Here is a 123,047-nt window from a genome sequence, read left to right on the forward strand (position 1 = left end):
ACCTCAAAACAAAGATTAAAGGATTGATTCTCACACTGTAGTCTGGTTCTCTCTGTTGAACTCAGCTGTGCTGAGTTTGGACCCTCATTAGGTCTAAAGTCCAGCTTACTATCTATTTGCTGTATGCTTTTGCCAAGTTACTTAGCCTCTCTATGCTTTTGGTTTTTTTGATGATGTAGGAAATAATTGAGGCTTCTCTGATGGTTCAGAGTAAAGAATCTGCCTGCAATGTGGGAGACCTGGGTTTGATCCCTGGGTAGGGAAGATCCCTTGGGGAAGGAACCAGGAACCCACTCCAGTATTCTTGACTGGAGAACCCCATGGACAGAGAAGCCTGGCAGTCTACAGTCCATGGGGTGGCAAAGGGTTGGACACAACTGAATGACTAACACACACACAGAAGAAACAATTATTTGTTCCTTCCTGGGACCAGTATGGATGAAGTACCTTCCACAGGCCAGGGAATGTACAGATGGCCTTAGTAAGAGCGTTCTGTCTTCTTCTGAAGAAAGGAGGCAGGAGGGAATGGAATAGGTATTAACTGCATAGCTACCTCCACTTGAGGTTGCACACGTGCTGTGTCAGTTACTTCCAACGTGATTCCCACGAGGGAGGTATTTTCCCCATTCTACAATGAAGACACTAAGGGACACCCACGGTAACTTGCCCAGTGACATCCGGCGGATGAGTGAAGATCCAGGTTGGGAGACCAAGGTCCACACCAGCTTTACCACCAAGACTCGAGGCACTGGGAGGCACTTGTGTTTCTTCCACAGCGTTTTTTCTCCTCAAAGCTGCGCCGGGCCTCTTGGCATCCACGTAGCACCCCTTGGCTCTCCTGACATGCTTTTCTGGATTATTCAGCTGTGATGGATCAATCCACAATTGTGAGCCCCAGGCTGCCTCTCCAGCCCCCAGGTTCCCCTCGCCCACCCGGCCAGACTTGTTGCTTCTATGGGCGTCCTTGTCTCTAGAGGATTCCTGTGAGTCACCATTTGGTCACTCCCTCTTAATTGCTCACAATTACTTAAGTTCCTAGTCTTATAATAAGCAAGGAAGAGGGTAGCATTTTCTAAGACATATGTGTTTAGTGTTGCTGGCAGATTTGTAAACTTATTACTGCCTCTACATACCATATAATTAAGATTGAATTATCCAAGGCTTTAAAATAGTGCCTGCTGCTATTGTGCTGCTGGAAATGATAAAGAAAAGATCTCTGCCTTAAGAAAAAAATATGCAGCTCACCTCTCCTTCCTCTTCTTTGAAATTCTCATTCTCATTAGGGCTATGGGACTGAGTTTAGCAGGCCTGAGGCAGAGGGTTCACTAAGCTGAAATGCTTTGCTTTTGGAAATGCTGCCACATCAGAAGAAAAGGGGCACATTCTAAGATATATGCTGCGGCCCCTTCTAGAAGTCACCTGCAGTGCCAGGCAGGTGGACTAATGGCAGGATAGAGGGGAATTCACACAAAGGCAGAGGCTCAGTGCGGCTCGTGTCTTGGGGTGCGTGCATGCTGAGTTGCTTCGGTTGTGTCCGACTCTTTGCAACCCTACGGACTGTAGCCCACCAGGCTCCTCCATCCATGCAATTCTCCAGGGAAGAATACTGGAGTGGGTTGCCCTGTCCTCCTCCAGGGGATCTTCCTGACCCAGGGATTGAACCTGCTTCTCTGGTGTCTCCTGCATTGGCAGGCAGGTTCTGTACCATTAGTGCCACCGGGGAAGTCCCATGTCTTGATGAGACTAGACCAAAAATGTCTCAAGGCTTATGCTTGACAAGAAAAGTGGAGCACGGCTATGTAGTTTACCAATACTTGATGCCCTGGAGAAACGGATAAATACAAGAGTAACTGCAGCGTGGGAGCCTGGAGAGAAAGATGGGACAGAAAAAGACTAATATGGGCACATGTGTGAAGTGCCCACTGCAAGAAGAAGATTATAGGGCTCATCCCTGTCCTTGGAGCATCAAGTGGGAGAGGCAGACAGAGAGGCAAGCACGAGACACCAGTGCAGCACATAAAAGACACGGGTTCGATCTCTGGGTCGGGAAGATCCCCTGGAGGAGGACATGGCAACCCATTCCAGTGTTCTTGCCTGGAGAATCCCATGGACAGAGGAACCTGGTGGGCTACAGTCCCGGGGATGCAAATAGTTGAACACGACTTAGAATGCACCAGGTAATGATGCTGTGGTGAAGGAGGCCCCTTGCAATAAACCAGGTAAACAAGAGACCAAGGCAGCGGTGGCAAGAATGTAGAAAAGGCAACAGATGAAGAGAGTATCTGGGTGGAATCGCTCTGTACCTCTTTGGTAACATTTTCCCACTTTTTAAAATATATCACTCCCTCCCTCTGAGTTGTGTCCCTGATGTCTTGGGGACAGAGATCTCATTTCACCTCAGGACAGAGATCTCATTTCACCTCAGGCTCTTGCACGGTCCCTGAACCCAAGTGGAGCTCAGGTGAGGGATGGCTGAGTAATTTCACACTGTTTCCCTCAAGACCAGTCCTGGGGTCCAGGGGTGGGGCTGAAACTGTGAAGAGTCCTCCCAGGGGAGGGAGCTAGGGAAGCATGATCCCAGGAACCCAGGCCTCCGAGGACACCCAGCCAAAGAGTCAGAGGAAAGGAGATCAAAGTAAAGTGGGAAAAGGGAAGCTGGGGGGGGGGGGGGGGGGCGGTGCCGAAGAAGGAAGAAGAGAGAGGAAATGGAGGGGGTCAGGGAAGAGCCACGAGGGGAGAAGAGAAGAAGGAAGAAAAAGAGGAGTTTAGGGAGGGTGGACAGATTTGAACACGAACTCCATTCTCTCCTGAATCCCAGGACTCCCAGCTCTGGTGGGAGTTGTTCCTGTTTCTCCTGGTCTTGCCATCCTGGGGTCAGAGTGGCCCCTGGTCACACCTCAACACCCACAGAATGCCCCCTGCTGGCCTACAAGGCCCTATCTGCGTCCTCTGGGATGCCAGCATCACCCCAGCACAATGAAGCCCCCTTCCCACCTGCACCCTCTGGCCTATCATTGTAGTGGGTTGCTCAAAAAGTTCATTTGGGTTTTCCGTAACACGGAATGGAAAAACTGGGATGAACTTTTTGCCCAACCCAATACACAGCCTCCAGTCTATAAGCTGTCTGGGGAGTAGTATTTAAGAAGAATAATGTCATCCTGGTGAAGAACATGGGCTTGGAGTTGAGCTTATATGCTTGCTCTGCCACCTGCTGGCACCTGGAACAGTGTTGATCATATGGTGGTGCAGAAATGAATGAGTCAGTGAATGGCTGAGAACTACTTGTGACACCTGCAGCAAGTGAATGATTCTGAGCCTCAGTTTTCCCATCTGTGAAATGGGGGTAATAATACTACCTATGGTTTTAGAAAAGGCAGAGGAACCACAGATCAAATTGCCAACATCTGCTAGATCATTGAAAAAGCAAAAAAATTCCAGAAAAACATCTATTTCTGCTTTATTGACTATGCCAAAGCCTTCATGTGGATGATAATAAACTGTAGAAAATTCTGAAAGAGATGGGAATACTAGACCACCTGACCTGCCTCTTGAGAAGCCTGTATGCAGGTCAGGAAGCAACAGTTAGAACTGGACATGGAACAACATGCTGGTTCCAAATAGGAAAAGGAGTACGTCAACGCTGTATATTGTCACCATGATTATTTAACTTATATGCAGAGTACATCACGAGACACGCTGGGCTGGAAGAAGCACAAGCTGGAATCAAGATTGCCAGGGGAAATATCAATAACCTCAGAGATGCAGATGACACCACCCTTATAGCAGAAAGTGAAGATGAACTAAAAAGCCTCTTGATGAAAGTGAGAGAGAAGAGTGAAAAAGTTAGCTTAAAGCTCAACATTCAGAAAACTAAGATCATGGCATCTGCTCCCATCACTTCATGGGAAATAGATGGGGAAACAGTGGAAACAGTGTCAGACTTTATTTTGGGGGGCTCCAAAATCACTGCAGATGGTGACTGCAGCCATGAAATTAAAAGACGCTTACTCCTTGGAAGGAAAGTTATGACCAACCTAGATAGCATATTAAAAAGCAGAGACATTACTTTGCCAACAAAGGTCCGTCTAGTCAAGGCTATGGTTTTAGTGGTCATGTATGGATGTGAGAGTTGGACTGTGAAGAAAGCTGAGTGCCAAAGAATTGATGCTTTGGAACTGTGGTGTTGGAGAAGACTCCTGAGAGTCCCTTGGACTGCAAGGAGATCCAACCAGTCCATCCTAAAGGAGATCAGTCCTGGGTGTTCATTGGAAGGACTGATGCTGAAGCTGAAACTCCAATACTTTGGCCACCTCATGTGAAGAGTTGACTCACTGGAAAAGACCCTGATGCTGGGAGGGATTGGGGGCAGGTGGAGAAGGGGACGACCGAGGATGACATGGTTGGATGGCATCACCGACTCGATGGACATGGGCTTGAGTAAACTCCAGGAGTTTGTGATGGACAGGGAGGCCTGGCGTGCTTCGATTCATGGGGTCACAAAGAGTCGGACATGACTGAGTGACTGAACTGAACTGACTGAATACTACCTATTACATAAGGTTACTGGGAGGGTGAACCGCCATGTCAAGCACTTATCTAAGGCCAGTTGCTCTTGGGCCGTGGAAACAGGCTGGTTGCGCGGGGGGCAGAGTCCCATTGTGTTTCCACAGCCATCACGGCATTGGTTCTCAGCGCGGTGCTGGAACAACCTTTTTCAAAACCATCTGGGAGAAGGGCTGAGGGTAAGATGCCAGAAAGGGAGATTTTTTGGCTTTATTCCAAACCTACTAAAGGACTCTTTAAAAGTGAAGCCTTAAACCCTGTTATTTCCAGGAGCTCCAGGTGATTGTCAGTCAACTCACGCTAATGTTTTAAGAGCTCTGTATTTAGGTTTCCCTTTATAAATTAAAATACAGAGTCAATACATGAAAATAACCATTCATAGCTGAGGACATCAGGCCACAGGGTGGACCTCTCTAGAGTCGAATTTATACATAATGAAAGACCAGAAGTTCTGTAATGGAGTAATAAACGTGGCTCCTAACACCTGGCACCAGATTTCCTCTTGGAGAGGAAACTGTCTTTGATAAGCCTGTTGGCCCTGGATACTTATATCCAGGGGGCATCAAAAACACAAACAAAACCCAGAAAACAAAACAGAAAAGCAATCGCTAAAACTTTTCTGCATTTAAAACAAATAAGGGAGACAGACAGCAAGAAGGAATGGAAGGCGGGGCTGCAGAGAAACAAGGACAGAGGCTAAGCCGTGGTTGAGAAACAACTCAGAAGAACCGGGCTATGTAAACTTTAATTTCAGACTGTTTTCATTGTTTTAACTTAAAACCCCTGTCTTCCCAAACACACTGCAAGGGCTCCCACACCTAAAAAGCTAAAGTGTAGGTACCTCCGTGTCCTTTCTGCAGAAAAGTACTGTGTCAGAAAAATAGTACAATCTTTACGCAGGGTTTGGTCATATTGTGTGTGAGTCACTCAGTCACGTCTGACTCTTTGTGACCCCCATGGACTAGAGCCCACCAAGCTCATCTGTCCATGGAATTCTCCAGGCAAGAATACTGGAGTGGGTTGCTACGGTCATTGGTTGCCCTTTTTTCCTCCTCCTCTCGCCTGTCTCTTGACTCAAATGAACCACCAAATCTTGTCAAAGTAATATTCCTAGTGGCTCAGACGGTAAAGAATCTCCCTGCAATGCAGGAGACCCAGGTTCAATCCCTGGGTGGGGAAGATGCCCTGAAAAAGAGAATGGCTACCCACTCCAGCATTCTTGCCTTGAGAATTCCATGAACAGAGAAGCCTGGCTGGCTATAGTCCACAGGGACAGTGAGTACCTATGTTATTAAATAGTTTTTGACGTAGAACCCTATATCTAGTTGATGGACATTTTTAAAAGATTTTTTTAATGTGGGGCATTTTTAAAGTCTTTATTAAGTTTGTTATAATATCGCTTCTGTCTTATGTTTTGGTTTTTTGGCCATGAGGCATGTGGATCTTAGCTCCCCAACCAGGGATAGGACCCGTACCCTGAGTATTAGAAGGTGAAGTCTTAAATACTAGACCACCAGGAAAGTAAAATAAATTTACCCATTATAAAATCATGTTATCTGAAGATAATGCCAGCTGTCTTTCTTCCTTTCCAGTCTCTTTGCCTCTTCCCCCTTGCTTTATTGCATGGCCTACAGCTGCCAGGACAATGTTGAGTGGAAGTGATGACAGTGGATAATCTCACCTGGCTCCTCACCTGTAGGGGGTAGTTTCCAAAACACTGGGGGACTTACACTGTCAGTATTAAGACCTATTGAAATATGTAATAGTTAAGACAAACATGGTATTCATTCAACCACAGACAAGACTACTGGAACAGAATAGAGTGTCCAGAGATAATCTCATATATGTATGGTTACCTGGGCTACTAAAGGCATTTTAGTGGATATTAAAGTGGACTGGAGAAAAATGATCTTTTTCCTTTTTAAAATTTTATTTTGATTGATTGATTGGTATAGTTGACTTACAAAGTTGCATTAGTTTAAGGTGTACAACACAGTGATCCAGTTATATATAGCTTATATAACTGAAAGCAAGTGTGCGTGCCACTTCAGTCCTGTCCAGCTCTTTCCAACCCTATGGATTGTAGCTGACCAGGTTCCTCTGTCCGTGGAATTCTCCAGGCAAGAGTACTAGATCCAGGCAGGCAAGATCTTCCTGACCAAGGGATGGAACCTATGTCTCTTACATTTCCTGCACTGGCAGGCAACTTCTTTACCACTGGGAAGCCCTTCAATAGATCATGCTGGATCAACTTAATATCTATATGGAAGAAAATTAACCATGACTCTTACATCAAACCAAACAACCATCTCCAAAGGACTGCATACCCAAACATGAAAAGTAAAACAACACAGATTTTAGGGAGGCAGAACATTTCATGACTTTGAAGGAGATAAAGATTTTTAAAACAGGATGCAAAAAACAATATCCATAAAGGAAAAAAAATAGATAGATTATATTAAAATTAGGAACTGTTCATCAAACATCACCATTGACAGTCAAATGTGACCCACAGAATGAAGGAAGACATTTGTAATACATACCAAACAAAGATTCTTTTCTAGAATATATAGAAAAAAATTCTACAAACCTACAAGAAAAAGGAATACCACTCAGTAGAAAAATGGACAGAAGATATGAACAGTCACTTCAAAAGGACATCCAAATGACCTATAAGCCCATGAGAAGGGGCTACACTTCATTTGTCATCCGGGAAATACAAATTAAAACCAAGATGAGATGCCACCCCATCCCAACCAGTATGGCTTAAATGAAAAAGAGAACATATTAAGTAGATGTAGAATTGAAATGCTCATAGACTGTCGATAGGAGTATATATTTGTACAACCACTTTCAAAATTGCTTGACAGTATCTATGAAGCTGAATATGTATATAATCTATAGTCCAGCATTTCTACTCCTAGGTGTAAGCGCCACATAAAAATGTACATATATTCACCAAAAGACACAAGAATGTTCGCAACAGCACAAGTCATAGTAGCCAAACCCTGGAACACAGTAGAATGGGTATTTTACTCCAGGGATTACTTTATGGTGATGAGAATGAACAAATACAGCCGCATGACACTGGGAACTCTCTAGAGCATACAGTTGAGTAAAAAAAAGCCACAATAAATGAGTATGTATTGTATGATTTCAATTATAGGAACAATGTATATCAGATCTCTAGAGCTAACTTATCTTGCATAATTGAAATTTTACACATGTTAATTGGCAACTTGTTTCCTCTTCCCCCAGGCATCTACCTTTATATTTCTGGCTTCTATGTGTTTGACTGTTTTATTTGTATTTATTTATTTGGCCACACTGCTTGGCTTGTGGGATCTTAGTTCCCCGACCAGGGATCAAACCTGGGCCCTCAGCAATGAGAGCTCGGAGCCCCAACCAGTGGACCACCAGGGAATTCCCCAGTTTGACTATTTCAGAAACTTAATGTGGAATTATGTGTATTTTTTAAACTCCCTAGAGTTGGCTGTATAGCCATGTTGAGGGCATCTGGCACAGCACTTTGCTCCTACCCATGGTACAGTAACAATCAGTTAGTATTAGGAGTCTTCTTTCATCAACTAGTGGGCGCTGTGCTGAGTCACTCAGTCATGTCCAACTCTTAGTGACCCCACGGACTGTAGCCCACCATGCTCCTCTGTCCAAAACACTGGAGTGGGCTGCCATGCTCTCCTCCAGCCAACCCAGGGATTGAACCCAGGTCTACCGCCTTGCAGGCAGATTCTTTACCGTCTGAGCCACCAGGGAAGTCTTTCATCAACTATGGGGTCATTAACTGAAGAAATGATGTTCTGTGTGTCTTCATTGTGTCTTCATTGCCCAGAAGAACACCCAGCACAGACTGAAAGAGTCCATACATATTTGTTGAACTGGAGTGACCCTTCTAGTAATCATAAAGGGTAGGATTTACCATTGCCACCAGCCAAACTTCTTCAACATAGCTTTTAAGAGTCTACTTGAAGTCAAATACTGGACTAGTGTTGAAGTTGCAAAGAAGAGGAAGATCAGTCCTCATAGGCAGGTACTCAGTCAGGCAGGGAAACCCCCCGGAGCACATGCCAGGCTTGATGGAAGAGCTTCGGAAGCAGTGATCAGCTCAACCTGAGTGGACTTGAGACATTTCCAAGAGTAAGCAATGCCTGAGCGACTAGGAGTTCGCCAGGTGGGCAAGGAGGGCAAAGGCATTTCGGGAAGATAGAAAAACCATGAACCTGAGTGGAACAGCTTGATACCATGTGGAGTGATGGAGGAGGGTGAAGACTCAGAGGTGAATGGCTGGGTATGGAGGCTGGGTGCATCCTGCAACCAATGGGAAGTCAGTAGAGGGTGAACCAGGAGGGCAGCAGTGTGCAGTTGCAGAGAGATGACCCTCTTTGCAATGGAGACAATGGATTGTAAGGCAAAATGGAAGGTCACAGGCCCACTAGGAGAGGGTGACAGTGAAAAGTGAAAGTCTTAGTCGCTCAGTCATGTTCGCTCTTTGCAACCCCATGGACTCTAGCCCATCTTGGAATTCTCCAGGCAAGAATACTGGAGGGGGTAGCCATTCCTTTCTCGAGGGGTTCTTCCCGACCCAGGGATCAAACCCAGGTTTCCTGCAAAGCAGGCAGATTCTCTTTACCATCTGAGCCAGCAGGGAAGCCCAGGAGAGGGTGGGGGTACTGTAACAATCCAGGCAGGAGAAGGCAAGGGCTTGATTTGGGCAAAAACCAAGGGGATGGAGAGGCAGAAAAGGGTAAGGACCAGAGTAGGAAGACTCCCCACTGTCTCCTGTAAAATGGTTGGGGAAAGGAAGATGAGTAAGAGCTATGTTATGAAAGTAATATTCTCTTTTCAAATTTTCCTTCTTGGCACCAGAAAAAGACAGAAAAGCAAAAAGAGAAAGAGGGGGTGGGATTCTGGAAGGAAAGGTAGCCCATATGCTAATGTCACTGGGAAATGGAACCAGCTCACAACTTCCTTCTATTATGTTACGTGGAAATACATTTTCAGCTGAAAGGAATTATTTTAAAACACGGGTGTGAAATAAATGAGCACACGAAACCATGTTGTCCACAAGGCCTCAGCAGAATGTTTTCCTTAGATAGCAGCCTCGGGCTAACACTGCCAGCTTTCTGCAGTCCCAGCAAGAATCTGTGCTTTTGTCACTCAGGGATTTGTAAGAAAAAAAAACCAAAAAACAAAAAACCCCTCTGCTTACTGAAAAAATGTCTCTGGATCTCCATGGCTGGCAGGTGTTTGAGATGGTTGAGCAGATGTCTTCCTGAAGCACCCAAAGTCAGATATGTACGCTGGGAAGCACACTTGCACCAGCTCCACACTGTTGTCCTGGAGGAAATATTCTAGGCATTCAACAAGGGGTTCTATGCCTCTCCTCCCTGACTTCTCTTCTGCAGAATATGAGCCCAGGTGAGTGGCTGCTCACTGGCATTTGGGAGGGTCTTAGCTAAGTCCCCCTATTTGGTCACCTCTGAGCAAGACTGAGGCCAGCTAACAAAGGATCCCTGTGCAGCTTCTGGAGCTCTCGACAAGTCTCGTGAGTTTTCCTGGCATTAGTCCTAATCCTGGATGCCTGTCTCCCGAGTCTCCCTCTCTTTTGCAGCAGCTACCTGTCATCTCTCCTTGTCTATCAAGCTCCTTCCCCCATGATGATGAATGTGTCCAGTTCTTGCGACCCCATGGACTGTAGCCTGCCGGGTTCCTTTGTCCATGGAATTCTCCAGACAAGAATACTGGAGTGGGCTGCAATTTCCTCTTCGAGGGGATCTTCCCAACCCAGAGATTGAACCCATATCTCCTGCATCTCCTGCACTGGCAGACGGATTCTTTACCACTGAGCCAGCTGGGAAGTGATGGGACCCTTACATTCTTTCTCAAGCTGACTATACCACCCGATCCCCCTTTCCTTTGGCAAGTGGATGGCACCTCTCCCTCAAGGGGAAAAGGAAGAAAAAGGACAGGTGCACTTCCTACTCTGCATGGGGTTGTGTTTGGAGCAGCCCCGTACAGGATGGATTAGGAAGGTGGCTAAGCCAGGAAGAGTGTTCTCACGAGGACCTGAAGTGGCCCACACCTGGACCGGGGGCTTCCAGGCTCCAGAACTGAGAAAACATATCTCTGCAGTTTAAATCCCACAGTCTGTGACATTTTGTGATGGAAAGTTGAGCAGACAAATAGATGGGCTTTCCCAAAGGAAGTTCCTTCTGTTACTTAGCTTGGTGGCTGGTGGGGCCTCTGTGACCCAGTGGTCAGTGAGCCCTCATTTGGGTAAGCACAGCCAGCCTGGCTCTACCTCCTGACACCTGTCCCTCCAGAGGTGGACACGGAGCCATTCCTCAAGGAGACCATCCTCACTGATAGTGATAGAGGGAAGAACAAGACCCACCCCAGGAGACTGGTATTGGGTAGAGAGGGCCAACAATTCAGGGGAGGAGGAGCTAAGATTAACCCTACTAACAAGCTGGTGAGTTAGCCTGTCAGTTTCCTGCTTGCTGGCAGAAGACACGAGACTTCTGGGTCAGAGACAAAGGATGTTATTACTCGGAGCAACAGCAGTGCCCAGGGTACCAGCCTGCCCCCCCACCCCAGCTCCCAGCAGGTGATATGATAGGAACCAGCTGCCTGCACAGGCGCAGCTGGCTTCACAGGGAAGAAGCTTCATGAACCCAGTTGTCTCCAGTGGGCTGGAGGCTGGTCTGAATTTTGCTCCATAGGGAGGCGTCATCTCTCTCACATTGGATAGCAAACACCTGCCCTTGGCTGCAAAGGACCACACCTCTGTCTCTGCAGGCAGCTCGCCATACCAGCACCCTGGCAGGACACACCACGTGACACAGACTCTAGCGGCTCTGCTGCACTGATCCAGCCCTGCGTGGGCCTGAGACCTACACAGCTTCCATTAGCAGCGCTATTTCTGAACCACAGTAGATACTCTTTCTTAAGTGAACAACGCAGAGAAATAGAGGAAGACAATCTCTTCAAGAATATTAGAGATACCAAGGGAACATTTCATGCAAAGATGGACACAATAAAGGACAGAAATGGTAAAGACCTAACAGAAGCAGAAGAGATTAAGAAGAGGAGGCAAAAATACACAGAAGAACTGTACAAAAAAAGGTCTTAATGACCCAGATAACCAAGTTGGTGTGGTCACTCACCTAGAGTCAGACATCCTGGAATGTGAAGTCAAGTGGGTCTTAGGAAGCAATAGTTCATACAAAGCTAGTGGAGGTGACGGGATTCCAACTGAGCTATTTCAGCTCCTAAAAGTCGATGCTGTTAAAGTGCTGTGCTCAATATGCCAGATACTCCTTCTGGATAGTGGAAACTGCCCTGGAACCTACACTTGAACATACACGGGTCTGATATCCTGCAACTTCACAATATGTCTGCTTTTGAAATGTGGGCTTTTACTATGATTCAGGTATGGTAAGGCTGACAGGTCAAGAGAAGCCACACTGAGATAACAGTTTATGACTCACACTTCTCAGGAGGAGGGCGCACACGAAGCTAAGGGGAGCCACGTGGGAAGCACTAGGGTTGGTCGGGGTGCAGCGGGACAAAGGGGAAGCTGTGGTTTACACGAGGACAAGAGGGCTGGGGTGGGCTTGTCTGAATAATTTTGGAGGGGCACAGGGCTGTCCCCAGTTGTCTGGCACCCGGGCCTGGGGTGATTAGGACAAGGAGACAGTGGCCCAGACTGTCAGAGCCCAATAAAGGAGGTGGTCTGGGAAGTGGGCTGGACGGGTTGGTTTGCAAAGGAAAGGAGAGCTCCTAGCCAAGTGGTTTTGTAACTCAGTAGGAGCAGGTCCCCACGGGACCTTGGCAGATTGGGGGTGTGTGGAAACGGGTCATCCCCCACATCCTCTGCTTTAGCTCCTCTCTGAAGTACCTAGATAACAGTATTTGATGCATACTTCCTGAGCTGTTTATTTAGCAGACATAAAAAAAAAAAAAAAAACAAAAACAAAACCTCCCCCTCTCCAACAAAAAGAGGACATTAACTACCTGGCGACCAGGAGCACACAGACCCAGAATTCCTGGAGCCTAGGGATTGAAACTGTTCAACCCTGGGACACTGTCCTGTTACCTCACCATCAGCCAATCAGAGAAATGTGCATAAGCTGATCACAGACCCCACAACACCGCCCCCTGGCCCCCACACCTGGCTTTAAAAGTGCTTTGCTGAAACTTCAGGGAACTTGGGGCTCTTTTAGGGCCACCTTGCATGGCCCTGCAATAAACCTTCCTCTACACAAAACCCCAACATTTCAGTCTGTTTGGCCTCACTGTGCGTCAGTCACATCAACTTGTTTTACAGTTTACTTCATCCATGAACTGGGTCAGCAAGGCCCCAGATGTTAAAGTATCAGAATAAAAAGACACACTTAAGACAAAGTCAAATAAAGGCAATGCCTCATTCTGAAGGCAACTCCAGAAGAATGTGGAAATGAGGCAGTGTATCAGCTAAGGTACTGAGCAGCCCTATGCCAAGGTCACAGGATGAAAATCTCCAGAATTAACCAACTCCCACAGTAACAGAGGATGAGATGGTTGGATGGCATCACTGACCAATGGACACGAGTCTGAGCAAACTCCTGAGAGGACAGGGAAGATTGGCGTACGGCAGTCCATGGGGTCTCAAAGAATCAGACACAACTTCACGACTGAACAACTTCGTGACCGTTGCCATGAGCCTCTGGGTCTAAATCGGCCAGTTTCCTGACCTCATATTAGATAAAATACCCACTGTATAACATCCTAACCAATCACCTAATGCTACCTTTCCATAGGAATCTTCTCTGTCTTGAGGTCATAAAAATTGGCTACCAGCCCGCAAAAGGGGTCAGCTCTCCCTTGAGCCAGCTCACTGTTCTAACAGTGTCTACCACTCTAATAAACTTTATTCTCCTCTCATTTTGCCTCATATCTGGAAATTCTTTTCTAACCCATGCACAGATTATGATAGAACACAAAGGAATACTCAAGAATTTTCATGTGTACACTGAACCCTCCACCCCAACTTTATTTGGATAGTTCTCTCATCTTGTTATGCAAGCTCTCCTCATCTATCTGCTGAAGAGGAAGGGCCTTAGGCATTTGGGGAGAAATTTTAGAAGCTGTACCAGGAAGATGGAAACTCTGCTGTGTCTGGCCCTGTATCTGGAAATACCACATTAACATGAACACAGAAAACACTTGGAAAATTTTTCATTGCTGTTTGTTTTCTGGGAGCAGCTGATTCCTTTATAGACCTTGAATCAAGAGCCTAGAATCATAAAATGATGTCAGATGACTGCAAGAAAACATCGATACGCCTCCAGAAAATCAGCTCAGCCTAGAGCCTAGACTCCTAGAATTGGTTTTGTTTTGTTTTTCCACCTACTTCTTCTCCTTGGGAGGGAGGTTTCCCAGATTTGCTGTTAATTGTTTGTGGTCCAATTACGATTTCCAAAAAAGATTAAAAACACACACACAAACGAATGGGATGAATGGAGAGCGTAACATGGAAGCATATACACTACCTACCATGTGTAAAATAGACAGCCAATGGGAACCTGCCGTATGACTCAGGGAATGCAAACCAGGGCTCTGTAACAACCCAGAGGAGTGGGGAGGGGTGGCAGGTTCAAGAGGGAGGGGACACATGTATACCTACGGCCAACTCACGGTGATGTATGGCAGAGGCCAACACAATATTCTGAGGCAATTTTCTTTCAATTAAAAATAAGTTTGGAAAAAATAAATAAAACAACTTCAGGCTCTGCTAGGTTTAGCCCTAGAAAGTGACTCTCCATGGGGTCCTTCTGTGCCTGCCACTGCACCAGTCCCACTCCCTTCACTGCCAGAGCTTTCCAAATGCCCTTCCTAAATACCAGGTAAGAGTGAAAGGGCAATGAATACTTTTACAGCCAGGCTCCCACACTCTGGACTCCTCACAACATTCTACAAGTGACCTGAGCTATTTCAGCTCTGGTCCCAGTGGACTAGCATGGCCTCCAGACTATGTCAGCCCTTGGTAACCAAGTTAGCCCTTCCTCCTTCATCATCCAACTCCCACTCCGTGTCTCTTGGTTCCCTTTGCAGGCATCTCTCTGACCCCACCTTTCCTCCCCACCACCTATAGTCCTAAAACTATCTCAAGATAAAGAAACTAAAGTGTTATCACTTTGCTCAAAGGCCAGAGAAGGCTCACCTAAGACAGTAAAGAAAATGATCATAAGGCAGTAAAAAAAATCAGATTTGACCTCTGGACACATTGTTGAGATTCACAGATTTTGTGGAGGCTAAAGCCTGAAGTCACAACATTTTGATAGGCAAGATCAACAGAGGAGGGATGGCCGGCCAGAGCTGCTGCTGGGGAACCGGAAGTCATTTCTAGACTGGGATCTAGAAAGAGGGTACTCTGCCCACAGCAGTTGGCTAGGGCTTGCCTTCCTATTTGAGCTTCCACAACAGATAAGGACTTCAAGAGAGGACAAGATAAACTCTAGGTGGCCTGGAACGTGAGGGCCATAAGCTGGTATTTATTGGGCTTGTCGACTTGAAATAAAACACTATCAGGGACTTCCCTGGCATCCAGTGGTGAGAACTTCCCCTTCCAATGCAGGGGGGCAGGTTGGATCTGTGGTTGGGGAGCTGAGATCCCACATGCCTTCAGGTCAAAAAACAAAACAAAACTAAAAGGTTAAAAAAAAAAGAAGCAATATTGTAACAAATTCACCAAAGACTTTAAAAATGGTCCACATTAAAAAAAAAAAAACTTAAAAAAAAAAAACCAACCCAGTATGACTGACACATTCTCCTACTCAGAGGCAGTACAAGCAACTGAAATGGGATGGAATTTAAGGCAAATTGAAGGGGGAAGAACCCAACAAAACCGGACACTCCCCATCTCCCACAATAGGTAAATAAATCTCAGCAAGACATCAAGCAACCATTTCCAGTGTATTAGATCTCAGGGCAGGTAGATGCTTCTCAACCTGTGTTCCTCGTGGGGACTGAGGAAGACATGGCCAGGACTGCAGGAGAAATCCTCCAGGAGCAATAAGCCTTTCATTCTTTGGGTAACAGCAACTAGATCTGATTAAAGTAATTCTCTGAAAATCTTTCAGATATTGGAAATGATCCCAGAGATCATCCTTTTTTCATAGAATGGAAGGAGATATCAAAAGAGGTGAAAAGACTTGCCCAAGGGCTCACCCAAAGCTGGTAGCAGAAGTTAGGCTTTGTCACTGTTCTCTGACTGCTCCCCATTCCCCAGCCCTGCATTGTATCCCTCTAGTGCTGCTTAGAAATGAGCTAAATTAAACTGGCAAGATTCAGCTTTATTTCCTTTAATAGATACAATGTTAGTGATATATCTGGAATAGAAAATAAAGATGCAACGCAACAAATAAGAATCCTTTTTTTGTGATTGTACAGAAATGTGTAGCTAGTTTTTACAACTGTAAGTGTGTAATGGGGTGGGGCGGTGGGGTGGGGGCGAGCAAGGGTGGATATGAGACTTACCAGAGGTGTGGAAAAGAAGTTGTGACCTTCAGTCTCTGATACTGGTCTTGCCTGAAGGTAGGGGAATAGCACAGATGACTTACCTAAATCATCTGGGTTCAGTTCTTTGAAGTGTTTTGAAAGTGTTTATCACCATCATCTAAAGTGTTCTTCATAAAGTATTTTTCTTGGTCAGGAAAAAAGAAAAGAGCATATCTTAACCCTGAGTTCCTTCCTGCCTTTGGTTGTTCGATGGCCTGCTATACAAAGTAAGGCCATCATCAGCCACATCCTTGGAAGCTTGTTAGAAATACAGAATCTCTGGCCCCATTCCAGACCTGCTGAGCCAGAAACTGCATTTCAACAAGATTCCCAGGTGATTTACTCGCACTTTAAAGCTTGGGCAGCCCTGCTCTATGCGGGTCTGCCATGAAACTAAAGAACAGGATGGAATGTCTCACTGTCACCTCCTTTTTAAAAGTGCAGTATCTATTGAAAAATAGTTAAAAGTGTTAGTCGCTCAGTCGAGTCCAACTCTTCGCGACTCCATGCCCTGACTATAGCCCACCTCGGTTCATGGAACTCTCCAGCAAGAATACTGGAGTGGGTAGCCATTCCCTTCTCCAGAGGACCTTCCCAACCGAGGGATTTTAGTCGGGTCTTCTGCCTTGCGGGCATTTTCTTTACCGTCTGAACCACCAGAACTTCCAGCTGACATTTAAAAATATCAAGATTCTGCAATATAAAAAAAAAACACCCAAACTTAGCAACGGTTCTTTTCAGTGGATGTTCCTTATAGATATTTCACGGACACGGGGAACGCTGAAGTTGGAACAAGCCTTGGAAACCACTTAATCTACCCGGTATCCTCCTAAGGGCAGAGTGCTACGCGGCCCGCACCCCGCCCACTCGCCGCCGCGCGGTTCTGGAGCGAGTCGCGCCTTGCTAACGTCATCAGAGCGCGCCCCCCGCCGCTGCTGTTTCCCCGGCGTGCGAGTCCGGTAGTTTCAGCTTCTCCTCGTGTCGGCCCTACGGTAATTGCGGTCGTTCAGGTCCCGAGATCCGCAGCGTCACAGGCTCGGCGACATGTCGATGCTGGCTGAGCGTGAGTGTTGGGCGCGGAGGCTCGACCGGGCCCGAGGGTGAAGGTTCTGGGTGACACGGTGGCCACAGACGGCGCGGGTCCCCGGCGCGCAGTGGGCCGGAGGTTGCCGGGGGCGGGTGTCCTGGAAGCCCATCTCGGCTCTCCCTGGCTGCCGCGGAGATTTCCCGGCTCAGCCTTCCTCGAAAGTTAGCTGCAGGCCTGCTGATGAGACCGAGTGTCCACTCGGGACGCTTGTCCTCGCTCTCAAACCTGGACACGTGGGCGGTGGGTTCCAGTGGGGGGTCAGGACTCTGGTTTTGGGAACCTGACCTCTTACTTCCCCAGGCCTCAGCGTCCTTTGGCTAAAAAGAAGTTGTTGGGCCAGCAGTGAAAGCCCGTCCTTGAAGATGTATTGACTCAAGAAAAAGAAAAGCCAAGAGCTTAGAAGCAGTAAACACTGAAAGTTAGTGTTTTTAAGGGGAAGCAGGGCTAATGAGTGATTCTAAATAAAATCGCGGTGGGTGTGACTTTGGTAGGTGGAATTAGTAACAATCTTCTTTGAGAGGCTTGTTGGCCGCAACGCCCGCGGTGCATGTTTGCCTTTGACATTCACTATTATTTTGTGAAGTTCGTCAATTTCCTTCCTTTGGAGCGGCTTTTAACTTTTGAATGACACCTGTAGTTAAGGCTACCGGCCACCAGAGGGCAGTCGTGCTTTGGTCCTGAAAAACCGGCCGGTCACTTTGAAAGTGTTTGGTGAACAAGGACCAAAACCAGCTTATTTAACAGACCAACAGCAACTACACAGGGACTCCATGAAATAAATGCTGTCAGCATCCTCTCATCTAAAGAGATGGAGGATTGGGAGCACAAAACTAAGTGGGTAAGACACCATTCAAGTTTTACAGGGACAGAAGTTGAGATTCAGAGGAAATAATTCACCCCAAGTCGTTGAGGTAGAAAGTGACAAAATTGATCTAGTTGTCGCTGTTTCTTTACATTCTTGTCAGTAGGGTCAGCAGACTACTCTTGGTTTTTAAATAAGAACTTCCAGATCGGAGTATGTATGTGTTAGTGTGACCCTGTGGGCTGTTTCTTCATCTGTATAACCAGCGTGGCTAAATGTCTCCTGGTTTTAATATTCTCTGATGTACACTTAGTTCAGCATGTACCTGGAAACATTAGCCCTAGTTCTGCTATTCATTTATGTCTCTTTCCATGACCTGTTTCTCTGGGGCTGTTAAAAACATCTTTGATTATGGTCATCACTAGGTTGTCTTAAAAAAGTCAATGAGATGGTGAATGTGAAAATAGTTCAAAACACGGATGCGCGGTGCCATCTGTGGACATCAGTAATTCAGACTGCAGGATTTCAAGAGAGGATTTTCAGTTCTCCCCGCATCCCCATGTCTCCAGATTTTCACATCTTTGGTGTAATAACAGATAACATTGGGTTGGCCAGAAAGTTCATTCAAGTTTTTTCCATACCCTATACTTTGGCCAACCCAATATTCTGTGTTGCCTTTTAATATGATTTACTAAATTAGTGGCATCCTCTGATATTAGACACTTAGGACCCGATGTTCTTATTTTAGAAGTGAGAAAACAGAAGCTTAGAGAAATCCCAGTCCGCCATTTCACTACCCAGCAGTTATTTTCTCTGATAGTTTGTAAAACTGTAATAATTCTGTAGATACAGTTGTGTAACCTACTTTTTTCCACTGATTAACCTTCAGTTACTGTTTTCACTACAGTAAGTATACTGTTTCCTTTGTTTTCCCTTGCCATATGGACTAGATTGTGTTGTCTTTTATCTTCACAGGCATTTATCCTGTTTTAAAAATGTAGTAGTTTTCTTTATGTTTCTCAAAAACATCCTTTATCCTGCATTTATCTAATTGTCAAATATATTTTTATTGACTTCCCCCTATTTAAGGTAAGAAATCTAGCCTACCGAAACATAAGAGAAAAATTTCATTTATCACTCTCACTTCTCAATCCTTATTTAATTTGGAGTCTTAGACCCACATTTTATTAGGACCAGTTTTGGACACTTGCAATTATTACATTTTCTAATCAAATGACAGTGCTATCATTAACGGATTTTAGTGGTCATTGCATTACAATTTTATGCTGCTGTTTCTTTAATCTTGACTCTATTTCAAAATTAATCTATGCGTTAATCTATGTCTCAAAAAATGTTTTAATAAGAATACATGGGTGGGGGATATATTTTTTGAGGTCTTGAATATCTGAAAGTGTCTTTGGGCAAAAAAAAAAGAAAAAAGAGAAAACTTTTGCCCCTGGCTCTTGGCACTCAAAACACTTCCCAGAGTGAGCTGAATCCTGGCATAAACTTTGTGGTCCTGGGCGTGGAGTGATTAGGCCTGGTACCTCTTGTGTGCAGGGTTGTTTGTTAGGGTTACCCTGAAAGTATCTGGCTAGATCTCCATATAGGAGGAGTCCCTGCTAGAGGATGGTTACCCCCTTCATCCCAGGGAGTGATTCTGCAGGTTCAGGACACTATCCTGAGTCCTCCCCTGCATTTGGCATCCTTACTTGGGAAACACTGTCCTACTGCATTGCTTCCCAGGTGGTACACTGGTAGAGAATCTGCCTGCAGTGCAGGAGACACAAGAGATGCAGGTTTGACCCTTGGGTTGGGAAGATCGCCTGGAGAGGGAAATGGCATCCTAGCCCAGTATTCTTGGTGGGAAGCCCACTGGACAGAGGAGCCTGGCGGGCTGCAGTGCACGGGGTCACAAAGACTGGACACGACCGAGCACATACGTGTGCACTCTGTTGGTTGAAGATACCTGCCACTTCCCTGGGGAAGAAAAGCTGACCTCGGCTGACTCTCTAGTCTCTTGTGCCAGCATTATAGTGTATGCGTTTGTGACATAAACTGTATGCCATCTTTATTGCAGAGGGTGGGCACACTCATTCTCAAAAATGTCTCTTTCACACAAGCCCCAGTCAGAGACCCCTGGCCGACGCTAGTTTGGAGACATGGCTCCAACATGCACCCGGAGGCAGCCTTGCAGAGAGAGCCCTAGTTAGCCAGGCTCATCTCTTAAGCTGTTCGTTAGCAGAGGCAACGTGAGGCTGTGTATTTATTACTAAGATAAGTAAGTGGTAACTTAGTCACCTTACTAGTGTTTCTGGGTCCCCCTTTCCCTGCGAAACACGATAAATCTAAGCCCAGCTCATTTTCCTTTTTCAGTCGTCTTTTTCTGCCTGCATGCCTGTAAAGGTTTACCTATTGCTACAGTGTGGATAGTTAAAAATCTCTTTATTGGCTTTACATGCGGTAAATCAATTAGGACACTGCTGACGCATGAGCTGCTGTCGGTACTCTGCTTCCATTGGTGCAACAGATAAATGATGATGGCATTTGACCTTCAGATTTTCCACTTGGCCACCGTTTACTTTGGGTTTCATATGCTTGTGTAATAAACTTCTGGGGTCCTTTTTCTCTGCTGTAATTTTCCTTAAAAGTGTAGCGGTAAGTTTGAGTTTCTAATGGTCAGTTAGTTCAGTTCAGTTCCGTCGTGTCCGACTCTTTGCGACCCCATGAACCGCAGCATGCCAGGCCTCCCTGTCCATCACCAACTCCCGGAGTCCACCCAAACCCATGTCCATTGAGTTGGTGATGCCATCCAACCATCTCATCCTCTGTCGTCCCCTTCTCCTGCCCTCAACCTTTCCCAGCATCAGGGTCAGTTAGTTATATACGTTAAAAAACAAAAACAACTTGTAGGGACTCAAAGCAGTTTCCTCAATTCAATTATCTTCCTTTTTTCCCTTTCCCCTTTTCTTGTCGCCTCTCTTCTTCCTTCCCTCCTTTTTTTTGTTTCTCAGTCATTCATATATTCAATCATGTTTTTTCCTCAATGCCTGCTATGGGCAAATGCAATGAAGCATAAGAAAGAATAAGAACATAGATGTGAGCCTTAAAGAGCTTATGGCAGAATAGCAAACATAAGAGATGGATATAAACAACCGTAATACAGAGGAATGTTAAATAAATGCCAAAGAAAAGAAATAGGTAATTTATCATGTGAGTTCAGAGAAGGGGTCATATATGGCTGTAGGGTGTTTCAGTGAGATTAGTATCTGTAGGTCACATGGAGGTTGATTCTCCCCAAGTTCATGACAGCTGTGTGCTATGGATTAAGAATGTAAGCTTTGGAGTTGGTAGGACCTTGGTTTGTATAAAGACTCTGGTCTTTGCTTGGGTGTATTAGGCGTATGCCTCCTGAAGGCCTCAGGTTTTCTCATCTGAAAAGAAGAGATCAGACTGTTTCCCCTCATTGGGTTACTGTGGAAACTGAGAGTATATGGATGCATTTGGCACTTACAATGTGTGTGTAATGACGGGTGATGGCCACCTTGGTGTCACAGGGGCCTTACGTTGCTGCCAATCGCTGAATGGAAGGCCCGACTGATGGTACATCATGTATTTCGATTTGTCACATTTGGAGGAAGCATTTTTATTTCACTTTTGCCAGATCAGTTTGTATGTTCAGATTATAGAGTTTTTGGGGAAACCAGGATGAATGATCCAAGCTGATACTATGTCCCAGTGGATGCCGCATCTGATATCTGTATCTAATAAAACAGTGTACGTTGCATCTATAGAAGTGTGTGTGTGCCATAGGTGTGTGTGTGTTTGTGAGGTGTTTTCAGGCTTGAAAGACAAGCTGCTGATGCGATAATTTGTCATTGACAGGTCGGCGGAAGCAGAAGTGGGCTGTGGACCCAAGAAACACTGCGTGGAGTAACGATGACTCCAAGTTTGGCCAGAGGATGCTGGAGAAGATGGGGTGGTCTAAAGGCAAGGTACCTTGAAGAAGAGCACAGGAATTGGAGCCAGCCAGAGAGATTATAGATCAGGAGATTGTACCTTTCTTAGACTGGGAGAATTCATTTTGGATCAATAAGTGATTTTAGAAAAGTAACTAAGTTTTAAAGACGTTGTGATAGTAAAATTAGAATTGAACATACGTGCCAGCTGTCTTTGTTAATTGTTTAACCTGCTCTGATATTCGTAAATGGTGCCTTTTAGTTGGTTGCATTTGGAATCACACTTAACCATCAGAGTTTTACGTTGCTTAAAGTTTTATTCACCCTTGGACTACACATTTTCTCCTTTTCCTCACATTTCATTTATTCCTTACTCAAATAGGGCTTCTGCTGACGTCTCTATACTTAAACGATTCTTGCCAAGGTCTTTGAAGATCTTGTTTCCAAATCCAATGGATCCTTTTTTGGTTCTCACATCACTTTATCCCTTAGCAGCATTGAATGTCATCAATTACCCCTGCTTGAAGTACCTCTGTCTTGGCTTCCACAATACTGCCCTCTGTCCTGGTTTTCCCCTCTGCTTTACTAACCACCCCAAAATGTGTTGCTGGCTCTTCCTCCTCTAGACTCTTGAGCTTTGGAATTCCTTGGGGTTCAGCCCCAGGTCCTTTTCTGTCCTCTGCTTGGGTGAGCTCATTCATTCCATGCCACGCTTTGAATTATCTAAATTCTGAGAGTTATCACTTTTCTATCTAGTCCAGATTCAAGCCTGTCCTTTGAGCTCCAAGGTTATAAATTCATCAACCTGCTTGGCATTTTCACTTGAGTTAGCATCTTAAGTTGATTATTTTTATTATAAAGCTTTTTGATCCCTCCCAAATCTTTTTCTTCTTAAGTTTCCCTTGTTTTTGCAAACATACCCTGTCAAGGGTTTCTTTACCTGGCCCCACCCCTCACTCACTTCCTGCGCCCCCAGTCCTGACTCCTCTCTGCGCAGGCCTGTCCTGGACCACCGCCGCCACCGCCTGTCCTGATCAACACAGCGGCCTCTCAGCTGCTTCCCTGCCTCCCTTTTCCTTCTCTGGGCATTTGCCTTACAGCAGCCGTTGTGAGCTTTTAAACTATAGAAATTAGATCATGTCATTCCTTTGCTTAAAAGTTCAGTGATTTCCCATTGTTTTAAAGAAATAAAATCTGGAAATTCCATGGCAGTCCTTGATTTGGACTCTGCGCTTTCACTGTCAAGGGCACGGGTTCAGTCCTGCCTGGGGAACTAAGATCCTGCAAGCCAGGGGGCATGGCCAAAAAAAACAAGAAAACAATAGAATCCAAATTCCTCCCATAATGTCCAAGGTCCTTGAGATCTGGTCCCTTTATATCTCTTATTTTTTATCTCCATCCACTCTACTAGAGCCACCTTGGGTGACTTTTAGTACACCAGGTGCTCAGGGACACCTTACAAATGAGTGTTAATGATGCGGGGGACTTGGGGTCCCCTTCCTCAGGGTTGTTTTGTAGAATTATTTAATGGAAAGTGCCACAGACTTGTAATGCCTCTGATGGGCTTCTGTTAGTTTGGTAGTAGCATTCTGCTTTTGCGCATCAGGAAAAGGCACGTTCTCTTTAGTATTTTCATGGTCTTTAAAGAGAGCCTCAGGTTGAAGAATTGGCATTCATTACTCTAAGTGCAGGGCTTCCCAGGTGGCGCTAGTGGTCAAGAACTCGCCTGCCAAGGCCAGTGACATGACATACAGATCTGATATCTAGGTTGAAAGATCCCCTGAAGGAGGTCCTGGCAACCCACTCCAATATTCTCGCCTGGAAAATCCCATGGACAGAGCAGCCCGGTGGGCTACAGGTCCACAGATTTTCCAAGAGTCAGACACGGCTGAAGCGACTTAGCACAGCACGGCACTGTAAGCGCATCCTTGGTGTTACAGACATATCTGAAAGACTCCACTAGACTGTGCTCTTTGAGGACAAGGATGAAGCCTCCTAATGTGAGTGATGAATCAGTTAATGAAGGAAGAGAGAGGTAATTACTTTTCTACCTGATGAAAATGCTAATTCTCTTTATGTTTAATCTCCACAGGGTTTAGGGGCTCAGGAGCAAGGAGCCACTGATCATATTAAAGTTCAAGTCAAAAATAACCACCTGGGACTAGGAGCTACTATCAGTAACGAAGTGAGCAACAGCCTGTCTGCTGGGGGGTTTCCTTGCATCGTTGTTATTTTTGTCAGTATAAAAACAAATTAATCCAGTCAAGTTGACTGATCAGTTTTAAGCTATTCAAGAGTGTGCAGTCCATGTTTTGGATAACAAGCCAGTGACTAAGCTGCTGTGCATCATGAAACATGCAATCATTTTGCCTTATTGCTTATGCATAAAAGATTCCAAGTAGCCTTATTGCTGAACTTTGTAAAAAGTGATGGGGTTTTTTTGCACTTTAGGACAGAGAGGAATTTTCATCTTGACCTCTGTTGGACTATTAGCTTATATTGCTAAAATTGGTGGCATTTTGTTTCAGAAATACTGCAAGAGAGTACCATTCTTTTCTTGTCCATTGTCTGTTTCTGATTGTTGGTGTATAGCAGTTGAGATAATTCACATTTCCTAGTAAACACCAACACTGTGAAAATATGACCCTGTAATTAAAAGTTCATGGCTTGCCCTGCCTTTTATTTTCAGTATCGTTGTTCACTTTAGAAGGCATCTAAACTGAAAACTTTGTTCTTACATTTTTGCAGCCAACAGAATCTGGTAGGAAATCTGGAGAATTACTTTAGGTGAACTGGATGACTTTGCTTTGTTCAGTAGCTCTGAGTGGTGGACTGGAGCAGCTAAGATAGTTTGGGCTAACAGCTGAAAGCTCAAACCACTAAAGGAAGAGTTTACACATTTGTCAAATGATCATGTTGCACACCTAAAGCTAATACAATGTTTTATGTCAGTTATATCAATAAAACTGAAACAAATGCTGTAACTGTCTGACAAATCTAAGACCAGTCCTTCAGAAGGTTCACAGTGCACACACTTAGTAGGTGGGATGTGTAGCGATATCTTCTGTATTTTCATCAATTAATAAACACACTGTAGACAATTTTTTAAAAAGAGTTTACATAAGGTTGATTTTTGCAGGTAGCTTTTTAGAGGTGGATATATAGATATACTTAATTTTGTAGGAGAAACATTGCCTATTTAACAGGCTTTAGCATTTCCAAAAATAACATATTTAAGCATTCTTTTAAAAGTACCTATGAGGCAACTTCCTAAAGGGAAACCCTGCTCCCTACAAGTTGATATTATTCTGAAGATGCTCATTCTGTTTTAAGGGAGACTGTCTGTGTTATGATGAACTTACTAACTGAGCGCCTTACCAGTGGGCGCTACTTGACTTGGGGAACTTGGAGCCCTTCCCCCACCCTCCCCAGTGGTGGTTTCTCACATTGGGATGGATGTAAGCAAATAGAATTGGCATGCAGGCTCCAAAAAGCAAAGCAAAGCCCTCAAATCTATCCCTGTTTTTTCCCTTTAACCTACATAATTTTCCCTTAGTGTGAAAAATAATTTTTTTGTTTTGCTTTATTTTAATATTTAGCACAAAGGTTGCCTTCTGTTTATTTGACTATTAGTTGACTTGATAAGTTACCCACATTTGAAATCAGGGCTTAAGCTTCCAAGATGCTCAGTGGCTCAGTAGAAAAGAATTTGCCTGCAAGGTAGGAGACTGGGATTTGATCCCTGGGTCGAGAAGATCCCCTGGAGAAGGAGATGGCAACCCACTCCAGTATTCTTGCCTGGGAAATCCCATGGACAGAGGAGCCTGGTGGGCTACAGTCCATGGGGTTGCAAAAGAGTCAGACACAACAACAAATAGATAAAAACAGTTCAAATTTATACTATTTCTTTTTCATTCAAATTTATAAAGTAATGTTTTGGTGAAACATTTAAAAATTCAGATTTCCTTGATTGCAGTATTTATGTTATCTCAGAGTAGGGAGATAACAGGTTTGCCTCTAATTGATTTTTTGGTATTTTTCAGGACAACTGGATTGCTCATCAAGATGATTTTAACCAGCTTCTGGCCCAGCTGAACACTTGCCATGGGCAGGAAACAACAGGTGGGGAAACCTTTGCTTTTTATCCATTAGATGCAACTGAGTGACTGAACTGAACTGAATCTCAATATAAAATATTTTTATCAACTTTTTTTTTTTTTTTTTACTGTTAGTGTCATATCTGAAAGTTAATTGATTGTAGCTATCACAAATAGTCTGTTTACATTTCCGGGTACTCGCATTGAATTAACATTAGTCATAAGCAGAGGCTTTTTTTCCCCGTTAAGAGTTTGAGAATGACAAGATCAGCTTATTTAGTTTACATTTCTCTGCTGCAGTTCCCTTATCCCAGCCTTACAGTGTCCGGGGTCCTGCAGTTCAGGCCTTGGCCCTTTTTCGTCTTTCTTCTGCACTCTTAGCATGCCATCCGGCCTCCCAGGGGATGTGGTGCTCATGCCACACTTCTCTCTACTGCTTCACCCTGTCTCCTGAGACCCCTGCTCAGCATCCTCATCACGGTTTCCTCGACTTCTGGAACTCAACATGTCCAGACTTCAATTCTGCACCTCCCCTACTCCCACCCTGCAAACTGTTGGGCCCGCATACCCCACAACCTGTTTCATCCACCATCTTCCCCATTTCAGGGGATGTCAGCTTCATCCTCTTAGTTGTTCCAGCGAAAGAGCTGTTGTCAGTTCTGCCTTTAAAATCTATTCAGACCCTGACTTCCTCTTGTCACCTACACTGTAACCAACGTGGTCTGAGCAGCTGGTATTTCCTGTGGATTATTGCAAGAGCCTGTAAAGCCTTTCTCAGCCATGGCACTGCTGATGTTTTGGGCCAGATCATTCTCTGCTATGAGGCATGTCCTCTGCATTTAGGACGATTAGCAGCATCCTTGAGCGCTATCCACTGTACACCATTTGCACCCTCTCCCTAGTTGTGACAATCAAAAATATCTCCTGATATCGCCTTATGTCCCCTGGGCACAGTGCCCCAACTCCATCCACCCGTGGGCTCACCTCAAGACCACTAGAGGGCGCTGTCTCCCTGTGATAGGTACGGTGCTATTATCTTTGTCTCCAGTACAGTTCAAACCAGGCCTTGCTAACTGCCAGTCCCAGTACTGAAAAGCCTTTAAATATTCCTTTAAGGGAAAACCTGGCCAGGGACCTGGAGAGCGGAGATCATTTTTCTGCCAAATCATCTCTGGTAAATACAATATCTTCATCCAGATGAATTTTTGGTCATATTACTTGAATTAAAGCTGATAGGATAACCTAGTAACCTATTTTTCTGCTATAATATTTTTAGTTCTTTAAGATTGCTTACCTAATTACACAGTTTGCCTGTCAACTAAACAGATTCCAAACTATTTTCTTCATAGAATCTTGCAATTTTAGAATAATTTTAGAAATAACACTTATTTCCTTGTGGGACACGAGAAAACTATAGTCTTTAAATTTTTATTTTTAAAAGTTATCCTATCTCAGGTAGTTAACATATGACTCAGCTTGACTTTTTGGTGGGCTTACCTCATGGTTTTAAGAAATGCTTTTTACTTCTATCAGATATTTTGTTCCTTGTGATTTTAAATATTTTTGGAAATAAACTGGGATGCTGATAGCCTATCATCCACAAAGGTGTGGTTTAGGACAAGAATCTTCAATTTTTTTTGCTCCCAGAGCCTCTGAGGCAATTTGAAAAACAGTAAAAGACACTTACTCCTTGGAAGGAAAGTTATGACCAACCTAGACAGCATATTAAAAAGCAGAGACAAAAAAATAAATAAAAAGCAGAGACATGACTTTGCCAACAAAGGTCTGTCTAGTCAAGGCTATGGTTTTTCCAGTAGTCATGTATGGATGTGAGAGTTGGACTATAAAGAAAGCTGAGCACCCAAGAATTGATGCTTTCGAACTGTGGTGTTGGAGAAGATTCTTGAGAGTTCCTTGGACTGCAAGGAGATCCAACCAGTCCATCCTAAAGGAGATCAGTCCTGGGTGTTCATTGGAAGGACTGATGCTGAAGCTGAAACTCCAATACTTTGGCCACCTCATGCGAAGAACTGACTCATTTGAAAAGACCCTGGTGTTAAGAGAGATTAAAGGCGGGAGGAGAAGGGGATGGCAGAGGATGAGATGGTTGGATGGCACCACTGACTCAATGGACATGAGTATGAGTAAACTCTGGGAGTTGGTGATGGACAGGGAGGCCTGGCGTGCTGCAGTCCATGGGATCGCAAAGAGTCGGACACAACTGAGTGACTGAATTGAACTGATACTCTGTCTCACATTTTTAGATTGATGGCTATAATGTTTTTAATCATAGTTTTAAATAGTTGCAAAGAATGTGTATCTGGCCTATTTGGGAAATATCGACTTTTGAAAATAAGAGCTTTTCATCAGTCTCAAATGTGTTCAGTAGGTATTTAATACTAGGGCAATTTGGTATCCATGGTCTTCTGTTTAGAAATAGAAAAGCAAGTCCTTTAACACTCAGCAATACCATACTTTCTAGTTTTTTTTCCTCTGAAATAATTCCATTGCATATACCCCATGATATTTAGTATTAATATATTTTTTGCTTGAATTTTTAAAAACTCATCACCTTGTCATGTTTCTCTGCTACAAAACAAATACATATACATTTTTGGTTTATTTCTAGTAACCTTAAGGCCTTATTTTTCCTTTGGATTCAGTTGTCATTACTAATTAGTAGGTTATAACTAGTAAACTAGTATTTTGGTCATCTGATGCAAACAGACACCTCATTGGAAAAGACCCTGATGCTAGGAAAGATTGAGGGCAGAAGGAAAAGAAGGCATCAGAGGATGAGACAGCTGGACGGCATCATCGATGCAATGAACTTGAACTTGGGCAAACTCTGGGAGATGGTAAGGGAGAGAGAGGCCCGGTGTGTTGTAGTCCATGGGGTCGCAAAGAGTCGGACACAACTGGGTAACTGAACGACAATTAGCAAAACCAGGAAATGCAAGTTTTGCTAAACAATTGTTAGAATGGTAAAACCTTTCTGGAACTGCATCTCTTGATGAGATAGATAGGGTGGGGAGGGGACTGGCTCTGCTCACAGCAGCACTGCAGCTTGTTCCTTGTGATCATGGTACAAGGAGACCTGTGCTCCTCTGGTGTCAAGTGGGAGGAGGACCAGAGTGATGCATCTGCACAGAACAGAGCAGCTTTAGGTGAGCGTGCGCGTGGACAGGCAGGTAGAAACTGGTGCCCTGGGGCGCGTCAGGGCTCAGGTTTGCTCTGGGAAGGTGGTGAGGCTCCCAGGAGGTTCTCCCCTGCCCTAAGTGTGCGCACAGCTCTGCGGGGATAAGTGCGCAGGTTAAGGATGCACACTCTCAGACGTATCTGCCTGGCTTCCACTTCCCTCACAGCCACCTCATCAGTGGGTCTTATTTTACCCTCCATGCGTCGGTGTCCTGTGAGGTGGTTTAATAGTCATAGCAGCTATCTTCCAGGGTGGTTGTGAGATGAAATGCAGGAATGCATAGAAAGCTTAGCCCAGCACCTAGGACTTAATAAGCCTTCCATTGGTAAAAAGTACTTCAATCTGGTACGTTACTTGGTGATTTGTGTTTGGAACATCAAAATAGAGACTGTAATGTGGTATATGAAATTTTTTGCCTGCAAAAAGAGCAGAAGAAATTTACGGGTAGGATGTCTTTGAAAGAAGTTGCAAGTTGTTCTTGGAAGTGATCATGGAGAATGTTTCAGGCTGTTAATGTGATTAAGCCATGCTTAATCTGAAAACTTGAAGCATCTACCTTTATGTTGTTTGGAGACTTACTGTGTAATTTCCTGGGAAGAATTAGTTAGTTAACATGTTTAATCATGTTAAACAAGCATGCGCTTGTTTTTCTTCGGTATTAAAGTGAAAATTTCTTTTTTTCTCCTTTCTCTAATCTCATGTTTGTGTATTTCCTTATGACATAACTATAGGAAAATTCAGTCTCTTTTCTATCTATGACGTTCTCTTTCTGCTACTTGAATTTGACAAATAAAGATGAGGGCATACAGGCAGCTCTCTAGAATCCTGTCACTGACTCTCACCCCAAATCTACTTGCTTTGATATTTCGGGTGAGGGACTACATTTTCCCCCACATTTTCCTCTTTCATCAAAGGAGTATAACCACTGACTTCATTCCTCAGTGACTTGTTTTTATTGCTGCTTTTACCCTGGAAGGTGAGCCTCCAGCTGAATCTGCAGTGTGAGGTGGTGGCTCAGTGCCAGCTCTGCTCCTCATCTCACCTCTGATCTGTTTTTGGATTATCATTGGTCTGTCTTACCTTTACTCACTTTTTAAAAGAACTTTTTATTTTGAAACAATTTTAGGCTTACAGGAAATTGCAAAAATAGTTGTAGAAAGGGTGCTGAATACCTTTTATCCAGTTTCTCCAACGATGACATCTAATAGAGCCATAGCATGATATCAAAACTAGGAAATTGACTCTGGTGTTGACTGTTAACTGGACCACAGTTCTTATTCAGTTTTCACCAGTTTTGGGGTTTTTTAGCCTTCATTTAATTGTGTGTGTGTAGTTCCAATGCAGCTTTATCATATGTATAGATTCATGTAGCTACCACCACATTCAAGACACAGAACTGCTTTATCACCACAAAAGAGCTGTCTCATGCTGCCTTTCTGTATCTGTACCCACCTTACCCCTCCAGCTTCCCAAATCCACTTTCATATTTGTCCCCTGTAAATCTCTCACTGTTCTCCATCTCTGTAGTTTTTCCTTTCCAGAATGTCTGAGTGGATCATTGAGTATGTAGATTGACTTTTTCTCTTAAGCATAATGCCTGCCAGTGAAGGCCATCCAGCTTGTCACACAGTATCAATATCTCCTTCCTCTTTATCGTGGGGTAATGTTCCCATGTAAGGGAGTACCAGAATTTGATTAGCCATTCACCCACTGAAGGCATTTTGGTTTATTTCGAGTATCTTATGGTCACAAATAAGACTGTCATGAACATTCACATGGAGGTTTTGTGTGAACACAAATTTTCATTTCTCGTCCTTCAGGATGTTATAAGTTTCTGGAAAATAGCCTTGCTTGATCCGTAGTACATAGTTTAAGAATATTTCTAATCTTTGGTTACAGTTCAGTAATAAATGATAAGGCTCCTAAGGGTTTTATTTCCATAAGACTGTCACCATAGGGGATTGAGAATGGAATGCAAAGTTTAACGTAATGCTTTTCATCCTTTTCTTTTAAAAGACTCCCCAGACAACAAGGAAAAGAAGTCCTTCAGTCTTGAGGAGAAGTCCAAAGTCTCCAAAAACCGTGTTCACTATATGAAATTCACAAAAGGTAAAATTGCGTGTTTCTTTATTTGTTTTAAATCTCTGTGTTCACACCTGGGTTTCTTAGCGCATTTTTAGCTCTTCGCCAGCATCACTTGTCTTATGTACAAATTGGAAAAGGAGGGACCCCCTGAGCGGCTTGATCCACAGCAGTGCTGAGGTGTCTGCACTTGTGAGTCACCGGGGGTCTTGTTAGAGTGCAGACGCAGCCTCACTCATGGGCCCCAGATTCGCCCTTAGACTGTATGCAAGTCCTCTGGCAAAGCTGAGCGCGGAAGTTAACTTGCTATTAATATTTAGAGGAGAAAGCAGACTTTTATGTGGCTAAATTTATCACTCAGTACTTTTAGTTACATTTCTCTTAGTTGCATTAAGCTTTTTTTAGAGTTTAATTTTGGCGTTGAACAGCTCTTGAAATGGACCCATTTAGAGAATCTATGTGAGATTCATAAACATTCATGAAGTGGTCTCTGTATTGAGTTCTCTAGTATGAAAGATCTCACTCCTGAGTTGACTCTTCTGTTGTTCCACACCGTTTCTGTTTCACGTAGTGCAAACTTAACTGTTCCATGGTCATTGCAAAGGTAGTGTTAGTCTTCCTCCATCGCCACCTCCCCACTCCAGTTCCAGGGCTGTACATGGTTAGTCGTGGGTGCAGCTGTCCTCTTTAACCAGGAGGTGGCAGTCTTGTATTGGAAAGAAGCCATTTAACTTGAACTCCTCAACTACCCTGATGTTTTCCCATTGTTAGGTATTAAGCATACTTCCCAGGTACAAAACCCTGTTTATTATATTAATATACTTAAAGTATAAGTATGATGATAATTATGTTATCTAGTCACCATGTGATGGTTCATCTATGGAAGACTGGATGTGTATTTCTACCTCTATATGGCGGGAAAAGCACATCTCTTTGGTTTAGTCTTGTTGACGTGATTGGGAATTCCCTGACTCCTAGAACCCCCTGAGGGGCAGTAGGAGCTGGAGTTCCCCCTGCTCTAAACTGTTCACGGTGGTTCTCATTTGGAGCAGGACCCCACAAGATAGACTGGGCTCGGTGTGAGGGAGGGCTCCTGGCAGAGCTGATTAGTTTTGGGGACGTGTGCAGAGAGAGACTGGGGCTCCCCCCTTCCGTCTCCTGGCAGGCATGATCATCTGGCTCATCACGTTGACCCCTCTTCTTTCTCCCAGGATAGAACCTTCTCTGTCATTCTCCTGTGTGGCTTCTGAGCAGGGGTTCTCTCCACCCCTGACCTGCTGCAGGACAGAAAACAGTCCTTGGTGGCCCCTCAGTCCTTTTCAGGAGGGGCTAAATGGTCGCTTCATCCCCATCCCTGAAATAACCTTCCTTTTCATTAGACCCTATAGAAAAAAAAAAGATACAGCAGAAGGGTGCCGAGCAAACAAATGAAATTAAAAGTGCCCTGTGACTTTTGGATAGCATGGCAGCCTTTTAAGCTTTCACTTTTGCAAATAGAATCTTCTTATTTTCCTTTGGTGGTAGCCTGCATTCATGATTTCACCTGAAGCATTTGCTGAAGCTGGAATAAACTTTTTCGATCTACTTTAATCTATGGATGTCGGGAATATCTTCTTTCTATTTCTAGTTAAGCCATCCCCTTGCCAGTTCACCCTGTCAGCCTGCTTGGTGTGTTATTCCTTCTTTTTTCTCTTTTGAAATGAAGTTTGCGGGACTTCTCTGGTGGTCCAGTGGTTGACTTCGCTTTCATATGCAGGGGGTGCAGGTTCATTCACTGGTCAGGCAGTTAGGATCCCACATGCCTCAGGACCAAAAACCAAAACGGAAGCAATATTGTAACGAATTCAATTGAAGACTTAAAAAAAAAAATCTTAAAAATAAAATAATATGAGGTTTGCTTATTTATTAGCTTTGTTTGGGGAGAAGGGAGGATTGGTATGCAGGGAAGATAATTCAAGATATATTACAAAGGTAGCAGAGAAGATTGAGCGGGAAAACAGAGGAAAAGCAGAGTGGAAATCAGTAGAAAACACAAAGGAGGCAGAAATCCAGGTAGTGAGGAAATGATCAGCTGCCGTCTATTTTAACAGTCCACAGTGTAAGTTTATTTTAAAGTTCTGTAATTTATTGAAAGAAGTCTTCCTTGTACAGCGACTGTTGTCACTGCATGTGAATGATCAACTCTGTTTCCTCCATGGCAGACTATCTTAGGTCGCAGGAAACTGGGTTCTGGCTGTGACTGTCTCAGACAAATCACTTAAGCTCTTGCCTTCTGTCAGCCTCAGTTTCCTTTTTTGTGAAATGAAAGATCTTTTTAAGTCATTGTTGAGGTCTAAAGTAGGTTCTTTTTTAGAATTTATCAGAAATGATGCCATTATGTGGAAATCATGGGTGTTCAGCATAATAGATGATCAGGATTTTAGCTCAGGGATCTGCTCTTAGGTATAAAAACTCACTCATTGGATGAGGAGGGTTCATACTGTAGCTCCATCAGTGGTCCAGAAAACCAAACACTAGAAGGTAGCATTTTATTTAGCTTGGTGTGAAGAGTGAAGATAAAAATTTCACTGCAGAGAGATTACAGCAGCAAAATTTGTTACTATTTAAATATTGGCTGTAGCATTTTAGTTCTGATACATAATTATTCCTTTCTCTCATCCTAAGTTTATAATTTAAATTTGACATAGTTTATTACATAATTCCAGGATGTTAATTCCATCCATATTTGTTTAAGGGCCTAAACTCAGTGGTATTTTCTTTTAATCTAAAAAACATTTGGTGAGGCTGTATCTGCAAAGAAAAGAAAATTACGGAAGATGTTCATTTCTCCAAAGCCACTTTTGAGGTTTTTAATGTTTAACAGGGAGACCTTGTCCAGAGAGCCCGGCTCTTTGCTCCCAGTCGTGCGGTGGCTGAGTGGGTGGAAGGTTGTATAGACAGTACTTGTGCAGCTTCATGTATTTAGACTTCTTTTTCCTGCAGCAGTCTGTGATACTTCACTCCTTAAATAAGGAAAGTGCTTGCACCCCTCTCGTGTGTCCCCGTGGTCAGCTGCTCGTCCGACACTGACTTCAGTGTCCTGACGAGGCTGGCTCCCTGCAGTCAGACTCTGCTAGAGGTGGGTGTTCTGCTGCTTCTGGCTCTTTGCATATTTAAGTGTAAAAGGAGCACCATTGTGGGCTTTAAAAAATATTCCAGCTGTCTTAGCAGTTGTGAGGATCTCATTTCACCCCCTGTTTTGATTCTTTCAGGTTTCCTGATTTTCTCACAATATTACCCTTTCAGAGAAGTTTCCTAATCTTCCATTCCTTGGCTTATTAGCAGTTCTATATGTTTTCATTAAAAAACAAAGTCAAAAGATAATATCATCTGTTTTATCCTTCTTGATTGGGGAATGCAAGTAAATTTTTGAAGCAAGTGAAGCTAGCTACCTATATAACACTTCAGTATTTTTTATTTAACTGGTGTATTTTTCAACCTGCATTTCCTTTCCCATGTGCCTTTACTATGAGGAGAAAAACTCAGCTTTTTGCACTCTGGTTATAACACAGTGCTCACTTGTTAGGATCTATGACTTTTGCCCTTAAGCTAAGAGAGGTTCTGCAGCTCATGATTCTGAGGTTCTTGTGCTGGTTTTTTACAGTTTCACATGCTTCCACATGGACTTCTTGGTGTTGAAAGTGAGTCTGGCTGTAGCGGTCACATTCTTCTCTCCAAACTGCTACACTGATAGACGAGAACACCTGAAAGTCCTCATTATTAGAAAAACAGCTAAAATGATCATAAGTAAAGTGCTGTTCTCTGAAAAAATCAGATCATCCTTTCATGACTTTGTTACATCAGCTTGGCTACTGGAATCTCTTTTTTCCTTGATTCTTGGAATATTGTGGCCAGTTGAAGAGTAGTAGGGACAGAAACCAAATCCAGGCAGATGTCGTATATTTCCTATTCTGTTCAATTTTTTGATGTCCTTTTCTCTAAGAGAAGTTCATCAACAGTATTTGCTGTGATTTGACCATGATTGAGAATGGAGACCAGTAACTTTCAAATGCATTTTTAATATACATATTGTATTCAAAACTGGCCATAATTTTATAACATTTATAAACTATTCAACCAGGACGATTAACTAATAACTATTTCAATATCACTTCCATCTTCACATTTTTATCTACCTTTAAGTTCCTTTCCTTTGGTCTCTGACTCTTAATTCTTCTCTGTGTTTTGTTTTCCAGATCAAATCCAGAGCAAGGCCTGTAACAGTCCTGGTTTCCACATTTGCTTAAGTGAACTTTGCTAAAGGATAAGCATTTCTGATACAAGAACCCGTCACCAAAACTTTAGAGACACTTGCACCTTCATTGGTACATTCTCTTATTAGCTTGACAGCGTTCCCTTTGATTTTTAGCTTCATTTTTCATCTCTGTGTGTTCATGTTTTGACATCCTGTTTTAGAATTGTGATCTTGCATGCTCGCCCCCCCCCCCCCTTCCTAATCCTTCCAGCATTCTTTTTAGTTCAGTTGTTGCAAAAGTGATTGTCGTTTGCATTTCTTTTAGGGTGTCAATTCCTTTCAGAAGCTAGCTTAGGGGTGGGTGGCCACTCTGTATTTTGATCCCAGTACAACTCCTTTTTCTGAAATAGAAGCTGCCGCCCTGAGTGTTCTCTGCAGTGTGGAATGGGTTACACTGAGGACTAAGCTCAAAACAGACCGCAGGCCTCCTGAGGGCTGTCCACGTCTCCCCTCAGTGGCCAGCTTTATTCTCCACTCTCCTGGTTCATTGTCTGCGTTCCCATCTGGGAGGCTTCATTTTGCTCACGAGTAGGCTTGCTCTGGGGTCACCTGTCTGGGCTCTGTGGACTGACCGGCTAGAAGCAGGAAGCTTTCTTTACTCCCAGCTCAAAGGAGAGGTGAGCGCAGTGCAGAGCCCGCCTTCCAGGTGGGAGCTGGCCGCGCCGACTGGACTCGCGAGCCTGGGACGGCCGCCTCGGAGACGGGTTTTGGCACCTGGTTTTGCATTACATTGCAGGGTGTTTGTTTTTTTTTTTTTTTTTTAATTTCATGGAGTCACTGAGCAATATCACATTTGAATGCCCCAGCGATAGCCAGTGAACTGGAACCCTTCTGGGTCACGACAGTTCTGTGCCAAGTCAGGTTGCTGCAGGAAGCCAAGAAGATAACTGAGCCCGACAGTGCACTCAGGCTTCCAACTCAAAGCACAGATCCCTGTGTCTAACCCAGGGCCTCCCTCCCCCAGAGCTTTCAGACTTACACATCTACCATGAAGCTGACAAATGGGAATAGATTTGGTTGGCTGCTCAAACAGTACTGTTGGTAGAAGTGGAAATTCCATAGGAGTGAATTTTAAATTAGTTGGTTTGTGGGTTTGAAATTAAGTTCAAGAGTTTAGTGTTTTTAATAAGAATCAAGGATCCTTTGGATACCATTTTTGTCAGAAGCCATTTAATTTCCTACTCATTAATTATCCTTTTATTTAAAATGATAGCACTATTACAGTGAAAAAAAAACAAAAAAAGTCTGAAATCTTTTCGCCCTAATGCAGCAATTTTTATTTGCATTTATTTAAAAAGTTCATACATTCAATTAATTACTGAGCTTGTATGTGTCAACACAGGATGTTCTCATTCCTGTGTACAGGTGGGGTTTTGGAGCTATGTATCTTAGCAGCATATTTTTATTCTAGAGTTTGTAACCCTCACTGAGTATAACTTCTGTCTCCTTGAAGTAACGGAATTTTGCTGTTTACTAAGCAAACCCAGAGGCCCAGAAATTATACCTTGAAAGTGTACCAGTTGTAGAGCTAGCTTGAGAATTTAGTTTTCCTCTCCACCTGCGTGCTCAGGCTTGTTTGTACCATTAAGAGGAAGTCAGGGGTTCTGGTTCACTGGTTTGATTTTTAAGTTTAATTAATTGTATTTACTGATTAAACAGTGTGACCCTGATGCTGGGAAAGATTGAAGGCAAAAGGAGAAGGGGGCAGCAGAGGATGAGATGGTTGGATTTTGCATCACTGACTCAATGGACATGAATTTGGGTAAACTCTGGGAGATAGTGAGGGACAGGGAAGCCTGGCCTGTTGCAGTCCATGGGGTTGCAAGGAATCAGACAAGACTTAGCAACTGAACAACAACAAAAATCTGTGAAAGGGAAAGAGAAAGTTGGTCGTTTACAAAATTGTTTATTTATTTTCCAAAACCCAGTTTCATAGTTTATATTTGTGCTCCTTATTCTAGAATGTATTACTGAAGGCATCATGTTTTTCTAGGGAAGGATCTCTCATCTCGGAGCCAAACAGATCTTGACTGCATTTTTGGAAAAAGACAGAAGACGACGACCCCTGAGGTATTAAACCGCCGACGATAGATGCATTGTGTCTCAACACTGATTTTCAGCTGTGTATAGAGCTGTTTATGTTTATTACTAATAGTACTTTCCAGACAAAGTTACCAAAAAAACTTTAGAGGCTTCATACAAAGGCTAAATGTGATCCTCTTAATAATAATTGATAGGTGATAATAACAGTTGATAGATTACAAGGAGCCTTAAAAAGAATGTGTATTATCTGGGGTTTTTTCCTCCTGGTGTGTGGACTAGACTAACCTCAGGGAAGAACTCCCGTTGCCAAAAGCCTGAGCCAGAGGCGTGTTGTTTAGAGAAACAGAGCAGGAATGCTGGGGGCACTCTCTCGATCCTCTATGTGGTTTAGGAGTATTTTCTCTAGTGATAAGGCTGAAACAGGAAACAAGCTGGATAGCGGAAGGAAACTGGGAACGTGGGGGAGGGAAAAATTGAGAGAAGGAAAAAAAAAAAGAAAGGAGTATCAGGAAGTTCAACCAGATAGGAACTAAATGGAAATAGTTTTTTAGTGTCTCCCATTTCTTGCTGATTGTCAAATCTGAAAACTAACTTCCAAGCACACTTTTTTTTGGTTGGTTAAATTAAAAAAAAAAAAAAAAAAGAATGATTGATTGATTAATTGATTTCACATGAGATCTTTAGTTGCAGCATGTGGGATCTAGTTCCCTGACCAGGGATGGAAACCCCGGCCCCTGCATTGGAAGCCTGGCGTCTTAGCCACTGGACAACCAGGGAAGTCCCTGGTTGGTTGGTTGTTTCTCATTAGTTCTAAATTTTCATGTTATTTTTTGTGAATTGGGTTGAGTTTTGTGAGCGGTTTGCTAGATGTGGACTCTTGAATTTGAATTTCCCTTCCTCCTACAAGTCTCTATCACTCTGCCTCCCCCTCCTCACCCGGACCTGGCATCACCATTCATGAGTTGAGCTGCTTTCCCAGCCTAGAGTTTGCTAAGGTCATTTTACTAGGAAGCACCTTTTGGTTAGCAGTAAATTTAAACTAAGCCCACAAACAAGCTCATTAACACATTTTAGGTCTGTATTTTTTTGCCAGCAGTGATGACTTCAGTAATTTTTATCAGCGTGTTGACCATTGATTTTGAATCAAGATTCATAATAATTTCTCTGAGCTGGTACATTTGACCAAAGCCAGATAGATCAAATTTTGTGAAGATGTGTAAAATCTCATTGAATCTTTGAAAAGAACTCATCTGAATGAGAATTAACTTAGAGGCTGGGAACATGTAAACTGACTACAAGTTTGACCTAAGTCAAAATAAGAAATGCAGTATGGCAACTGTCCGGAGTTCAGGCTTCGGTTGCTTTAAAAGCAACTGGAAGCAACAGATGTTGGGGGTGTTTTCTGCACTGGTGACTGTATTTGAACTGGGTGCTGTATTTTATAAGAATATGTTCAGAGTATGGCAGTTGGGCCAAAGATATCTGGAAAGCAAGTTTTGCACAGGAATTAGCAGATGAGCAGTTAGGAGATTCTGCCTGGACTACAGAGAGACCCTGACTTTGAACGTTTGAGTGGTTTCAGGGGTCCCCTAGGAAAGGAACTGATTGGTTTGGTAAACTTCAGAGAACAGACTAGTACTGGTGGACCAAATTCATAGAAAGATTTCTCCTCAGAGAAAGGAAGCAGTGTGGGCTGGCAGAGCGGGCCAGCTGGGCAGGATGTACCGCGTGGTTAGTTTCCTGGAGGGATTCTTGTAATAGGTGAGTGTGAACTGTGTGCATGGGAGCACTCGGGTCCAAGGTTCTCTGATTCTGGAGGAAAGTGAACACACGAAATACGCACATCTGAAATGGTATTTGACTTGAAGGTTTACCTTTTCCTAGACCGCAAAGGAGAGACCATTACTCCAAATGCTCCTTAACTTCAGGTGTGTGGTCAGTTTTGACTATCTACTTATGTCCTTTCTCCAGGAGATGAGTGTGAATTGTTTGATGTGTTTAAAGAAGAAATCAAATGATGTTGAGGTGAAGTAGCAGGTTGCCCTCACAGGGGCCTGAAGCCCTGCGTGACCAGACCTCCCAGCTCTCACTCACCCTTGCGCTCACTGCCATCCTCAGCTGGTTCTCCCTGCGGCTCTGCCCGTCACTCTGGCTTCCAGTTCCTCCAGCACTTCAGGAGGGTTCCTGCCTTGACTTGCAGCACTTGGTGGCTCCTCTGCATGGAGTGCTTGTCCCCAACTCACATTTTTGTGCAAATGTCGCCTTAGCTGGCCTTCCTTGACACCCTAATTTATAATAGCAGAAAATACAAATGACAACAAAACTCCCTGATACTCTCGTCCCCTCTCCTTTGCTTTATTTTTCTCCATAGCAGTTATCACCATCTTAGGTACTAAATAGTTTGCTTGTACCATTTGTGTTTCCTTAGTAGACTGGAACCTCCATGAGAGCAGCAGTTTTTACCATCTAGAACCAGGCCCGCCATGGAGTAGGTGCTCAACGAAGTTTTTGTTGAATTGAATTCAGCTGTTGATGTATACTTTAATCCTTGGGGGAACAGCACAGACTAGGGCATCATTAACACTACTACCGGAGAAGTTAGAAACAGCTACAGAGAAAATTGATGATTGACCTGGGCTCAAAGGGCAGGAGTCTCTGAATGGACAAAGCACAAAAAAGAATATGTACCATGAGTAACAGCTCTTCCCAGGCCTCAAACTCAAGTGCCAGTGGGTCCAGGCATGTGACTGGAAATGTGTGAGTAGCCTGACTTTAAGATGACAGGGAATCCAGGGAAACTCATAGCCTGGTCTGAAAGTGTGCAAGATTCACAAAATAATAACCATGATGATGGTGTCGGTGATCTCACCGGACGCAGACTGCTAGTTTGTAATCCTTCACTTACCTGCAAGTGAGACAGCTGGGCAGTGTTACGTACACAGGAGTGGAACTGCGTGGTGGAGACTAGCTGCTTGGACTGTCTTGTTGAGAGTGTTTGGCAGTGTGTACTGAGCGTGTGTAAGATGTGCTTCCTGTCTCCTGATATGTGAATGCTCATATCTGTCCTCTGGAGGAGCTTGTGTTCCTCTGATGCTCCAAGTTCTCCATGCTTTGCCTGTCAAGGGCACAAAGAAGGGTAAGAAGCTTAGGGAACGTGGAGCACAGTGGGCAGCTGCCTGTCTGCAGGGGTATAAATAGTGCCTTCAATCAGGTTCCTCGCTGGCCTCGTCTAATTCAGTGCGGGTGAAATCGTTCCAAGTGAGGAAGAAGCATTGCAGAGCGAGATTTTCTATTGAACACAGCTTTTGATAAAAGCAAGAAGAGCTAGGTATTGACTTTTTGGTGCCTGTTCTATCAGTGGTCTGTTAATCAACAGAGGATAAATTATTGCTCTTCAGAAGCAGGAAAGGATCCCCCTTGGCTTGAAGGCATTTCCACCCTTCTTTTCTTTCTTTTTTTCTCTATTGGTAGAGGATCTTTCCTCCAGCCATTTGCTCCTTGGGGGTTTTGTTAAGGACTGAAGGGAAACTGAAGGGAGCTCTTTTGATTTATCTTCTATCCTTTCCTTTTGGTCACTCCACGGGGCTAAAATAGCCGAGTTGGCTTTAATATGTTGCCATTAGAGACCAAACATTAGCTGGAATAAACCATCATGCCTCACAATGAAAAATGTCCCCTGATTGGCTAATTAATCAGTCAAAGGGGAATGACATGGCTCTCGGCTTGAGGGACTCTGCTGGAGAGAAACAGGCTGTTGATAAATGGTTTTCCAACAAATTCATATATCAAGGAAACTTAGTCATTTTTTAACTATAGTTTGTGTGACTGCAATTTTTTCCAACTTTTCCTTTTCTGCTGTTCTGGCTGTTTAGGCTGTATTTTCTGTTGCTGTTGATAGAAAAATATAGGATTTTAGATATGAGAAAATAAATGCTTTCTCCTTACTCGTGTCTGTTAGTCTGATTGCTTTTGATTGTCGAGGCTTATCAGGAGATGAAAGAAAATCAGATAGCTGTCTCCAAAATAATTGATGGATTATAAATTTTCCTGCCTTCTTTCAAAGTTAAGATCTCCAGATTTAGGTCCACACTGTCTGAATTTGAATCCTGGTTCCAAAGTAATGTATGCAAATATATTTAAAAAATTAAGCTGCAGTAAACATCACAAAAAACAACATTCCTCAGTCATACCCCTCACCTCTTTATCTCCTAAGCCTGTTTCTTATAGCACCTTCATTTTACACATGGTATCTTATATGTTATTTATCTTTACATTTAAAACACAGATCTTTCATTGACTTTCTTCATGTCTTAGTTCCTGATGTTATCTGGACTTTTATTTTGGTAGGTTAGGATTTAGGCCTTTTACCACTCAAAATACTGATGCATTATTCTTATTATTTATTATAGTGTTATTTTAGTGTTTGGTGTTTATATTTTTATGACTATGTAAATAGGGTTCCCTGCTCAGCCAAGTAGTGTACCCTCACGATGTTTCTTTTCACGCTTTTGTGACGTTTTCTGTGGGGGAGTGAGGTGTAACTGTGTAATTTCCCTGTACCCTCTGCTGGCCACAGCGTACAGAACTTTCTGCTGTGTCGTTTATGTCTGACAGTCAGCTGGGTGTTTTCCCCAGGACCCCGCCCTCCTCAGACCCCCTGGGGCCACTCACTCTGGACTGGCTGTTGGATTTGCCTTGTTCACTGTAGATGGTCCACTCTGCCTTGCTCCTCTTACCTGCTCTAGCCTGCATCCTGTGTCTGTCTCCTCACTCGTCTTCCAGCAGCTTTCTGAGAAGCTTTGCAGTTCTGAAAATCTGTCAGAATATCATGGCACATTGTGTGGGTATAGAATTCTGGACTGAACATTATTTGCTTTCAGAATTTAGAGGGTATTGCTCTAGTGTCTTCTGATATCCATTGGTACCCTTCTTATTTCTCTCCATGACACATATTTATTTTCTTTATTTTGTCTTAAAGACTTTTTAGAATCTTATCCTTGGATTTCTAAAATCTTGCGGAAATGTCAATTTTTGCATATATTTATTCATCAGACTCTTGCTAGGCCTCCCAGTGTGAAGATTCATGTTATTCTATCAGTTCTGAAAAATTACTTTTTATTCTTTGATTTTTTTTTCTCTTTTGTTTTATTTGGAATCATTAGGTAAGTGGTGGACATTGAGTTATTCCTCAGATTTTTCTTATCTTTTTTTTTTTTTAGATTTTTCTTATCTTTTGTCTCCTATTTTGTTCTTCTTTTGGGGAGATTTTCTTGATATTTAAAATTTTTTTTCTTGACTTTTATCTTCCAATTTTTCTATTAATTTTGAGTTTTGCTATCATATTTTTAATTTCCCTGAGCTATTTTTCATCAGCTGATTGTCCCTTTTTATTTATCTTTATCTTTAAATAGCATCTTGTTCTTATTTCATGGATTCCATACATGTCCCCTTGTCTCTGAAGGCATGATGTTATGAGATGTACAGGTTGTTTTCTGTCTTTGTCCCCAGGGCTCCTTTTTTCTCTCAGTTTTGACTCGTTTCTTCGGTGCCGGGGGAGGTCCGCACTGTCTGACGCTCCTTCGCTCTGCGCTTTAAGAGCCCGTCAGTGAGCAGCGGATCGAGGGCCCTGTCTGCCTAGGCGGCACCGCTCAGCGGCTGAGTTGTGCTGTGGAGTGATCATGGCGAGTTGGCTTTTTCCTTAGGGAACCCCCAGATGTCAGAATTCTCGCAGGTCTTTTCTTCAGCGGGTTCGGTTCCTCCGGAAAGGCACTCTTGCCCCAGGGGAGCCTGGGGCGGGAGGTCCCTGCACGCATGCGCAGTCCTCTCTTCTTGGGTGGCTGTCTTCGCTGCCCTCCAGCCGCGGCCTAGCGGAGCGTCTCTGTAGCTGAGCCACTCAAGCTCAGTCTCCCTGAAAGAGTAAGCCTGTGTCTCCTCACACGTTTTTATTTTAGGGGGAAAAACTGTCTATTCCTCATTCTGTAAGTGGATAGGGACATTCAGCTAATAGTTACTAAAGGAAAGAGGGTTAGAAACTGAGAGAAAGCCCTTTCGCATCAAAAGAAAACTTTTGTTCAAAATTTAATAACCCTTTTCCTCATTTATCAATTCCAAATTGTAAACTGTTCTATCTCAGAAGACTTGGGTAGAGGTGTTGTTTTCATATCCTGGCCCCAGCATTTTTCTAATTCTAAAACAAAAAACCAAAATCGTGCTTTATTTGCTACTCAGATTTTCTTCCTTACATGAAGTATCTTTAAACAGGGTTGGTCTAGAAATATTCTAAACTGTAAGTTGTCCCTGGCCTCTCCTGTGGACTTCCTCTTCCTGCTCCCCATCCTCTTGAGTATGTCCTACTCCCACCTTCAGAACATGAACCTGGTAAGACTGAAAAAACTCCCACTTCGAAGTGAAGGAGTTTGTGTATTTTTCGTTACTCTTCTTTCCCTCGGCTCTAATGAAAATGAAAGTCGCTCAGTCGTGTCTGACTCTTTGCAACTTTATGGACTATAATTCTCTAGTCCAAAATACTGGAGAGGGTAGCCTTTTCCTTCTCCAGGGGATCTTCCCAACCCAGGGATTGAACCCAGGTCTCCCGCATTATTCAGCTGGTAAAGAATCCGCCTGCAATGTGAGAGATCCCGGTTCGGTTCCTGGGTTGGGAAGATCCACTAGAGAAGGGATAGGCTACCCACTCCAGTATTCTTGGGCTTCCCTTGTGGCTCAGCTGGTAAAGAATCAGCTCTAATATTCACCTTTGTTATGAATTTTAGCACAACGCAGTCGCTGAGCTCCTCGGTTGTCTATAGCATGTCTTGGAAATGTGCAGTTCCTAACTCAGCCCATAGTGGTGTGTGAGTGGATTGCAGAAGGTACTCAGAGCGTCCAGAAGTACACTGTTGTTGCTGTGAGCCCAGCGCAGAAGCCTCTTGGGCTGATTCCTGTAGCCGGCCAGTTGCCTCTTGTGTGTGTTCTCCATGCACACGTGGGAGGCCATGGGTCATGTCTCTGCCCCTGGCTCCATTTTCCTCTCCCGCAGAAAGAATGCGCGGTGTTCTGCTGGAAGACAGGAGCCTCACCTGCTGCAGATGTGCCTTTCTCAGAATTATCATTGCTTCGTTGGGAGAGATGCGTGGACACTAGTCATGATGCCGAAGTGGAAATGGTCATGAGCTGAGTGACAAGAGAGTCTCCTCTTTAGTCTCAGGTCGCCCTTGTGGCCCCAAGCCAAGCTTTTAACTTCTCTGGTCCTGAGTTTAGATGGAGGCATTGGCAGGGTCACTCCAGGTGAGAACGACTATGAGTAGATGAAACATGTACCCCAAGTTACAGGGGGAATAACCTAAGAGCATGAAGCATCTTTTTCATCGTTGTGGATCTTACTTACCCTATGCAGTCGGATAGTGAACTTGAGGATAATATTTGATTTGCTTCTTTCCTTTAACCTTCATATCCTGTCAGACATCACCAACTCTGTTGATTTTGTATGTTTAACATAGCTACTGCATTCTTCCTGGTTTTCCATGTTTACCGATGTCCTGATCATGATTGCCCCTGAATTTCTCTCGGAACTGGCCTCCCTGACCCCGGTTTTTCTTCTTTTCAGAGTGTCCTGTTATCATCTGTTCTCTCAAAATCTCTCTCTCATAGTATCAGTGTCTTCTCAGTCATCGCCTACATCCTCCACCCACCCACACTCCCTCACTGACTCCCTGTGACCAGCACACCAGAGCCTCCACCAGCTCGCCCTGCTGTCTGTCCCTGGTGCAAATGCCTGCTTCTCCGAGCTGCAGAGCACCGCCCCGCACCAACGATGGCCCCCTGCAGCCCCGGGCAGCTTCTCCTCCGCATCTTCGTAGCCCCCACATCACCGCCTCCACCTTCATTGCTCTTGCTTGCTCTGCCCTGCCTGTCCGAGTCCTTCCAGTGCAGCTCTAGTCCTGCTTCCTGCCATCGAGGCAGTAAGAGGGACACACAGTTGTTCGGTTGAGCAAGCACTGGACTTAAAGTCCTGGCTCATTCATGTCGGCAGACTTTGACTAAGTGCCTCTTTGCTGGGCACTAGTGATGCAGCCGTGGCAAAGCAGACAGGGAGTGCTGCCCTCGGGGCCTGCGTCACAGCTGCACCTTCAGGAAAGGATTCCTCGCCGCGGCCACTCTCTTCACCCGCCTCTGCAGCCGTTTGAATTTGCTCTCCCCGTGTGCCGCCTTAGCGAGGCACCTCTTCATTTTCCTCTTCATTGTGTCTGTCTCACTTCTCTCTTTAACTTTTTTTTTAATTTTAAGATTTTTTTTTTTTCACGTGGACCATTTTTGAAGTCTATATTAAATTTATTACAATATTATTTCTGGGTTTTTTTTGTTGTCGTTGTTGTTTTTTATGTTTTGGTTTCTTGGCCATGAGTCCCGTGTAATCTCAGCTCCCCAGCCAGGGATAGAACCTGCACCCTTGCACTGGAAGGCGATCTCAACCACTGGACCACCTGGGGAGTCCCTGTCTTACTTATTTATTTACCCATTAGACCATGGCCATGACTTCTGTTCATTCATAGGCCCTAGCCCACTGTCTCTAATAGTTGCTTCCTAAGAAACTGGATAACTGTGAGTTAATTGGTATAATTAAATGCTTAGATAGACTGAACTTTTTTTTTTAATACTCATGGGAACCCAAATGTATCGTTTTAGTTACAGGCTAATTTTCCTGTTTCTTAATCGATAACTATACATAAGAATTGTTAAGCTTCTGGTTACTGCTTTAAAAATTACATTAGCAAAAAAATAAAATAAAATTACATTAGCAAAGAACAAAAGAATGAAGTAATGACGTGACAAAATCTTGCTAGACATTGACAGAAATATTGGGAATTCATCAATTTTGTATATATCTGAAAGTTTTCTTAATATAAAATCTGTCAAAGAACCCACTAGTTGTAATATTCTTTAATGTTTATTTCACTCTGCTCAAAGAATAGTTGAATTATTTTCATGGTAGGTCAAAATGTCATGGTCATTCTTCAAGTGCAAAGTTGTTAGCGCCCAGTTTATTTTTGTCATAATGTGTCCTAGTTTGCTCCTCCCTTAAATCCTTTCAATAAGTCTTCTTGTCATCTATGTTAATATTAATAGAAATCAAGGATGGAAGCCAGTGGAGACAGGGAATAAAGGTGGATGAAGGATGCATGCCACCAGAGAATAGGTATTTTGATTCTTTCACTGAGTGTAATTTGCCTGTTCTCTGAACACTTCCTTCCCCTGTACCTGGAGTTCTGCCACGGTCCTTACTTACAGTCCATCCTCCTGATGGCGTGGCACAGAGATGAGGTGTAGAGACAGCAGAGTCCTTGGTTCCTCCTGGGTCCACTGTCCTCTGCCTGTCTGTGCCTGCTGGGGAAATCTAGATCTGGGAGTAACAAGCAGGAAGAAAGATATAGGAGCATAGGGTAACTCATAGGTTTTTGTCATCATTTGGGCTCTGGCAAAGAGACTTTAGTCCCAGAATGGGAACAAGTTCAAAAAATGGTGGTTTTATCATCAGACTTAGGAGTGGAATGCAAAGCTTTTCCAGGCCTACAATATCCAGATATGATTACTGACCCACAAGTGCAGGAAACCCTGGCTCAATTCCTGGGTCAGGAAAATCCACTGGAGAAGGGATAGGGTACCCACTCCAAGATTCTTGGGCTTTGCCTGTGGCTCAGCAGGTCAAGAATCTGCCTGGAACGCGGGAGACCTGGATTTAATCCCTGGGTTGGGAGGATCCTCTGGAAAAGGGAAAGGTTACCCTCTCCAGTATTCTGGCCTGGAAAATTCCATGGGCTGTATAGTCCATGGGGTTGCAAAGAGTCAGACACGAGTGAGCGACTTTCACTTTCATTTTCCACTAGTGAAAGTTGTTTTCAGAGTGAAGTTTACCCTTGCCCGTGCAGTGTTAAGCTCAGAGGGAATTGTCTTTGACTCGTGAGTTACTCACTGCATGAAGTCTCAGAGGTTTGTCTCAGCAGCCCAGGGGACTGAGGTGTCGTTGGCTCCCTGAGCTTACTCCTGTAGCTGTTCTGTGTGCTGCTGGGGAGGGAGTTCCTCTGATTTATGACTTGTTCCTCTGGTCCCCTGTCCCCCAAGCTCTTTATTTGCTCATTTCTCTGCTATCTTTGGGTTCCTTTCCTTATCTTCACTGTACATTTTCAGCTTGTTCATAGGACAGAGTCATGACTTGTCAGGCATTTAATACGTCTCTTACTTCCTTTTCACGTTGGAGGGACAGTGTTGTAAGTTGGCTTCATTTCAGTGGCTCCTTTGGAAGATGCGATGTTTTCTTTACCACTCTTAGTCTATTACCAGCAGGTTCTCTCATGGGGCCATGATGAAATCCACGGTCCATAATAGAAGTGCTTTTATCTTTTAGGCAAACTTGTTTGGCTGGTAGTTAGGATTCTTGAGTTACTGATCACAGGCTTCAAACATCCAGGATCAGATTAGAAGGACAATGGATGTTCTGTTTATTAGAAGGGGCTTGGCATAGTTCAGTGAGTATTGATTGTGTCAAAAGCCAGAAAACTTAGGTGCAAATCCCAGTTCCGTCACTCAACCCTCTGTGTGACTTTGAGCGAGTTGTAGGGTTTTAGAACAGAAAGGGACCATCTAGTTCTCCCCTTGACTTTCAGAAAAGGAAACTGGAGTCTGTAGAGGTTGGGCTCAACCACAGGCTAGGTGAGAGGATTCCATTCTTCGCTTGTGGTTGAGGGACTACACTGTTATCTGGCTACTTAATTGCCCTTTGCTTCTGCTTCCTCATCTGGACAGTATGGATGAAATTGTGTGTGTGTGTGTGTGTGTGAGAGAGAGAGAGAGAGCATTTCATTCAGACAGAAAGCAAATGTAAAGAGTGTCATTATCTTTCAAATGATAGGAAGTAAGTACAAACAAATAACCTGGATCATATTCATTTTCTTCTACTTTAGCATATGAGAAATTGAGTTTGGGGTGCAGTTGTGTGAGTCTTCAGTCTTTATTCCCACCTTACTTCTCTTTCTGTAGGATGAGGCCAGATTAATCTGTGATATTAGGAAGAATTCACTTAAGTTTTTGTGTGTTCTAGCATTCTATTTTTAGTAGCAGTTATGTACTTGAAATGTATTTGTCTCTATTTTGCTGAGTTTGTGATACTAAAATGTAGCAGACCTCTGCCCCAGTCCAGCAGGGCCACTGCGTCAGCATAGGCAGAGTGCAGAGAGGAGAGTTGGACAGATTTATTGTCCACATGCTTTGTTACTGGGTTCTGCTGAGCGCTCGCCTTGGGAAGTGTGGGGGAGAGGCTATGGGGGGCAAGGACAAGAGAGCGGTGGCCTTTCCTTTTGAGGCTCGTGTCACCTTAAGAATGTGCATTTTACTCTCAACCTGCACGTGTAGATGAACTCCATCCTATTGTTTTAGTTAACCATGACCAAGAGAAACCCAGTTTACTCATAACAGCGCTTGCAGTCCCACTGACATTGTCTAATTGTTGACATTGCATAGAACTCTGCAGTGACACCCGATTGCACCAGTGTAGTTTAGTGACAGTGTTGTGTTGTTTGTCGCTCAGTCGTGTCTGGCTCTTTGAAGCCCATGCACTATAACCCGCCAGGCTCCTCTGTCCGCGGGATTCTCCAGGCAAGAATACTAGAGTGGGTAGCCATTCCCTTCTCCAGGGAATCTTCTCACCCCAGGGATTGAACCCAGATCTCCTGCATTCCAGGCGGGTTCTTTACTGTTTGAGCCAGCAGGGAAGCCCAGTTTAGTGCAGGGTCACCCTTAAATTGGCCAGTGCCTTCATACGTTTCCAGTGTTAAAGCAGCCATGAAACCCTAAGGCTCGTACCGAATAACAGACTCTTACTGGGTAATGTACCTGCACCCAGGGTCTCACTCTGTGGCAGTGACAGTGTCAGCAGAAAATGTAATTTAAACTAAAACTAAGACGAACAGAGATCTTAAAGAACAGGTAACAAATGGAAGAACGGTGTGGGGTAGCAGATGAGGTACAGGCTTGCTGCAGACCTGGGTCTCAGTCTTGACTCAGCCCTGTAAGTTCTCCGACCTTCAGCAGGAATTTTGCCAGCTTTCCAGGAGGCAGGTGGTGACAGATAGCCCAGCCAAGACTACCTAGACTCCAATTTGGAACAGGTTCCCTCTTCAGCTTTGTTGGAAGTTACCCTAACTTGGGGAAAAAGAACCTACTTTTCCCAATAAAATTTCTAAGATCCATGTTCAAACCCATACTCCTTGAACATTGTCCTCTGACCCCGTCAGCTGACTTCTCCTCTCCTGGCCCCCGTGCATGCTCAGGTGCATGCGGACATCTTGTTCTGTTCACTGCACCCAAGCTGAGAGTGGCAGTGGGTGACACCAAACAGCTGTGGGCTGCTTGCCCATTTGGCTTTGGCTCAAGTATTTGTGCTTCTTCCTGCATACTTCCTCTGGGCTAGCCACTCACCTGTGCATTTCAGATCCCATCAAAGATGGACTTTCATAAGCCAGGCACATGTGGTGGGAATGACCTGGAATCTTTCATAGCAGCTGTAGAATGCAGAGTAAGGTGAGTAGCAGAGCCAGACTCGAGAAAAGTAAAACAAGAGCAGACAGGTCCATTCATCTCCCCAGCAACTGCCAGGCTTCTGGGGCTTGAAGGGAACTGTTTATCCTGTAACGTAAAAGCAACAGCACTGAAATGCTTCAGGCGTGAACACACGTTTCGAAGTCTTGTCAGTTTTACTGAGACTATCTTACACTGATAACGTATTCAAATACAGTTAATAGTATAAAACATAAATGCAGGTCTGTCGTACATTTATCTAGGCCTACCATTTTCTGAATTTTTTTCTTCTGTCCAAATAGTAGAATAGATTCTAAATGCACTGAAACTTAAAATATGGACAAACAGAAAACCTTTCTCAAATCCTGTAGTTTATTCAAACAAATCTTAAACATCATGCTCCACTTATTTTCTAAAAAAATAGGAAGAGTCCTCATCTCTAGTTTCTTTTCTGTAAAAGTGTTTTTAGGTACAAGCTGTCACTTTCTTACAATACATGTGTGATGGAAAGGGCAGCTTTCCTTAGAGTAGAAAGTGAGGCGCAGGCAACATATGTAACTCAGCACAGATAATCCCTAACCAAACGAACAGCTGAGGAGAGGGGAGGGTTTTCTCATTGAGGCAAGCCTTTGGGGCCGGGGGTGATGGTTGTTTTCCTAATATCAAATAATTGCTTCTTGTGCATAATTTGGGAAAACCATTATTTTCTGAAAAAAGCTGACACTAGAGGGAGCTACTGAGCAGTGACTTATTCACAGCCCCCGGACCCCCAGCATATTAGTTGCAAAAGTAATTGATAATGATGTGGAAGGGTTTCAGTTTTCAGCAGCTTACTGCCAAAGGACTTCTCCTAAATACCCACCCAGCACAGCTTTCGAATTTCCTGGCTGACTTTTCATAAATCAGGAGTCCCAGCTGCAAGCTTGAGTGATAATAAGAAATTTTATTTTTTCTCTTCTTTGATAATTTCCATTTTATGGTTTTCTTTTATAAATATATATCAATTGAAAGTATACCTTCATACTGACTTTTCCTTTTTGAACCACCTGCTATTTAAAAGCTGGTTTAAAAAAAATGTTAGCCATACTATCTCATTCATTGGTTATATTTGGGGCAAATGGATGTGGGAAGGCCTGAAAGCCACCTTTAAATAAGGCCTTGTTTGCTGACCATTATGCTTCTCTCAATATTCTAGTCCAACACACATGCACACACTTCAGTGGACTTTGAAAGCTTTACCCAGATCACATATACTCTATGAGAAGTTGATCAATATACAGAAACCTACATTTCTATACACTAGTAATGAGCAATGAGAAAGAGAAATTAAGAAACAGTTCCACTTATAACTGCCTGAATAAGAATAAAATACCTAGGAACTTTATAACTAGAATAAATTTAACCAAGGAAGTGAAAGACCTATAGTCTAAAAACTATAAAGCATTGATAAAAGAAGCTGAAGACAATACAAATAAATGGGAAGATATACTGCGCTCATGAATTGGAAGAATTAATATTGTTAGAGTCTTTATACCACCCAAAGCAATCTATAGATTTAATGCAACCACTCTCAAAATACAGAACTGTAACTAGTAATCCTAAAATGTCTGTGTATCTACAAAAGACCCCAAATGGCTAAAACACTCTTAAAAAAAAAAAGAACAAAGCTGAAGGTATCATGCTCCCTGATTTCAGCCATACTACAAACTGTAGGACTGTAGTCATCAAACCAGTATGGTATTGGCACAAACACAGACACATAGATCAGTGGAACAGAATATAGAGCCCAGAAGCAAACCCATGTTTATATGGTCAATTAATTTATCACAAAGGAGCCAAGATTATATTATACACTGAGGAAAAGACAGTCTCATCAATAGTGTTGGGAAAATTGGTTAGCTGTATGCAAAAGAATCAAACTGGACTACTTTCTTATACCAGATACCAAAATAAACTCAAAATTGATTAAAGACTTAAATGTGAGACCTAAAGATTAAGTAGAGTAGCAGCTGTTGTTTTGGCTTAATTCATCATTTATAGCTTTAACACATTTTAGGATGACTGAGATTCTTCTGACATTGATGTGTTAATGCAGATTTCTTCTCTCCATCAGAAACTGAAAAGACATTAGTTAACAATTGTACCGTTTCATAATTACCAAATAATTATGAATTTCTCTGTGACTGAAAGTATGCTACTAGTTTATTGTTTCTTTGAATTGTTAGAAATTACCAAAAGATGTCTTTGGAGTTTTTATTGTGATGATGAAGCACTAGGAATAAAAGTGAATTTCAGATATCTTTGATCCCGGGCATCTATGATTTAGATTTCTTTTCTGTATCTCTGACTCAGAGGTTCTCTTTTTATTTTGAATAAAATATTTGTGTGCTAATATTCTCAGACTGCAGTAATCTACATGACTCAGACTTGCTTTTGTCTTTAGAAAGTCTCTGTTGTTGTTGTGAGTTTTACTGTTGTCATTTGGATAGGAATTATATTGCCTGCTATAACCAGCCACGGGTTCAAAGCTTTCACTGAGATCAGTAGAACCACTATTGACTGGTTCAGACTCTCCCTGGCAGGTCTGAGCTAAATACAGAAGGTCCAGGAGTCGTTTTGTCATTACAACAACAATAATAATAATGCCTTATTTTTTATGGCGCTTTTGGGTTAGCAAGTACAGTCTCAATATTGTTTCATTCTACATCATGAGATACCAAGTCTGAGAGGTGGGCAGGGCAGGTGTTGAATATGAGGACAATTCAGAGATTTTATTACTTTGTTAAGGATTCAAACTAGTGTCAGGACCTGTGCTGTAAAACAGGGATTTTGATTTGAACTCAGTAGCATCCGTGCTGTAGTTCAGCCTCCTGGTGCTGCATATTGACCTAGGGGAGCTGTGCTGAGGGTCAGAGAGAGACCGAATCAGCCTCAGTTCACACCTTGGTGCTGTTTCTTGTGGTTGGGTCTCACTGTCACCATTGCTGTAAGGGAGGGATCCCCCCCAAGATGTTCCTCAAAACACAAGACCGTGTTAATAGATATTTGATGGTGGGAGTTGATGATTGTCATGTCACATGTTTGAATACATTTGGGAAACACCTGATGAAACATATAATTACGTAAGTTTTTATATGTAGTTTTAGTTTATATGTTTTATGTAGTTTTTTTTTTTTTTTTACTGCATTCTTAAAATTCTTTACGTGGTAATAAACATGGTATATCTTCAAAACTTCTGTTGCTTATTTGACTGTGGATACCTCTTTTTGAAAAACCACCTGTTTATACCTTTGCAGAAAGTTAAGGAACACTGCTCTAGGTCACTAAAAGAAGAAATTACCCATAAAGAAATTCTAGGCAGAGCAACAGATTTTTATGGTCTACCTGAAGTTAAACAAGTTAGTTTTCTAGAACTTTCCTATGTCCTAAACTTTGTATGCTTAGAGGAAAATTTATTACCAGGATAAAACTAAACAAATAGGACAGCAGTGGACAAGGCATGCCTCACTCACTGGGTCTTCTGTATAACAGAGAATTACAGTCATTTCTTTTCCTGTTCTGTTTTCTGGAGTGTGATTTGATGGCCAAGTGAATATTAGTTTGGAGGCTGTAAATGTAAGTTTGAAAGGTTCTGACTCATTGGATTTCTTACAGATTGTCTGCACTCTGGTGGAAATTAACTAGATCAAAATTGCCGGCAGCTCGGTCTGGCGCGGGGGACAGCGCCTGTGCCCTCAGCTGCCTGCGGCCCTCTGCCTTCAGGGGATCCCTCCTGCACGCTGTCCAGCACCTAGTTTTTGCATCCAGTCCCGTAGAAGTCTTACTAGTGCCAACAGGCTGCTTCATGCACTCAGTGGTCATTAGATACGCTTTGCAGCGTTAGAAACCTTCCATCTCGTTCTTTTCTGAGCCCACTATTTCTCCAGATCGCTGAGCTCTTTTACCACTTGGCATCCCAAGTCATCAGCTAATTCTCTTTATGGAGTATCTTTACCTTTCTTCTGTGTGGATAATAGTTTTGCTTAAACCACAACTGGCAATTAAAGGAGTGTCTCTATTTTATTCACCGATACAAATTCTATGTTCAGTTGAAAGGAAGGAATGGTAGGCAGTGTGAAAAGGATTCAAGTAATATTTGTGGATGGGACCTTTTTAGTTGGTTTTTGTGACTGTCATAATATTTGAAACTCCCTATCATAGACTTGAATTTTAAAAACTGTGGGATCACCTTAATTTTAACTTTACCAATTTAGGTATGCTTTGGGAGTCTTGATTTTTTTTTTTTTTTTTTAAATAAGTAGTGACTATGAAGTGTGTCATGAAGTTACAAGGTAAAGACTTTCTTTTACTTAAGGTGACATTGATTGTTGAAAATGTTTGTTGGCACCTTTAGAAGGGACCCTTTCTACCTCATTGATTATAGCAGCTGAGAAAGAAAGCATACGGGAGTGAGCCAAGTTCTTTGTAACCAGGTCAGAGGAATTCTGTGAGCTTACTTGGCTGAGGAGGAAGCTTGATAACCCTTAGCCCTGTGGGTCTGGTGATATTTTTTTCCTTTGATATTAGCACTTTACCCCCATCCAAGTGATTGTTGTTGTTGCTGTTGGGTGCATTAATCTTAGACTTTTTCACTTTTAAAATCAAGAAACTTGAATTTTCTGATTCTCTAAATGAATGCCCACTTTTTAAGTGGGCAGAACATTGACCCTCTGTAAATATTTGGAAATGTGTGATGTGCTTTTTCTGACTTCCACCTCCTTTCTCACTGTTTTTCTTCTACAGTGATGTTAAAGTTCTCATTCTGACACACACAAGGAAGCTTGTCCTGAATAAATAGAGTAAATAAATGGTCTTTCTCTTCCTGAGAAGAATTCAGAGCACTTTTTGTTTTGATGTCACAACACAAAAAATGCTATCTTAAAAATACTGGTGCAGTTGGATTTTAGTTTTGAATTCCAAAAGTCTAATTTGAAAGCATACATTATTTTTCCACTCGTTTTAAAGCTAGTAATAGGGACTTCCCTGATGGTCCAGTGGTTACGACTCTCTACTTCTACTGCAGGAGGTACAGGTTCAATCCCTGGTCAGGAACTAAGATCCCACATGTAGCACAGCTGAACAAAAGCAAAAGTAATAATAGGCAAAAAGTTTGATGCTTTTTACTTCGCCATATTGCTTCAGCCTTAAGCAAATATATAACAAAGCTACTTCTTATGAGAAAACAAAAGTTCCTTTTCTTCTTAGTTAAAGGAGGTGTATGTGTGAATGTGTACAGAAGCTATATATTTGTAATTACAGATTTTAATTGGTGACAGATTACCAATCAGTGAGCATTGGTAACTTTGGTTCTTATGAGACCGTTCCTAGAAATACACCCTCACGGCTCTTCCATTGCATTTTTGTTCCTGAACAGAAAAGTCAATGAAGAGAGTTATATTAATTGACAAACAACTACTAGGCCACTAGCAAATCCATTTTTTAACAGTTTACATTTGTTCAAATTCCTAAATCTTTGGATGTAGTTTCCTTGTACAAAAGCTGTGCTGGACTGCGTAGCTTTCACACACCCTGTTTGAGTTATCTTGCTTCTTGTTTCAGTATGTTAATGGATACTCATTGCAATAATATTTGTTTTAAGTTTATCTTAAGTCAGATCTCCACAGGTAATAAGAAACACACTGAAATGACTCATGTTACCATGATTTGTTATAACAACATTCATTACCTGTATTTATGTTGCTGCTTTTTGACAGAGGTCCCTGAGGCTAAATGACTTGTAAACTTACTCTACTTTTATTTTTGAAGATAGACTCCTTTTTGTTTGGTTATTAAAACTAATGACCTTTTGCCATAAAAGTTAAAGCAAGTGCCGACGTTCCAGTGGATCTCTGAGTGCTTCCCTTAGCATTAGCCCATTAGGAGCTCTTGAGTGGGAAATAATCGTCTGGCACAAGACATTTGAACAGACCAGGCTCAGGAACATAAGTCTTGGCTCAGAAAACTCTTGTGTCATAAATAATCATTTGGCTTGACAATTTTTACAGACCAGCTAATAGAGGTTTATATAGACACTTGCTCGTTAAAATAGTTTAGGAAATGCAAGCAAGAGTGGATACACATTTGAGGGCAGGAACTACTCGAGCTTATGCTTCTAGAAAGTCCTCAAGGCAGATCTCCACCTCTAGCAAAGTCTTGGCACACAGCAGGCACGCCGCAGATGGTGCGAGGGTTGGAGGTGTGCGTGCACTGAGATCCACCGCCAGGGGAGCATGACTGGGGAAGAAGACTGTGGAACGAGGCTGGGAGTGTCAGCATCCCCCTGGGCATGGGAGATGCCTGCCTGGGGAAGAGGTGGGCAGTGACCTGGGACAGTCTGTAAGATGGGAGTCTCCAGTGAAAAGGGGTTTATTTTGTTCAGTTGTACATATGATATATTATAACTGTATGTAATTGAGAGTCCCGTGGACTGCGAGGAGATCCAACCAGTCCATCCTAAAGGAGATCAGTCCTGGGTGTTCATTGGAAGGACTGATGTTGAAGCTGAGACTCCAATATTTTGGCCACCTGATGCAAAGAGCTGATTCATTGGAAAAGACCCTGATGCTGGGAAAGATTGAGGGCAGGAGGAGAAGGGGACGACAGAGGATAAGATGGTTGGATGGCATCATCAACTCAATGGACTTCGGTTTGGGTGGACTCCGAAAGTTGGTGATGGACAGGGAGGCCTGGCTTGCTGCGGTTCATGTGGTCTCAGAGAGTCGGACACAACTGAGCGACTGAACTGAACTGAATATACATTATGACATAAGTAATATCACAAGTTGTAACTACATCATATATACGTGTGGTGTCTGTATACACACATGCATACAGTAGAATGCCATTTGTTGCTAATCCAGGTCATATACACTGTGGGCCGTGTGTCACACACAGAGCGAGCCTGTCCTATCCCTGTTCACGCTCAGCTGCTTGAGTCGTGTCTGCCTCTTTGTGACCTATGGACTGTAGCCCGCCAGGCTCACCTGTCCATCGGATTCTCCAGGCAAGAATACTGGACTGGGTTGCTATGCCCTCCTCCAGGGGATCTTCCTGACACAGGAATCGAACCCACATCTCCAGCGTCTCCCACATTTCAGGCAGGTTCTTTACCCACTGAGCCACCCGGGAAGCCCACCGGAAGCACTTAATTCATGCTTTTTCCCTGTTGTGTTCACCTGTTGATAAACTGTTAGTCTGAAGGTCCTAAAACATCACTAAACCTTACATGAGTCCCTCGTCTGCATATGGCATGCCATTTGCAAATCCCTCATAAATCCATTCTAAGACTGTCTTACTGTGAATCTACTTTACTTCTTTCATTAATCATGAGCAACTCCTGAGGCTGCCGTGTGCCAGGCACTCTTCAATGCAGGCATACTGGAGACAGGCCTCCAGGGAACCCTGTGCAGACATGCGCTGGGAACTCAGCGCCAGGAACACTGCATGCACTTGGAGCAACTGAGGGATCTGAAGCACACAAAGGGCATGATCATTTCTGCAATTTAGAAAGATCCCTTGGTTGCAGGAGATATGGGAAGAAGGGTGCAAGCGGGAGGAGGCAAGACTAAACAGACCCCTCAGTGGAGAGGCTGTTGTTCCAGAGGGGTCAGGAAGGCCTGGGCCAAGCTGGAGAGAAAGGAGCAGGTTTGAGTGATACCGGAGGGCAGGGTGGATGCCCCAGGACTTGGGGTCTGACTCGGCTAGGCAGCCGCATGAGTGGATGGTAGTGTGGTTCCCGGGGATGAGGAGTACTGAGCTAGGAACAGATCTGGGCTGCTGATCAGCGCAGCAGTGAAGTACTAGCTCAGCACGTGTGCGTGTCGTCCCAGGCCTTCCCTGCTGTCACACTTTTTTCTTTGTTCCCACTCACTATGCATTCACTTGCCTCTCATTTCCTTGCTGTTACTATTGTTTTTGCTCACCTTTCACCTGATGCCATGAGGTCGTTTTTCTGTGGACCCATCCACGTCTGCCAAAGCCTCTCTTCCCTTGAGCCACATCTTCCTGCTGATCCTCCTTCCTTGTCACTGGGCATCTTTCTCCTGTGATTTCATGTGATTGAAGGCGTTCTCCCTTGGGTCTCATGAGAGTCCCTGTAGACACAGCTGGTGGGTTTGAGAGGCAGGGGCCTCGAGAGAGGCATAGGGACTCCCCTGGAGGTGCGGGGATATGGGAAGGAGCCAGCTGGGCGAGTGGCAGAGGGAACTCAGAAGATGCCTCCTGGGGTTATTAGTTCAGAGTCAAGGCTACACCTGCCACTTGGGATGACAGCAGTCTGCCCTAAGTGTGATTATCCTGGAGGAAAGAGCACTCTGCCTCAAGCTTGTGGGTTTGTTTTTTTTTTTTCCTGTTTGTGTGTGTGTAAATTTCAAATGATCTCTTTATTATAAAAGCGGTAAATATTCACTGTAGAAAAACTACTGCCTATAGGTATGGATTTAGAAGTGGAAAAAAGCCATGATCCAGGGACTTCCCTGGTGGTCTGGTAGTTAAGACTGCAGAGGGTGTGGGTTTGATCCCTGGTCAGGGAACTTAAGATCCCCCATGCTCTGTGGCCAAAAAAAAAAGACTTTCTCATTAAATTGAAGGTAAGGAAAAAAGGAAGAAAGCCATGATCCAAACACCCAGAGATAACCCTAATTAAACCTCGGAATGCAGAGGAGTGTGGGCATGCTGGAGGCGGTGTCTACCACCTCCTGGCGTCTCGAAAGCAGGATCACAGTGTACATACCCTGGTGCAGCTTTTAAAAAATGTGCACATGTCTCTTTGGGAGCTTGTGATTTTAGCCACTGAGCCTGAGAAGCATGCTGCTTACGGGCCCCATACTTCCTGGCCAGTTCCGGAAGGCACCCCACTGGATAACTGTTCTTTCTACAGTGAGAGTGGCCTGCCTCCCCATCGTTAGCCTACTATTCTTCTCTTTCCCTAGGATCCCCTCAGTTCTGCTTGTTAGCTATGGAGAAGAGAGGCTTTTTCACTCCCCCATCATGTCTCTCCCCCCCCAAGTGACCCCCACACCCTATCATGTTTTGATGGCCTGAAAGTTGCATGGTAATTCAGGGAGCGAAGGAGCTGGCTGGAAGGGGTGAGGCAGGCAGGAAGCTGTCCCGGGCTGGGCCCCTTTCAGGAGCCCACTAGCAGTTTCCATTCCCCGCCTCCACCTTCATCCTGTGCTGTTCTCTCCCCCTCATCCTGCTTTTCCCAGTCTCCTCAGTTCCCTGGAATTACATAATATTCCTGTTAGAATCAGTTCCTGTTTTGCTAGTGAAGAGGAATTGTGACTCTTTCAGGGAAAAACCCTGTTCTAACATTAGTAGTGACTGTCGGTGGCCAATCCATGATCTCACATGGGAAGCACACCACCATGCTGGCCTCTGTGTTCCCGTCTGAGTCAGCACGCATATGGGATTACCGCTCGGCCACGGTCGGGTTCCCCTCTGTTTTATCCCATCTTGGAGCCCTAAGTGATGTCTCTTAGGATGATGGAACCGCCAGCTTCAGTTAGGCCACTTAGATAGTGATCACTTTTACTCACCAGTAGATGCCTTGGGTTACTCACTGTATTCCAGGGACAATTCTCTTTATATACCGGCATTCACTTTTTAAAATATTTTATTATGCAAAACTTAACATGTAAAAGTGCAGAATAATCAGAGTCCGTACCTATCTGTTCCCAGCTCAATCCTCAGTGATCAGTTCAGTGGCCAATATTGTGTCAGCTGTACTCCTCCCACTTTTCTCTCAAGTTATTGAAGCAATTCCTAGACATCATATCACTTTATCTTATTATCGGATTTTAGCATTTCATTATACTTCTCTAACAGATAAGGACTCTTAAACACACCACCCCAGCACCATTATCACACCTAAATATTGAACCACAATTTCTGAATGGCATTAGATCCAGTCAGTATTCAAAAATGTTCCCAGTTGCCTTGTAATTTTTTAGTTAGTGTGTGTGTTTGAATCAGGATCCTAACAAGATTTGTATATTGGAGTTAAATGATAATATCTTTAGACTCTTCTAACCTATAGGTTCTAATTCCTCCTTTCTTTTTTCTTTGTGCTTTATTGTTGAAGAAACCTTGAGTTCCTTGTCCTACAGGCTTTTTCTGTATGCTGAATCTTGTTGACTTCATCTACATCCTTTAATATATTGACTACATTCACTTTTTAAGTCCTACAATGAATCCTTTTACAGCATAAATCACCATGCCTGCTGACACCCCTCTTGTATCGTAATGGAGCAACTTGCCTGACTCTTTACCAGGTGAATGGTTCTTGCCTTCATGTGACTCAGTGTATTCTGAAAGACAGTAGTTAATATCGTAAGTTCTTCCAAAGTACCAGTGTCCAGAAATAAATATTATAAAGCATAATATAGGCAAATATATATATTTGCCTATATTAAAAAACCAAATATAGGCGTCTCTGTTAAAACACAATGTGTGTGTTCTTGAAAACTGTTATATTTTGCAGAATTCCATGTTAAAAATAATAGAGTTTGTGGGGAACCTCAGGTAAGAGGTAAACTGCTGAAATCTATGCAGTTTTGTAACCAAGACCACACACGTTGGCCTCTCCACCCCACCTTTCCCCACCCTCCCCCCACCACACACACTGTGTTGCCTCATGAAATAATTCACTCAGACCAAGGAGGCTACTAGGGGGCGATCTTTAAAACTCAAAAACAGTAGCCTGAACATATTGGCTTGTAGGTGCTAAGTTACTAAGGATGGAAGTGGAGCTCTGAACTATGGGAACACCATTAAGCCTGGTTCCCCGGAAAGCAGACTCTCAAATGGACATTAATTAGCATGAAGGAAATATATTGCGAGGTGCTGTGTGGAGACTTCGCTTTGAGGGGTGCTCAGGGGGAGGAAACAGGATCAGGCAGGGAGAGCAGCTGGGCCTTCATGATGTAGTCAAGTCCTCAGCTGGCTCCCCAGGACTTCCTCAGAATCCCTCCAGATCTTTGCAGGAGCTGGGCCTTCATGGCCCTGCAGTGAGCAGTCACTGGGGCCAGGCCCCTGTCCCCCAGGAATGGGAGTGTGACCTTAGGTCAGGGGGCTGCTCCCAGGAGGACTGACCCAGGAACAAACCCTTCAGTCCTAAAGGGCAGGTCTGGGGATGCAGCACAGGAGTTGCTGCCAGAGCTCATTTTAATTTTCTGAAAATAGAGCCAAAAGGGTTCTGCCTGAGCAACAGCCAAACTGAGAGGTTTGGGGGGTATTTTCCTTTCCTTCAGGAAGCCTGTTTCTGCACACGCTGTCCTGGCTCCCCTAGCCTAGGAAAAATCACACAGCTTCCATATTTTACCATGACTCTTCCCCTGCTCACCTGTGCCAGACAAACTGCTTGTTGTTACAGATACAGCTGTTGTCACACTACAAGCTAGGCAAGAGAAGAGAGAAGGAATAATGCCAAGGCCTCTTCACCTTTTCATTGACTTGAGAAAGTGTCGCCATCCACAGACTTGTTCTTGGTGATATTATCAGGCTTAATTCCCTGAGAAACTCACCTAGAATATAAGGTTCCTGCCAGGGTGGCAGGTGATCAGCTGTACCTGACTTAGGCATCCTCTCCCACCAGATGTCACATCACAGGCTTACATGGTTAGTTACTGCAGAACAGCAGAGTAACTGAGAAAGGAGTCGCTTCTCTGGCCGTCAGAACTCTCAGCTGGCTGATTCCTCTCAATGACTCTTCATGTATGTTGACAAAGAAACAAGTGATGAAGGGCTGATTCTATAGCATTGCAAGGTGTTTTGGATTAATGAAAATGTGAAAAAAATGACCAGGGTCATGAACTCCAAATGGCTTTTCAACAAGTGCTTAGTTTTACGTGTCTGACTTCAACAAACTCGATTTGGTGAGGTTTCTGTTTCTATAAACAGGGAAGCTACTTTACCTAAGCACAGTCTGAACATTGTGTGTCCTGTGGAACCTATGCATCTTCAGTGGGAAAATGGATGGCCTCATCTTTCCGCACAGCATGTCCTAGTTCTGCCAGGTTAACCACACAAAAACCCTTCATCTCCTAGCCATGGAACCAGCCCAGGATCTTTTAGGTAACCAGTCCTTGCATGTTTAATTTGATTTCCCTGGCAACAAATCGCTCCTTGTTTCGCTAAGGAGGAAAGAACTTTTCACAGTACATTGCCGTATTCCTTTTAGGATGCATGACCCTATCCTCACATGGAGAATGTATACCCACATATTGATATAGAGAAAGATATAGAGAGTTGTATATCACAACACGCATTCATAAACTGGTTATTTAAAAATTGCTGTTTCAACACTGGCTTGTTCAGTGTTGTTTAAATAAGTATTTCTCTTAGGCACTCTTTGTAATTTGGACTATTTTGTCATTAAGTCGTTTGGAGAATTGATCACTGAAGCACTGTTGGACGAAGCGTAAGAACCTTGTCTTCTGTAGACTTTGGTTGTAAAGTATTAAGGAGGATTCTGATTTGTTAATTTGCCAGGCCATAGAGATAATGTGAGAAGCTTAAACTCAGCCCTAAATTAGTAGGATTTCACCAGGAGCTCTTAATGTAGTTTAATAGAATTCTCAATGCTTATCAGTCATTACATCATAATCCTAAGTAATTCCACTAGATCTACTTTTTAACAGCCAAAAAATTCTGTTTAAAACAGAAAATCTTTAACCTAAAGCTTTACAGGAATTTGCTGGATAATTGTTTTCTTCCATAAGGTTTAAATGGTAAATTCTCTGTGTTTATTGGGAGTCAGAGTTCTGGTAGGTCTTTCTTTCTTTTTTGATATTATAATGGTATTCTATTATTTTAATTGGAGTGTAATTGCTTTACAATTTTGTGATGGTTTCTGCTGAACAACAAAGTGAATTAGCTATATGTATGCATATATCTCTTCCCTCTTGGACCTCCACCCCTCCCCCCATCCCACCCCCCTAGGTCCTCACAGAGCACTGAGCCAAGCTCCTGTCCCTTACACGGGCTCCCACGAGCTTTCTGTTTTAACATGGTAGTGTCTATATGTCAACCCTAATCTCCCATTTCATCCCACCATAAAATGGTACTTCTGTTGGTCAGGGTTCTGTTACTTCTTAACTAAAACCCAGTGAGCTGCTAGGAAACTCACCCAGCTTTTTTTTTTCTTCAAACAGCACTCAATCTCTGCAAATAGCGCAAGGCCAAAGTGGCTGGGTTTTGTTTTGTCATCTGTTGCCTTTCTGATGTTTTCTGCATTAGGAAGAGTCATTTTAAGCAATGTAGTAGCTGTAGTAACAGTTAGCCTGCTCACTTGCATCCCCTGACATTTGTCCAGGGCTCCTTTTGTAATTCTCATCCCAACTCTCAAAATCATATGGAGGGCCTCAGTTTTACTTGACCAGTTTTGAAACGTTTTGTGGGCCTGAACTTTCAGTTCAGTTCAGTCGCTCAGTTGTGTGCAACTCTTTGCGACCCCATGAATCGCAGCACGCCAGGCCTCCCTGTCTATCACCAACTCCTGGAGTTTACTCAGACTCATGTCCATCGAGTCGGTGATGCCATCCAGCCATCTCATCCTCTGTCGTCCCCTTCTCCTCCTGCCCCCAATCCCTCCCAGCATCAGGGTCTTTTCCAGTGAGTCAACTCTTCACATGAGGTGGCCAAAGTATTGGAGTTTCAGCTTCAGCATCAGTCCTTCCAATGAACACCCAGGACTGATCTCCTTTAGGATGGACTGGTTGGATAATTTAATTAGCCTTAAAATGCATTTTATGTCTGGATTTCTGTAACCTAGATTAGATGGGGTTTCAAACACAGAAGCTGACCGGAGGAAGCTGCTTTGCCTAAGTATGATCTGAACATTCTTGCTGGTGCTCTTTCTCAAAGGAAGCCTACAGGCTTCCCTGGTGGCTCAGTGGTAAAAATCCACCTGTCAATGCAGGAGACACAGGTTCAATTCCTAGTCCAGGAAGATCTCACATGCCTCGGAGCAACTAAGCCCTTGCACCACAACTCCTGAGCCTGTGCTGTAGAGCCCGGGAGCTGCAACTGTGAGCCCACGTGCTGCAGCCACCGAAGCCTGTGCGTCTAGGGCCCTCGCTCCACAGCAACACAAGCTGCTGCAGTGAGAAGCCGGCACACCACAACTGGAGAGTAGCCCCCACTACCCACAACTAGAGGAAGCCCGTGCTCAGCAACGACGGCCCAGCACGGCCAAGAGTAAGTGAAGTTATTAAATAAATAAAAGGAGGCCTGTATTAGAGTGCCAGTTTTAGATAGTCATCTAACTCTTATTCCAAAATTATTAAAGTTTCAGATTGGACGTTGTTTACCCGCTTATTTTGTGATCCTAAGAAATTCTTTTTATTAAGTGTGTGATGTACTTTTAAAACAGTGACATTATTCATTTAGTTAAATCAGTCATCTAATTTTAGATTATCACACTCCATGCTCATCCCAGCCCTTCCTCCTTGTTACCATGATAAATATGTTTTTAAGGAGGCAAAAGCTTGGCATTCACACTATTCTGTTTTTTAATGGGCCCCAATTACTTGGGATTGGATTAATCATGATGTATGACACATTATCATTGGTTACCGTGTATCTTAGACTCCTTTTTAGAGATCCCAAGAAAAATCTAGGACTATTAGGCTGATATCTTGGAGGCACCTTCTTAAAATTATTGGATAAAAGCAGCTGTCTTTGAGTTGAAGTTACAAGTGAATTTCAGAGCCCGCTTTCTAGTCATTTAGGCTCAGCCTGGATCTTATAATTTAGCCAATACTGTATAACAGGCTATGTATAAAGAGTCTCCAGGGATGGTCACAACTGGCTGCAGTATAATCTCTCATTATTTCATCATTCTTCTGAGTAATGTTATTTTAATTGCTTTCTTCCTTTCTAGTTCCCTTGATCCAGACCCTTCCAATTCCTTTTTCTTCTTAACTCAGATATTTCTCCTTGCCATCCAAGAGCATTGTTGAATGACAGATGATTAAACAAATAAGACACAACCCTTTTTGAATGATAAAGTATATCATGAGTTTGTATTCACATTGCTCATTCAAATTCAGGACCACAAGACTCAATGTCATTAATCTTTTATTTTTATTTAGCCACAGTAAGAAATCTAGGAATTTCTCAATTCTAGAAATAAAAGCATTTAAATGACACATTATTCATTTGCTTATTTCCCATTGAATATATAGTAGTCACAGAATAACATCAATAACTTATCAAAAAAAAAAAGAAGAAAAAGTAGGTTGAGGTGTTTTTAAAAACTTACTTTTGGCAATTCTTTTTGTCCCTTATGGTACATCTATTAGGTTATGTACAGTCACATTACAGTGTTTCAAAGTCATTTGGAATTTTGTTCTGTAAAAGGATTCAATTGACTGGTTGCAAAATCAAGTTCATTTCATTTTATTTTTTTAGAATTTTATTTATTTATTTTTGACTGTCTTGGTCTTTGTTGCTGTGTGCAGACTTTCTCTAATTGTGGGGAATGGAGGCTACTCTCTTGTTGGGGTGCTAGGCTTCTCATTGCAGTGGCTTTGCTTATTGTGGCTCCTGGACTCAAGTTCAGGTTCAGTAGTTGTGGTGCATGGGCTTAATTACTCCACGGCATATGGGGTCCTCCAGGACCAGGGATAGAACCTGTGTCTTCTGCATTGGCAGGCAGATTCTTTACCACTGAGCCACCAGGGAAGCCTTCATTTTATTTTTAGAAATTGCATTCTTAAATTTTAATTTTGTTATTTGTCTACTGATTCCTGATTATATTCTCCATTTTTATTCTCTTATGTTGTGAATTATTCACTTCTGTAATTTAAATTCTGCACAGACTTTTTGCATGGAGCCTGATTCCAAGATCTTTCTTCTTTACCTGGTTATCCCACTGGTCAGGCCTTGCAGCTCTTACTGCCCGCACATAATCCCCAAAAGAAACACTGGTTCTAAATGAAGACACGTCTACTGTACAGTAGAAACCTACACAACATTGTAAAGGAACTGGACTCCAAGAAAAATTAACTTAGAAGTCAAGTAAGTGGAGGCACATGTGCCCGTAGAAACCATTCTGTCTGCAGCCTCTAGTTCACAGGCCTCCCGCCGCGTGCCCCCCATGCCTCCCCCTCCCCCGCCAGGCAGAGCGTCGACAGGCAGACAGGCAGATCAGACTTGTGCTACGTGCCCGGAAGCCAGTAGCACAAAGCAGTTAGGGGCAGGGCTCGGAGCGAGGAAGGTGGTAATGCATTCCAACCAGAGAGGAAGTTCTTATAAAAACGTCTACCCCTGTTGCTGCAGTTTTAGCAAAGTGAGATGTAAAATATGGGTATTTATAACTTTTTTTTAAGGCAATTTTATTTGGACTGAACCATTTTGAGATATATTACAAACCTCATATCTTTTCTTCATTCTGCACCCCTTCCTACCTCCCTCCCTGCAATCCCCAAGCTGCCCGCCACCCAGCCCCTGCTTAGGCTAGTTTATTGCCAGTCATGGTGCTCTCCGCTCTGGAAAGTAGCAGGAAGAGCTGATAAGGTGCCGAGGACAGAAATCTCTGGTCTTATCTCTCTCCAGCACACGGTGCCGAGAGTGCGTCCTTTTCCTGTCCTCAGACAAGAGACATAAACCGACCATCTCCTGGCAGCAAGGACTTCAAATAGGGCTCGGGAGCCTGCCTCTACTTTCTGTAAGGCCAGAAAGGAGAAAGTGGGTCATCACTTTTTTGAAGATTGTTTTAGTACCACTAAAAATGTGTGTCGTCTTCCAGATCAACAAACATAACTTCATAATAAGACACGAATGAAAAAAAGCAGAAGGAAAGAAAAGGCAGCGAGGGCTGAGGGAAAGGGCTACCAAAACAGCCAGAGCTGCAAGTCCCTGGGCTGTTTTGTTTGGTTAGACTTTTGCCAGGACATAGGTTTGGCCTGAAAGGATTAGATTTGGCTTTTTGTTTGTTGACAGATCAAACAAAAGGTTTAAAAGCTTTTGTGATATTAAGAAATCGACACATAGATGGCCCAGTGTTGGAGGAGATGAGTGAAATATGGATACATTCTTCCTTTGCTCCCTCTGGCTGGAAGGTAGAAATAACATTCTTTCTGAGATCTCCATCCTATGCTGTAATGAAAATAGGATGAAGAGGAACCTTCCTTGGGTTAGGGCACAGCTAGTGGCTAGTGAGGCGGCGCTTTGCTTGTCTTGCTGTAGTCTGAAGTGACTGGTGGGGACACTGGTGACGCAGGTCTACAAGTTAACCATTTCTTCTCTGGGTCTTCTTTGGAGCCACGCTAGGTAGGAGGTGATCAACCTTGACTTCATCCTCAGTCATCTAGACCCTCAGCATCTAGTTTGCAGCTTAAGACTTTACACTATCGAAGAGACCAGGTTTGGTACTTTGCTACCACTTTTGGAAGACATTGGTCACTGGCCAGTGCTCACAAACAGCCAATTGTTGAAATTCCAAAAGTTATTAACAGTTTAAGAATTGTACTTATTAGGTAATGGTAAATGTCCAATTTTATTCTTGAAAGCTTCTTAGCCTCCTGTTACTGAGTGCTGTGAAATTATCTAGGCTACAATGAACATTAAAATTGTTATGGACCTTAGCGATAGCTATTGCTTTTCAAACTGTATTCCATAGAGCACTGAGTTTGTCAGGGGCCTGACAAGGGGAGAGGAGGTGTGTGAGCTCTGGTTTTCCCCAGTGACACCTCAACCACAGTTCCCCTCAGGTGTTACAACTAACCTTCTGTTTAAGATTCTGCTTGGAGAAAGGCACACACTGCTAAAACCGTGTTCAGAGAAAGTCACTGAGTAGCCCTCCTTCCTTGTTTGCAGACGATTTGCTTTGAGGTCCAAAAGGACAGATTTCTTGACACCCAGGTCATTGCCATTTCTATTGTACCAAACTCAGCACCTTTCTTTCCTTTGAATGTTTTATACCATTGCCACTCAAAGTATGGCCAGCCTGTGACAGGGCAAGAAATTGAGAGTAAGCATTTAGAAACTTTTATAATAGTGTGATATTAAGTTTTAGAAATTGGAACTTGTGTTTTATGTGTCTTTTTGAAATTTTGTTTTCCTAGTAATTTTTATTTTTATTTTAAACAAAAATCTTGGCCAGCAATGGATTGGAGATTTTAAAAAGAAAAAAAAGTAAAATAAAAAATGGTCCTTCTCCTTTGGTAGTTTGGGAAGTGCTGTTCTGTAGGCACTGAGTTGAACCAGTCAGGGGTCTACAAACAAGCGGCAGCTCTTGCTTTAGGAACTTTTAGGATTCTGAACAAACAGGGAGGCAGTATATTACTTGTTCTTTCTCCCTAATAATTTTTTGGTTATAAAATAAAATTATAGTTTATGTGAAACTAAGAGATTATATATTTACATTATATGTATGATAATGTAGAAGAGAAGGATTATATATTTAATAGCAGTAATAATGTTTTTTTTTTTTATGAATTCTCTGGAATTGTAATCTCAGTTTAATTGGTTAGAGGTTTTGTTGAATGGAGTTGTGTTGTAGTTAGTTTTCTTGTTTAGTTTCTGTCCTAAAAAATAAATTCTCCTGATGTATTATTAAAAAAAAATGTTATTGTGGTAAGAATACTTACATGAGATCTTAGACCATTCCCCCCCCACCTCCCCCCGGCTTTTTTTTAAACTGTGTGTCTCCCCGAGGTGGGAGCTCCTTTCTGGGCCCTGGCCCTAGTCAAGTAAGCAGTAGCCGCTCTAGCTGCTCCAGGAAGGGCTGGATGGCCACGTTTTTGGTCCTCCTTTTATTTGTATAATTCACTTTTATTGCATGACTCAGTGACTTCAGAATTTTGTCTAATTTACTCTTACTAACGGTGCGTGTGTGCTCAGTCGTGTCTGACTCTTGGCAACCCTGTGGACTTTTGCCCACCAGGCTCCTCTGTCCATGGGATTCCCCAGGCAAGAATACTGGAGTGGGTTGCCATTTCCTCCTCCAAGGGATCTTCCCAGCCCAAGGATCAAACCCACGTCTCCCGTGTCTCGTGCACTGGCAGGAAGAAGGTGCCACTGAGGCACCTTAAATATCCTTTAAACACAGAATTATTTTGCCCTTCCATATTTACTCCTCGAAGTATTTTAGAAATATTTTCATTTGCTATTTTAATTTCTGGTCAATTAAAAAGAGGTCTATAGTAGAGATTGTCATACTGAGTGAAGTAAATCAGAGAAAGACAAGTATGACATCACTTATATGTAGAATCTAAAGAAATGATACACATGAACTTATTTACAAAACAGAAGTTGAATCACAGATGTAGAAAACAAATTTGTGGTTATGGGGCGGAGGGTATAAATTGGAAGATTTATACATATACACAGTACTATATTTAAAATAGATAATAATAACCTACTGTATAGCACAGGAAGCTTTATTCAGTACTCTGTAATAACCTATATGGGAAGAAAATCTAAAAAACAGTGGATGCACATATATATACAGTGGATACACACATATAAAACTGACTTCACTGTGCATCAGAAAGTAACGTAACATTGTAAATCAACTCTACTCTAATAAAAAATTTAAAAAGAGGTCTATATGATAATTAATCTTATATAGTACACAAGAACAGAGGGAGAGGACTTAATAATAACTTCGTTCACCTAAATTAATTTATCTTTCTCTTCTTAATAATCGTGACTCTTCCAAATAACTGTTCATATTCTATTCCTTATTTCAAAATACTAGATTCTCTAGCATCTTCAAAAGATGCTATGCTTTCTATAATAAGAGGCCTAAATTTGAGTTGTTATGATTCTTAAGCAATTTTCAAGTCAGTGGAGTAAGGAAGGAGGAGACAGACCCTTTGTTAGCTGCTGTGTCTGCTTTTGGAGGTCCCAGCACAAGCCTTCAACCACTTATCAAAGCTATTTGTCCTGCCTCCAGAGAGCAGGGAACAGAACCAGTTGACCTAGAATTATAAAATACAGTCAACTTGGATTATTTTTAGGCTTCATTCAAAGCAGTTGGTACCTATGTCACATTGATCATTTCTAGCTTTGGAGGAGCCTCGTTTATCTTGTAACGGCCAGTGTGTTGTAAGCTGTTGCCACACAGATCACTGCAACTTTCCAAGCCTTGAGACCTTTCAGAGAGGCTGGAAACCTGCTCCTTTCTTCTTTCCCCAGAGGCTACATGACTCTTATCAGGAGCTCTGATGTCAGTTACTTGAGAGGAGTTGTTGTTGTAGAGAACCATCCTTTTAAAATATGTTTATGTTGGCTTTTCTTAATGAGTGGTCATTTGAGCAGCTGATGAGGCAAGTGGAAAAACAAAATGAACAGCTTTGTTAGCGTTGACCTTCCTATGAGGAATTTGGCATTATTTGTATTTCTCTGCTGTTGTCCAGGGAAAAGCAAGATGCTTTGTCCCTTCCAGTTCCCATTATCTTCTCTGAGATGTCCAGTTCATTTCTCTGAGTCTGTAGGTTCCAGGCAGTGTTCCAGTGTTTTAACATTAGAGAGGTGTCTGCCTGCTTACAGGGGGTTGTGAGTTCTCTTTAACATCAGATCATTTCATAACCAAACTTCTTCCTTGTCTGTCAGAAAGCAAATGGCAAATAGCGGCCCTCTCTAGCACTCACCAGTATAATTCAGTAAAGTAGCAAGAGACTGAAATTAGAACTTCATCGAAGCCTCAAGCCGTCCAACTCCGTATGTGTGTGTGTGTATGTGTGTGCGTGTATGTACTTCACATGCATCTAACATTTCCAAATAGCAGATTATATTTCACAATCAGTTCATTCATTCAGCAGGTATTTACTTAGCTTAGTTACTTAGTTTACTTATATACTGGAGAAATAACATTTCCACAATTTTTTTTTCTGATGTAATTAAAAACTTTATTTAAGTTTGAAATTCACATAATTTTCACATGTCATGAAATAGTCTTCCTTTGATTTTTCTTTCCCCCCTGAACTATTTATAACGTAAAAACCGTTCTCAGCTTGTGAGGTGTGCAAAGATCTGCAGCGGTTGGATTTGGCCCTTGGGCTGTTCTCTGCTTGCCCTGTTCTAGACAGAGCCCTCCTGGAGACTTCCCTGGTGGTCCAGTGCTTAAGATTCTGCACTTCCAACGTGGGGATGAGGGGCACTGGTTTGATCTCTGGTTAGGGAATTGATGTTACATGTCCCGTATGTTACATGTTGTGTGCTGCGGCAGAAAAAAAAAGAGAGAGAGAGAACTCGAGCCTTCCTGGAACCCCTGCACAGGCCCCTAGAACCTGTTTGCATGAGCAGATACACATTACACACACACACATAAAGTTAAGAAGTGCTGCATAATTCTAGTCCCATTGTACTTTTTAAATTTTTAACCCCTCTTCAAATCAAACCTTCCCTCTGGTTAGTAGAGTCTTGTATTTGTTTTTAACTCTTAGGATACTTGCCCACCCGAAAGTGATTGTGTCTTCCAGGCAGATTCCACAAGGCTGGTTATTTCCTGAGATGTTGTATGTTTAGCCTAACTCCAGATGTGAGTAAATGATAATCTTGAAAAAAAAACACGCAAGATTTCACATTTGCGTAAACTTCTTGTGAGTGCAGAAATTTGTCAGTGGAACACTGTTTTCAATCATGTGGAAACCAAAAAGATGCCATAGAAGGCAAGAGAAGAGGTGTCGACAAGAGTCACACTGTCCGTGTTTTCTAACCAGCGTGTTGATCACTTTTGAGCTTAACCTTTGGAGACAAACCATTTTGATGACTGCCTGCAGTCAGCAGCTTCGCCAGTTGTGTGATCAGCTCAAGACAACCTGCAGGCTGCTGTCAAGGTGGGGCTTCTCGTGGAACTTGACCCGACTGTTTGTCTTCTCAGAATGTCTCCTACCTTTGCCTCTGTACCCTAGAACTCTCTTGCTTTCCAGTCTCTTCTTTTGATGGCAAGAACAGTTAGCTTAAACCGCGCAGGTTATTTTATTGCTTGTGTTCAGCTCACCACACATCATGCCTATGACAATACCCCTACAACATACCACCTCATTTTGCTGATTTATTAATACCTAATTTTCTGGAAGGTGGTGTGGAATAACAGGCCAGAGGAGACATGAGTGGATCATTTGGCAGAACTGTGCATTGCTCAGGGCCACAGGGAGTAATAGGCTGTTCACATTAAAAAGGCACTGGTAGCATCTGATTAGAGGAGCATGGTTTCATCCTGTAGGAAGAACAGCCACCTCAGAATGCCAGCTCTGTCTTTCCTTCCTGCTCTTCCATGCACCTTCTAGTCATTAGCCCTGCCTGGCTTGCAGGGGACCCTGAGCCGGCAGACACAGAGCTTCCGGTGCAGTGGGGGTGGTGGGAGTGCGTCCCAGCCTTGATCTGCCGGGGTTGGTGCTTTCCTGGAACCCGCAGCATGTGTTTGCTTTTCTTGAGAGGCTGTGCTACAGGTGAAAGAGCAATGGTTCCTGCCTTCAGGGGACTTACAGTTTCCATGGGAAGATGCTTAGAAAGCAGACTGTACAAGACCAGAAGGTAAAAGTAACAAATTGCTAGTCACAGGTAGTAAACAAGAGAGGTCTTCCCCAAGGGACCAGCTTCTGGGGGGAGGTGCTTTTGTACTTGATCTTTAAGGAAGTGATGCCTGCGGCTGCATAAGGAGGGTCTGAAGAGCATTGCAGGGAACACAGTGGATGACCCCAGCAGCGACCTCTGCCACCTCTGTCGGCAAAGCATTTCGTGCCCCCACAGTCCGGCACTGCCCTTACCTCAGCTCTGCCCTCCTCTTGATGGGACATGAAATCGCTTCTGACCTGAATTCATCACTGTCCTAAGTGGGTGGGTGCAATTTCTACCTCCCACGATGACATCAAGACATAATTAATTTGTGTTTGTCAGAACTGTCCCTCTGGAAAGCTTAGAAAGTATGCCAAGTGTTCTTTCGAACTCGTTACTTGCCGAGCTCTCTTAACTCTTCCCAGACAGATCCAGCGCAAGCTGACGACAGGCCAGGGTGGAAGTGAGCTTTTGTTCTTCACAAGCCACAGCACTCAGAGCTAATGACCCCACTGCCGAGTCTATCACCCTGGAGTGCTGGTGTCTGCTTTTCCTTTCAGTGAGAAAAGCTCACTGGAGGATTACTGTTGCACCGTGATCTCTGTGTGTTGGTGTGGAAATCAAAAGGCTTCAATCATCTTGTCACTTAAGATCAGCAGTGACACATGAGAAAGGTTGGGTTGCTAAGTTTTGCCTTTAAACTTCATCCTGGACTGTAAGCTTATCACAAGTGGTAAGATTTTAGGTTTAAAGTGCATCTGCCGTTAAACTTCTCTCTAAATTCTCCATCCAGACTGCTGTGTTTCCCTGCCTCAAACATTACTAACAACAGTCTTCTGAGAATAATAAAGAGAACCCTCTTTATTTGGTCCTTTTACTGTTAATCCATCTGATGGGGTACTTGAGTGGCACGGAGGAAGGGAACCCAGAGAGCCTGAGCACATGGCTCACGGAGCTGGCAGCCTCTAGAGAGAGCACCTGACAAAAGCAAAGGACAGCCTCTTCTGAGAAAAGGTGACAGGCATCTTTCAGGCACCCGAGATGCTTGTGGTATGTGGGTGTGCTCGATTGCTCAGTTGTGTCCGACTCTTTATGACACCATGGACTGTGGCCTGCCAGTCTCCTCTGTCCATGGGATTTCACGCTCCCAATGCAGGGGGCCCAGATTTGATCCCTGGTCAGGGAACTAGATCCCACATGCTGCAGCTAACACTGTGCATGCCTCCATTAAGACTGTGTGTGTCCTTAGTTGCTTCAGTCATGCCCAACTCTGTGCGACCCTATGGACTTGCAGCCTTCCAGGCTCCTCAGTTCATGGGATTCTCCAGGCAAGAATCCTTGAGTGGGTTGTCGTGCCCTCTTCCAGGGGATCTTCCTGACCCAGGGATCGAACCCACATCTCTTATGTCTACCTACGTTGGCAGGTGGGTTCTTTACCACTAGCGCCACCTGGGAAGCCTGCAGCTAAGACAAGATGCAGCCAAATAAATAAATAATAATAATTTAAAAAAAAACAAAACAACCCTTAAGTACAAAATGGGATTGCTATTTTAAAAGCTACAGCTTCTTACCACCTTTTTTAGAAACATTGGAGTGATTTCCAGGAAGTAAGTTTAAAATAGATTCATATTCCAGTTAATAGTCAACCCCAGTTTCTTGCTTTTATTGATTTTAGCTTCTAATATATAATGTTAATTCTTTTAAATGTATTCTTACAAATTATTCGGTGCAAACAGTATTTGGCCACTTCTGCTCTCCTAAGTGGATTACTAGATCTGCTCTCTGGCAGATGGTTGGTATAAAATATTTTTATACAGGTGGTTAGTATAAAATATTTTTCTGTGCATGGACTTGTGAGTGCATTGCTAGCACTTCTGTATCTTGATTTGGCAGTTGGGGTGCTCGTCCTCTCTGAGCCAAGCTCATACTGCTACTTGCTTCTCCTGCCTCACTCTCCCTCCTCTGCTCTCGGTGGCCCAGAGGAATGACTGCCCCGAATATCATTTCAGAGTTCAGTAACCTTTAGACTTTCAAGTTGAATCTAATCTACTTATTTCACTTGCTTAGTAACTGAGACCCAGAGAAGTTATGGGATTTATCTAAGGCTCTCCATTAGTTAATAGCAGGAATTGGAATTTTAAAAGAAGAGGTTTCCTAAATCCCTGAGGTTAATCAAATATTTGGTAAAATCATTAGTTAGCCATACCTCCCTTGCTAGTATTTTGTATGAAACAGGAAGTTTTCCAGTTAATTGTAAACTTACTTTACTCATTTTTAGAACACTGCTAGCAAATTGGGATTCTCAAAGTTTATGAAGTAGTGTAAGTCACATCTGGTATTACAGAATTTATTTTTTTGAGGTTGCATTATGTGTTTAGTGGAAACCTGGGAAGAAGCGAGTGGATTCTATCTCAGTACTAAAAAGTATCTAGCGTGTTTCTCAGTACTTATTTACTTTGAAGAAGCAACCAGATATGAAAAGTGTTAGTTTTCTTGAAGAAGTGTGCATTTTTCACATTTGTGGCTGAGAATATAGAAACAAGAATTGTAATCACTGCAGTAAAATTGGGTACTGGATCTGTAAAAGCATGAAATATGAGACCAGGGCCTTCCTTGTTCCTACAGCATTCATATCTGCAACCTTTCCCTCCTTCGTGTCCATGGTGTTTAAATCAGATACACTCTTGGAGTGTGGGAGGCTGCCCCTGGCATTCCCCAGCTCTCCCCGAAAGTCATTGTCTTGCCCACACTCTCCTCGGGATCAACAGCCTTTGGGTGCCGGCACCTCTGGCTTGTCTCCATGCCCTGCTGAGCTTGATGTGCAGTGGCCCGTGATTATCAAAATCCTCATCACCAGAGGAGTTGATTATGAGCAGAGTTATTTTCTGGGACTAGAAAGACCCGCTGAATTCAGTAAGTGACTCAGAAATGATCTTGTATTTTCTAGTAACTAAAAGTGTGATTAACACCAGTAGTTAGTTCCTGTGATTTAACTGTTAAAAGCAGGAATTCAGAAGGTAATAAATGAGTGAACAAGGTAAGGAGCCATAGGATATGACTTGAATTTGAGCTCCTAAGACACAGAGATGCTCCAGAGGAGTTGGCCCACATAAAACAAACTCCTTTAATACTGTGAAACTAAATAAGCCCTTTTTTATATAAACAGGCCGCCTTCATACACACTTGCTGTGTGTGGCTGTGTGCCCTTACTTCATGGAAGGCAGGACCTTTCTTGTCCACGAGACTGGGATTGGCTGGGATCAAGAGAGTCTTAAGATTTTTCATCCTGTTCTGCAAAACTCCAGATCTTTTTCAGCATTTGAGGAACCAGAAGACAAAGTGACCTTGTTTTTAGCTCCTGTGCAGCTAATTTTAAATTTTCCTCAAAATTACTTCTTGGACTTCCAGGCAAAATCGAATACTGATAGATAACATTTATTTATTTATTTATTTTGATAGATAACATTTTAAAAGCTCAGTTGGTTTATTCCACCTTGGTTAAAAGTGTTCTACATTTTACCTTTTGAAATTTAAAAAACTGACTACATGATTTTGTGTTTTTAGCCCTGAGTAAAATTAGGTTTGTATTGATCAAATAAGTTTGCTGTTGTTGGTAAGATATCTTTGGTGACAACTGTCTGGGGCAATGGCCATACAAAGCCCCATTGCCCACTGATAATACTGAGTCAGTCAGAGCTTCAGGCTGGAGGCCCCTGGGTTGGGTCTGGAGTGTTGCTGTAACAAGAAGATATGTAGTTCAGTTATATGTGTTGGTTGTAATAAAGTTAGCTGCATGAACAGAGTTTTGCCCGCCAAGTTCAGAATAATTTGTGGACTCCAATTGGAAATGGATTTATTTAGAAAACTGTTTTCCAACCTGGAAAGGGTTGGACAACCAATCTCTTCCTCTGTGAATAAGTGAATATGAAGGAAGAACCCAGGTAATTATGAAAACTTAAGTTTAGCTTAATTGCTTAATGGCTTATTTTAAAAGACTGTGGGCAAAATTATTCCAGACACCGACTTTACTTAAAACACAGTCCTTATATTCTTCCACTTGAAGTTACTTCCTTTTTTACACACACCTTTTCATCTCCTTACTGCCAGCCAGCCACAACTTACATGGTGTGATACTAGCATTTCATTTTTTCCCCAACCTATTAAGTTAGGGTTTTTTTTTTCTCTTCTCAAACTTTACAACTGGGAGTATATTTATTTAAAATTAAAATGTAAACCGCAGTTAATCCCAGTGGTTATGAGTGAGTAATTCCTCCATTTAGAAGCAGGACGGACACAGCCATGAGTGTCTAGGTCACGGCAGTTGCGGGGCGGGAGGGGACGTCTCCCGTCTCCCAGCCCTGGCGCCTCCTCCTCCCCCGAGTGGCTGCCAGAGGGCCATGCTTTGCCTTTGGAGGGAAAAGAAGGTGCCCTGGACACACCAGGGTCCAGGTTGGCACGTGGCTTCTGGGGTTTACATATACACGGTTTCTAAGCTTGTGGGTCAGGGCACAAAAGCCTGTGTATCCACAGCGAGCTGAAGGAGGTGTCTTGATGAAACCACAAAGCTCCGAGCTTTCAGGGTCTTTGTTCCTGAGCCTCTAGGACTTTCGTTGCCATTTATCGTGTTGTTGCCAAGGAGCTGTTCACTGAGAATTCCGTCCAGGTGACTTGCCGTCTACCTTGTGAAGTTAGCGTCTTCCTGTCCGGCCTCCGGCCCTGTGCAGTCCTCAGCCGGTGCATCTGGCCGCCTTGTTCCGTGTTGCGCAGCTCGGCTCTGGCCCGCAAGGAGGAGGAGACGAGGGGAGACCTGGTCCCCTAGCCTGGTCTCCGGGCTGCCAAGTGTGTGGGGCTCCAGGCGGAGGCCTCCTGGATGTGGTGAGGCGTAATTAGCTGGTAAATAACCGTTTTTCACTCTTCCCCACCCCAGGACCACCCCAGCCCGTCTGCCACGGAGGAGACGGACACCTCCCGCACGACCACCAGCGCCTTCACCATCCACGAGTACTTTGCCAGGCGCATGGCGGAGCGGAAGAGCAAGGCGCAAGGCGTGGCTGCAGTGCCCGAGGCTTCAGAGACCCCAGTGGAAAGGAAAGGGAGGAAGAAGAGAAAGAAAGAGGCAAAAGATAAAAATGCAGACAACGACATCCAACCTAAGGCCAAGAAGAAGAGAAACCAAGTGGAATGTGAGCTGGGAGACCCTCGCTGGGACGAGAATCCTGGGGCTTCAGCTGGGGCTGGAGAGGGTCGCGTGGGGCCACTCGACGAGCAGGACTCCCCGCCAAAGCCCAAGAAAAGGAGAGAAAAGGAAAAGGGACCAGAGCAAGTTGAGGCAGCAGTGGGTAGTACGCTAGATGAAACACCAGTGAAAAGGAAGAAAAAGAAGAAAGGTTCCAAGTAAGTTCTCTGGGGCAGCGCCTCCCAGCTCCTCTGTGTCGGGGCGCTGCCGGGACAGACTCCCGGCCGGGCGTCAGCCGGGTTCACCCGGGGGGCCGCGCCGCCTCCAACATGCCTGGCCCCTGCCGCATCTCGCCCGCACCACGTTTTCCCAAATCCTGTTCCCAGAACGTTTCAATGTTCCAAGGCATGGTTGTCACAGACAAATAAATTTCTCACTGGACTCTGAGTCCTTTGGCACATTTATTCACCTTCGTGTGAGCACAGCGTTATATGCACACACGCGTATGTGTCTCTCACTGTATTTGCTCTTGGTTTCCTTCAGTAACAATGAACTGTGCTTGCTTCTGAAGGACTTAATCTAATTAAAGGATTAAAAGGCATTCAGAGAGTTCTTTTTGTTCTATAGCCAACCCACGTGTCTCTGCCAAGTTGGTTTTATATGATTACATTCCCAAATCAGAGAGTTGCTTTGGTCTGGTTTGGTGGTGATGGGGAAATTGCGCTAATGCTCGCTCTCCCACTGAGCAGTGACAGCCGTGTATTTTGAGGTGTTCTTCCCCAAGACTGCAGATTGGAAGCAGTGAGGTGACAGTGAAGACAGTTTAACTTCCCGGCTCTCACAGGAGGCCTCTCGCGGTTCCTCAGCGGGAGTCGGAGGTCAGATACGTATCCAGTTGGGGTCCCTGAGGACAGATCCCCTAGAGAGAGCTCCTCTTCACCTCTGACCATCAGGAGATCCTCAGGAGGCTAAACAAAACAAAACAATGAGACTCTTAAGTTTATGAAGTTAATTTCATCACGACTGAGACTCCTGTAATAGTAATAAATGAATATTACATAAAGTGTAAAGGATACCTTCAGCCTTGCTCACACCAACTGGTGTCACCTTCTGTGTTTATACCCGCCCCGACACACCCTGTCTGCCTGTGTGATGGTTCAACTCTCCACTCGGGTTTCCCCAGAAAACTGCAGACACCGTGACACCTCTTTGGGACACAGAATGAAAAAGAAAAGTGCAGCAGGTTTTGAGGTCCAGTGCTGTGGTTTCCTCTCTTCCGTCTCTTTGTTCTCTTGACCTCTGCCTTCTCTTCTGCATCCTTTCACCCTTGCACTCCCTCCTCCCTGCTCCCCTCTTATTTTCCATTCCCGGTTTTCCTCTTAGCCCTTGCTGGCTGCCTGCTCCCCATCCTGCAGACCTGTCTGGAGCCGCGGGGCTGTGGCACGCGGGCGGGCAGTGTGCTGCTTTCCACCTGATTTGTAGATATGCTCCTGGATAAGAGGAATGAAAACTCAACCACCACCTGATGAACTCACGCCCTTGACTTGAACCCCTGGGGTCACACATTATATATGAAGAAGCATGGCCCTGAGATTCTTAAAATGGAGAAAGTGTATGAAGTATGTTTGATTTTAGTCTCTTAATACTCTGAATGATGCTAACTGCTTAAAAGTATACACACACACACCACAGGGAAAATTCTTATGAGGTCTAGTTGCTGAGTTTATCGTGGCCCTCAGCGTTTGGAATTCCAAGCAAGGTCCTGTATAATAAAGCACCAAAGATTTTTAAAGTCACTTTTCTTCCCAGAAGGCACATGCCCAAGTTATCTCTGCTTGTCCTGTCTTGTTATGGAACTAGAATTTCAGAAGGGAGTGGCCATGTAGAAAACCTAAAGATAATTATCTTTATATGGATATAGACTGGGGTGGGTTTGTTTCTTTTCTGCCTTTTATTTACTTTAACTTCCTTTACCAATAAAAATGAAGAGTCAGGAGAATATGCTGAACTGTGTGCAGGAGGAGGAAGTGAATGGGCATTTAGGGAGCAGCTAAATGCACACCAGTCATCTGGGGTTCAGGGGGTGGTGGGAAGACCAGAGGAGGGAGGAGCTTCGGGGCGCTCTCAGAGCTGGAAACCCAGGGCAGTGACATCGTGAGACTAGGAAAGTGTGACTCTCACGGAGAGCACCTGTGGACTGTGATGATTATTTCAGTGGGCCACAGAAAGAACCAAATGACTTTAATAATCGAGAGGGTAGCCTGAGAAAAAGGCACACATGCAGCAAAGAGCAGACAGTGTGACCGTTTGCTTTGACACAGAATCTTTTATTTTTCTCTAGAAATGCTCAGCTTCCATTTTTCCGAAGTATCTCTTTCTCAGGCCACTTCGTTTTCCGGATCTAAGGTGGAATTTAGAACAATGAAGTGCATGCTCTCTGGACACCTGAATTTCATAAGCATGATATTTTAAAAACAGTTAATATATGAGCCATGTTTTTTGCGTTAGGTTATCTCACTAGGTGAAAATATGTTAATACTGTAGCTGTTAATGCTTTCTTTGGCACCTTTCAATTTTAAGAGGGGGAATGTAGGTGTCCAGGAAAATCTCTCTGCCATTAAGAGGTTGTTCTTAAATGTTGTCGGTAATGCCCTTCTTTCCTTTACTGTTAATTGTAATAGAAAATAATATCACTACCTGTGGTCTTATATGCCCAGCCTTGTTCCAAGCACTTTAAATAAATCAACTCATTTAGTCTTCAAACAACCCAGTAAGATAACTATTATTGTTATCCCCTTTTATGGGTAAACTGTATTTTATAAAAGGACCTCTTTCAATTTTTATCACTAGGTTGATGCTGCTCCCAGGGAACCAGTGATGCTCCAGTCCCTTCTCTTCCCTGGCCACACACCCACGATTTTTTATTTAGTCCTCGCCCTTGTGACGTCACCTTTCCTAGCAAAAAAAAATTCTTTTTTTTTTTTTTTTGTGGCCATGGCCATGCGACAATCTTAGCAAAAAGATTGTCGGGATCTTAGCAAAATTTTCTATGGCTGATGCTCTTCACATGCCCTAGTTACTTTTAAATGAGAATATATTTGAAAGCAGCTGGCAAACTGCAAAGAGTTTTACAGTTAACTTGAGTTAGTATTGTTTATACAAATCGGAAAATACTTTTGGGTTCATGGCATGTTAGAAATTCTCAATAGGTTTTCTTTTCCATCGTGGTCAAGAGGTTGGTGGGATATTGTGTGAGTAACTCAGCTTCCTAAGACCCATTTGCCAGTCTATGAAACAAAGATGGAATTCCTTCCAATTTGTAGAAAATACTCATGCTACTGAAAGGTGAAACCAAAACGAACAGTTGTTTCATACCACGGTGCATATCTCTTCTCTACTCACCTGCTGGCTAACCCTGGCAGGACAAGCCGGGACCTGCGTTTTTAAGGAACAACATCAGAGAAACATGTCAGCACTGTCTGCCCCAGCGATCTCAGTCTCTGGTCCGGCCAGCAGCGCCTTCCTTGGATTTGAGTAAGAAATTCCCCGCCGTCACCCTGTCTGTTTCGCAGGTTCTGCAGCCACTGCAGTTTGGAGCCTGTTGCACTGGCTTGTGGAGCTGGCCAGGTCAGATTGGATGCTCTGATATCAGGTTTTATAGCGCTCAGTTATTACTGAGCAAATTAGTATCGTGTCCTAATAAAGAGGATGACTAGACTCCTTGAGGAAAACATGCTCTTCACTTAGGAAATCCTGAATACACTCAGAAGCCACGCTCAAAGCCTTGATGGGGTCAGCGCAGGGGATGCAGACAGAGGCAGTGCATAGGAAAGGGTAGGGAGGAATGGGCGTTTGGGTTGCCAGCAAGAGGTGATGGCAGGGTGCTTTCCTCCCACCTGAGCTGAACTTTTGCAGAAGCGTTGCTGTTTAATCGCTAAATTGTGTCCGACTCTTTGCAACCTCATGGACTGGAGCCCGCCAGGCTCCTCTGTCCATGGGATTCTCCAGGCCAGTATACTGGAGTGGGTTGCCATTTCCTTCTCCAGAAGATCTTCCAGACCCAGGGATCAAACCCACGTGCCCTACATTACAGGGAGATTCTTTACCGCCACATAAGTAGTCAACTTTTAAGGAAAACTACAGCACAGTGAATTATTTGACCAAAGGAAGAATTTTGTAACCAGTTTCATCTTAAATTTTCTGTTGGTATGTCCCATGTCGCATTTCCTCAGAGAAAAGTGCATGGTTGCTGAAAGACATTTATTAGTTCTGAAAACGTCTACTGAGCCCCAACCTCAGGCTAAGCCCAGGCCAGTTCAGGACAGAGAAACAAATTCACTACAGGGTCCACCCACCCTCAAGACCTGCCAACTTGTGTCACTGGGAATGCGCTGCCGTGCCCTGGGACACACTCTGGGCCATACCTGAGACCTGACGACGTTTACACAGGCTTGATGGTGCTGCACCTTCCTCAGCTTTCATGCAGGCATTATCAAGTTGAGTGGTAAGCTTCGGGAAGTTCTTTGCTGACTCATTTGACCCGAACCTGAAGAGTGACTTTCTCCTACAATCTCCCTTATTAACAACATTTTTAACTCTGTGATAAATAGGCAGAATTATTTGCACATTCCTCCATATGTGTGTGTGCTCAATAGTATCTCTTTGTGACCCCGTAGACGGTAGCCCACCAGGCTCCTATGTCTGTGGGATTTCCCAGGCATGAATACTGGAGTGGGCTGCCATTTCCTCCTCCAGGGGATCTTCCCAACCCACGGATCAAACCCATGTCTCCTGCATTGGCAGGTGGATTCTTTACCACTATACCACCTGAGAAGCCACATCCCTCCATATACAGTAATCTAGAAATGTGTTTTGTGTAAGTGGGGAGTGTGAGAAAGACCCTATCTCAACCTCCCCTTCCCCTTGTCCCTCCTGTCACCAGCGCATCAGCTGAGGGAACCAGGTGTGGAAGATCTAGAGGGGGTGGCCTTCAGGTAGCCTCCCTTCACCTAACAGCCGGGACACCCTGTGAACCCAGATGGAACAAAAGCCTATTAACAGGACTTCCCTGGCGGCACAGTGGATAAGAATCCCCCCGCTGACACAGGGAACATGGATTCGAGCCCTGATTCAGGAAGACTCCACGAGCCACAGACCACAGGGCAACTAAAGGCATGTGCCACAACTGCTGAGCCTGCTCTCTGTAGCCAGTCCTCTGCGGCAAGAGACGCCGCCGCAGCGAGAGGTCAGCATCACAGCAGAGAGCCACCAGCCCTGCTCAAGGAAGCTAGAGAAAGCCTACACGCAGCGACAAAAACCCAGCACAGTCAGAAGTAAACAAACAAACAAACAAAAGAACCTATTAGCAAACATTTGTTAAGAAAATAGAAAACAGCTGAAGGCAGATCCCAACTCCATCCAGCCTTCAGAACCTGGGGAAATGAAGGTGTGAGAACTCAGGGGCGATACCCAGCACCTTGGCTGGCAGAAGAGTCCCCTTCTCCCTCATCCTCGTGTCTTCCCCTGGTGAGGGGCTGCATCGGACCCCACGGACTGTAGCCCGCAAGGCTCCTCTGTCCATGGGGTTTCCCAGGCAAGAACACTGGAGTGGGTTGCCATGTCTTTCTCCAGGGGATCTTCCCAACCCAGGGATAGAGCCCATGTCTCTTGCATTGGCAGGCAGATTCTTTACACAAGTGTCACCTGGGAAGCCCTGTGTTGCAACTTTGGGATGTATCATTTTCCCCATTCAGGTCAAGCGCCTCTGGAGGCAGAGTTAATCTTTGTATTCCTGGAACTTCAGGACAGTGCCTGGCGCACTGCAGATTCAGGACGACCCTTAAATGAAGAAGCAGATGAGGAGACCACAGTGGGGACCGCGCCCTGATGGCCTGAAGTGTACCCCAAGATGAAGATGCTCAATCAGGGCTGCACCACCGTAGCCACAGCCCCAACTTGGGAGTTCCTTCCGATTCTCAACACGAGAACCCCTGTGTCTGAGACCTCCACACCCAGCCTGAGGGCTTGATCATGAACTTCTCCCCAGTTTACCCCCACGCCTTCCTTGTCACTCACCACTGGGAGCTCAAATGGCCCCTCTCAGGGCCCCATTCTCAAGGCTCCCTTCCTCCAGTGGTGGTTGTGGGATTAAATGAAAAAAGGACCTAGTGAAACACCTGGAGAAGACTCAATGCAGTCCGTCTCTTCCTCCGAGCACAAGAGGAGAATGAGAGTAAGAGCTGCCTACAGGAAACCCCGTGGACAGACAAGCCTGGCGGATTACAGTCCACGGGGTCGCAAGAGTTGGACACAACTCAGCAACTAAGTCAGGCTTCCCTAGTGGCTCAGCTGGTAGAAAAATCCGCCTGCAATGTGAGAGACCTGAGTTCGATCCCTGGGTTGGGAAGATCCACTGGAGAAGGGAAAGGCTACCCACTCCAGTATCCTGGCCTGGAGAATTCCCGCAGAGGATTGAGTGACTTATCACTTTCACTTCACTTTAGCAACTAACTCACCACACGAAGTGGGGACCCCAGTCATGGGAAGGCACTGGTGGCCCCTCAGAAGAGGACGTACTGGCAGCAGGGCCAGCTCCCTGTCACGGGGGGCTCCCGAACCCCTTCGTGGGGGACTGGCTCTGGGTGCAGCAGAGGAAGGTGTGGCCAGGTCATCCTGAAAACAGAGGAGTTCCAGGAGGGCTTAGCACTCCCACTGGGAGGCGAACTGTGGGCTGGGCCCTGAGGCAGGCCGGGTGTGGTCACATTGACTCAGATTTCTCAGGTGACAGACTCCGGATCCTGCCCTCCCTGGGTCTCCTTGGTGGGCTGAGTTGAGCAAGTTGTTGCAATTCAGCCTGGAGGGATTACAACATCCTGCGGTGATGGGGCGAGGTGCTGCCAACCCGAGATGAACGCACAGTGCGAGCCGGTGCCGGCAGAGGCGCGACAAGTGTCCTTGGGCTTCCAAACCAGAGGACCCTTCCAAACTGCCGTCCCCGAGAACAGCGATTCTGCTCTCCTCAACGCAGCGAGAGCCACCCTACGACACTCCCCGTCTTGAAGATGAAGAAAGAGGTTCAGAGTTTCTAAGTACCTTGACCAAGGTCGTCAGTTCACAAAGTGCCCGTTGGAATGGTGTCTCCCCAGGCCCAACCCTTTTTTGATCCTGGAAAGTTTATGGGTACTACATTTGATTTTTGTTTTGAATAGTTGGATTAATTTTGCTCAAGATGTAACTTAGTCAATTTGGGCATGGAAGCCTGAGGTGGGAAGATCCCTCGAAAAAGGAAATGGCAACCCACTCTCGTATTCTTGCCTGGGAAATCCCATGGACAGAGGAGCCTGGCAGGCTACAGTCCATGGGGTTGCAAAGAGTCAGACATGGCTGAGTGACTAACACTTTACAGCTTTTGTAGTTGAATCACCGTTCTTGAATATACTGTTTTTTGTTTTTGGTTTTTTTTGTCTTTTTTCTCTTTGCTTTTCAATTTGGGGCGTTTTTATTGACATGTCCTCGAGCTCACTGCAGAGAAGGCAATGGCAACCCACTCCAGTACTCTTGCCTGGAAAATCCCAGGGACGGGGCAGCCTAGTAGGCTGCAGTCCATGGGGTCGCTAAGAGTCGGACACGACTGAGCGACTTCACTTTTACGCATTGGAGAAGGAAATGGCAAACCACTCCAGTGTTCTTGCCTGGAGAATCCCAGGGACGGGGGAGCCTGGTGGGCTGCCGTCTATGGGGTCGCACAGAGCTGGACACGACTGAAGCGAAGCAGCAGCAGCAGCAAGCTCACTGCCTCTTTGCTCCGCTGTGTGCAGTCTACTAATGAACCCATAAGGCATTCTTCACTTCTGTGACGGTGTTTTTGATTTTGAGCATCTCTTTTTTACTCATTCCTGGAATTCCCATCTCCCTGCTTACATTACCCATCTATTCTTGCATGTTGTCTAGTTTTCCCACTAGACCTTTAGCAATTTAATCATAGAGATTTTTCTCTGTTTTTTGGCCACACCACAAGGCTTGTGGGGTCTTAGTTCCCAGATCAGGGACTGAACCCATGCCCTTTCAGTGGAAGTGAGGAGTCCTAACTACTGGACCGCCAGGGAATTACTGATCACAGTTAAAATTCCCAGTCTGATAACCACAACATCCATGTCATATCTGAATTTACTCTGATACTTGCTCCTTCTTTTCAAACTGTGTGGTTTGCCCTTTAGTATAATTTGTAAATTTTTTGTTGAAAGCCAGACATGATGTACTGGGTAAAAAGGAACCTGATGCTGCTTCCTGAGGAGGTTTATCCTCATGGTTTGTCCTCTGGTAAGTTGCCCTTCTTCCATATCCATCTATGTCTCTCCAGTCTTGGGAGCATCAACTTGTCCTGTGTTTAGACAAAACCTCAGTTTTTGTCTTTTGAATGGCAGAGGGTGGGGGTGTTGCGGGGAAGCAAACAGACCAGTTCTTCCCTACTGTATGTTTCTTCCCTATGACTCTCCTTCACTAACTCAGACAAAACACTTCATTTCTGGTCACCGAATGTGTGGTTTTTCACTGACCAATTTTCTGCAATACCACCTGGGTGTTCTACAATTTAACTCAGTTCTGATGCCATCTACCCGGAGATAGCATTAAGGATTCAGTCTCAAAAGACTGCCCCACCCGGGGCCCCCTGCCCCACTTCAGACCCCAGCTGCAAGCCCAGGTTCTCACCTGCTTCTGTCCAACAAATTACAGATCAGAGGTTCCAATACCCCCCTTCTTGGGTGTGATCAAATTCCAAGAACTCAGGGAAACTCTTCCTTACACTTAACAGTTTATTAAAGCATGTGATAAAGGATACACATGAGTAGTCAGATGAAGAGATACACAGGTCAGAGGTCAGGGAGGGTCCCCAGCGTAGGAACTTCTGTCCCCATCGCCCTCCTGACATGGATGCGTTCACCATCTTGAAGGCTCTCTGAATACTGTACTTCAGGATTTTTATGGAGTTTTTTTCATGCATGATTAACTCTATTTTCAGCCCCTTTCCCTTCTCAGGAGGATGGAGGGTGGGGCTGAAAATTCCAAGCTTCTAATTATGCTTTGGTCTTTCTGGTGACCAGCCCCTGTCCAGATGCCCACCCAGAGTCACCTCAATAGAACAAAAGATGCCCCTAGTGCTCTTATCACTTAGGAATTTACAAGGGCTTCAGGAATTCTGTGCCAGGAACCAGAGGCAGAGACCAATATATATTTTCTATTATCTCACATCCTGTGACCTAATTCTCCGATGGATCTAAGAAGATTGTTGATTTTTGGTTTGTTCATCTTTCTTTTCTTGTTGTTAGAATGTGACTTGGCTGGTTTAAAACTCAACATTCAAAAAACTAAGATCATGGCATCTGGTCCCATCACTTCACGGCAAATAGAAGGGTAAAAAGTGGAAACAGTGACTGATTTTATACTCGTGGGCTCCAAAATCACTGCAGACGGTGACTGTAGCTATGAACTTAAAAGATGTTTGCTCATTGGAAGAAAAGCTATGACAAATCTAGACAGCGTATTAAAAAGCAGAGACATCACTTTGCCAATAAAGATCCATAGAGTCAAAGCTATGGTTTTTCCAGTAGTCACATACCGATATAAGACTTGGACCATAAAGAAAGCTGAGTGCCAAAGAATTGAGTCTTTTGAACTGTGGTGTTGGAGAAGACTCTTGAGAGTCCCTTGGACTGCAAGGAGATCAAACCAGTCAATTCTAAAGGAAATCAGCCCTGAATACTCATTGGAAGGACTTTGGCCACCTGATACAGACAGCTGACTCACTGAAAAAGACCGTGATGCTGGGAAAGATTGAAGGCAAAAGGAGAAGAGGGCAGCAGAGGATCAGATGGTTGGATGGCATTACTGACTCAGTGGACATGAATTTCAGCAAACTCCGGGAGACACTAAAGGACAGATAAGCTTGGCACACTGCAGTCCGTGGGGTTGCAAACAGTTGGACATAACTTGAGTGAACAACACAAATGTGACTGATAACTTCTAAGCCCCTTGCATGGCAAACTAGAAACCAGAATTCCCATTCTTTTACTTTTAATTCATCTGTGTCTTCGTGTTTAAAGTGGATTTCTTTACAGTCACCATGGAATTGAGTCTTGCTTCTTTTTATCCAATCTGACTATTGCTGCCTTTTAAATGGAGTAGTTAGGTCATAAATGCTTAATGTAATGATTGATATGGTTGGGTTTTAATCTAACTTCCTGTTGTGTTTTCTATTTTGTCCCATATGTTTTTTGTTTGTTTGTGTCTTTTTCCCTCTTTTCCTGTCTTGTATAAATTGGATTAATTGATTTTTTTATGATACAGTATTACAGAATGACACCCAGTCCCTGCCCTAAAGGAATTTCAAAGTTGGTGGTGGTGGCAGCAGCATTCTGTCACATGATGTGAGCACTGCTTACGCAGGTGTGGTCCCCTCGGAAATCTCTGCCAGCACGCATGTCTGTGCACTTCTCCGTGGGTACACTGAACCTCAGTGAGCATCTGATTAAAAAACCAAACACAAAATAATGGTAGCTTGAAACCCACCCATTAAAGCAATCACATAGAGCCAAACAAATAAGAAGTATCCTTGGTTTCTCACACCAGAATTGCTGGCTGATGACAGAGTGCTACGTGATGAGATCGCTATCAGTCCTGCCTCATCATGTCACTCATTATCCTGACATGTGTACACATAGGCTCAGAAAAGACATATTTCCCATTTTGTATTAATTATAGGTGATTCCTAGTCAGTCTCTCTTCTTCCTCTGAGACATTTGAAAAGAAGAGGCAATAGCATTGAAGAGACAGAAACATACCTCCCTGAACCAGTTGTTAGTTTTTCTTGCCATTTGCTGATTTTCCATTTAAATTTGTCTGAGAGTTTAGCTTCTGACCAATTAAAGATCATTTTAGGGGCTTTCCCTGGTGGTCCAGTTGCTAAGACTCCACGCTCCCAATGCAGCGGGCCCGGAGTTGATCCCTGGTCAGAGAACTAGATCCCAAGTGACACAGCTAAGCGTTCACCTGCTGCAACTAAAGGTCCCTGCTTGCTGCAATGTAGACCTGGTACAACCAAACACACACACACATAAATAAATAAACATTAAAAAAAAAAAAAGATCATTTCAGTGCAGTCATTCTACACGCATGCTTCCCTACAGAAGGAAATCTGATCATTGTTCAGAGTGGAGCAGGAGAAAATTAATGTAGAAAACGTCTGTTCTTGACATGGAACTCTCCTGGCCCTCAGTGCTAGGGAGGGGGCAAACACAGATCCCGGGATGAGCACCGCTTACCTGGGCGCTGTCTTGGGCATGCACACAGCACAGGCAAGCCCCTCAGCACTTCCCTGGGCCTCCGAGGCTGCCTACCCTGTTTGCTGGCTGAGAGACTCGCTCAGATGTGCACAGATGGGACTGGACTTGCAGCTCTGAGTCAGGATCTGTCCCCCATTCACTGAGAGACGTGACTGATCAGACATAAACACACACATGTAGAGGGGGCATTCTGTAGTAACCAGAGGGTCTGATCTGGGAAACCCCAAATTTCTCTACCCCAGTGTTTTGTTACTCTCAAATCCAAACATCAAGGGTTTTGATGTTACCAGACGTCTCCACTACCCGCAATCAGGAGCAGTGGCATCTGAAAATCCTATTCCCACCTCCCCAGGTGCCCTGCAGAGCAGCCGTCCCGTCTAGGATGCTGTGGGACTCTGTCCAGCTGTCCTTGTGTCCACTGAGGTGGTCCTCCATGTCTATCATACATCTCTGCTGTCTGGTTTAATCCCCCCAAATTATTCTAAATCCAAGAACATGATGAATTTCTCCTAAACTTCTGACTGTGAAGAGATTTCTTTTGGCTGAAAGAGAGGAACTCTGCTTCTTAGAGGGAAGTCAGGCCTGCGGAGGGGGGCGGGTGGCGAGGAGGAAGGAGAAGGCAGCCAGCAGGCCTGGACCAGGTCTCCAGCATGCACCTTCCCTGTAGGCAACAGGGTTTACCCATTTGCTTTTCACCTTACCTTGAACTTCAAGTGCCCTTTGGAGGAGGAAAGGTCCAGTGGAACTTGAGCGATACATATGGAGAGGGTAGACAAGCAGGGATTAGAAGCACTTACACTCTGATTAGAAGCACCAGGACTGGCACTAACCATCCGTGCTCGTTAGAAGCACTCTTGTCTGCTGTGGGGCTCTGATCTGAGTTGGAAGCCGACACAGGGGAGCCCCAGAACTGAGGAGCAGAGACCCGAGGATGAGAGATGTGTGTTCAGGTCTCTGCTCTGCCACCTGCCTTATCTGGGAATTAATACTACCATCTGGGCTGCCTAATTCACAGAGGGTTGTATGGAGGCAAGGACAAGCTGGGAATGACCTTTGCAAGGGCGGTCAGTGGAGTCCAGATAAATCAGTGTGAGCAAAGATGACCATCCTGGTGATGATGACTTCGACCTCCAGCCTGTGTGAGGGACAGAAAGCCCCGGTAAGACACGTGCACAAAACCACAGAGAGGAGGGCTGGGGGCCGCGGCAGCCCCAGCTCAGCATGGCCAGCCAGCACGTGCTCCTGGGCAGAGTCCAGGCTCAGGAGCCAGGCCTGCTGCCTCGAGGCAGGAATGTTCACCCGCCTCCCTTCTCTCTCCTTCTAGAATCACCAGAACTCTTCAGTTGGGAATAGAATCAGGGAAGCTCCTCGAGGGGAAAGTTTTGTGGGCTGAACCCTATTAATTTTATATTTAAGGTTCCATCCATTCATTATTATATAACATTTCACAGTTTTTTAAGGTGCATGTTCAGTTCAGTTCAGTCGCTCAGTCGTGTCCGACCCTTTGCAACCCCGTGAGCCACAGCACGCCAGGCCTCTCTGTCCATCACCAACTCCCAGAGTCCACCCAAACCCATGTCCATCGAGTCAGTGATGCCATCCAATCATCTCATCTTCTGTTGTCCTCTTCTCCTCCTGCCCTCAATCTTGCCCAGCATCAGGGTCTTTTCCAATGATTCAGCTCTTCGCATCAGGTGGCTAAAGTATTGGAGTTTCAGCTTCAACATTAGTCCTTCCAATGAACACCCAGGACTGATCTCCTTTAGGATGGACTGGTTGGATCTCCTTGCAATCTAAGGGACTCTCAAGAGTCTTCTCCAACACCACAGTTCAAAAGCATCAATTCTTTGGCGCTCAGCTTTCTTTATGGTCCAACTCTCATATCCATACATAACTACTGGGAAAACCATAGCCTTGACTAGACGAACCTTTGTTGGCAAAGTAATGTCTCTACTTTTTAATATGCTGTCTAGGTTGGTCATAACTTTCCTTCCAAGGAGTAAGCCTCTTTTAATTTCATGGCTGCAGTCAGCATCTACAGTGATTTTGGAGCCCAGAAAAACTAAGCCAGCCACTGTTTCCACTGTTTCCCCATCTATCTGCCATGAAGTGATGGGACCGGATGCCTGAGGTTCTTTCAAAAACACCATGTCAGGAATCCTGTGTTATCCCCATTTCACTGGCGAAGAAATTGAGGGTGAGATCAGGTGAATGAACTATCATCACACCACTAGTAACTTGAATCAACCATTTCTGACTTCAAGTCCCGTGTTCCTGTAAATGCTGTCCAGTGAACTACAACAAACCTAAAGGAAGATGAGAGGGAGGAGAGATGGGAGAGGAGAGGGGAGGAAGGAGAGAGGGGAAGTAGGAGAAAGGGGAAGGAAGAGGGGGGGAGACTAGAAAGGGAAGGAGGTGAGCAGCGAAGCAGGGAAGGAGGAAAGGAAAAAGGGACGAAGGAAAAGTCATTTGAGAGAGGGTAGAGTTCGCACAATATACACCGCAAGAGTAAGGCTCAGTCTGTGAGCAGACAGGTCCACTGTCCCCCTGAATCGTCACATGGCAAGCCCTGGCTCTACTCTCCAAGGCTCCGGAAACACCCATGCCATCCCGCGGCGGGTCCAAGCGCCCGCAGGCCCCGGCACCACAGACTTACACATCTCAGTGCTTCTTGGCATAGTTGCCCTGAATGTACCTCGCCATCTCCACAGATGAACCTCTGCCAACAACTGGTCAGACAGGTCCTGGGCCCAGCGCTGCTCAGACAGGTATCGGGGATGCCTCGGACGGGGCACGCCAGTCCTGGGCCCTCTCGCTCAGCCCTCTGAGCCCCGGGCCTTGGGGACGCTTGAGCTGCATGCAGAGCTCAGGCACTGAAGGTCCGAGAGGCAGCTGGGGTCACAGCTACCCAGCAACCCTGAGCGCCGCCCGCACCAGGGCGCTTTTGCATAAAGTTGCCCAGGTGAATCGATGCGTAGATGCAAATCAATGAAGAAATAAAGAAAGGGAGAGAGCTAGAGAGCCCGAGTTCCTGGGTGCTCACAGCTCACGCGCTCGGAGCGGAGCCCCTGTTGGCAACGCGGCGTTTAACGCCCAGGTCCTGCACAATCCAGGCTCGCGCGCTCTGTCCGGACGAAATGCCAGAAATAATTATTGTAGACAACAACCGCAACACATATTCTCTCTGCCCTCGCCGTTTCCTCCATCTGCTGTCGGACTTTGGAATCCTTCTGGACAGCCCTGCGCTCCCCGGCACCTGAGCATCTTCCTCACCTGGTGCTTGAATGCGGGCACTCTCTGCTCCGGAACCGCGCGCTGGGAGCGCGCGAGGCTGCAGGCGGGGAAGGGGACGCCCGCGGCCGGCAAGGGGGCGCTGTCCCCTAGAGGCTTCTGATCCTGCGGACCATCATCCCGTCCTGGAGAGGCAGTGCGGTTAGAAAGGGTAGAGTCCTTCCAGGGGGACTGCCGCGCAAATACACCTGCGGGAATCCCGTCTCTATCTCCACAACTAGGTCACCCCCGGCCAAGCGCGGCCGTTGCTCCCCGAGGTTCCCGGAGCATTCCGGTCTGGGGATTTTAGTTGAGAGATTCTGGCAGAGGAGTTCAACAGGGGAAACGGCCTAGGCTTCCCCAAATAGGGAAGTCCACCTAGACCTCGGACACATTCACTACGCAAATCACCCCCTTCCTTCCCCTTCCCCGGTGCCAGCCAGCTCTGCCCGCTCCACCCCGGCTTCCAAGATGCTCTCTCCGCTCTGGCATCCACTGTCCAGCCAGGACTGCTCCCCGTCCTCTGCTGTTCATCTGGGGCCCGCGAGAGCGAAGGGGTGGAGAGCTCGAGCCTAGGGTGCTGCCTCTGGGTCCTGGCTGGAGGAGGGAGGAAAACTAGGCAATCTATTCTACGTGTAAAGCCCAGGGCGCTGTAGGTTGAAAGTGGGACTTGAGAAGTTGCATTTTTCCATCCGCTTACCAGGTCTTAGCCCTGGCGCTGCTTCCGGAGGGTATGTTGCCCACAGAGGCACCCGTGAAGTCAGTCACTGCACGCAGGGACCCTGAAGTCCAGGCTTAGAATTTACCGGCTGCATGTGAAGTTATATTAACATCAACTGTCATGTATGCATGGAGTTTGAGCTTTCACACACAGCCCTGTGAGGTCAGTCTTATCCTCCTCCTCATTTCCGACTGGGAGAAGAGCCCTGAGTCATCCATTAGGTAACCCAGCACCGAAGACGGGTCCCGCCTCCAGACCCAATCCCACGGTCCTCTCAAAATGCCGGTGCTGTCAGGGTTACCTCTGCGGAGCCCTGCAAGGCGATGGCTGCTCAGTAAATACTCCGTGGATGGGATTCCAGGATCGGATTCCTCACGACTTCCCTGTTTTATATAGTATCGTGTGTCTAAGCCATATCTGCTCACTCATTTATTCATCCACTTATTCGGCCTTTCCTGACCACCTACTGTGTGCTGGTGCTCAAGTGAGGAACAGCCCTATTCACAAGATGAAGCAGTATGAGGAGCTGTCCTCTGAGCAGGGCTTTATCTGCCCCACAGAGGGCCCTGAGCTTCCAGCCCGCAAGCCTAGGGTGAGGGGGGTGGTGTCAGGGGGAGGGGAACTCGGGAGCCCGCGTTGTGCCAAAGCCTAGGATAGTCAGACGGCAGGGGTGGAGGGACAGGACTCTGCTCTGAGAAGCAGGACTGATGGTCGGCAAAGAACAGAGAAGACAGGAAAAGGGAATTTGGGGAGAGAAAGGCTGGAGGCGAGGGAACTGGAGGCTGGGAAGCCAGAGACCAGGGTGAGGTGGGGGGAAAGGCGTAAAAAGAAAGACATCAGAGGCCAGGGTGAATGAGAGAACTGAGGCCGCAGGCGTGCTCTCTAAAGAGCCAGGGAGCTGCTGAGCGTCGAGGGGACCCTCCAGTGGGTGCCACGGAGAACCCGAAAGGCGATCCAGCCCCGCCTCCAGTCTCTTTGTCTGCCCAAGTTGGCTGGGGGTTGGGGGCGAGATTGAGGCCGCCCAGGTCATTTACAAAAGCACAGGTGTGTTCTATCAAGAAGAGTGCACAGGCCGGGTGTCATGGCCAAAAGTCACTCGTGCCCGGCCATTCCCAGAGAAACCTGTTTGGCTTCTATTCTCCGTAGGATTCCACGCACAGGAGGAGCTGGCGGAACCTGGCCCCGGGAGGCCGCAGCCAGTCGGGACGAGGGGCTGGAGTCCGGCTCCCGCTCCCGGGCCCGCGATCACAGGCGGCTCCCGCCTCCCGGCCGGAGGCACCTGCGCTGGGAGCTGGCGGGCGGAGGGGCGCCCCCGGGGCTTCGGGGCACTGATCCCCGGGAACCACCGGGGAGGCGGAGGGGCGGGCCGGGGGCGGGCGCAAGCTGGGGAAGCGGCCCGCCTCCCGCCTCTCCTCCCCGCAGGTCGGAGCCGGGACACGGCGGCCCGGGACGCTGGGAGGGGGCCCGCGCCGTGAAGGAGGGAGGGGCCGCGCCGCCTTCGAGAGTCATTGGAGGACGCGGCCTCTCGAAGCTGATAAATAAGGGGCCGGGTCGAGGCTGCCGGCCAAGTTGGACGCCGCAACCGGTGCGAGGGCCGGGTCAGCGCCGGCCCGACGACGCGAAGCGAGGCGACCCCCGTGCGGCCATGGCCTCGCTGCTAGGAACTTACCCGTGGCCCGAGGGTCTCGAGTGCCCGGCCCTGGAAGCCGAGCTGTCGGACGGGCTGTCGCCGCCGGCCGCCCCCCGCCCGCCGGGGGACAAGGGCTCGGAGAGCCGTATCCGGCGGCCCATGAACGCCTTCATGGTGTGGGCCAAGGACGAGAGGAAACGTCTGGCGGTGCAGAACCCGGACCTGCACAACGCCGAGCTCAGCAAGATGCTGGGTGAGTGAGCGGGCGGGGCGCGGCCCGAAGTCGGTGGGCGGGGGTCTGGGGGCTGGAGGCCGGGCTGGTGTAGTGAGGGCGCGCGGGGCGGGGTGGGACAGACTCGGCGTGGGGGACGCATGGGGGCGCGCACCGTGCCCGCGAGGTTGGGCATCTGGGCGAGCGTGGGCGCGCGCGCGGGGACTGGGATTCCGCGCAGGGACGCGTGGATCAGGCCCAGAGTGAACCGGCACGGCCCGCCGGGGTGGCCGGGGAGGCCCACTGGAAGGGACAGGAGCCGAGTTAGGGGCCCTGGGGCACGGGCGGGTCTGAGCTGCGGCCTGGTGCGGGGGACTCGGCTTCGGAGATCTCGCGTGCACGGACAGGTCGGGTGTAAGGCAACAGGAAAACCCATCATCCGCTGAACTTCACCACGGGCACAATCACAGGAGGTCGTACCTCTCATTAACGAATATTCGTGAAGAGAGACCTTGCGGTGGCCTATTCCTGCTTGAACTTAATTATCAAACCAACAGCAAAATGGACTTGATTCGAGCCTCTTTCTCAGTCGCAGGAGTGTAGAAAATTTGATTCGGATGCTTAGGACGGCCTGTGCGGGTATGTCCCAGAACCCGGCCGATTCCCCGGGGCTGCCCTGCGGTCCCAGCCCTGGACCCTGGGCTGGGGACAAGTCAGGCCAATAGAGAAAGGATGTTCTGGAGGTCGGGGGTTTCTTCTCTCTCCACTGTCAGAAGCTGGGCACTATATCAGCTCCAGCCAACGCCTAACCTCTTTGCCCTTCGTGGTAGTTTTTATTCATTTTGAAGGATGGGAACCTTTCAAAGCACCTTGTGTGCCCAGCAGGCGCCAGGCCCTGTGAAAAAGGACAGTGTGTGGTCACCCGAGGCTGGCCCTGCCCCCAGCAACCCCACCCGGACCAGCTTGGAGCCTTTTCTTTTTCCTTTTTCCGCTGGAGCTTGGGGCTCCTTCCCCAGATCGGTGGAATGAGGCCTGACACCTCTCTTTGTGCTAAAGCCACAGGCCCTCTGGCAGAAAGGGTTCTCTTGCAGTTTTAGTGCCCTTTCAAAGCAGCTGATAGAGTGCTGGTTTCAAAGAGCCTCCCACCCTCTGTCCAGCCCCCTGGCTAGCTGTTCCCAGACGAGTTAGTGGGCCAGTGTGTCTTAGCGAGCCCTGTCCCAGATAAAAAATGCTTAAAATCATACTTTATACTGTGTTGGCATAAAGACAAATATATTAAGATATACAATAATAAAACAGTTTCTTCAAGCAGAAAGTTTATATTTTTCTTGAGATTTCTAAGGCAATGAAAATACTTTTTTTTTTTTTTGTGGGGCCAGAAGGTGGCTAATTTATTATAATTTCTCCTTTTCTAGTACATGCACAGAAAGCCTGACAGCTAAGCATTCATGTACATGTATACACACACACACACGCACAGGCCCATTTCCAATGACGGAGAGGCTCCACAGAGGGCAGGGAGGTCCAACACTGTTCCCCTTCTCACCGATCTACTTCTCCAAACACAATATCTTGGGTACCTATGATGGCAACGACGTCCGCCAACATGTGTCCCTTAGACATCTTGTCCAGACCAGCCAGATGAGCAAAACCAGGAGCCTTGATCTTGCATCGATAAGGGCGGCTGCTACCGTCAGATACCAGGTACACGCCAAACTCTCCCTTGGGAGCCTCGATTGCCGTGTATGTGGCGCCTGGGGGAACCTGGTAGCCCTCAGTGTACGAAAATACTTTTTTTTTGGTGAGCTCCTAAATGTATTTTTTTTGGTGTGACCCAGGTGCTACGCCTGTTGCCCAAGCACAGCTCTTGTGAGGAGGATAGAGCAGGCCCAGCCAAGGGTGGGAGAACTCAGGTTGGAGAGCCTTGCAGGATTGGGGCTGCCTGCTCCCAGGGAAAGGACAGGCAAAGGGACTTGGGTAACAAATGCCTCCTGTAAGCTGGTTCCTATTGGCAGTTGGCACTTAGGCTTCTAGAGGTTACAGTGCATTTTGCAGGAAAGATATGGATCCCTTCCTGCTTAACCACACAACCCCTGGCACTAGGCAAAGGAAACTGACCTAGTGTTGCTTTGAAAAATGTGGATTTTCTACACCTGCTGAAGGGGAGGGGGCAGCAGGATGATCTATTTCCATCCCAAGCCCATGATCTTGCCCAGCCCTTTCCTTTCTGACTTAGGAAAGGGAAAAGGCTGAACGCGAGAGCCCAGACTTTTTTGACTATTAGCTCTCCAGTCTTTGACTCTAAAAACATCACACAGTAGCACTCATGTATGTTATGAATGAGAAAGCAGGTAAAGACAGCTATACATTTAGTGGTTTTAAAAATGAACCTATATTTTATGAATACTACAATATCTCGGTACACTCAGAAACTTTGAGTCACATTTTACATTCAGTCCACAGTCAGGGTGTGGGTGTGTCTGGGTCTCGGGCCTCTTGCCACAACTTGTGGCCTTAACCACAGGCTGGAAACTAATGGCCAACTCCAAATCTGGAGTTCCTGACAGTGCTCGCTTTGGTGGCACATATACTAAAATTGGAGTTCCTGACACTTTCAAAGTTGTCTTTTCAAGTGAGAGCTAATTGTATTAATTGACAACATCACTGGAATAGTGTTACATACTTTCATCCAAACAGTACTGGATGATCACCTTCCTCCAGCCTCCTCTGTGTATCTGACACACAGGGCCAGCCAGCACCCCCATGAAGGGCAGCCACGCACATAGCTCTGGACTTGGCCCTGTGCCGAGTGCTCTGGGTGGGAGATGCGGCCCCTTTCCTCCCAAGGTTTGGGGCAGGGGGCTGCCCTCTGGGCTAGTTTGTCTCAGACTTCAGGGTACAGTAGAGTCATAGGGGAACTTAAGTTCCCAAGCCTACCCTAGGAGGTAACATCTAAGGTGTCCAGAAGTGACCTTTAGAAAATCTGCAGCGGGATGGGCAATGTGCTTTAAGAAAGAAAGAGACACTAAAGTAATCTACACAATAACATACAAGTGAAAAGGATGAACAGAAAATACACATGAGAGCAGCATTTGTGCACCAGTGGGACACAATTGTGGGATGCTTCTTCAGACGAGAGTTTTGGTTTACTGCGGGGAAAACAAAGCTCCGGGGAAGGTAAGGGGTTTACTTCTGTACAGAGAGTCAGTGGCTGATAAGGTGCCCTCTGCCATGGTCACAGTAGACAGTTAGAAGCCATAGCTTGTGTGTGTGCACGTGTGTGTGTGTGTGTGTGTGTGAGATGAAGATTCTGTTTGACCTTCAAATGTAAGGGCTAATCCTCTGTTGCCATAAGTGAGATCCTGTAGTTTACATCTTGTAATTTACCTCCATCTGTGAAGCTGCTGACTGATCCTGAGTTCCCTCACAAGAAAACTGTGATAGATGTATGCCACAAATAAATAATATAGTGTCACTTCCTGAAGGGCAGCAATAACCCAGGAAGGCAGAGTTTTCATTAGGATGCACAAATGATAAGAACTGACCCTCTGAGGGTGAAGGGAGCCCAATTCAATGTTGCGGTCTACATATTTTTGTCCTGTGGGTGACACTGGGTTAGGTGGACCCTTCACTGAGAATCTCACACTGTTTACACATTTGTGTTGTCTGGTCGCTTTGATAGGAGAGGTGCCATGATTGTGTTTGTGTGTGTGTCTTTTGCACGAATGCCTTGGAGCATGCAAGTGGGAGAGGTTGGTTTGGCCTTTCTGCACGGTGCAGGATGTGGGCTGAGAAGAGGGTGCCAGGAGTGTGGGGCGCCTTGTGTGAAGAGGGGGCACTGGGTTGGGGGGAGGGACAGGGGACCCGAGGCAGCAAGCGTGTGTGCGATGCTCGGCGGCCCCAGAGACAGGTGCACGGGGGCGCCCCGAGCCGCGCAGAGACTGACGGCGGCCTTGTCTGACTTGTGTGAGCAGGAAAGTCGTGGAAGGCGCTGACGCTGTCCCAGAAGAGGCCCTACGTGGACGAGGCGGAGCGGCTGCGACTCCAACACATGCAGGACTACCCCAACTACAAGTACCGGCCGCGCAGGAAGAAGCAGGCCAAGCGCCTGTGCAAGCGCGTGGACCCAGGCTTCCTGCTCAGCTCGCTCTCCCGCGACCAGAACTCCCTGCCCGAGAAGCGGGGCGGCGGCCGGGGGGCGCCGGGGGAGAAGGAGGACCGGGGTGAGTACTCCCCGGGCTCCGCGCTGCCCGGCCTGCGGGGCTGCTTCCACGACGGCCCAGCCGGCGGCAGCGGCGGCGGCGGCGGCGGCACCCCGGGCAGCGTGGACGCGTACCCCTACGGGCTGCCCACCCCGCCGGAGATGTCACCCTTGGACGTGCTGGAGCCGGAGCAGACCTTCTTCTCCTCCCCATGCCAGGAGGACCATGCGCACTCCCGCCGCATCGCCCACCTGCCCGGGCACCCCTACTCCCCGGAGTACGCCCCCAACCCCCTCCACTGCGGCCACCCCCTGGGCTCCCTGGCCCTCGGTCAGTCCTCGGGCGTCTCCATGATGTCCACCGTGCCTGGCTGTCCCGCGTCTCCGGCCTATTACTCCCAGGCCGCCTACCCGCCTCTCCACTCCAACCTGCACGCCCACCTGGGCCAGCTCTCCCCGCCTCCCGAGCATCCCGGCTTCGACGCCCTGGATCAGCTGAGCCAGGTGGAACTCCTGGGGGACATGGATCGCAATGAATTCGACCAGTACTTGAACACTCCTGGCCACCCAGACTCTGCCGCCGGGGCCCTCAGCGGGCAGGGCGCGGTCTCCGAGGTGACACCTACGGGTCCCACAGAGACCAGCCTCATTTCCGTGCTGGCTGACGCCACGGCCACGTACTACAACAGCTACAGCGTGTCCTAGAGCCCGGGCGGCCCGTCCGGCCCGGCCTCGCCGCCGGGCCCTCCCGCGCCGAGCGCAGCGCCCCGGGGTGGGCGCGCACTTCCACCCGCCGCCCGCCGACCGGCTCTGCGGGCCCGGGGGCCGGGGCCCCTCCCCCCGCCCCTGCCCCTCCGCCCCGCCCGCCTGCGGCCGGCGTTCGGAGTATATTCCTTCAAAGGAGTTTCCACTGGCTCCACCCTGGGAATCAGGCGCAGTCGTTGCTGAGGACGCTATTTCCCGGTAGAGTTTTCACTGACCTCTCCTCCCAGTCTTCAATCCGGAAACAAATTTGGGAAAAGCCCAGCAACATTCGCATCCCTGACGCTTCTGACACAGCCCCAGGGGTCCTGCCGTCCTGACCTTTGTTTGGTCTTCCAGGTGAGGGGAGCCCTGGGCTAAGATTCGGGGCACTGGCGGTCCAATCCCAGTTCTGCCTCCGGGGGCTGGGGAGACTGACTCCCCTCGCCTCCCCTTCCAGCCCATCCCCCCCCATCTGCGGAGTGAGGGACAGACTCCGTATCTTAGGTACCCTCCGCTCCAGAGTTTTCTGATTTAGGATTCTCTCCAAAGGAAACTGAAGCTGACCTCAGTGAACTCATTAACGTGCAACCTGGTGAGGATTCCGTGCACTGCCCAAGGACGCCAGGCTGCTGCCCTTGGTCACCATCTTCCAATATGAATGATCCTAGTCTTCCAAAAGGACCCTTTATGAGTTTGAGAAAAAACACTCATCGTGATTTGGGGAATTAACGCCGGGGGTTAACTGCATCACTGACAATGAAATTGAATTCAAGCTGCTTTTTTAAAAACATACTTTTTTTTTTTAAGATAAGTTCTTTGATAGCTCAGTTGATAAAGAATCTGCCTGCAATGCAGGAGACCCTGGTTTGATTCCTGGGTCAGGAAGATCTGCTGGAGAAGGGATAGGCTACCCTCTCCAATGTTTTGGGGCTTCCCTTGTGGCTCAGCTGGTAAAGAATCCACCTGCAATGCGGGAGACCTGGGTTCGATCCCTGGGTCGGGAAGATCCCCTGGAGAAGGGAAAGGCTACCCACTCCAGTTTCTGGCCTGGGAATTCCATGGACTGTATAATCCATGGGGTTGCAAAGAGTCAGACCTGACTGAGTGACTTTCACTTTCTTTTCACTTTCATACATTTCAAAGCAAAATACATGCCTGAATATTTACAGTGTGTATGAGACACACACAACATATATACCTTCATGCTCAGCCTGAATCAGATACAGTTTGCTGACCTTGGCAGCTTCTTGTCAGCCTTCCGTTCCTAATGAACCAAAGAGCAGGGAGTTGGAAAGAGTTTCAGCACCGTGGCGTCAGTTTCTTCCAATCTGATTGTGCTGATTTCTTGAGCAAAATTTCACCATGCTCTCCCTTCTGAAGATGCAAAATGATCTTCCTTTCCTGAAATTTCTTTTTTCTCTTCTTTTCTGTTCTTTCTCCACCCCTGAATTGGCTACTGATTCAAAGATCACTTGACTTAAAAATCCCAGACATGATTCCTATGGCAGAAATGGGAATTTGTTCTCCTCACCAGCCCTCTGGTTCTTCAGGTAACATCTTCAGCCAACACATCAAAGCAACTTCCCTTTATTATATTTACTTCCCAAAGAATAGAAATGCACTGTGATTCAGAAAATATTTCTGAGCCCTGACCCCATCCCAAAAACATTTCTATCCTTCCTCCAAGTCTCCGTTGAAGGAACATACCTATCAGACATAAAAGACAGTTGTCTTATGATTTCAGCATTTTATTGCCTGTATGAAATATGTAAGTGTTTTTATATATTCTCCTATTATTTTCACCTTATGTTTTGTATTGTTGAAAGATCCTTTTTTTTTTTTTTTTTGCTTCCAAGGAATTCTCTTGTAAAATCACTTATAAGATATGGTTAATCTTTATGCTATTACTGTATGTGACTTTTGGTAATAAATAGTAAACCATGGACAATATGATTGGTGCAGTCCAGAATGTGTATTAATAATCTTATAAAACAGTATCACAGACATTAAGCTAAACTGTTCCATTTTCTGTAGGAACTATATATGCTTTGGAATGGTTGTAGATATTGGTTTGCCTAAAATATTTAATTTAAATAAACATTTTTGTACCACGATCATTCTATCATTTGAAATACAGTTTGGTGAAAGAAAAAGTTCTCAAGTGAGGCGTAGATATTTATGCCAGTTCTCCTTCTGGTGTTGGTCAAAATGTTCTCTTCATCATCTTTTTTATTTTAAAAAAGTTATCTTGTTGGAGTGGCTGATTGGTTGATTTTATGAATAATGGTAAAGAGATAAAGCCTAATTTTACACCTTAGAAACAGTGTCATTCTTCTTGATATTGAAAGAAAAGACAAATTCATAGCCTAGTTGCAAAACAATTTTCTCCTCGGAAAGGATGACTTCACACTTGTAAGGTGGAATGCAGTGGTTCTCAGACTGTCTCAAGATGGGAAGTGGGGCCCAAGTATTTGCTTCCTTAAGGGGAAATTCCATTTTCCCCTTCTTTTTGAAATCATCTTTTGAAGACTATTTAGATTGTCCTCTTTCCTATGCATCTAGGGATGTGGTCTTACAAGAATCATGTGTTCTCAAAGCTCCCTGGAATGTTGCAGAGAAGACAGGGCAGCACAAGGGTGGGTAATTAAAGGATGTAATATCTTGTTAGGGTTTAGGATGAAAATCCCAGCCAAACAGTGTCCGGAAAAAAGTGATGATTCCTCAGTCCCCAGGCCATTCACTACATCTGGCTCCTGTCTGTGGGAAAGCCGTTGTAACTTGTTCATGTCAATAGAAGCCCTGTGTTCTTCCAGGGCCTCTGGGCCAAGGAGTAGGTCTTGGGAGGGTCTGATTGGGCAGACGTTCTTTCTGCAAATTGGATCGTAATCTCTCGTCATTACTTTAATAGCACTTTATAGATATAGGGAGTTTTACAGCAAGTTTTATGGTCTGTTTCTCATTCCCAGCCCCAGATGGGGCCCGTCATCACTCCACCCCATTGCACAGTCAGGAACACTGAGGCCCAGGGAGGGAGGTGGCACCCTGGGGTCACCCTACTCAACTGGTGGAGGCTGGGTTTTCAGCACTTCAAATACATTTGCTGGCATTGACAGTCTCCCAGTTCGAAGGCTCATGCCTTTTCTAGAGACTCACCAGACATGGGGTTACATCCGGCCCATTTTTACCGCTCACATCCCAGGGAAAAAGGATGAACAAAGGGGAAATGACAGGGCTAGCATTAGATGACACCCGAATTCCTTGCTGCCTAGGCCCGCCACCGTGGCCAGCTGACAGTGAACGCCTGCAGTGTCATCCGCTGGCAGGAGAGCTTGTCCTGCAACGTCCACTGGTTGTATCTGGGTGTCAGTGTCAGCGTCCGGCCCTGGACGGTGCCAGAGAGGCGTGTTTCACTGCGGCCGCACTGTGGGGGCGAGGGTGGTGTCCCCTGCCTTTCGGGAGGGCAGGAAACTGGCCGGCGACAGGGTGCTTTCTCACTTTTGCTCAGCTGTGAGTGAAACGGTCATGCCCGGAAGCCAGGGGTATTTTAGAGATTTAGCCGCCCCTCCCAGGTACCCAGCTCTCCTGCCTGCCCCTCCCAGGACACGCGTACTTCTGGCTTTGGCTGATGAGAATTGATGCGTGTGCCCCGTTTTATGGGCTGTTTTCCTAAAACATGAACGTTACCACGTCACACTTCCTTAAGACACTTCGGTGCCTGTGCGTCGCCCATGGCACACAGGGTGAGTGCAGAGGTGGGTCCCCAGCGGCCCCTTGAGGTTCATGGGTCTGGGGAGGGAGCCTGGTACTGTGTTCACATGGCCAGCTCCCACCCCCTGCCCCTTCCCCACAGTGTACCCACGGCACGGAAAGCCTATTGTTCTCTGAAAATGCTTTCTTTCCCCAGGCTTTTGTGCGTGTCCCAGCACCATTCCCCGACCAGGGAGACCCTCACTCTCACGGCCTGTCTGATGACATCTGACCCACTGTCCAAATCCAGCTCTGACACTCCCCTCGTGCTGGCTCGGGGGATGGGGGGGAGGTAAGGGGCGGGTCACTCTCCTCTCTGAGCTCCAGCAGGACTTGATGGGATCTAGCACTTACAGCTGGTGTTGGTGTCATCCCCAACAGGGCATGGTGTGTGAGTCTTCCCCAGCAGGGCAGATAGTAGCTGCGCAACAAGTGGATGAATAAATGAACAAGGTAAACATCTGAGAAGTCCTGGAGGTGTTGCAGTGAGTCCCGGTGCTAAAGACCTGAAATCTTCTGGGTCCCTAATCTCCTCACTCATCTCTCTGGAAACCCAGACCCTGGAGCCCTTGTGTGTGCAGTTCTCGGGGCTCTGAGACAGAATCTGATGCAGCCGTGGCCAGATACCCTCCCGTTACAGAAGTAAACGTCAGGAGGTAGGCACAGGGGACCCAAGCATCTCCTCTCCCATCTCATCCTAGAGTACCAGTACAGCTGAGGGCAGATCATTTGTAGCATTTGTAACTTCCTACCTTTCTTTTGAAAAGCCTGTGCTGTTGATTTCATCCTAGTGAAAGGGATTTGGACAGAAAGAAGGAAGGAAGGGAACGAAATATTTATCTGCGTATCATCTATCCATCCGTTGAACCCATCCACCCACTTTACTTATCCATTGATCATCTTTCTACCCATTCATCCACCCACTTAGCCATTTATTATCTATCTAGCTATCATCTACTGATACTTTAATTTTCAGAAGAAACATAGTCTTTGTAGAAAGTTTGGGAAAAAATAACATCATAGGGAAAAAAATTAAGTCATCTATGGTCAACAACTTAGCAATGTTACTGGTAATTTTTTTATACACATCAGTGCATTTTATTTGTTCACTCATGCCAGCCCTGTTTTGTTTGTCTAGCTCTCCAGAGACACATGTGTTTTATGATAGGCATTTTTATTCATTAATATTAAATAGACATTTTCTTATGTCCTTAAACTTTATTCTTCTGCTAAGAATGTTGAAAAGGGCAGTTGAAAAATCAACATGAAAAAAATATTAGAAAAAAAGAAAAATTACATACTCCATGACCTTGACATAACTGGTTCATTTTTGTATACTCAACTCCCCAGTCCTGTATTCATGCGTTCAAGATGTAGATACCATTGGTATTTGGTTTTATCCTTTCAACATCCTATTATAGAAATTGTGCCTCATTGATAGCTGTCTGCATGTTTATCACTTTTGATGACGACACAGTACTTCAGTGCAGGACTGTGGCTTAATTTACTTGGTACTAAATAACTAAGTTGTTCCATTTTCATTTTTTGCCATTATAAATAGCACGGCAGTGAACATTTACTTGTTTCTGCCTTTGGCTGGATTCACAGTCAGGTATCGCAGGTCTAAGCTATGAGTAACTTTACAGCTTTTCATCGAGGCACAAAATGACTCCATGCAATCAATCCCCAGAATGAACTCTTTCCTACCAGGAAGAAGGAAGGCTCCTGAAGACAGTTTATACCTGGTTCCAATCTGCCCATGCTCAGTGGCCTTCCCCTGTCACGGGAGCTCGTCTTCCTAAGGACCAGTTGTGAGCTTGCCACTGGCTTTATTGATGCACTGGAAGTATTCCATTCCTCAGTCACCACGGTAGACAGCGCACCCTTCCTGAAGCATCAGTTTACTCTACGGAAGACAGGCTTCCTCTGCCAGTCAGTGTGGGAACCGAACTGGTCCTCAGAGGCCCCCAGGGCACAGGGAAGCTGGCTGCATTCAGGGCACTCAGAGCTCCAGGGAGCAGGAGAGGGTCTGGAAGACCTGGGAAGTAGGGCAGGAGTGCCCTCCCCGCATCCCTGGGTTTTGATTGGAACTTGGGCTAATGTCTGGACCTGTTCTCTCATCCAGGACAGATAGTGAATTTCTGGGCTTGTGAGAAATTGTAAGGCTTTTATACACACGTACAGAATAGCTGTTGTCTCCTTCAGATCTCTTTAAACAAATTTTATTTCTTTTAGACCTGGAGGCTGGTACTAGTTGAAAGAGCCTGGAGCTACGTGTTAGTCAGTTTATCACACTGAGACCGATTGTACAAGAGACCTCAAGATGTGGGAGAGGGGCTTGTAGAGAAGAACCCTCTATTTCCTTGTCTGGCACCGAGCTGGGATTGACAGAGACAGTCTGGGTCATTCAGTCCATTCCCCTGTCTCTACTGAGGACTGAATCTTAGCCATTCTTCCTCAGACGGGTTTCTAATTGATTTGAGTCCTCTACAGAAAGGGGTTTTTCTCTCTTAAAAGAGTCTAATGAGTTCTATCATCAAAAAGTTCTTTCTCAGGACTTCCTTGGCGATCCAGGAAGATCCTTGACTTGTTAAGACTCTAAGCTTCCACTCCAGAAGGCGCGGATTTGATCTCTGGACAGGGAACAAGATCCCGTATGATGCACAGTGCGGCCAAAAAGTTTTTAAAAAGTTCTATTTTGTACCTTCTTGTGCCTCGCCTAAATCCCACCTGCTCAGTTTAAATCCATGTACGCTTGATGTCATCTGCAGAAATTAATGGGACTTGTCCCCAAGTGGTCCTCCTCCGGGAGGCTGGTGGTCATGCTCTTCCCCTCTTCATCATGGGAGCATGTAGAGGCCCTGATGCAGCCTGGATTTCCTCCAGATCCTTTCAGGCCTGCCTTCTCTTGAACTGGAGGGACATGGGATTAGGGTGGGGGTGACAAGCAAGGTCCCCCTGTTATACAAACCATGAGCTAGGAAGGTGGGGGATCACCTAAGACTGGGAGAGGACTCTATGGGCACTTCTGGGATGTTCTACGTGTAGGCATGGGGTGTAGCCATTTCTCAGAGGGTCACATCTGGGCCAGAATGTGAGTCCCCTAGCTCTGCTCACTGTCCTTTCACTGGTCACTCACCTTCCATCCATCCAAGGGGCCTTGGGGAGGCACAGTTCTGGGACAAATTGGGGACCTTAAAACAAGGAACGTAAGCCCCTGGATTCTGGAAAAATCAGTGGATTCTGATGAGTGAAATATCTTTGCAGCAGGGGCCTCAGGGCCACTGTGTCTTAGAGGTTCTGTTGATGAGACCTGAGAGATGTGGTCAGCTTCCACAGGCGGGGGTCCTCCCAGGAGGATGGGTGCCCCAGGGTGCACACGTGCTCCACACATGTGTCCACGTGCTTCACAAGCATGCTGGCTTGTCCTTGTCACATCAGAGAACCCAAAAGAGCTGTGTAGCTCCTCTGCTCCAACTTTGACAAGCCTTACGACTTCCTTTTTCTTTATCCCCTTTCCTGAAAAGTAGAAGCACCAGCTGCCCCATTCAGGGTGCTGGGAAGCTTCAGGAAAGCATGTGTAACGTCCTTAAGATCTGCAAGACAGGGTATAATAAGGTAGATTGATTTGTTCCAATGAGGACCATCAATCGAATGAGGTGTCCTCATGTAAACAAAGCAGTTACATTTTTACTGGAAAGAATTCTCATCCTAGCTCTGTGACCTTGAACAAAATGAGAGGTCAGAGCTGGAAGGAATTTTTTTTTGCTTTATTTATTTATTGTTTATTTACTTTCCGCTGCACTGGGTCTATGCTGCTGCAGACAGGCTCTCTCCAGCTGCAGGGTGTGGGGACTATTTTCTCACGGTGCACAGGCTTCTCAGTGGGGTGGCTTCTCCTATTGTAGAGCACAGGCTCAGCACTTGTGGGATACAGGCTCCTTGGCACGTGGGATCTTCCTAGGCCAGGAACTGAACCTGTGTTCCCTGCACGGGCAGGCAGATTCTTATCCACTGGACCACCAGGGAACCCCAGGAACTGTTATCGTGCTGTCAATCGGCGGATTTGATGAAAAAGGAACTGGAGGCCAGGAGAGGTCAAGGGGTTCACTTGAGAGGGAGCAGCTTGGAGCAGAAACTGGTGAAGGGCCTTGAGTGCGGAGCTGTGAAGGGGAGGGGCCAGGAGGGGCCCCGCCCCTCAGGACCCAGTCTGGTCATTCATCCTCAGCAGTGCTGGCCCAGGAGGCTGGCTGGGACAGGGCCAGGGGAGAACACCTCCTCCGTGGCCTCTCTGCTGGATGAGGGGCGTCTCAGCCTTGAGTGGGGTTAGGGGGGTGGGGGGCTGGCTAGTGGCACAGCAAGGACACAGGTGATGGGACAAAGTGTTCCTCGGAATGCAGACGGTAGGGGATGCAAGAGCCTGTGAGTGGGCATGACCAGGAGACTTCCCCAGAAGGTTCTTCCTGGATTCCTGCAGCCTCCGGGTGCTGACGCAGGAGAGGGAGGCTGGGGATGAGTGTCCTGGGAAGGGAGAGTCTCCGTGTGCTCTGGTGGGAAGTGGGCACCCGGCCCTCGACTCCCCGGCCCTTCTGGGAATGGCGGAGGGGGGCACAGAAGGACCCAGACGTCTCTGGGAGCCTGGGCCCCTTTGTAGTGTTTCTGCCACCCCTGCCTGCACCCTCTGTGACCAGGCTGCCGGCGCCCAAAAAAAGTAGTAGGTGGTTCAGGGTTGGCAGAGGGGCTGGGAAGCCAGGGCAGAACCCTGAAGTGGCCATCACAACCCAGCACGGTCTGCCTCCCTGGAGGCTGGGGGAGCGAGAGGAGGACGAAGGCCTGCAGGAGGGGCCCGGAGAGGGCGGAGGAGCAGCCTGGTGCCGAGTGTTTTCCTGCCCCTGGGAGCCGCTGTGACCAGGAGGAGGAGGATGTGGCCTGAGCCCAGTGTTTCCTGCCTGATAAGCCGGCCCCTCCCTGGGAGCCACGGCCAGGCCACCTTCGCGCCCAGAGCCCTGCCCAGGGAGGGACCAGCCGAGGAGGAAAATCACTTCTCCAGATTAGCTAGCCCAGGCCGAGCCTTCCTCCCCCGCCCCGTACTGAAGCAGCCACAGGAAACGGGGCTGGGGCCAGCACGCCCAGAGGTCCCCACCTTCAGAGCACTCAGGCTCCAGGCCCAGGGACTCCGGCCTGTCTTGGGGCCTCAGAGGCCACGTCCCCCGAGAGCGGACGCCTTCCTGCTCCAAAGTCAATCCTCTGCAAGGAGGGCAGGGACTGCAAATCTTTTTATGTGTTTGTCAGATCTCATGCCTGGGGTTCAGGCTGCAAAGCTGGTCCATTTCTTGTCAGTCCACGCACTGGCCCCCTCCCACCTGGCCGCTATCCGAGGGCAGAGGGCGGACAGTGGTGGGCTTGGCAGGCCCGACGCCAGGCTGGCGCAGAGGGAGGGGCCAGGGCTGCCCGGAGCCCCAGCTGCTGCCCTGCTCTGCCCTAATGGACTGTGTGACTGGACTGAGGTCCTGACCCTTTCTGAGCCCTGCTCCCTTCTAACTGGAAGGGTGAGGAGCAGAAGCCACACAGGAACAGAGGGTCTCCCTCCCAGGGACTTGGGGAGCCGCATGGGCAGTGACCACCCCCATGAGAAGGGCTGGCTCTCAGAGAGCAGCCCATCCCCACTGAGGGAGGGAAGGAGCGCCTGGAGGGACAGCGACTGCTCATTAATGTCACCTTGAGCTGACTTGCCCCTGCTCTGCTTTCCTCTCCCATAGAGAACATCCTATCCGGTCTCGCTCCCGCCATCCCGTCCCTGGGCCCAGTCTCCTCCCTGGGAGTCAGGATACTTGGGACTCCAGGTTGGGGGCAAGGATTATTGCCTAGGACCCCAAGGCAGGCAAGAGGGGACTTCTCAGAGACACCAGTCCTGGAGAGGGTAGGCGGCTGCTCAGACACACAGCCATCAATGGGGACCCCACCAGGACCGCAGGCTGCTGACATCCAGGCATGCCCCCTGACAACCCAGCAGCTGGCCCTCTCACAGGCCCCCTGCTCTGGGCACTCTGCCCCCAAACTGGGGTGCGCCTCCTCCCTCAAGCCCGGACCTGCTCCCCAGGTCCCTGATAAAGGCTCCTCCTCCAGTCTCAGCAGGAAGCCAGTTCTTGGTCATTAAAGTGTGCAGAGGGAGAACTTAATGCCCAGCACAAGTGAACATGTGCTTGCCTTGCAGAAGACATGTGCATAGGTATTGGCGGACACCCTAGCGGGCACGTGCATGAGAAGATGTGGGCAGCACTCCACCCTTCACACTTGGGAGCACTGTCTACAAAGCACTTCTACCGTATGGTGTCTCCCGTGACCATGGCAGCCATCCCAATGCAGGTATGATTATACCCTTTCACAGGTGGAGCTGATGCTCAGGTGAGGCAAAACAGGGCTGAGTCAGGACCCATCGCTTAGAGACGGGGATCCTGCCGATGGAGCAGGAGACAAACATACTTTCCCTGGTTCCTACCTCAGAGGATGGACTGATTCTTGGCTGTGCCTGGGGTGAGCGTCCACCCATCACAGCTGACCCTGAACAGCTGGTGGGCAGTGGAGAGGAAGGTGGGGAATTCCCTGGGCTGCTAGTCAGCTCGCAGCCTGGCTGATGGCGCAGGACCACGCGAGCTGCCTGGGCTGTGCTGTCCCCTGATCTGGGTTCGCCTGGTCATGGGAGGCCTGTAGATAGGAGGTGGGTGAAGGAAGGAAACTGTATTCTAAGCCTTTCCATTTTATGCTCTGCAGAGCTGGCTCAGCCACTTGTCTGCTGTGTGACTTTGGGCAAGTTACTTTCCCTCTCTGGGCCTCTGTAAATTAGAAATCTGGACTTGAGAGTGTCTGGAGGCTAGAATACCCTGGTTCTCTGAACCTGTGAAAAGGAGCAAGAAGAAGAGGTGTTCCCCTCCTCTCTACTCCTGGCCTCAGCCTGGGAGTGGTCTCTAGGGAGGTGGCAGTCATGGGGGGGGTCCCTGGGTGGGGTCCCCCTGAGCTGCACACACCTGTGCTGGGGGTGTGGCTCCCACGTTCAGGCCCTGAACACATCCTTCCTCATCATCCCTCCTTGCCCAGCTGCCTTGGGCTCTCACCCAGCCTTGTCGCCAGGCCACGGCCTAAGGCCCCCAGACACCTGGCTGGGCCCCATTCTATGTGTCACCAGCCCTTGGCACCACCTCCTTGGAACTCTGCCTCACCTTGCTAGAGTCACCTGATCCGTCTCCCTCTCCACAGAGGGTGTTTGGCCTGACGAGCTGAGGCAAGAGGCCTCTGCTGTCAGAACCCAGCCTGGTAGGTCCTCACGTAACCCTGACACCCAGGAGCGTCCCTCCCGTCAGGCGGGACCAAGGGAAGGCTGAAGCTGGGCCCTCTGTGGTCAAGGGGGACTCCAGGACTCCACCCTCCCAAGCCCACAAGTGCTGTCCACTCCCGGGCCTCCCCACAGTCACTTGACTATGGTCCTGAGTCCAGCCAGAGGGGCCCATAACGTCTGCAAATGTCCCTTTGGGGCAGGCTTCTGCCTGCCTGCTACCACCAGCAAGGTGAGGCCCGGACCTCTCTGAGGGATGCTCAGGCCCCAGCCCAGCTGGCAGCCTCCTCTCCCCTGACTCACTGCCCACAGCGCGCCCTGTGTTCTGGGCACAGCAGATTTCCAAACGGGGCTTGTTTCCTCATTCCCCTCTGCCTTTGCTTAGGCTGTTGCCTCAGGCTGAGATGCCCTTCCCCGCATCTTCACTTGGACTCCTACCCATGTCTCAGGACGCAGCTCGGATGTTTCTCCTCTCAGAAAGCCTCCTCCACGCACTCCCCACCCATCTGACCCACCTCCCCCAGCCCACGCCCCCAGAGCGTGTGTGCATGTCCCCCCAGCCTCTCACGCAGTTCCAAGAACGTGATAATGCCTCTGTTTTCCAGCCTGTGTCCTCCCACTAGTCTAGGAACGGATTTATCTGGGAAAAGCATCGTCTTTATCTTTGATTCCATGGGGCCTGCTTCGTGCCAGGCACACAGTAGGTGCCCCCTCAGCGTCTGCTGGATGACAGAAGCTGCTCAGGGCTCCAACACTTCTGGTCTGCCTTCTGCTCAGTGTCTGACCTTAGACGAGTCGCTTCATTTTTCTCTGGGACTCGGTTTTTCTACTTGTAAATTGGTCAGTACTCGCTTATGTTGAGAGATTTCAGATTACAGTAATTAAAAATCGAAACTCAGGAGTTGATCGATGGTGAAGTTTACATTCATAATGCAATCTCTCTCTCTCTTTTTTAAATTTGGCTGCGCTGGGTCTTTGTTGCTGTTGGGGCTTTATGTAGTTGGGGTGCAGTGGGCTGCTCATTGTGGTGGCTCCTCTTGTTGCGGAGCACAGGCTTCACTAGTTGCAACAGGCAGGCTCACTACCGCTTCACTAGTTGCAGTAATTGTGGTGCATGGGCTTAGTTACTCCTCAGCATGAGGAATCACCCTGATCCAGGGATCGAACCTGTGTCCCCTGCATTGGCAGGCAGTTTCTTATCCACTGTACCCCCACGGAAGTCCCACAATCACCTTTTGATGATCACTGGAAAATTTTAATTCTACACTGGCCGCCTGCCACCTTTTAGCCTGTGTCTGTACCCCACCCTTGGCCGTCTGTCAGGAATGAAAACTATTTGTAATGTCCCCACAGGAGCAGGTCAGGAAGAAAATCGGTGCTACATGTGGGGAGATGATATGTACACATATATATTACACAAACTCCTATATTTACATATATTACACACACATATGTATTACATACACATATATACCTGTACACACATATATTGCACATAATCACTTATACATGAATACATATTGCATGCATATACACACATATCATGGCTTTCCAAGGCCTGATACAAAGGACTTTGGGACAGCTTATTCTCCCACCCCAATGGGGCCAATCCAAGCAGCTGGCTCTAAAGATTCCTGTTGCTGTTTTTCAGTTGCTCAGTTGTGTCCGACTGTTTGTGACCCCATGGACTCAGCACGCTAGGCTTCCCTGTCCCTCACTATCTCCCAGATTTTGTTCAAACTCATGTCCATTGAGTCAATGATGCCATCCAACCATCTCATCCTCTGTCACCCTCTTGTCCTCCCGCCCTCAATCTTTCCCAGCATCAGGGTCTTTTCCAATGAGTCAGTTCTTCACATCAGGTGGTCAAAGTGTTGGAGCTTCAGCTTCAGTGTCACTCCTTCCAATGAATATTCAGGACTGATTTCCTTTAGGATTAACTACCTTGCAGTCCAGGGGACTCTCAAGAGTCTTCTCCAGCACCACAGTTTAAAAGCATCAATTCTGTGGTGCTCAACCTTCAAAGTAAGGAGTTGGCTGCTAATTCTATAGTAATAAGGATGTAAGTTCTCTTTGGAAGCAAATTTAGCCCCTTGCTAAGTTATCTTTTCCAGGTCTAATTTAAAAACCTTTTATTATTTTTTGCTGTAGTCCTTCTAGAGTTTTCTCACCCTAGGTTTATGTATGTTTACCCACATATTTTTAAATTTTATTTTAGGATATTAGGATTACATTGTTTTGTAAATTCACTTTTGTAAAAAGTGAAAATGTAGCCTGAATACATTTTTACAGCAGTGCGGGCCTCTGAACAGGCGATGAACTCTGTTGTGGGCTCTTCTAGAAATCACGTTTCCGATCCCCATGTTACAGAACCCCACGAATGCCCCACAGTTTGCTGAGGGAGCCTGAATTGCCGTAAATGAGAACCTACTTCCTCGACCAGAGAGTTGACCTGCCAGTCACACTGAGGAGCAAGGTGTACAACCGCAATCTTTGGTGTACCTCAGCCTTCAGCGAGGCCCCCTATGCAGAAGCCATCCCACCTCAGGGCTCTCTCCTGAGCATATTCCCATTGCCCAAAGAGTGTGTGAGGCTTTCCTGCCACAAAGATAAGGAGGCACATGTTCACTCTCTAAATGTGGGTTCTAGGACTTCCCTGGTGATCCAGTGGTTAAGACTATGCTTCCAATGCAGGGGGTGCAGTTTCGATCCCTCGTCCAGGAACTAAGATCCCACCTGCTGGGGAGCTAAATAAATAAATGTGGGTTTTATTTGCCATTGAATGTCTATTCTTGAATGATGTGTTCCATACTTCCCTGAGTCATCCACCAGCCGGCTCTCAGGGTAAGGCCCCTAGGGCCCAGGTGCAGGCTGCAAGGATGCCCACTTGCAAGGCCAGGCCGGGCACCCAGAGGGAAGTGACTTGTCCGCGGCTTCGCGGTGAGTCAGCAGCTTGGCCCGGCTGCCCTGAGTGCTGGGAACCAGCCCGGGGCCCAGCAGGGCCGCCCGGCCTCTGACGTGCACCGTCTTGCTCAGGGCGGAAACCTCTCTTCCTGGGAAGGAGGGTAAAGGCCCAGGGGTGACCAGGCTTGGAGGTGCCTCCTCTGCTAGAAACGGCCCAGTGACTTTGGGGTGACCTTTTCCTGTGCATGTCCCCTCGGTCCAGGCTGACTGTGACTGTGCAGGACATGGTCTTCCTGTCTCCCCGATATCGGGGAAGAGAATGCCCAGAGGGCAGGGCTCCCCCTCTTGCTGCCTGTGGGGCCTGGGGTGAGTCACTCACTTCCTCCAGCCTCAGTTTCCTTAGCTGGAAGAACACGGATCCTGAGGCCCCCCTCACTGGGTGGGAGGGTGGATTGAGATTCCAGTTTCTCATCAAATGACTCAAAAGTGGTGCTTAATAAATACGCACTTTTCTTTTGGTTTCATCTTATTACTGCCCATCTGGGGACACGACTCACACTGGGTCCCTTTTCCACAGTCCCTCCCAATCCTGGTCTGCACCAATCTGGCTTGGTGGACGGTGCCTGGGTGCACAGAAATTAAAATACAAGAGGGTCACTGTGCAGATGCAACTTTAAGATAGACTCCCTTATTTCCCTTTAAACCTGGACTCCAGGAGACCCCCAGCACCCCTCTATACACAGACATTCTGAGCTCCAGATTCCACCAGCCAGCCTGTCCTCCACCACCACCACCCACCCTAACCATCACCCTCCTCCCAGCAGGAGCCCTCACTCAAGCTCCACCTGCCCCTGAGGCCTCCCTTCTGGTGTCCTCCTGACTGTGTGTGCCTGTGGGCTGTCACCCACGGTCACATGTGCCGTATGGACAGGGTACCAGCTCTTTTGGGGCTCACCTCTAGCTCCAGCCTCCTAGAAGGGAGGGCCGCATTGATGTGACAGCTGGCTTAGGGAGAAGAGTGGACACTTAGGGTTAGGTGTGAGGGGCCTAGGTTCAAAACCCAGCAGGTCACTTATTAACTTGGGAATGGTAGGTGAGTTCTCTGACTCCTCTGAACTTCAGTGTTCTCATCTGTAAAATGAGGGTATTGAAATAAGGTGTCTGGCACTTGGTAGTTACTTGGTATTAAGTTAGAGATGACCTTCATTGTGCTATTTTTTGCAGTCTTCTCTGTGTCTCATTCATTCCGGGGGTTCCACAAGTGCTCTTTGAATGGAGTAGCAGCCAGCATGCTTGGCTGGGTTGTGTGCCAGTGATGGTCACGTACGTGGAACAAGCAAAGCTGTTCCTGGAGGCCTTTTTGGTTCTAATCTGAGGCCCCGTCCCTGGTTGATACCCTCAGCCCTTTCACAGGCTGCCTCCTATGCTGCACATTTGAAAAGTTTTCAATAGCTGTTCACAATAGATCTGAGTGTGGGGTTTTCGGGGACAAAGACTTGGTGGCAGGGAAAAGGCAGCCCCTCTGGCACCCTTCCACCCAGCATTCCAGGTATTTGAGCCCTGAGTTGGTGTCATCACCAAAGACCACGATGGTGACCTTGGGCAATTCCCTTTCTCTCCCCGGTACTCATTCTCCTCCGCTGTAGGGCAAGGTGGCTAAAGTGGGTACTCCTAGGATCCCTTCATCTCTGCTGTTCTACAACTCTGAGGTAAAAAAATCCTCCTTGTCTCAAATAAAAGTAGTATTTTATTCTCAAATTTCAGATGGAATGACAGTAGCCATATGGGTTGCAGGGGATAGTAATTGTTGAGTATTAGTGGGTAGCATTAATTAATGAATTTGCTTCTGTAATTAACAATTTACTTAGCTCTTTATTTATCCTGTGTTCTGTGTCAGTGTGGCAGATCAAAGTTGGTTAAGAATGCTTTGTCACTCCTTGCCCTGAAAGGCATGTCTATTTTCCCACTCCCTTGATTCTGACCTGGATCTAGCACTGCTTTGACCAATAGAACAACAGAATGTAGTTGAAGTGATGCTCTGCTTTAAGAGGTTTATCACCTTCTATTTCCTACTGCTTGGAACCTGGTTGCCATGTTGTGAGGAAGCCCAAGCAACCATACAGAGAACCCACATGGAAGGTCAGGGATCCAAGTCAACAGTCTCAGCTGAGCTCCCAGCCAGCCAGCAGTACTAACATACCTGCTAGCCATGCAAGTCAAGCATCTTTGAAGTGGCTCCTTCAGCCCAAGTTGAGCTATTTTAGCTGAAGCCATGTGGAGCAGAGACAAGCAGTCCATACGAACCCTGCCCAGGTAGAATGATCCTGATTGTTGTTATTTTAAGCCATTAATTTTGGAGGTAGTTTGTTACCCAGCAATTGTCACTGAAACTTCAGAGCTAGCGTTGAAATGGTGGTGATGGTGATGGTTCAGTTTCTCAGTAGTGTCCAACTCTTGTGACCTCCATGGACTATAGCCCGCCAGGCTCCTCTGTCCATGGAATTCTCCAGGCAAGAATAATGGAGTGGGTAGCCATTTCATTCTCCAGGAGTGCTGGTATATGGGAACCCAAAGATAAATTCATGTTTTAGCCTATGTTCCTTTTAAAACCAGAACCTAAGACAAAGGCTTGCTTGCAGCATATAGTTTCTTTAAGAAGTGACCTCAAAAAGCAGAAATGAAGCCCAAACAGGGAAGACAGAGCGGAGGGAAGCCAATATTTAGGTGTGTCTCTGAGTTGTCCACTACTGTGGGCAAACCAGTGCTTGATCCCGTGGGACCTTCTGAGGAGCCCCATAGATGGTGTCTCACTTGGAATGGTCTGCCTGAGGGATGAAAGGAAGAAGCATTTAGCCACCAGCCCCCTCCCCCCATTGGCTGGAGTGTTCTATGGGATGTTAGGGCCCCCCGCACTTCCAGAATGTACATAGTCCCTGACAGTGCCTCAGGCTGTGACAGGAGCAATGTCCCCCGGCAGGAAGCGGGGGACATTTGGCAAACATTGGAGTAAGGATTGGCAGTGTGGAATGGACAGAATCGGCATGGAGCAGTTATTGCAGACATGGTTGGAATCTGAGGTGAGGCCCTGAGAATGGGAGGTGGCCCACGAGAAACGTCTGGGATGACACAGCCCTTTGAGAAGTGAAACAGCTGGTTCCCTTCTTAGCACATGCACTGTGGCTCCTCCGTGAAGCTGTCGGTTTCTCTCAGTTGCACCTGCAGGCTGGTGATAATCCTGGGCTCTGAGTCCCGATCACCAGCAACCTCCTGGTTCAGAGCTTGAAGGCGAGTCTCCTCAAGACACTAAGACGTCCAACTGGCTTTGTCCTGGAGGCAGAAGCTGCTGGCCCACGTTAGTGCTTCTTGCAAAGAAGAACCTTGAGCAGCGCGGCCCACCTTCCAGCAACAGCTCTGCCCTTTTGCTAAGAGAGCTCCAAAGCTTTTGTTCACCCATCTGGCCTAAATTATTCACAACAACGTTAGAGGCACTGGGAGTCTTCCGGAAGAAAACACCTAAGTCCGGTTTACAGAAGAGGCTCTTTCTAGCTGTACCACTTCCTTTGGACAGGGATCATGGAGGTGGCATTTCCAGGCTGTGCTGGAAATCTGAAATCCACAGGAAGGACAGCCTCCCAGGACAGTCTTCCGGGACGATGGCGCCTGGAGAATACCGTCTTTTTTTTTTGCAATTGGAGTATAGTTGCATTACAGTGTTGTGTTAGTCTCCGCTCTCCAACAACGTGAATCAGCCATAAGTGTACACAGGTCCCCTCCCTCCTGGATCTCCCTCCCACCCTTCATCCCACCCCTCTAGGTCATCACAGAGCACCTAGTTGAGCTTCTTGCACTATACAGCAGCCTCCCGCTAGCTATCTATTTTACACATGGTAGTGTATATGTGTCAATATTGTAGCAAGTTCAGAAAACTGTCTCTACCCTCATTCTGTCTTGGAACCTAGGCTGGGAGCTACGTGGCCAAGTTATCAGAAGATTGGAGTAGGCGGGATCCTCAGATGGTAAAGAACCCACCTGCCAATGCAGGACATATAAGAGACACGGGCTTGATTCCTGGATTGGGAAGATCCCCTGGAGGAGGGCATGGCAGCCCACTCCAGTATTCTGGCCTGGAGAATCCCATGGACAGAGGAGCCTACCAGGCTATAGTCCATGGAGTCACAAAGAGTCGGACATGACTGAGTGACTAACACTTTCACTTTCAGAAAGGTTACAAGGGTTACCTCGCTCCTCGTTTCAAAAAATGTGGGAACTGGGGATGGTCTCTGTTTAATCAACCTTTGGAGCTGGTATGAAAGAACTTTACAGAAAATGTCAGAAAGTCCTGGAGTCCTTTGGAGGGCATTTTAAAAGTACCATCACAGCGAGTTATAATAATAAAGCATGAATGGTTGACAGAAGTTTGGACTTAATGAATTTTATAGCAGAGACTACTGAATGAACAGGGTATGATGACATTGCTGTTGGGGTGAATGTTTTCTGAAGAGGGAATGATAATGATGGATAAAGTCAGGTCATCAGTTCAGTTCAGTTGCTCAGTCGTGTCCAACTCTTTGCTACCCCATGAACTGCAGCACGCCAGGCCTCCCTGTCCATCACCAACTCCCACAGTCCACCCAAACTCATGTCCATTGAGTCAGTGATGCCATCCAAGCATGTCATCCTCTGTTGTCCCCTTCTCCTCCTGCCCTCAATCTTTCCCAGCATTGGGATCTTCTCAAATGAGACAGCTCTTCAGATTAGGTGGCCAAAGTATTGGAGTTTCAGCTTCAACATCAGTCCCACCAATGAACACCCAGGACTGATCTTTAGGATGGACTGGTTGGATCTCCTTGCAGTCCAAGGGACTCTCAAGAGTCTTCTCCAACACCACAGTTCAAAAGCATCAATTCTTCAGTGCTCAGCTTTCTTTATAGTCCAACTCTCACATCCATACATGACCACTAAAAAAGCCACCACCTTGACTAGATGGTCCTTTGTTGACAAAGTAATGTCTCTGCTCTTCAATATGCTGCTTAGGTTGGTCATAACTTTCCTTCCAAGGAGTAAGCATCTTTTAATTTCATGGCTGCAGTCACCATCTGCAGTGATTTTGGAGCCCCCCAAAATAAAGTCAGCCACTTTTCCCGCTGTTTCCCCATCTATTTGCCATGAAGTGATGGGACTGGATGCCATGATCTTAGTTTTCTGAACGTTTAGCTTTAAGCCAACTTTTTCACTCTCCTCTTTTACTTTCATCAAGAGGCTCTTTAGTTCCTCTTCACTTTCTGCCTTAAGGGTGGTGTCATCTGCATATCTGAGGTTACTGATATTTCTCCCAGCAATCTTGATTCCAGCTTGTGCTTCCTCCAGCCCAGCGTTTCTCATGATGTACTCTGCATATGAGTCAGGTCAGCATTGCTCAAATCACCCATTTGACTTTAAAAGTGCAAGTTCCCATAGAAAATATTCATAATCTGTCCCCTGGCCCCTGAAGAGTCTTCCATCTAAGAGTGGATACTGTGGTCTGGCTCAAAGTCCAGAACACAAAGTGTGGCTTAAACCCAGGTGCCATTACACATTCAGGAAGGGTGGTGGTCTTGGCTATAGGGACCCTGCCTTTTGAGACAGTAGAGAAGACAAAAGCTCTCATCTAGAGGTTGGAGCTCTGGATGCGTCTGTCATGACTTCACCCCCCGGCCCCCATTAGTCAAGTGACCTTGAGTAATCATTTCACCTGTGTGAGCCTCAGTTTCTTCATCTGTCATGGGAGAAGCATTCCCTGCCTTGCCAGCTTACTGACGTCAATCAAAAGTAATGGGTGTGTGGCTCAAACCACTGACAGGGTGGAGCTGCCTCTCAGGCGACTGGATTAAGGAGCAACCTCTCTTCTGTCTCTTCTGCTCCCCTTTGCGTGGTGTCTTCCTTCTCTCAGCTTGGAATCTTAGCTGCTAGAATATCAGTCTCCTAGAATCCTTATAGCCTCCCACCAAAAGGGAGGGAGCCCTGGCAGCTCTAAGCAGAAAAACACCTGAATCAATCACCAGGGCTGGAGGTGGGGTAGGTGGGGTGACTATGGAGCATTTTGATTGGTCTAGCTCGGGTCATGTGCCCATGCCTGGCCCAATCACTGTGGCCCAGCGCAATGGAGTCCTAGGACTGGTCCACGTGTGGAATGTGCTCTTCCTTTGGCCAGGGAGGGAGGCATTAAGGCTGAGAGCCTCCATCAGAACCCTCTGGTTGGAGCAGGCAGTGGAGACCAGTTTTTCAAAGAAGAAGTTGTTGATCTGGGCAGTCAAAACTGTAAGTGTTCTCTGAGGTGCAGGGCTACTTTGTAAGCCTATAGGTGCCAGGTCCCTGTAAAGTCAAGTCAGGATTTCTGTTGTTAGCCCTGTACCTGAGTTTCTACGAGGATGACCAGGGACTGAGACCCTGCTCCAGTCTGAGTATCCTGGCCAAGAAGGTTGAGGACTTGACTTATCACCTATTAATGAAAATTCCATGTCGTATTGATAAGACAGTTCTCTCATTTAAAAACAGAGAACACTGTGAGTGCCTTTAAAGGACTTCTCCCACCGTGGTTTTCTTTTTCTACTCTATCCACACAGCTGCATTTTGCTGAACTGGTGATTTTTGGCAATGCTCCCCGGTCTACACCCATACAATGTGCCTGACACCGTCTGATGGTCTAAGAAGACATCACAGATGTACAATGGCTCCTGCCTCTCAAAGGAGTTGCAGGCTGGCAGGAGTTGCAAACGAGGACCAGGAGCGCAAAATGATGAGTGCTCAGGAGCTGTTGGAGTGGAGAAGAGCAGGAAGGCTGAGGGACTCAGGATGTCTGCTCTGGGGAGAGGGAGGCCCCTGCTTCTGGACTTCTCCCCACTCCCTGCCATTGCCAGGTCACCAATACTTGAAAGGCAGTAAAATGGGGAGGCGAAGAATATGATCTATGTCTAGCCTCCCTGGTGTTCTTTTTAGCCCCTGCCCATCAGCTTTCTCATCTGTAAAACGGTGATGGTAATAATAGTACCCACCTCATAGGATTGTCATGAAAATAAAATGTTACTATACATCAAGTGCTTACAAGAGTAACTGGCACACAGTATATGTTCAACTCATGTAACTTGTCATCATGTTACATCAAATATTTGCTCGTTAATTCACTGACTTTCTCTCGTCCCACCAGATTATAAACTTCATGAGCAGGGGCTCTTTTTTGACTGTTTGGTGCAGTGTTCTCAAGGCTCAGAATAGCTGCTAGCGCACAGTAAGTACTTGCTAAATATTTGTGTACTACAAACCTGATAGTTAATATTATACTTGGCTTGAATTATTTTAATAGCTCCCTTCCTGGTCTCCCTTCTTCCAGCCTCTATATCCCTCCAATCATTTTGCTCTTACTCAAGAGGTCAGGGTTTTGGTTTATTAAGCCTTCAACTGAATGGACAAGGCCCACCCACATTAGGGAAGGCAATCTGCTTTACTTTGAATCTACAGATTCAAATGTTAATCTCATCCAAAAACACCCTGTCAGAAACATGCAGAATAATGTTTGGCCAGGACTTTAGACAGCTGATTAAGTTACAACAACTTTTGAGTTACATGCTGATGATCCTGGAGCAGATTTTTGTCTTGTTTTCAGTAACACCAGTATGGTTCTCAGGGTGGTTGGTAAATGCAGAGAACCATTTGCATTAACTTTCTTGAAAAAGAGGAAGTCTAGATCCTTACATTTTCACAACTCATGCACTTTCTCGTTGAACTCATTGCTGCTATAGGTGTATTGAAAAATGAAAATTCAATTGCAAACACCAAGATAAATAGTTGCAGGCTTACATCCTCCAGTAAGTGGCAAAGTTGCTGCAGCAAGCCTGCTCCAACTACTGCCTCTGAGCCCTTCTACAAGATTCCTGCCTTGGAGGTCCTGCACGTCACGAATATACCCTTCGCCTGCCACTCCCGCTTCCCCACTGGGCTTCCGGTGGCCCGGTGGCCTCGTGACTCTTACAGGCCTGGCACCACTGGCTAGAGCAGCAACAGTCCATCCCTTTGCCCACCCCAGAGCAGGAGTCAGCTCTCCTGAGTTGCTTGTACCCACCAGAATTCCAGCATCCCAGGGAGAGCCGCACACTCTGTCTTTGAGAGGGTTACACCAAGGCAGGAAAAGCTTGGGAAGGAGACAGAGGTCAAGCCTTGTCATCTTCCAGTTTTAGCCTCAAGTTTACTGAAAATTCACTCACTGTCCATGTGACTCACAAACCGAGAAGCTGGCAGGAGCTGAAGTCCAGGTGGAGGGGTGTCGGTCTTGTCCTGGCTTCTTGTAGAGAGATTCCGAATAACATGCCATTGAACAACCACACACTAGGCAGGACTCCAGGACGGTAAAAGTAACCAGGACCGTCCCAGACCAACTGGAGCGGGTTGGGGGTGATTCTTGGGCTCTTGGGGGTGATTCGTCTCTCACTGAGGATGTTAGTGTGGGAGTGGGACTTCGAGTGCTGGGCTCAGACACGGAAGGGACATGGACAGTCACAGATGCCAACAGTGCTGGGTGCAACTCTGGGTCTCTGGCCTCCAGGATGGTGCCCGTTCTCCTGTCTCAGGCTAAACAAGATGGATTCTCACAGAAAGAAGCATTTTCCAGAGGTGTGGGCTCTGCGCCCTCCGGCAGGAAAGCCGCTAGGTACGGCAGGCTGCACATGGTAGATCCTCAGAGAGGAAGGGGTCCCCGCACCTGTTCCCCGGACGGTGCTGCAGGTCTTCCCTGGGGGACAGGACCACCCTCCCTCTTTCCTGTTGGGACCTTCTCGGGGCTGTTGTGTTGTTCGTGTCTGTTGTCTGAGCTCAGACTTAGTCACCAGTGGTGTCTGACTGGCCTCATGGGACAGCCCTCTCCCATCCTGCAGGGAAAATCTATTTGGATTGGATTTTCAGGTGGTGAAAGATGGTGTCCAGCAAGAAGATACAGAACATGCGA

General features: G+C 46.1%; 2 protein-coding genes across 2 annotated transcripts; both read left to right on the top strand.

Moving 5' to 3' along the window:
• The first annotated feature begins 17,048 nt into the window (after positions 1–17,048).
• On the top strand, positions 17,049–78,423 carry PINX1 (PIN2 (TERF1) interacting telomerase inhibitor 1). Its single transcript, XM_065908000.1, has 7 exons — positions 17,049–17,185; positions 21,897–22,006; positions 24,063–24,155; positions 26,014–26,092; positions 31,283–31,375; positions 37,636–37,712; positions 77,728–78,423. The coding sequence occupies exons 1-7, from the start codon at positions 17,167–17,169 to the stop codon at positions 78,196–78,198; spliced, it is 942 nt and encodes a 313-aa protein (XP_065764072.1). The 5' UTR covers positions 17,049–17,166; the 3' UTR covers positions 78,199–78,423.
• Positions 78,424–94,749: 16,326 nt separating this feature from the next.
• SOX7 (SRY-box transcription factor 7) lies at positions 94,750–100,157 on the top strand. The gene is made up of 2 exons (XM_065907959.1): positions 94,750–95,189; positions 99,122–100,157. Exons 1-2 carry the CDS (start codon positions 94,952–94,954, stop codon positions 100,051–100,053), a joined length of 1,170 nt encoding a protein of 389 aa, XP_065764031.1. The 5' UTR covers positions 94,750–94,951; the 3' UTR covers positions 100,054–100,157.
• The last annotated feature ends 22,890 nt before the right edge of the window (positions 100,158–123,047 follow it).

Source organism: Muntiacus reevesi, chromosome 17 (genome assembly GCF_963930625.1).
Source record: "Muntiacus reevesi chromosome 17, mMunRee1.1, whole genome shotgun sequence".
In the NCBI taxonomy this organism is placed as follows: Eukaryota; Metazoa; Chordata; class Mammalia; order Artiodactyla; family Cervidae; genus Muntiacus; species Muntiacus reevesi.

Excerpts from the sequence above, each read along its gene's own strand:
- PINX1 (XM_065908000.1), top strand. Across the intron at positions 24,156-26,013 it reads GAGCTACTATCAGTAACGAA|GACAACTGGATTGCTCATCA; the intron begins GTGAGCAACAGC and ends GGTATTTTTCAG. Across the intron at positions 31,376-37,635 it reads CTATATGAAATTCACAAAAG|GGAAGGATCTCTCATCTCGG; the intron begins GTAAAATTGCGT and ends ATGTTTTTCTAG.
- SOX7 (XM_065907959.1), top strand. The coding sequence starts at position 94,952 with ATGGCCTCGCTGCTAGGAACTTACCCGTGGCCCGAGGGTCTCGAGTGC. Across the intron at positions 95,190-99,121 it reads CGAGCTCAGCAAGATGCTGG|GAAAGTCGTGGAAGGCGCTG; the intron begins GTGAGTGAGCGG and ends TTGTGTGAGCAG.